Consider the following 144,179-nt stretch of genomic DNA (forward strand, 5'->3'; position numbering starts at 1 on the left):
CAAGGTGAACCTTTTGAGATTCCTTCATCACACCATTAGTTTGTCTTTCCACTCTCCTGCCATCTCTGGTGCCATTATCATTTGTCTAACACCAACAAAACGTTCGGTTCTGTACAAACTGCAAAAAGCAAGCCAATATTATTATTATTTATTATTTATTTGCATTATCATAGCACCTAGGAGCCTAAGTCATGTACCAGGACTCATTGTGCTAGTAGCTGGACAAACACAGAACAAAAAGACAGCCCCTGTCCCAAAGAGCTTACACTCCAAGTATAAAGCAAGAGACAACATATGGGTACAGACAAATGGGGGAATACAAGGAAACAATGAAACAATATTGGACAGCATGATAATTTGTGGTCTCAGCACTGTATAGTCTCTCCACAGGCAGACTTGATTCTATTGTGTGAGTATATTTGACGGCTCACATAACAAATAACATTTCTAAAGCTAATTGAAGTCAATTTGTAGCTGATGTGACTAGTGACAAGGCACTGAAGAAAATGAAAGAGATGTGAAATAAGGTTTTAAGGCTGGAAGAAAAGCAGAGGAAAAAACTAATGTACACTGACAGCTGGAAAGGAAGTTAACAATTTTAGCTCAGTTTAAGGTACTCTGTTAAATGGAAGAATGAGGACTTGTAAAACAATGGCCAATATGTATGTGAATTAAACATCTGGAGGGGACGTAAAATAGAAAACCATTTATAGGGAAATGAATCCCTATAGAAGATATGCTAGTCGTAAGAACAGAATGTACTGTGTAACTCATGGTAAGGAAGGGATGCATTAACACATTATTTTTAAGAGTCTCAATCTCACTTTTATTTATATTTAAGCTTTTAATCCTTGAGTAATTAGTCATTACTAATATTTAATGACTGACTTGCTAATTGGGCATCCCTAGATGGAGCTGAAGGCAGTTAAAACTCTAACAAACTGGCCATTAACTACAGTAATGATCAAATTCTCTGGGATTATTACTATTATAAACTATAATTAACAGTTTATAACAGCTATATTTTATTTTGTATTTTTTTTTTCTCCAAAGGAAATATCCTGGATTGTGGCTGAGAGGCTGTGTTTAAATCCTCAGTATTAGGTACTTTGAACAGGAAATTTCTTTTTTTTTTCCCAAAAAACAGTGGTAGAATATTTGTCTGAAATGTTTGTCAGAGTGGGCAGGTCTTCCCTCAAGGGTCCAATAATACATTCTAGTAGTATGGAGAGACATGTTGACAAATAAGGTGTGGATGGAACTGTATTTCAGATTCTACAAATTCTGCATGAATGTTTTAAAATAGGACAAGGCCCAACCTCCTTTACTGTATGTCCTTCTTGGCAGACACAGTTGCTGACATCCTGGATAGTGACTGGGAACTGAAGCTAGGCTCGCCAGTGCTGAATCCATGAGACTAATGCTTGAACTAAAGAAGCAGCTCCTGTAGCCAGTAGCTGTATCATCTCATATCCTCTGTGGCCAAGCCACTAGAGGGGATTGTGTAACAACATCCAATGGCTGGAAGCTGAAGCTAAGTGATTGAGATTAAATCAAGGGCATATTTTAACAGGTAATTAATCACTGGAACAACATGCCATGGGCTATGGTGGATCCTCCATCACTTGAAATCTTTAAATCAAGATTGGATGTTTCTTTCTAAAAGATATGCTGTAGTTCAGTGAGAAGTTATGGAGTAGGTGCAGCAAATACTTGGTGGAGTTTTATGGTCTGTGTTATGCAAGTCAGAGTAAACAATCATAGTGGTTAAATTGGGGCTTAAAATCCATGAACATACACCTCAAAATTTGTGCCAGCATTTCTGTTCCCATAAGAAGAATTGTAGACATGATTCAGATTATTTGCACCTACAAGTGATTTCATTTGCACTGGCTGTGTTCATCATTTTCACAAGTCTGCATGCATACCTTTTGTGGGTATAAATTGTACCTAGAAAAAGGGGATGTCCTTTGAAAATTGGGCTTTTTCTATTGAGCTCCCATTTTCAGGTCTCCATTATTTCAGCAGCATGTGTCCAATATTCATGCTGGAATTCTGAAATATACAGTTAGTGAATCAGACTAAGAGACAGGATGCCTGGATTCTAGCCCAGTTCTGCTACTGATTTGCTACTAATTGTGACCACAGATGCCTCAGAACTATCTACGTTACTCAGAGAGCATCAGAACAGCCCAGGAATGGGATGATGCAAAAGTGGCTTAAAGCTAGAGGTGGGCAGGAAATCGTTTTCCTGTCCCATGAACATTTTCAAGGTATCACAGAAATGTCCCATCCTCAATCTGGACACAAAGTCAAAATCTCAAAATTTTTCATGAACCAAAAAGCCAAAAAAGTTTTTGGTTCACCACAATTGAAGCATTGTTTGTTTCAGTTATTTCAAAATGTTTAGTTTTGATTTTGACTTTTTAATTTTAATTAGCTTATATTTCAAAATGACAAGTCATTTTGAACCTGAAGAAAAGAATTGTGTGATAAAACAATATCAAAACAAAAATTTTTGATGGTTTCAAATCTTTTTTTCCCCCCTCAACTGTTTCCTAGATGAGAATTTTGTCAAAACTGACCCTTTCCCGCAAAAAGATTTTTTGCTACGTCAGCATTTTCTGATTTGAAAAAAACTTTTCATCCAAAAATTCTCAAAAACCATCTGAGCCCTTTTCCCCTGGGGATATGAGTTCTGTGCTATGACTCTGACATTCAGCACAGGCTCTCTCGGACTGCAGTACAGGGATGCTCATTTACAGCAGCTGAAAATGCCCTATTTCAAAAACAGAACAGTAACACAATAGTGTCGTTGAACCATGTCTAAATGGGTATTCTGCCTATCGCAATGTCACTGCTAATTATGGGCCTATTTCTGATCCCATTGAAGTCAATGGCAATACCCCCATTGTTTATACTGCTGCAGGATCAGAACCTGTATCAGAGCTTAACAGTTTCCCTAAAGATGATAACTTACAAAGTGTAAAGATATTGAAACATATGTGGTTAAAGAATGCATAGGACCAAGAAGACCAGGATGAATCAGGCAAGTTATTTCCAGTTGAGATAGGGAAATATTAAAACCATGTTTCAAGGCGCTGGTGAGACCTCATCTGGAATGTGGTGTACTGTTCTGGTCACCCATGTGTAAGGAAGATTAATTGAAACTGGAACAGAGAAGGTGCAGAGAAGTGCTACTAGGACAATTAGGGGACTGGTGGAGCTATCTTATGAGAGGACACTAGAATAGTGTTTCTCAACCAGGCGTCAGGGCTCCTTAGAGGGCCGCGAGCAGGTTACAGGGGGTCCACCAAGCAGGACCAGTGTTAGTTTCGCTGAGGCCCAGGGCAGAAAGCCTAAGCCCTGAGTCCTGCCACCCGGGGTTGAAGCAGAAGTCTGAGCAATTTAACTTCATAGGGCACCCTGTGGTGTAGGGTCCCGGGCAACTGCCTGACTTGCTACCCCTTAATGCCGGCGCAGACTTTTATATGCAGAAAACCAGTTGTTGTGGCACATGTGGGCTGTGGAGTTTTTATAGATGCTGGGCAGGGCGCGGGGAGGGGGAGCTTCAGAAAGAAAAAGGTTGACAACCTGTACACTTGAAGAGCTTGGCTTGATTTACCTAGCAAATTGTAGGCTAGGAGGGGATCTGATTGCTTTCTACGGGAGTAAGCACCAGGAAGGTGCAAGAGCTATTTCAGCTAAACGACAATGGCACAAGAACAAATGGATATAACTAAGCCATGAATAAAGTTCAGGCTGGAAATTAGAAGAAGGTTTCTAACCATCAGAGGAGTGAGGTTCTAGAACAGCCTTCCTGTCGGAGTAGTGGGGGCAAACAACCAAACTAGTTTTAAAATGGAGCTTGATGAATTAGATTATATGATGAGGTTACCTGCAATAGCACAAGCCTGGATTTAATGACTCAGAAGATCCCTTCCAGTCCCAGGTCCTATGTAAGACCATTTAAGAGTCTACCATGACACCTGCATCCAGGAGACAAACATAGTTTGTTGATATCTTAATGTTTAGAGTAAATGAAAGCACTTTCCCCCAAAGGAGTCTTGGTGTGCAGCTATATCACTAGGAGAAAAGCACCGTGCAAACTCAAGCTAAGCATGGCTTTAGTCTCTAGCATTATGCAGCAATTTGTCAGCATGCCCCTAGGGATCACCATGCTCTTCATCACACACAATAACAGAAAAGCTGAGCTTTACAGCCGCCAGTTCCTGACTGCTAAATAAACAGGAATGCACCTGCTTTACAAGGCGGTTTGTGCATGTGAAATGCAACCGTTAAACTGATACAAATTGGGAAGCTTTGAGGTTTTGTATTAAAGACTAGCTGAATAGTGCTTCTTGACGGTGTCCTCCTTTTACATAATTAAGGCGAAAAGCATCAGAAAGCCTGTTTGTGAACTGTCGGCAGTAACATCTTATTGTTTTATTTAGAGATGGTCCGAAGCTGTAAAATTTAGAATGGGGATAGGATTTTTTACACCTCAGAGGTGTCCCGATCTGGGATTTTTGTTTTCAGTGCATTATAAAGATAAGGGCTCTCTGCAACATGTGGACCTGGATTCCATTTCAGATTGCAAAATTTGGGGATGTTCAGATTTGGGTTTTCATTTTGGGCCCACTCCTGTTTTTAATTAACCCCAAGATTTAGGGGATTAGATGGTGCAGGGATTGGTAATATAGTACTAAAGATCGAAAGCCTTCCACCTTTCAAATCACTGGTTCGATTTCAAGTCTCATGAATACAGACTGAAAATCACGATCAGCAGCAAAGCTGTTCAGTAGCGTCAGTGAAATAAATATAAGGGTTCAGATCCTCGGCAGGTATGAATCAGCGTAGCTCCAGAGTGGAGCTAATCTGATTGACACCAATTGAGGATCTGGGCCTATGTTATCTCTACTGAGTTTCTAGTGTCTGCGTCACAAATGCAACTCGGTTCAGCAGTGAGGATTACATGGTCTGTGGCAAGCGAGCTACCCTCTTGCCAACAGAAGTGATCCTTCATGGGAAGGTTCATTGCCAGGGAAGCTTACACAGTCTCTGCCAGGATGTACTTGTTCTGTGGATAACCACACAGTGCCAGAACCTTCTACCAGTGTACATCAGAGTAGTTCTATTGAAGTCAATGGAATTACTCTGACTGACACCAGCAGAGGATCTGGCCTAGGATCTCCAACTCCAGAACCATCAATCTGAAATAGTCCATCAGTGTTAAACGCACTAAAAACGCCTTGAAATACACAAACCCATTGAAATCTTTGTTTTCCAGTTAATTCACAGCTCCAGTAGTTTCTGTTTAATCTTGCAGTCTGCTGGGCACATGAAGCTCCTGGGAAGGATCCATTTGTGATGTTTGTTGATGCTCCGACATGGAATCCAACGTAGTTGGCCAAACTTATGAGTAAGGCTAAGGTTTTGTCTTAGTTATTTTTAGTAAAAGTCACAGAGAGGTCACAGGCAATAAACAAAAATTCACGGAAGCTGTGACCTGTCTGTGACTTTTGCTGCTGCGGCTCCATGGTTTCCCCCGCAACCAGGGTGGCTGGGAGCTGTGGGGTGCCTCCTTTGCCCGCAGCAGCTAGAAGCTGCAGGTGGGCCACCCTCTACCCATGGCAGCTGGGAGCTGCATGGTGACCATATTTCCCAAGCAGAAAATGGGACACCCCCAGCCGCTCGTCCAAGGTGCCTCCTCCCAGCACGAAGCTGTCACCTTGCAAGGGGGCTAGAACCCTCCCAGGGCCTTGCTGACTGCCAGCTCCAGTCCCTCAGGCCTTGCAGCTGAAGCAGAGAATGTCACGAGTCATATTCTGTGACTTCCATGATCTCCGTGACGTAAACGTAGCCTCAGTGATGAGTATTTAATGTGTGGTGTAGGATTCTGTGCAGAGCAACACAGCTGGCATCTTGCAGAACACGGCACCCTTTACTTAATGGTAGCTGTCTTCTCTTTCTAAGAGGACCCTGCACAGCTGTGTAATATTTTATATGTCTCTTTTACCCAGCAGGATTAAAGATAGTCATTAAAAATCTTATTAAGCCATTAAATGTCTACAGGGTGATCGTGCTGTTGTAATTATGAATGTTCTCTATGCAAACAGGACTGTTCAATATAAGACCATTCAAAGTTACGCAAGAGTTTCATTTAGGACCTTACCTTCAAACTGCAAGGATAGATCCTTAGCTGGTATAAATTGTCAGTTTACACCATCTAAGGTTCTGGCCCTAAGATTCTAACTTTCAGTTTATTATTTTCATCCAAATGAATCTTTCAGATCTATTCATTATGAATTCTATTTAAGAAATGTCCAAATTTTTATTACCCAAGGGATGAGTTACAGCCTGCAAGGTATTTTTTAATGTTCTTATGATGCAAAGGAAATTCTCTTTTCAAATGTACTAAAAAGTATTCTATGTTAAACATGGTGGATGAATTTAGAGCTTTATTTCTTGCTTTTGTCAGGAAAAACTTGAAAAAAGATGTATTTCTGTGCTCTACAATTTGAATATTCTCCAGAGTGAATCATTGCCATATTCATGAACTCAACTTGCTGTACATCTGAGTACAACAACAACAACAACATAACTGGACAAAAGTGAAAAGTTTCATACATCTTCGACACACAAGACATCCCAAGTGAATTTGATGTCTGCAGTGGAGTGTCAATGAAGCATTCAGACAAGGAAGTGGGCTAGATTTTCAAAGGCACGTACAGCATTTATGTGTGCTTGATTTGTGTACACAAACATCCACTGCATGAGTACCTGCAACTCACAGTTTGGAAATAAGGCATATGCTCCAATTTATGCCATTGGAATTACGGTTTTGTAGTCATTGCAACCTTGGACATGAAAAACCTTTTGATTGGGAGAGTGGTTGGTTTAGGTTTAGATACCTAAATTCTACAGGGTTAGACGCTTAACATTCGTAGGCGTTTTTGAAAATCCCACATCTATCTGCATCTTTAGGCATCTAACTATCTTGGACATTTTTCCCTTAGGAATTTAACCTCATTAAAAGTCAATAGGCCTTTGTCTACCAAATTATTTAGGTGCTTCTGAAAATGTTACCCAAAACTAGAGTTGGTTGGGAATTTTTTGACAAAATGTATTGCCATTGAATAATGCTGACTCATCAAAATCAAAACTTTTCATTGGCTAGGGTCAGCTTACATGAATTTCCATTTTGAAAAAAGAAATGGAAGGAAAAGTTTGGAATTGTTAACGTCCCACTTTCATCTTTTAAAAATAAACTTCAAGTTATTTGGGTTAGAAATGACTGTTCGTTCTGAAATTTCAGTAAAGTTATAATATTTTTATTTAAATAAAAAGGTAACAATTGAAATGAAACTTTTCAAAATTATTAAAATGGAAAATTTCAATTGACCCAAACTGATTTTTTGCAGGGAGGATTTTTGGTTCATGATATTTTTCAAGATTTTGCCTTTTTGGCCTGATGGGAATATTTTTCAAAATCTCAAAAAAAACCTTTCCCACCCAAGCTGTACACCAAACTCTTTCTCCAACCTGTCAGAAATGTCTCCAGGGAAGGCCTCCTGTTATCTCCCTGTCTTAAGAACACTTTTCTTCTTCTGTGATCATTCATCTGTAACAGACATCAAATTGCTCCTAGGACAATGCGACAAAAGTAAACAAGTGGGACATATGGGATTTTAATTGGCTGCCAGATACAAATTGTAAGTACTGTATTAGCAACTATAGAAAAATAAAGCTAGTGAGATCAGCTAAGTCTATTTAGCATTCATTATGTTGTTGTTATTGTTGAAGCAACAGAGCAAGAAAGCAACACAGAAATCAATATTGTTCATTGCTTGTTAACGACATATCATTTTATAAAATGGAATGGTGCAGTACCATGGCAGGTGACGCTGTTTATTCTTGATGCTCTATTCCTATGACAGTCAGGAGCTGTCTGGCTTTTGGAGGGACAATTTAAGGAACACTCAATGGATAGCGTAGTGGAAATTCTCAGCATTCCTGCCTCAAGGCTATGTAAAAATATGAAGAAGCTGATGGAGGCGTACGTGGTAACATAGAAAATAAAGCCAGGGCAGGTGCATCCTACTAAACCACTGGATCTTGTTATGCCTTTGTCTGTTTGACTAAATGGGTCCCTAATGTCTTTTCCTTGTGTAGGTATATATAGACTGTGAATAAGTTGCCTCTTACTGTATACCAATACTTTTACTGGTGTAGTTAAAGCTGTACAACCCTCCAAGTGTGAACACAGCTATATCAGTATTCAGGCACATTACATGTGTAGGGAATGGTAATAAGCTATAAGCACTTTTAAACAGACATAATTGCATCCACACTAGTGTTTGCTCTCATTTAATTATTTTGATAGAAAAATCACACTCCTAACCAAAATAGTTATCCCAATACAAAAGCTTTTTTATAAGCTAGTTAGATTGGGCACTTAAATCTCATATTCTGTGTATATCTAGAATTTTTTTTCTGCTTTTGTCGCTACAGTTACTTCATTGCAATTAAACTCAAGTTAGCTGATATCTTTGTAACGCTCCTCAAACTTCTTTCCAGGACACAAACTTTTCTGGTTTACTGTGGTTTAAGCCCTTAATTGACAGCAAAGAATTTAGTGTAGACATGGCCTGTGAAGCATTCAGGAAGAGCATGGCTACTACTGATAGTCAGAGATACAGGGCCAGACTCTGATGTCACTTACATCGTTGAATACCCATAGTACCTCTTTTGATGTCTTTGGATATTCAGCAGAGTAAGCGAGCTCAGAATCTGTCCTCAGCTGTAAAAGGGCTACAAACAGAATTTTATGCCCTAAAATATAATAATAAGGCAGTTAAGCATTCACATTACTGAAGGGTTTATTCCTCTTTGGTAAGAAAGAAAGAAAGAAAGAAAGAAAGAAAGAAAGAAAGAAAGAAAGAAAGAAAGAAAGAAGTTGTTTATTTTAAGAAAATATAGCCTCATCTAGGTGGAAATGATCCCAATGGCATTTATTTCTTTTTTACTCCTAATACTCTTCATGGTAATTTACCCTCCAAAGTAACCTGGCATTATCAGCTAAAGTGGTATAAATGATCCAAAATAAATTAGATTTGCTTGTACTAAGATACAGGAGCATTTCAAGTAGAAAGACTGAATAAGAGCTAGTGTACCAATTGCAGTTAAAGGGGCTCCCATGAAGGGGCTACCACTTCAAAATGTTGTCCACCCTTAATGATCAATTGGAAAGAGAGGTCGGGGAGGAGTGGATAATTGTTTGTAAAATAATGCACCTGGCTCCCCATCACGTGGTGACTCTAGAACCGGTTTATACTAAGACTTATGCTACTGTAAAAACATTTTTAAACACAAAGTATGTTTTAGTGGCATGGCACTGGAAAACAATGTCCTCTTTCACTGCATAATAGGAGACAGCAGAACAGGATTCCTTACACTGTGAATCCCAGTAGTGTCCTGGATGGACCATTCCTAGGATAAGCAGTTTCCATAGTCTAATCATTCCCTGGGTTCTCAGAGGAGATCGCCTGCAAGGAGGGTGGGATTAGTGATAGTATCTTCTTGAGATAAATCCTTGTCCATGAAGAACAGGACTGAAACCCCCAACACTTTTCACAAAGGTCACTGAACAACCATCAGATAGCAACAAATAGAGCAGGTCAACAATTTCCCATCAAAACTGTTTTTGGGTGGAAAAATTCAGCTTTCAGCCAAACAAATGTGTTTTGAAGTAAGTATGTGGAAATTTCTGTGGAAAGTTTTGACTTTTTGACTTTTTGATTGAAAAAACCTGAAGACTTAAACCAAAAAGTTTTCAGTTTTAGTCAGGGACTCCCATGATGCACTGTGATGGCTCAGTGAAAAGGGAGACTGTGATGCATCATGGGAAATGCAGTCTGGCCAGGGATCTAGGGTCATAGATGAGAAAGGAGGCATGAGACACTGCAGCAGCATTTCCAAACTGAAAATTTGCTGGTTTAAGATGTATTTTTTTTTTTTTGCTGAATATTTTCAGCTGTGGCTGAAAGTTTTTAATTGTTCATTTTTCTCTGAGAAGTTGAAATGTTCTGGGGGAGGGTGGGAATCCAATCAGCTGAGGTAACAAGTCAACTGCTGGTCAGTTCAGATTAGAACCACTGCTCTAAACTTGAATGTTTCCAGCACTGCCACTATCCTGAGCCCAGTCATGACCATGGCTTATTCCCAATACCCAGAGCCATTTGGATTAACCTGTTATACCGCTTTCAAATCTGATTTTATTGACTGGAGTGCTCTTAAATATATTTATAGCATAGATCATGCTATTCATTTTGGGCTGTACAATTTGGGTGCACTGCTGTAGCCCAGTGGTTCTCAAAGCCGGTCCACCGCTTGTTCAGGGAAAGCTCCTGGTGCGCCGGACCGGTTTGTTTACCTGCCGATCGCGGCTTTCATTGGCCGCCGTTCACCGCTCCAGGCCAATGGGGGCTGCGGGAAGCGGCGCGGGCCGAGGGATGTCTAATGAGCTCCAGTTCACTGGAAGAAAAGAGATGGCTAATTATAATTGATGTGGTGGAGCTACTTAGCATCCTGCTCTCTTTGGAAGTTCAATCAGAAACCTGAATGCAACAGAGAACTTTGGTTTTGCTGGTAATTGATGCAATCAGATGTGGAAAAGTAGGTGAACTGTGAGTAAATGAACTCCTACTCTGACAGCAGGGGTTATGTCTGGCCTTACTATTCATGCCATGTCAGGATGATTGCACACATCTTTGCCTTGTTTTAAAGGAGAAAGATGAGCAAAAGCACCATCAAAGGATTTAAAATTAAATGCTACGGCACATTGATTCTACCAAGTTATCAGTGTCACTTCTGGTGTTCCAGGGAAACGACATGACAGCTGAAGTCAGATTTATGCAGCTCATTTGTGTCTGTAAGATCCCCTCCTGTGCTGAAATGTACAATACCCAAACATCTCTAATTGGTACACTTTTCTGTCCTTCCCCGTGGGCCATGAGGCCAGCATGCAGAGACTCTTATTCATCCCTGTGATGGTGCAAAGTCAAATCTAGGGAACTTGTTACTTCCCAATCTTGGGGCTCCCAGAGCCTGTTTAGCCCCGGACACAGGTTAGGGAAGCCCAGGAGACTGCACAAATGTGTGACTAGTGGCTTGCAAAAGGTCTTGCAACAGCTGGGAAATAATACAGACATAAGACTATACCCAGGGCCAGCTCTAGGTTTTTTGCCGCTCCAAGCTCCAAGAGCACAACTGCCCAAGCCAAACAAAATTTTAAAAAAGGGGGTTCTGGAATGCCGCCCCTGGAATTGTGCCCCCCCCAAGCACCTGCTTGCTTTGCTGGTGCCTAGAACCGGTCTTGACTATACCTGCCATACCCTCCGTCACCAACCCCTGATATGCCCAGGCGTGGACCCTCTGATTAGGGACTCTTGCAAGGGTGTTTGACCCTGTGCCTTCTGCATTAGGGTATTCCGTAGTGGCCATGCAGCTGTCATAACAAGCAGAGGACTAGGGAGTCACAGTACATTGTCCCAGCCCTATAGATTCCAGCCGGATGCACAGACGGATAGTCTCTTTATTCGCCTCTTCTATCCCACCAATCATAGCCATTATCACATGACTGAGTTGGTAGCCTTGTTCCTGGCTCTGTTATCCCTGCGAGGTGAGAACACAGAGCCTGCCGAGGCAATTCAGTTTCTGCAAAATGCATTAACTTTCTGCATATTTAACTGTGTAAAGAAATTATTAAGGTGTTAAAAAATACTCCTCCCCCACCTCCCCGCCACGCAAAAGACAAACGTTTTGCCAACGATAAGCACCAGCGTGAACAGCATTTTGTCAACAGGAGCGTTCTTCTGCCAACAATGCTAATGCCACTCATTGGGAGTGGACGTTTTTTGTCGGCAGGAGAGAGCTCTCCTGCCGGCACACAGTGGCTACACTGCCTGCTTTTTAGCAGCACGGCTGTAGCGGCTCAGCCATGTCACTAAAAGCTGCGTAGTGTCGACATAGCCTTTCTCTGGTTTAGGGTATATAACTTAACCCCTCTGTACTTCACTTTCCCCATCAGGACTGTGACTAGAGCAGCTCAGAAATTTTCCAACAAAATGTTTTTTCCTTGAAAAAAATGCGGATTCATTGACACCGATCTTTTTGTGGGAAAATATCAGTTTTGACAAATTTCCTGATTTGGACGGAAAAAAAAAATCATTGGGAAAAAAAAAGTTTCCAAACGGTCAAAATGGGATATTTTCAAAATGAAAAAAAAAACAAAAACCCAAAAAAAACGTGGTTGTCTGGGTTGAAATGGCTTTTTGTTTAAAAATATCAGCGACTTATAGTACATTTTTTCTCAAAGTTCAAATGGAAACAAAATGTTTTGAAATTATTGAAACAAAACATTTCCCTTCACCTTAACTAACATGGGGGGGTTGGGGTTGAAGGTTCTTGATTTTAAAAAAAAAAAAATTTTTTTTGGTCACAATTTGGGAAGGGAAAAAATTCTGAAATCTCAAATTTTTGCAGGATGGGAAAACTATTTCCTACCTAGCTCTGATCGTAACAGTAGCCAGTGGAGTCCATTGGTACTGACACCTGACAGAGCTGCTACCCTTTTGTGAATCTAAGCTGTGTCAGGTAAAGGGCCAGGAAATAAAGCATGGTCTCTGAGCAGCACTCATTTGTGCCAGATCTTTACTATCTAATATAAAAAGTATTATCTGCATGCACCCTCATTAGAAAATGGACTGACGGGGTGAATTCATTCTGGATTTTATACTGATAGCAGTTTGATCAGTTTGACACTGACAGGGTTCGTGGTGCGGGTTGTATTCTCCAGAGCTCCGCTCACAAGCCAAGCTCCACCCACTTGTGAAACCAAAATCATAGAATCATAGAATATCAGGGTTGGAAGGGACCTCAGGAGGTCATCTAGTCCAACCCCCTGCTCAAAGCAGGACCGATGCCCGACTAAATCATCCCAGCCAGGGCTTTGTCAAGCCTGACCTTAAAAACTTCTAGGGAAGGAGATTCCACCACTTCTCTAGGAAACCCATTCCAGTGTTTCACCACGCTCCTAGTGAAAAAGTTTTTCCTAATATCCAACCTAAACCTCCCCCACTGCAACTTGAGACCATTACTCCTTGTTCTGTCATCTGCTACCACTGAGAACAGTCTAGAGCCATCCTCTTTGGAACCCCCTTTCAGGTAGTTGAAAGCAGCTATCAAATCCCCCCTCATTCTTCTCTTCTGAAGACTAAACATCCCCAGTTCCCTCAGCTTCTCCTCATAAGTCATGTGTTCCAGTCCCCTAATAAAATGAGATGCCTCTCTCAGTATATTGTGCCGATCTTCATAATAGGATTGCTTCTCTTTATTCTTGCATTCTTTGATCAGCAGTGAAATAGTTAAACAATGCTGACGTTTAAATTATCCCCCTCAAGCTTCAGATGTTACAGCCCTTTGACATGAAGAAGAGGGCATTCACCTGTCTTAGAACTGTTGTTCGGGCTGCCTGCAGTTCAGAAAACATCACTGTATCATTATGCATCCAGCTGACAACTGGAAAGTTTACTTCAAATCCATTGGTGCTAGAGATATCATTTATTCTCTAAATGGAAGCTTACATTGAGGAGAACAAGATAGCAATCACTGGAGAAAAGTACCAGTTCAATGAACCACCATAAGCCAATCTGACTATACAAAAATGTGAGCTCAAAATGAGGCTTCGGGTCCTTGCAGGATGGAGTTTTCAGTTGTGTGCATGTGCATGGTTGGAAAAATGTACAGGTAGAAACTAAAATACCTGTACTGAACTAGTCTCAAGAATTTGTTTTCAATGACAACTTGGCTACATCTCAACTTCTCAGAGTTAAATTCGTGCATTAGGTCAGACAGCAAGGATAATAACTTCTCCTCCCTCAAATCTGCTTTTTGCAAGCCTGAAAAGTTTGCAGTATCCAGGCCTACTCATGTTACTGACATTTTATTGCCCTTTTCATATAAAAGCTATGACTAATCCTAAAATGTACCATGAGTAATCAAACAAAAATATCCATAGCATTTAAAGGAAATTGTTTTATTAAATATATTCCAGGATGACCTCTCAGAACTTAAGGTAGCTACTGACTAATTAATTCCTATTGTACAAAGAAGGCAGTTTAAGGTTTGTCTACACAGGGAGTTATTTGGGAACAGCTATTCCTGAATAACTTGCCATATGGATACTCTTATTCTGGAATAAGAGTGCCTTGTTCCTCTTTAGATTAACCTATTTTCAAAGTGTGCTTAAATTAATGCCTTTTGCCTCAAAGAGTCAAGATGGTACTTCTAAGGATATAAATTGATAGGTAAAGCTGGACAAAACAGAAAATTGTGGTTTTAAGGAAACAAATTTTTTAAACATTTTTGTTTATTTTTCACAAGTGTCTTCTTTCTGCAGAAAATTTCAACAGTATAAAAAAATCTGAAAATTTATTTATTTTTTCATTCTTTAGGTCAAGCACTTTTCCCTTTTTGGTTTTTCTCTGCAGAAACTTTTAATGAAAATATTTTTTTCACTGTCATCAAAAATTTCCAGGACTAAAACCCCCATTTTCTGAACAGCTTTACTGGTAGTAGTATGTAGTGCCTGGTTTGAGTTGTAATGTACTGTAATTTGCAACAGAAGCTGAGGAAACCTTTCGTTGTACAGATATGTTCACTTTTCTGGTTCCTGGTTCAAAAGTGAAATAGACTCAGCCAAGCTTCATGAAAAATAGAGCTGGTGGAAAAGAATGGGTTAAAAAAATAATGCAAATAAATAAATAAAATTGAGCCCTACCCATTTTTAAATTTTAAACATCATCAACATTTTGAAATGTGAAAAACTTGTCCCACATCTTCAGCGTGTCAAAAAAATTGCAGGGGGGGTTAGGGAACATTAAATTAAAAAGATATCTGTTTTCGCCCCTCAAATTAAAAAAAAAAGCCTCAGTATTTCAAAACTTGGAAACTGTTGAACTGATCTAAGGAGTAACACCTTTTTGGCCCTGCGAGCTATCCCCTGAAACACCAAAGGGTACCTCTACCCAGGGATAGAAGACCTGCGGCACGGACGCAGCTGGCCTAGGTCAGCTGACTCAGGCTCACAGGGCTTGGGCTAAAAGTCGCTGCGTAGATGTTCAGACTTGGGCTGGAGCCCAAGAGCTGGGACCCTGCACCCTTGACAGACCCTATTGCAGTGTTGCTCCCTTTGGATCGTAGGCAGAAGATTTATTTAGAATTAGTGTTTTCCCATTGACGCACAATACACAAGACAATATACTAGGGACTAGATTCACAAAAGGACTTAGATGCCTAACTGCTACTTTAAGCACTTAAATCCCAGAATCAGGCCCTTCTGGGATTCACAAAAGAGCCACTAATCTGCCTGTGAACTGTGTAGGTGCCTAAACTTGCTCGTCACCTAAGTTTTTGCAGTAAAAATTCTCTCGGTGCCTATGCTTCTGCGTCTGAGCATACATGCTGCAACCCCACTCCAGAGATCCAGACGCTAAGCTTCAGAGTGATGCATAAACTGGGGGGGAAGATAGGTGCTCCTCTGATGAACTCACCTGCCGAGCCCAAGATTGTGAAAGTGTTGGGGGGGGGGGTGGAGGGAGTGATCAGAGAGAGAGAGACTACACAGACACAAGGATGGCTCTGTAGCTTGGTGGGTAGATCACTTAGCTAGAATGGAAGATCTAAGATCCAGTCCCCCCATACCAATGACTTTTTATATTATTTATCCACAGTAGAACTTCTCCAACATGAGACGCTGAGGGAAACTACCCACCCTCCTTTCTTTGTATGAGAACATCTCATAGACCAGTGGTTAGGGCACTCATATAAGAGATAGTATCTTCCTGTTCAAAACTCTCCTCGCTCTCAGGTGGAGGGGGCATTTGAACCAGGCGTCTCCCATCTCCCAGGTGAGAACCCTAATCGCTGAAGCCTAGGTGCTGAACTCAGGCTTTGTGAATCCCAGTGATTTTTGAGGTGCCTATTACACATGGCGATGCTCAGCATCACCAGGCTTGTGTTTCTTTGTGAATCTAACTGTAGATAGTGCACCTAAGGGACCAATCCAACACTCACAGGGAAATGACTAGATGATCTATCAGGTCTGATCCATCTCGTACATCTCTGGCAATGTACTTCTCACTAACTCTCAGCATAAACTGGGGGAATATTTGTAAAGGTTTCCCTTTGCCTCATAAGGTGTTCTCTCTGTGATGTAATGACATTGTGCTAAGAGACGTCATTTCAATTTGTGAGTAGCTATGAGACATAGCATATTGCATCAGAGGTATTGAGTCACATCCTCCTTTGTCTTAGATCTGCTGAGAAGCTGCCCTATAGCTAGCACAGTCAGCCTTGTAAGAATCTGCCCCGAGTCTGGGGATGGCTGGTGGCATGGAGCTCCACCACCTCTTTCTTTCAGACAACAAAAGAGATAGTTCAGGGAGAAAAAGAGAGTTTTGGGACTCTTGGTAGCCGATGAAAGTTGGAATAGCCTTCGGGTTGCTATAATTTGTTCCAGAGGAATAGATCAATAAATTGTGATTCCAGAATCATGAAGGTCAAAAGGTGGTTTAACATTCCCCCCAGATCCTCTCCTCAGCCATGCTGAGCACTTCTCAGGATCTAGCCCACTGTTAAAGGTTCATTAAAGTCTTAGTTTGTGATAAAAGGCTTATAATATGCCATCTAAGGGTCAAGACTAATTTTTAAGTGTAGATAAGACAAATAGGAGGATGATAAAGATTCCTGCAGGTTCCCCTAAAACTGCTAAGTGTTTACAGGCCAGAAATAATGCGTAGTTGTAGATAGTTCTCTTCAGAATTCTACAGGCTTTGCAAATCCCTCTTTACAAGAAAGACAGGTGCAATATCTTAAAGAGCTTTGGGAACATTTGCTTTGTGGACGGGCTCTTCTGTCTCTGTGACACCAAATAACTCACTGCCTGGGGAAATGGTTTGTGTGGGGACAAAGGAAGGCACCTTTAGATGGGTATAAACTCATTTGACTTCATAAGGAAGAACCATCTCTGAATAATCTCTTCTATCGAGCCAACGGTTCAATGCTGACAGGCAGGGGAGATTTCTCAGTGTAGGAGGGAGATGTTAAATTGCAGAACAGAACTCTCCCGCCCAAACCTGTCTATGGCACCGGAGCCAAGATTCAGCTATAATGAGAAATCTTTTTTTTATTTCAGTTTCCAAATGCCACAGCTGCCCTTCAGTAAAACATATTGCATGATCCTGCTTGGAGGGCAAACGCTCTTTCATGCACAGTAGGCTGTGATTACACTTCAGCTGTAGTAAGAGAACAACAAACATTTCCTCTATGCCTGGAGGACACAGTCAGTTTTCAATTCAGCTGTCTTTTAATTCTGGCATATTGCATGCTCCCTAAATCTCACACTAAACTTTGCTCAGTAAATATGTTCAGGGCCTATTTATCATGATCCCAGCTTGATGTAATCTCTGATTTATGTGCATGTGCTCGGTCTCTGCTCCCCCCCCCCTCGTGCTAGCTCTAATCTATCATGGTGCAGTTTGCATTGTGTTCACCAACAACTTAACACCATTAATATTACCTGTTTATAAGGGGATGACTTTTTTTTTCAATCTGAAAAAGCAGCTGCTTAGCATTCCCTGTAAGCACCACCTTCATATATTTGGAGCAAATTGATCTTACCAATTGATTGTGATAGTCAGTGACGTTTTCATTTTTCACTCCCCTGCTTCTGCTATTATTTTTATCTCCCCAGTTCACAGCCAAACAGAAAAGTTTTACTTGCCCCCAATGAAACAGTGTTGGCCAGTACAAGGAACAGAGAGTAAGGAATCCTGGATTTGTGTTCTCAGCTGTTACTCTCTCAAGCCAAGAGCCTTGCTATTAAGATTAGCAGAAGTGTACACAGGGCTTTGTACAAACCTACGTTTAGTGACCATCCCAACACTGAGCAAGGTGAAGTGAGTTGCCTGAGGTCACACAGATGATCTTTGGTAGAGCTGGGAATAGACCCAGGTCTCTTGACTACCTAGCAAGTGGTCTAGCTGCTAGATCATGCTGCCACTAAGCCTGTAGCTCTGCCCTATTGATTTCAAACCTAAATTGTAATTAGCCTTATGTGTGTATGAAATAAGGTGAAGAGGACACAAGAAATGTCCCCCACCAGTGCTCCTAAAGTTGTCCTCCTGGCCTGGGGACTGCTTTAGGTCAGCTCTGACAATGGCACGTGCCTCCCCTAAAGCCATGTGAAGGCCAGGACAATGGTCATCCACCATTCTCCACTGGCTGGGCAAAAGCATGTGGCATTATTTCAAAGACCACACTGGCCCATGACCACCCAACCATCCTGGAGTCATAATGTCTAAAGACAGGCTCAATGCCTGCTGGAGTTGAGGAGGAATACCTCAGCAGTCCATGTAGAGAGTGGGAGCCACCATGCTTCAGTGGATAGAACACAGGACGGGGATTCTGAAAATTGGGGCTCCATTCCCAGGTCAGTTTTGGACTCACTATGTGACCTTGAGCAAGTCACTTGACTTCTTTGTGCCTCAGTTTCCCAATGTGCAAATCAGAGATCTGATGCTCACTCGCTTTTGTGAAGCACTTTAAGACCTATGGTCAGTGGCTTATGTGATGTTCACCTTCTTGGCCAGCATACTGGGGATTGAGCCAGGGACTTCCAGAGCTAAAAGAGCAAATTACTGTAGCTTGAGCTGAAGAGCCAAGCTTTGGTAAAGGAGGGGATGTAACAACTCATATCCTCTGCAAATCAGCACAGAAGGGCTCTATAACACACACTCACTAGTGGGTTACACTTACGTGCCACTGTTGTGTGCTATTTGATTAACAGTCACCCTCACCATTCCCAAACATGAACTCCAGCTCTAAAGAACTCAGAAGTCTAGAGTATGAAATACCCATTGCACATTTTAATCAGATTTCATAAGTGAAAATATTGCAATTGGGAAATGAGATAATGAGCAGAGCCTCCCATGAATTTCCATCTTAGCCAAGCTACTGTACATTACTGTAAAACCCGCTGTGCCCTTGATCCATCTGCTGATTGTTAGCAAGCAGATAACTTGACAATTTAAAAGCTAAAAAGGGAAAGAGAAAAAACAGTAAAATTAGCACCTAAGAAGGACAGATGATCTGGAGTTTGAAGTTCCTGAAATATTTGGTACATAAAGAGACCATGGCTGAAATACTAACCCCACTGAAGTCAATGGCAAAACTCCCATGGACTTCAGTAGGGCCAGGATTTCACCCCATATGCCCCAGTTTTAATCAGACAGTCCCAAATTTTCATGTGATGTCCCAATTGTCTCAGTTACTTCTTTCAGTAGGTTTGAAATGCCCCAGTTTTCCATTTCACCAATCAAAATGTCCAAGGTTTTTTTTTTTTTTTTTATCACTACAGCTATCTGTTCCAGATGTATTACGGTCCCAATATATGTCATGGTCCTGTCACTCTCATTGTGGATTGAGCATATGTTTTGATCTAGCCATTGTGTCAGGCCATAGCTTGTCATAACTAGTCAGTTGACAATACTGCCATATAAGTCTGGTGAGTTGAGCATTCAGTGTAGTCTGAGCAGGGCTCCTGCTCTAATCCCATCAGTGACAGAGTAAAGTAGGAACTGCAGACTGGATCAGACTCAAGGTCCATCTAGTCTACTCTCCTTTCTCTGCCAGGGGCCAGCACCAGATGCTTCAGCACAAAGTGCAAGAATCCAACATAAGGCAGATGTAGCATAATCTTAGAATCATAGAATATCAGGGTTGGAAGGGACCTCAGGAGATCATCTAGTCCAACCCCCTGCTCAAAGCAGGACCAATCCCCAATTAAATCATCCCAGCCAGGGCTTTGTCAAGCCTGACCTTAAAAACTTCTAAGGAAGGAGATTCTACCACCTCCCTAGGTAACACATTCCAGTGTTTCACCACCCTCCTAGTGAAAAAGTTTTTCCTAATATCCAACCTAAACCTCCCCCACTGTAACTTGAGACCATTACTCCTTGTCCTGTCCTCTTCTACCACTGAGAATAGTCTAGATCCATCCTCTCTGGAACCACCTCTCAGGTAGTTGAAAGCAGCTATCAAATCCCCCCTCATTCTTCTCTTCTGCAGACTAAACAATCCCAGTTCCCTCAGCCTCTCCTCATAAGTCATGTGTTCCAGACCCCTAATCATTTTTGTTGCCCTTCGCTGGACTCTCTCCAATTTATCCACATCCTTCTTGTAGTGTGGGGCCCAAAACTGGACACAGTACTCCAGATGAGGCCTCACCAATGTCGAATAGAGGGGGATGATCACATCCCTCGATCTGCTCGCTATAGCTTCCCCCTATATCGGTCTCATCCTAGTCTTGAATAGTTAGAAATCACCTACAATCCTCCTGAAGCATACGTTTTTTGGTATTAATATTTATCATAACTCTGGATCTATCTCTTTATGTATCTAAATTGATAACATGACCCTATTTGAGTCTAGCTTAATTCTTGACCTCAACGAATTCCTGTGGAAATGAGTTCCACAGGCTAATTACTTTTTTCACATAATGTGCATGTCCTTCTGTTGGTTTTGGATTTCCATTTTTTTTAATTTAATTGAATATTCCCTTGTTCAAGGAGAACATAGGTAACCAATTTACCTTCTCTAGACAGTTCATTATTTTATATACTCATAGTTTCTCCCCTATTATTTATCTCCTTCCTAAAGTAAAAATACTGGAATTATTTAATCTCTCTTCATCTGAGAGTTTTTACATGTCCTTAATCATTCTCACCTTCCCTCTCTAACCCCCCTCTAGTTCTGCAATATCCATTTTGAAATGAAGTGACTAGTACTGCACAATGTTCCAGATTGGTCCTCACCATTGATTTATATAATGGCATTGTAATATTCTCTGAGCTCTCCACCATCTTGTTCCCCTATGCATTCTAATATTGTTTGCTTTTCTGACTTCAGATGTACATTAAGCTCAGGTCTTCATTGAGCTGTCTACACTGATGCCCAGATCCATTTCTTGACTTGATAAGGTAAGCGAGAACCCTGTAAGGTGTATGAGTAGTTTTATATTTTTCTCTGCAATGTGTACTGCTTTGCATTTATCAAATTGCCCTTCATTTGCTATTGTGTTGACTGTTCACTTAACTCAGTTAGGTGCCTCTGAAGTTCTCACAGTCCTCTCTGGTCCTGGCTAACCAGAATAACTTTGTGTCATCTGCAGCTGTTGCTACCTTGCTGTTCATCCCCCTTTCCAGATCATTAATAACAACCCGGGGCCTAGTCTAGAAACTTGAGGTCCCCATTGTTAACCGCTTGACCTCAAGGCAATTGACCACCTAATCTTACTCTGCTTTCTGTTTCCTAGGCAGTTTTCGATTAATGACTATATTTTGCCTCTTACCTGGGACCTTTTAAAGGCCTTTTGCCAATTTACATAAATTATGCCAATCAGTTCTCTTTTATTCATTACTTTATTGGCATATTCAAAGAAGATTAAAAGATAGTGAAGCATGATTTTCCTTTTTAGCAGCCATGTTGGTTAGAGGGGCTAGAAAGGGAGGGTTCTTGGTGATTCCTCTATCCCTCATTTCCCTCTTCTTACCAGAATCATAGAAAGAGGGAAGTAGGGACAGAAAGGTACAAGGGCAGATCTCATCCATTCTTTGAGCTGCTCCAAAGGCAACTTCTACCCTGGTGGAGTGGCTCAAAGCAAGAAGCCAGAACATGGGGCACTTGAGTATTTTGTGACCCTAGAAAAGTGTTTGCCACCCAAGTGTCCTTGTTTCTTTAGTTTGAAAATGCAGTTGCCTGCTAGGTACAATGGGAGGTGAACTAGTGCAAGCTTCCGCACACTCTCCCTGCCTTTGTGCTTTAGCCCTACCCTACAGGTATTGCCAGTATGATAAGTCATTCTTCATGCCCATTTGGTGACTGGCTTCTCTGCTGTGTCTGCTGACCAGTGCCAACCATGAGTGTGAATGCAGGATGGAGAGCTGTCTGCAAAAAGCTGGGCTGGCACCAACAGCTCATTTCAGGTAAGCCTCAGAACAGGTTGCAGATACAATAGCAACTCCGGTCCACTGTTAATTTAGGCACTCAATCTGGATGAGCCCCTTGTAGCACCAGGGTCTGCCTGTGTGAAGAACGATGCAAGATCAAGGCCTTGGGCTATAACTCTCTATTAATGACGCTGCCCAAGTCTTGTTGGAATGAAGGGGATCTGTCTATGTGGGAGGCATGTTTGGAAAAGATTTGCTTGGAGCTTCAGGGCAAATGGGAAGCTTTGGGAATCAGTAAGAAAGAAGAAAGAAAAGATCTGACCCACACCTCAAAGATTAAATAGATCCATGTTTTTAATCTAATACATTTACATTTCTCCCATTTCACCTCCTTTAAAGCCCATCATGCTCCAGGATAAACTGGGCTAATTGTATGAGAGGAGCTGGATTTAATTTCTCCAAATAGCACAATCTGGAATATAATTATTGAGGCATGCACTTCAAAAGGTTTGTTTCCATTAGGCCTCCAAAAGTTCACAAGCTTATCAGAGGCTTGTCCAAAAATCTGTTGGAGCTGGAATAGAGTCTTGTTGCTTGTTTGGTTAGTACTCTGGAATGATTTGGCAGTATATGTGTGTGTATACAGCCAGGGTGATTTGGGAGCAGACTGGGATCACTTTTATCCATAATTCATAAAGTCAGTTATGAAGAGCTTTCTCAATGAATCATTTTTTAAAAAGTCCAGAAGCTGATTTCCCAGAATTCACTCTTCAGGGACTTTAATATTTTTCCAAGCATTCCTTTCTTTCCTGAAAATTACTTAGCAGTCTGGAGTTTAGCTAAAGTGTTATTATTGTTTGTATTTTAGTAGCCTAGGGAAGCCTCAACTGAGACTGAAGCCTTGTTGTGCTTACTGCTGTTCATACACAGAGTTATCTTCAGTAGAAATAGATGACACAAAGATTGGGAGAAAGCAATGGTTGTTATTACAACTCTGAAAAATCAGAACTTCCAACCTGTGGAAAATTCCAGTATTTCAACATTCAGGATGAAAAGTTGAAATATAAGTTTTTTTCACTTATATTAAAAGTTTTGATTTAGCAATACTGAAGCACTGTGCTGCAACATTTTTGATTATAAGAACATAAGAATGATTATTCTGGGTCTGAACAAAGATCCATCTAGCCCAGTATCATGTCTTCCAAAAGTGGGCAAAGCCAGATGCTTTAGAAGAAATGAACAGAACAGGGCAATTATCGAGTGATCCATACCCTGTTGTCCAGTCTCAGTTTCTGGCAGTCAGAGGCTTAGGGATACCAGAGCATTGGTTGCATCTCTGACCATTCCAGCTAATAGCCATTGATGGACCTATCCATTATGAATTTATCTAAATATTTTTTTAAACTCAGTTATACTTTTGGCCTTCATAACATCCTCTGGCAACGAGTTCCACAGGTTGACTGCATGTTGTGTGAAGAAGTACTTCCTTATGTTTGTTTTAAACGTACTCCCTATTAATTTCATTGGTTGACCCGTGGTTCCTGTGTTTTGTGAAGGGATAAATAACACTTCCGTATTCACTTTCTTCATGTGACTCATAATTTTATAGACCTCTCTCATATCCACCCTCAGTCATCTCTTTTCTAAACTGAACAGTTCCAGTCTTTTAAATCTCTCCTCATATGGAAGCCTTTCCATACTCCTAATCATTTCTGTAGCCCTTCTCTGTACCTTTTCCAGCTCTAATATATCTTTTTTGAAATGGAGCAACCAGGACTGCACACAGTATTTAACATTGGAATATTGGACCTTCCGTGGATTTATATAGTGACATTATGACGTTTTCTGTCTTATGATCTATCCCTTTCCTAATGGTTCCTAACATTGTTAGATTTTTTGACTGCCACTGCACATTGAGCAAGTGTTTCCAGAGCACTATCCACAATGACTCCAATATCTCTTTCTTGAATGGTAACATCTAATGTAGACTCCATTATTGTGTATGTATGTTTTCATTATTTTGCACTTATCAACATTGAATTTCATCTGCCATTTTGTCACTCCATTGCACAGTTTTGTGAGATCCCTTTGTAACTCTTCGCGGTCTTTGAACTTATCTATCTTGAGTAATTCTGCATTGTCTTCAAATTTTACCACCTCACCGTTTACCCCTTTTTTGAGATCATTTATGAATATGTTGAATAGTACCAGTCTCAGTACAGATCCCTTAGGGACACCACTATCTACCTCTCTCCATTGTGAAAACTGACCATTTATTTCTACCCTATGTTTCCTGTCTTTAAACATAACAGTTATTGATCCATGAGAGTACCTTCCCTCTTATCCCATGACTGCTTACTTTGTTTAAGAGACTTTGGTGAGGGACCTTGTAAAAGACTTTCTGAAAATTCAAGTACACTCTATCCACTGGATCACCCTTGTCCACATGTTTGACCCCCCTGAAAGAATTCTAATAGATTAGTGAGGCATGATTTGCCTTTTTAAAAGCTGTGTTGACTCTTCCCCAACATATCATGTTCATCTATGTGCCTGATAACTCTGTTCTTTATTGTAGTTTCAACCAATTTCCCGGGTACTCAAGTTAGGCTCACTAACCTGTAATTGCCAGGATCACCTCTGGAACCTTTTTTAAAAATTGGCATCCCATTACTTATCGTCCAGTCATCTGGTACAGAAACTGATTTAACCAATGGTTTACATACCACTCTTAGCTATTCTGCAATTTCATATTTGAATTCCTTCAGAACTCTTGAGTGAATACCATCTACTTGTGACTTATACTGTTTAATTAATCAATTTGTTCCAAAACCTCCTCTATCGACACCTCAATCTGAGACAGTTCCTCATATTTGTCACATAAAACTAGCTCAGATGTTGGAATCTCCCTCACATCCTCTGCCGTGAAGACCAATACTTAGAATTCAAGACCGATGCAATGAGTTCATGCTTTGTTTCAGTATGTTGAACTGAATTGAAATGTTAATTTTTATTAAGTTCAGCATTCATTACATTTTTATATGGTGCAGTTGTGCTGAAATGGGGGTGTCTTGGGCCCAGCAAAGGATAATATGTTAATGAAACCCTTGTTCACTATTGCAATGTTAAACAGTTAAGTGTGCTTCAGGGATTTTGTCCTTTTGTCCTTGTATTGCTGGCTTGCTCCCACTGTAACAATCAGCACTTTTTTTTTACCTTTTATTAAAAGAAAAGGAAGAAGAAGAAAAAGTTACAGTATCTGAAGTGTAAGATATTAAGTAAGACTTTCATCTTAATGACATCCCTTATTTGTTTTCTTTTGCTGCAGAGAGTGTTTAGAAGGAACGTCTCCCTGCTTGACAGTCTTTTAGATGGTTTTAAAGATGATAATAACTGTCCTTTTGGGGGAAAAGAGAAAATGTTAGTTGAAATGGTCTGAAGCTGCTGTTGTTGGAGTCTAGTACAAAAAAAGGCAAACACACACAAAAGGGGACAGAAAAGAATGGCAAAGAGAGAAAATGCAGCTTCTGTCTCTGGTGCTGATTCTCACTTGCAACCTTACTGCTGGAGAAACACAAGACAAAACACAGTTTTATCAGCCACTTCAAGACCTGGCAAACTTGTATCAGCATCGGGCTGATAAGGGCATTGCTTTTTATTGCCTCACTGGTCATGGGCTCATGGCATTTTTGTGAAAGATCCAGTCTTGACCAGCTAAGTCAGACTCTCATTAAACAGAAGACAACAAGAAAGAGATAGGAAAGACAAGAAGTAAGGTGTGCAAAGGAAAGGACACATGAGGGAGTGGGTAACAGGAGAAACCCCAGTCTCACATACCAGGTATTGTTCAGGATTGATCTGAAGTCAATGGAGGTGTTACCAGCTGGCCCAGTTTGGTCAGGACAACTCTCATGTTCAGTATGATGAAAGCCCAATGGTATCATAGTGCATCCCAGAGACCAGGAGACAGTGGGGAGGCAATCATGATGGTGAAGCTTTCTCTTTCAGTCCATCCATTTTCCCCACCACACTCCCATTCACTGCCTCCCAGATAAACAATGTCCAGCGATTATTGCTTATCATGCTGCCCCACTGGACTGTCTATATCCATCTGTCTCTTGCCGCATACTTAGATTAAAACCTCTGTAGGGCAGTGACTGGTTTTTTGTTCTGTGTTTGTATAGCACCTAGCACAATGGGGCCCTGATACATGACTGAGGCGCCTAATGATAATAAAAATAATTAATAATTAGTATTAAAGGGGCAACAGCCTCATCTTATTGACATAGGCGAATTATAAACATTTCCTCCCATTCCTAGAGTGTCTTAGAGTTGTCTTGCCAGTTCATGACTTCACCAGGAACCCTGAAGACCCAAACAATTCTTTAACCTAAACAATCCAGTTGGTACCAATCTATTTGTCTCCAACTTTTGCGGAGTTTTAGAAACAATTTTTATGTGATAGGCTGAGTTGGACTTTTGTTACCTTGACAGACAAGGCAGGTGATAAAATATCTGGACCAACCTCCGTTGGTGGAAGGAACCAGTCCTCAAGCTTCATGAGTTCTTCCTCAGATCTGGAGGCAGTGCTTTAATGTGGCTTGTGTAGTTGCCGCAGAGCACTGGGAGAGAGCTCTCCCAGAACCCTAAAAAAACCCACCTCCACAAGGGGCATAGCTCCCAGCACTGGGAGTGTGGCTCTCAGCATGGTGCACTGTCTACACGGGCGCTTTACAGTGCTGAAACTTGCAGCACTCAGGGGGGTGTTTTTTCGCACCCCTGAGCGAGACAGTTGCAGTGCTGTAAAGTGCCAGTGTAGACAAGCCTTCAGAGTACAAGCCTCTGCACAACTGTGCTTAGGGTTCTTCATAGGAGTTGTAGTTTGGGTACCTAATGCCCTCATTCTTTTACAGTCCAGGCTCCCTGACTGGACTACATCTCCCATGATGCACCAGAATTCATGTGACTCCCATAATGCTCCACATAGATCAATCAGACAAAAGACCATGGTGCTTCATGGGAATGTAGTCCAGGTAAGGAGAGAATGTGGATATGAAACATTCAAACTACAAGTGCCATGAAGCAAGGAGGAACCATAAGCAGATGCAGTTGAATGTCACTTGTGCTTCAACAATTCAGGTCAAACTGACCTCCCTCCCCCCAAAATATTTTGTTTTGATTTTCCTGGTGGAATATTTAAAACTTCTGGCAAAACTAAATTTTTTCTGTGACAAAGTTTGATTGTGCAGAAATTGTTTTCCATGGAAATATAATTTGAGTTGAAAATTCCTGAGCATCTAGGTTCTTATTACCATTCCTGAGCCAGCGAGGATATTACCCGCATTTACTTTCTCCCCAGTAAGGTGGAGAGAGAGTAATAGCGAGATTTTCAAAAGTATGCACACCATGCAACTTGCTGCACTCTTTTCAAAATGTGGCAACTCCTCTTGATTCCAAGAAGGGTCGCTCTTCGGAAATCTGACTTACTAATGGCTGCTGAGCTGTTCAGAATATCTGGCCCAATGTGGCTTGACCAAGGTCAGTAAGGGAGTAAGTAGCAGAGTTGGGGACTAAACCCACATCTCAGGTTTGTTTACATGGTGCATTAGTCCACACTACAGGAGTGTAAATTTTAGACCACGTTAGCATATAATGCACTGACTGGGCCGTGTGGACCCTGCTGGCATGCACTGGAAGTTCCCTCGTGAGCTGTTTGAAACAGGACTATGTTAATGCACACAAGGGAATTTTTAGTTTATGCCAGCAGGATCAACACGGGTCAGTTAATGCATGACACTCTAGTGAGGACTAAAATGTATATCCCTATGGTGAGGACTAAAGTACTGTGTAGACAATCCCCTCCTGAGTCTTAGACCATTGCCTCAGCCATTAGAGCAACCTTCTTCTCTAAACCAGCATTTTTTGCAAAAAAAAAAAAATACTTGGGTAGTTGACTCTGAGCTTACGTCCCTAAACCTGTTGTTTAAAAATAAACATATATTTAAGTCAATACTGTAAAAATTGGAGACTGTGTCCAGCATTAGATCCCCTTGATGAGCTCTATGAGCCACTGCAGGAAAGTTGTATTCCACTCCGTGTGCAAGTGAGACAGTCTCTAGAGGAAAGAAAGGGAACATAATTTGACTAAAGCATGAGGATTCCAAGCACTAAGCTGCTGGGGGCCTCCTTTCATCTGGGCAGATAGAAAATTTAATTTAATAAATGAATAAGTATGCAAAAGGCAACAGAATCTCAGTGCAGCAGTGGGAATGTATATAACGAACATTTGAACTGCCAAATGAATGAAATGCCAGAGAGAGAATTTATGGCACCATAAAGAGAGATCTTTCAGGGGCTGGGGTGGGGGGCATGGTAGGCTGGTATCTTTCAGAGAAACTGTGGCCTGATTGTTTGCCCACTAATAAATGTCCATAGCCCATTTTACACATTTATATGCTCTCTTTTAAGCATATCTAGTTATGTCCAGACCAGCAGGAGACATGTTCAGATGCACAAACCTGTTACACTGCTTATTTAACCCTAACTGAAAATTAGAGTATTGTGATATAGTTTAATACACACAGGATTTACTTCAGAGTGGTAGTCATGTTCGTCTGTATCAGCAGAAAGAACGAGGAGTACCTGTGGCACCTTAGAGACTAACAAATTTATTTGATATATATATTTTCCTACTGTATTTTCCACTGCATGCATCTGATGAAGTGGGCTTTAGCCCACAAAAGCTTATGCTCAAATAGGATTTACTGATACTGCATCAGGCCATCTAGTCTAATATTCCAGTTCTGTGCCCACTGCTTCAGAAGAAATCATCATACCTCATCCAACCAAACCAATTTGTGCGATGGAAGGAAGAAATCATTCCTAACCTCTTCATGAGATTTCCACACTTTCATTTTAAACATTCATAAATACAGACACAGAAGTTTGACCCTTTGGCCTTGCATCAGAGTGAATTTCACAGTATACAGGGTGTAAAAAAAGTTCACTTTTATTGATTCAAACATACAAGCTATTAATTTGAGCAAATGACCCACTGCTCTCCTGTTATGTAATAATGTAAAAAAGTATGGACCAGTCCATTTTTACTATGGGCCTAATCTCATAGACTTCCATAGATTTCAGTGGGTAATGGATCAAGCTCTATATCCATCATAAGGGCCCAATCCAACTCCTATTAACATAAATAGAAAAACTCCCACTGATTTGAATGGGAGATGGACTGGGTTCAAGGAGAGCAGTGTGGTCCTATAGACTGGACTGGAATTCATGAGACACTGTTCTTGGCCCTGCCCTTTTGTGTGACAATGGACAAGCTACTTTGCCTCTCTTTGCCTCAGTTTCCCAAGTGTAAAGTGAGGAAAATGAAATGCATCCTTCTCCATAGAATACTTTGATACCTTAGATTGAAAGATGCTACATAAGTGCTATGGATTATGATAAATAATCTTTTAAAACTCAGTCTCTTCTTTCCAAACTAAATAATCCTAATTCTTGCAACTCTCTATTACTTTTTTTTCAGCTGTTAGATAATGGGTCAAATTCAGCTCAAGGACGGATTTGAAAGGGATTTCACTTGCTTACACCAAAGCTAAATAGGGTCTGTCCTCTTCTGTGTGACTGCCAAGTAGGGATGGCAAATGCCATAAATAGTTTAGTATCTAATCCTTCCTGCTTCTCTCACATGAGGCTGAAAATTGGAGGGTTTTGGTTATACAATGCCTGTTTCCCGAAGTCCAGCTGGAATGGTAAAGGCAGTGGATCAGAACAGAGAGTGACCTGTACTATGTTAGGTTCGCTTTGGATGAAATATAAGACAATTTGTAGATGTGAAAATAAGCGTAAAAATAGTTAAAAGAGAATAGACACCAAAAAAAGGTCAATAAAACACAAAATTGCAGCCTTAATCATGGTTACACTGGAAGTAGAAAAGTGACAAATATTGGCACCAAAAGGGCACTTATAATCTGAGTTTTTCACATTTCATTACAAATTTGAAAAAAGGCCCATTTCCTAAAAGGATGACCAAGCCCATATAGGGTGTGCATGTATGTTGTAAAATACAAGCTTGCACATATGCTGATATTTTTTTAACGTTAATAAAAGACTATTGTTTTCATTCTTAGTGTCTTTTACTTATAATCTTTATTCTCTTGCTAATGTTTTACGTCCTTGTTGTTATTTAACCGCCCCTCCCCCAACCTCCCTGTATCATTTACATATAAACCCTGAGGACTAGATTGTGGAGTCCTTACTCACACACTGGTGCATATTTACCCACTGAGTAGATATGCTGAAGTCATTGGAATAAGCATTCACCAACTTGAGTAAAGGTTTATATCGATAAAATGACTCCGTGAGTAAGTGGTCACCGGTGTGAGTAATGGTTGATGCCAACAGGACTACTCAATGAGACAGTGATCACTAAAGTAAGTAAGGCTTGATGTCAATGGGACAGTAAGTGCCCACCAACTTGAGTAAATGTTGACATGAATAGAATTTACTCAGAGAGTATATGTACAGCCTGTATTCACATTGGCAAGCAATCAAGCTCCCAGAGAAGGGGATCTAGCTGACAAGTTCCTTGGCTGCCAAGATAATAATAGTTTGTAAAGATTGATCAGTAACATGTTCAAATAAATGGCCGATCCTTCTTCCTGCAGCTAGGTTTTGTTTTTCTTTCTTTTTATAATGATGTCCATCTGTGGTGAATTATTTTGGTATGGATGCAGAAAGGTTATTCAGCTGCAAATTAGCATTATTGACTGTGTCATTGTACAAGGCGCTGCTGTTTAACCATTATGTTCTGTTTACACTTTATAAAGACGCTGAGCAGGGGGTGAAACTAGATTATACAGCAGGAGTGTCTGTAAAATGAAATTGTCATTTTTAACCACAGGAAAAAAGAAATATCTGCCATTTGAAAGGTTTTTGTTTGGCTCTTGCCCTGCTTTTGCCTTGCCAGAGTCCTCCAGCCTGACAAAAACCTCCATAACAATGCCTCCTTGCCCTGTGTCTCCAATGGCTCAAGCTGGAGCTCTGCCAGCAGCAGCTGTGGATTCAATGACAGGCACTCTGTGAAAGCTGAGGGGCCGGTTTATTGCTTCCAACTCTCCTTTTTCCAGGTCACAGCTTCTTTGAGGTACATAAACCCTCCTTTGGGATGTGGCAGTTGAAATTCCTGACAAGTTCAGTGCCACTGGGAGTCAAAGACCACAGGCTTTTAGTAGCGGTTTTGCAAACACAGGACTATGAAATACACCAGTGTTCCCGTTAAGTGCTCAGATAGCAGGAATTCTCATTTATTTTCATTTCCATTTAGCTAGAAACATCAGGCCCCCTCATTATCAAATTACACTGCTTGTTTTTATCACAGCCTCTCTCCCCTTTTTCTGAAGTGCTACAGTACGATGGAATCAATACAGGCTCTAACATGCATTGTTTCGTAGTCATCCATCCCTGTACTCTGTTATATAATTTTTCATTATGCCTGATTCTGCAAGAGCTATTCAGACCCTATAGAAGGTGAGACTAACTTTTAACAAATACTTTGAAACACGTTTTAATATTCGTGAATCACAGAATCATAGAATCATAGGACTGGAATCAGAGTAACAGCCGTGTTAGTCTGTATTCGCAAAAAGAAAAGGAGGACTTGTGGCACCTTAGAGACTAACCAATTTATTTGAGCATAAGCTTTCGTGAACTACAGCTCACTTCATTGGATGCATACTGTGGAAAGTGTAGAAGATCTTTTTATGCACACAAAGCATGAAAAAATACCTCCTCCCACCCCACTCTCCTGCTGGTAATAGCTTATCTAAAGTGATCACTCTCCTTACAATGTGTATGATAATCAAGTTGGGCCATTTCCAGCACAAATCCAGGTTTTCTCACCCCCCTCCCCACGCCCACTCTCCTGCTGGTGAGAAAACCTGGATTTGTGCTGGAAATGGCCCAACCTGATTATCATACACATTGTAAGGAGAGTGATCACTTTAGATAAGCTATTACCAGCAGGAGAGTGGGGTGGGAGGAGGTATTTTTTCATGCTTTGTGTGTATAAAAAGATCTTCTACACTTTCCACAGTATGCATCCGATGAAGTGAGCTGTAGTTCACGAAAGCTTATGCTCAAATAAATTGGTTAGTCTCTAAGGTGCCACAAGTCCTCCTTTTCTTATAGGACTGGAAGTGACCTCGAGAGATCATCTAGTCCAGTCCCTTGCACTCAAGGCAGGACCAAGTATTATCTAGATCAGTGGTTCTCAAACTAGGGCCGCCACTTGTTCAGGGAAAGCCCCTGGCGGGCCAGGCCGGTTTGTTTACCTGCCGTGTCCGCAGGTTCGGCCGATCGCAGCGCCCACTGGCCGCGGTTCACCACTCCAGGCCAATGGGGGCTGCAGGAAGGGCAGCTAGCACATCCCTCGGCCTGTGCTGGTTCCCGCAGCCCCCATTTGCCTGAAGCGGCGAACCGCGGTCAGTGGGAGCTGCGATCGGCCGAACCTGCGGACACGGCAGGTAAACAAACCAGCCCGGCCCGCCAGGGGCTTTCCCTGAACAAACGGTAGCCCTAGTTTGAGAACCACTGATCTAGACCATCCCTGACAGGTGTTTGTCTAACCTGCTCTTAATATGAAGATTCCACAACCTCCCTAGGCAATTTAGTCCAGTGCTTAACCACCCTGACACTTAGGAAGTTTTTCCTAATGTCCAACCTAAGCCTCCCTTGCTGCAATTTACACCCATTGCTTCTTGTCCTCTCCTCAGAGGTTAAGGAGAACATTTTTTGTCCCTCCTCCTTGTAACAACTTTTTATGTACTTGAAAACTGTTATAATGTCCCCTCTCAGTCTTCTCTTCTCCACACTAAACAAACCCATGTTAGAGGGCTTTCCCTTCCCCCTCTCCCCTGGTTCTTGTCATGCAGAAAGAGAGCAGAAGACCAGAAGTCCAAAGTGCAGGCAATTCCATGTTTATTGGGGTTAGTTCCAAGCAAGCATATCCATAGCTCTACGCGCCGGCAGAGTCTGTTTCCCAGTGTCCCCCTTCCCAGCTCTGACACCGCAGACCCTTGCCTACGTCCCCGTTCCCTATTCCTCATTCTTATTGAATTCCCCATTCCCTATTCCCACCTCCTCCTTCTTAGCAGGCCCAAATATACCTGCAATGCACGCCCACAGTCCCATCCCTTACAACTTATGGTCATGTTCCGTTCTGGAGGATCATGAGTTGGTGTCTTCATCCTACCTCTTTTGTATCCCATGGGAGGTGTAAGGAGTGAGGTCAGAGACAGGCATTTCTTTGGTCTTTTAGTGTTTTATACCTTCCCCTGCCAAGCCTCCTTTGATGTCATCTGCAAACTTTATAAGTGTACTCTCTATGCCATTATCTAAATCACTGATAAAGATATTGAACAAAACCAGACCTAGAAGTGATCCCTGTGGGACTCCACTCATTATGCCATTCTAGCATGACTATGAATCACCGATAACTACTCTCTGGGAATGGTTTTCCAACCAGTTATACACCCACCTTATAGTAGCTCCATTTAAGTTGCATTTCCCTAGTTTGTTTATGAGCAGCTCATGCGAGACCATATCAACTTTAAAAAAATCAGTAAAGCCACATCTACCACTTCTCCCCATCCACAAGGACTGTTACCCTGCCAAAGAAAGCTATTAGGTTGATTGGACATGATTTGTTCTTGACAAATCCATACTGATTGTTACTTATCATCTTATTCTGTTATAGGTGATTGCAAATTGATTGCTTAATTATTTGCTTCATTATCTTTCTGGCTACTGAAGTAAAGCTGACGGTTTGTAATTCCCTGGTTGTCCTTATTCCCCTTTTTATAGATTGGCAAAATAAATGTTTATAGAATGGGCAGTAGGTGCTCAAATGTGCATCAGTTAGCCATAAGTAAGAACATGCTGTTCTGGTTTCAATAATGAGTTTAGGAGCTAAGTACCTCATGTAAGAGGTTTAATTTAGAATATTCTGTTGGCATTGGGTCATCTAGACCAATTCCTTTACCACAATTTGATCTCCATCATTACTGAGCCAGTCCAACACTTTCCTTTAACTCCTCCTCCCTCCGGGACTCCTTGATTGATTTTAGGCTTAATACTTAATAAAGTTTGAGTTAGAGCATGAAGTAGACATGGGAAAAAATTTCAAAATGTGGCCTCCCTTTCCAGGAGCTTTTTCACAAACAAACACCAAATACTATTGCACTTACAAGGAATAGATTTGTCATTGCATGTAGAAGTTATAATATTCAAAAATGCATGTGCACAAATGTTTTCTGGGTTATGGATGTTTTGATGATTTGTTCAAGTATTTCTATAAATTGCTTTGTTAATAACCAGTGTTACAATTATCAGCCAGAACCAGCAGCAGGATGGGTAAGGGGAAGGGATTTCTGTTTAGAATGACCTGCCATGGTGAAATCACATGGCTTTTTTGTAGAAGGCTTATCTGAAGCTCCCCAGAAGGCCTTGTTATAACTCCATCACAGTTTATTATTGACCTGACTGGCTGATGAAAAAATTTCAAAAGATGCAAAGGCTGAATTTGGACAAGTAATGTGAAAATTGTTCATTGAGATAAAAAACTTTCTGAGTCTACAAAAATGGACTCTAAGGGTAGGATTCACAAAGGTATTTAGGTACCTTTCATTGAAATTAATTTTCATTGAAATTCATAGGAATTAGGCCCTAAATCCTTTTATGAATCCCACCCTAAGTGACTTAGAAGCATGTGTCCCTTTGAATTTCAATGGGGCTTGTAACGTAAGTAACAAAGGCACATTTGAAAGACCTAACCTAAATTTCCCAAGAAGTCTTTTCTTGTGGGATTTTCAGTACTTGTCACTTCCTGGCAGAAATAACACAATATTGGCTGTGCCCAATATTTTGGCACGGCTGTCTCTAGTCTGGCCCACGAAGGGCAGCAGGGTGTAAAAATGAAAATAATCATGTAATGGGGGAAAATTAACTCAATATTTTTGTACCTTTTGTTCTGTATGGATTTGAGCTCTGAGTGATGGTTAAGGTATGACTAGACTTTATCTGAGTTGGTTTGTTTTCCCCTCACTAAAGAATTAATTACCTGCTAGTGTAAATGGATGAAGGTACTAGAGCTGCCCTTGTCTACACCACCTGGGAATTTCACCCAAATGTTTTTTTTTAATACAGTCTTAAGTTGGGGGTTGGGGAACACTCAGTATTCATTTTCAGTGGGTTAGACTGAGACAGGCAACTAGAAATGGTCTTTTGCCACCTCCATGACTGACCGTCTAAGCAGTGTGAGTGTTCCAGTGTTTCTGACATCATTTCTGGGAGTGTATTGTCTTGTAAACCTCTAACTGGATTGGAAATACTGATTTGGCTGCAGGTGCTATCACATCATTCCTGGCAGAGCAGAATACCAGAGTACTTACTCTTTGGGAACAACATCAGAGTGTTCCATTTTGGCGCATATCAGGCTGGTATGCAGATACTTCAGAGGGATTCATGAATGGTTATGAACAGCATGTGAGTGTTGAAGATGTGCGTTGGGGTGTAGACATATTTGAGGTGTGTCCATGGGCATCCAGAGGTAGTAGTGGTGTTAGCTGCTCTACTTCAGGGTGTTGTTGTTCTTGCCATCGCAAGCCTCAGGTACAGCTAACTCAAGTTGGTAGTACCCAACAAGAGCCCCTGATCAGAGTAATAAACAAATGCCAACTACGGACTCAGCTGAAGAGGGCTAAGTTCTCCAATGGTGGTGAAGATGGATGAGCTATGACTCTAGGTATGTGGACAGCACAGGACCGAAGGGGAGCTAAATCTTCAAAGAGGTCATCCACACTCTCAGGCAACTCTCAGAAGTATTCCTCCAAAAACAAAATCCCTCAGATCGTAACTAACGCCTTGTCCTATCAGGTCTCAGTAGGCCAAGTTCTTCCAACCCTTACCTAAGGATTGGGGCCTTCCATGGGGTCCTGCCCATTTGCTGGCCATTCATAAGGTCCTGAGCCAGTTTAAAACCAAGCTATTTGTTCAAAAAAACAACAACCGTCTCTTTGTCTCTTGGTCCCTGGAGAATCCAGTCAGAACTAATATATTCAGATCTCTCCAGGGAGTGGTGATTCTCTGCAGATGTTACAACCTGAGTGAATTTGCCTAATCACTCCCTGCTATTGTCCTATTTACCCTTCCCATGGAAATACATCCAATCCCTCAATACCACATAGACAATTGCAGCTTAAATATAATAGACTCCAGAGACATTAAACTCAGTTCAATAAGGTTTAACTCACTTCAGTATGGTTTGTCCAGGATATTACAGGGTAATGTCATATCTGCCACGCTAAATTACATTGAAATCAGTGGAAGTTAGCAGCCTAAACACCTTTGCGGATCTGGGCCTCAGTGCTCAGATCAACGGTGAACAATTTTTTAAAGTATCACCTGCTCCCTCTGCTTCCCTATCCCTTTCCAGCTCAGTTGGTTCCAGCTCTAGAGCCCTCCCCACGCTGACACCACAAAGGGGAATGAGGGTTTCCCAGGTGACCGTATAAATAGACAGTGTATGCAATCTCCTGTGTTGTGTTTTCTCTAAATAAGAAAAAAAAAATCCATTGAGTGGAACCACGTGGGTCATCAGCAGTGTGGGACCTTTAGAACTACCACATAGACCTCTGCCACTTGAGCTAGCTTAGCAACTGGTAATAGTGGGCTATTGTCTGTGTAAACCAGCCACTAGAGGGGGATGAGACATACACACTCTGCCCTCTTTGAGTAATGCCTATAACACACACTTGCACTCTGCCTTTACACTGTACTGAACAGGAGTTCCCTAAACCCGACCTTCACTCGATCACTTACCCTACTCCACAGAAAAAACACCCTATCTGCTAAATTTTACGACTCCTTTGAGAACCCCTTCGCTCTTATGTGCATGATGCCATATAACACTATCCTTTCACTCACCCTTCATTAAACCTGCCGTCCACACTCATCTCTCACCTAACTGCTGACAATGGCAACAAGACACTAGCATCTTGCTACTGACACAACCTATGCCTACAGTGCTAAAATGAGTCCCACCGAATCTCTCAAGATACCCAGACACCTCTTTCCTTTCATCACATACATGGGGACAAGGAGAGGCACTCCTCCTCTTTCCTCCCCCTGAGGGCACAACCACACCAGATTGCTTCATATCACAATCACAGCTCTTCCAGATTCCTCCAGCTAATCTCTCCACCATTCAATACAGCTATGCTTAACACAGTGAATGCATCTGGCACAGATGAAGATAATTCCCAGTGTATATTGCCGACTCCTAGGGGGCAGCGTTAAGGCTGCATGGGCATTCTGTTTCCTGTTTTTCAGAAGTTTGAGTTTTGCTTACCTCAGCATTCTGGAAAGGCACTATATACCACAGGGAAATCTTAACGCAGCATTGACAACCCTTTTATGCCAACAAATTATTATTTTTTTGTATTGCAACAGTGCCTACGGGTGCCAATCAGGAACCAGAGCCCCATTGAGCTCGGCAATGTACAAACTTGGGCCAGGAATTTCAGAAGTGACCAGTGATTTTGGGTGCCCAAATTGATCTATTACCAATCTATTTAGTATAACAAAGAGAAGATTAAGGAGTGTGTGACAGGTTGCCCCCCTTCAAGGTGCCACCTGATGTACTGAGATGCTACCGAGCCCATCTGTTCTGCCAACATGAGCCCCCTTTAACCTGTCTTGCTGAGCCAGGCTCTTAAACCTCCTCTAGCACGCACACAGGCAGGGCCACACCCCACTGCAGAAAGACACAGACACTGAGATCAGCTCTGAGAAGACTCAGTTTAAGGGACTTGCCACAACACTCAGGTGCCCACCTCTCTTGGAATGCAGACCCAAAGCTATATGAAATCCACCCCTCCCTCACTGTGGAGGAAGGTATGCACAACTTATCTCCCCACCCCATGCCCAGTTAGATGTTGCACAAACTGGGTTTAATAATAAACCAAACAAATTTATTAACTATAAAAGGCAGATTTGAAATGGTTAAAGTGATAGCAAACAGAACAAAGCAGATTACTAAGCAAAGAACACAAAACACACAAACTAAGCTTGGTTCACTAAAGAAATTGGCTACAAATAGTAATTTCTCATCCTCAATATTGTCACAGGTAGATTACAGAATGTCTTGAAAGCCAACAACACTGGCCTGCAGCTTGAAACTTCAGGTATTTCCACTCACAGCCTGGATGCCCTTCCAGCCTGGGATCAACTCTTCTCACCCCAGTTCAGTTCTTGCTTCCAGGAGTTGGTCAGTGTCTCTTTGGATGGGGAGGCAGAGGAGAACCATGATGATGTCACTCTCCTGCCTTATATATTTCTTGTGTATGGAGGGAACCCTTTGTCTTCCAGTGGAAAAACACTGACATTCCAAGGGGGTGGGGTGTCCAGTACCAGCTGACTCAGACCCATGTCTCTGCAGGGCTGTGGCAGCCATTACGCACAGGCTGTTTGGAGCGCCAACTGGAAAACAGAGCCTTTCAGAGTCCATTGTCTTTGCTAATGGGCCATTAACCCTGTCTGGCTTTTCATTATTGTACAGAAAGGGCTAGTTGTGGGTGACACCCAAAGTAGCACGTTTGAAATACAGATACATAGTCAATATTTCTAACTTCAGATACAGAAATGATATAGGCGTACAAATTGGATAATCACACTCAGTAAATCACAACCATTCCAATGATATCTTACAGGAGCCATTTTGCAAAAAGTATATCTCAGTTATGCCATATTCATATCATAAGCATATTTTCATAAAGAATATGGAGTGTAAGTCACAGAGCGACAATCAAAATTTATAATAAGCACCTACACAGAGAACAGATATTTTATAATGGGTCCTTCAATGTAGTAGACAAAGGTGTAACACGATTCAATTGCTAGAAGTCAAAGCTAGGCAATCCAGAGTGAAAATAAGGCGTAAATTGTTAGCAGTGAAAGTAATTAACTATTGAAACACTTTTCCAAGGGTTGTGGTGGACTTTCCATCACTGGCAATTTTTAAATCAAGATTGGCTGCTTTTCTGAAAGAACTACTCTAGGGATTATTTGGAGGAAGTTCTCTGGCCTGTGTTATCCAGGAGGTTGGACTAGATGATCCCAATGGTCCCTTCTTGCCTTGAAATTTATGAATCTATGTTCTGATCTCCAGACCAGGTGTTCAGCACTTTTTTGAAAACCAGGCCCCCTTTAGGAGTCTCAAATGGAACATCCAGAAATGGAGGTACCACCAATCACTTCTAGAAACCTTGATCACAACTTTTTCACATTACCTCCTGTTGCATTCCATCCCACTTCATGCATTAATCCAAAGTCTCAATAGATTGCTGTTTGGGGCGAGGATTTTGTCTTTGTTCTTGTCTGTAAGGCCCCTGAAAAACGATCATTGCCAAACAAATTTTTTAAAAAATAGTATCTCTCTATATCTAGACTAGAGATTGAGTCTCTAGATAGCTTACATAGTGTCAGTTTAGATTGTTTCCCTGTCTGAACTGACATCTAATAAAAAAAAAAAAATATTGCAGCTTGTGAACTGTTGATGGCTTTCCTTTTGGTTTGCTGAAGTTTGAGGCATTTTTATTCACATCCTTATCAGTCAGTCCTTGAATGCTGAGAGATTTCTAACTTCTCCCTTGAAACGTGGCATGATGGATAGAAGATGATTGCAGCTATTTAGAAGGAAAATATTGAGATGGAATACTCCTCTTCATCAACTACCTAAACCAGAGATGGATGGGTGAGCACTGAAATATGCTTGTGTGCCCATGTCCCCCATTAACCTCCCTTACAACAAACTCCATATTGTCACATACTAGGCCTCAAGTCTGTGTTTCACTCTTGTAAGTACCACAGTACAGCTGGAGTCAGCCAACATTAAAGCTGGGCAAGAAATTTGCAATGTTTAATTTATCCAAATAATATAGCATCTGTCTCTGCTTGCAGACCATCCACGATCAAATCATTATTTGCTCAAATATACTTGTTATTTAAATTTATGTAACACATTTCCCTAAATGTGATTTTTGTTTGTATGTTTGTTTGTTTTTTTTTGCTTGCAAGCAGTTCACTGAAAGCACTTCAATCTCAAAATTAGAGCTTCGTTGCGATTGGTTAGATAGGTCACAGGGTACGGTTCATCTTCACCGACTGGGTGAGTGCACAATTGAATTTTGTTTGTGTGTATATATATACACACACACACCATCTTTAGTAATAATCCACATAAACCTACATTAAAAGAACATTATTAAGTTTACAAAGTCAATCACTCAAAAGTTAGGCAATGCCAGGATTACGGTTGTCTGACCAAGCTTATTTCAGCCCCCTTGTGTGCATGCATGATGATACAGTTTTTAATTACATGATCACATACTAGTTTTTCCATTGGACCCCTGTCTCAGTCAGTGCACATGGACAATGCTCACTTAATGCTTTTCATCCCAATCCCATTCTCACTCTCTGTCTCAGATTCTGTCTCTCCCCTGCTATTACAAGTCCCGGTCTGCCCAGCCATTCCCATCCTTCCTCTCCCCCAGGTCTTCATCTGATCTGTCACTCTAGCCTACCCTGGCCTTCAGTTGCCCCCCTGACAACCACATTCCCCTTACACGCCGGCTCGCAGTTCCAATCTCCTTCCCCAGTCTCAGTGTTGTCCCCCCAGCTCCTTGTCCCAGTCTCTTTGCCCAGTCACCCCCAGCTCTCTCCTGACTTCTCATGAGTTGTCTCCCCCTTCACCTCCTTCTCCCGCCCCCCACACACACTGGCTTTCAGTCCCAGTCTCCTTGCCCAGATAGTCCCAAATTCCCTCTCCCCTCCCCCCAGCCTCCAGTCACAGTCACCTCTCCCATCCCTAGGCTTTTTGTCTCAATCTACCCCCACACCCCACCACCTCCTGCTGATCCTGAGGGGTGGGGAGAATGAGGTGTAAGTGAGAGCACAGGAGAGACAGGCTCCATTCTCTCCTTTCACATGCTGAGACCCAGACGCAGCAGGGCCCACAGCAGCCCAGAGCTGCAATTGCAGGGAAAGTCTTGCTAAGCCCTGGGCTGGGGCATGCCCAGTGCACATGGAATCTTTGGGGTATTTAGTTGCTAGACTCTAAGAAGTCTCAACTGTGCATGGGAGAAATGCAATTTTTTGAAGGTTTATAACTTGATCACATTTGGGCAGATTGTCATATGCACAGCAAAAGGCAAAAGGCATATTCCTGGCACAAAAGCCAACCCTCCACCAAATGTCAAGGTCCTGCTCCAAAGTATGGGGGCACTGGAGCAGCTCACTAAAAGGGCTGTATGAATTTTTTTTACGGAAGCAAAACAGTGCATTTTTCCCTAATCTTGGAAATGACTGAACCATTTAGGATAAAGCTTTCAAAAAAGCTCAGAAGCAGACACCAGGCGTGGAACATTTTAGCGTAAACAGTTACATTTTGGCAAAGTTACTAGCAACTGAAAGCAGGGTCTTACGGGAAGTGTTGGGAAACCTTAATGATAAATTGGCAGAGCTACCAGCCCTGCCTATAATAAACCATTATATACGATAATAAAACGTTACCCATTATGGATCCTATGGAACCCTGTCTGATTCCAAGGTTCACTTCACTCACAAGTACATAAATAGCTTTACTATTCATGGGAATAGTCCTCTTTAACTCAATTGGACTACTTGTGTGCATGCAATTTCTTTCCTCTTTAAGTGTTTGCAGGATCAAACCCACAAGGTGCCAGCTTTCTGTATATTTTAAAGATATTAAGTGCGCCTGATCATTTGCCACTCATGTATGCATAATATACTCTCAATCCCTTTGTGTTTGCTTTCTGCATGCTTTACTGATATCAGTGTTAGAAGAAAGCATCTTTGAAAGTCTCTGAATTTTAGAAACCAAATTTTAAATTCAAATATTCATACTGGAATTGAAAGTGCTGATGGAATATGATTAGTAGAGTGGGACCAACACTGCATTCATTGTATGATAATGGTACCTGATAAATATAGTTCATCACATTGCTTCACTATTTCTTGCATTGATATCACTACACACATGCATAATATACACATAGATAGAAAGATAGATGTCACATTGCCAGCAAATGAATCTTAGAGTTTAATGATACAGAAAATATAGAAATTCATACTGTAACTCATGTTTCATATAATTCTGTTCACCCAGGCCTTCAGAATCAACGATTAAGCATTAAAAACTGCCATAAATGAGACAAAACCCCTTAATTAGATGCAGTAACTTCTTAAATAACATTTGAATGAAAAGTAAGTCTCATTTAACATTGAAATAGGGGAACGATTATTGATAAACTCGAGGAGTCATTAACATAGAGTACAGAGTTGCTTAGAGAGAAGATAGTTATGATAAAAATAGTGCTTTGCATATCTGTTGTGCATTTTCTCAGATGATCTCAAAGTGTTTTACCGATAATAACGAACCCCCACATGGGAGGTATATTGTTACTGTTAAATGATCCTAGTGCCCACACATAGGGTGTGTGCCACCAATGGCACTGGACAAACTATTACTGGAAGATTTTTACATTATCTGACTGCACAGAAAGCTCAAATCAACCATTAGAGGGAGAAAGTCAAATTCAAGTCACGCAATAATTCTGTGTTTCCCACACATTTGAAAGTGCAGCTTTCCCTCAGGAAAATCAAAACCCATGTGTTGGTACAAGCGTATTCCATCTTGATTTATGCATCTCACAGGCCCCTCCCCACCTTGTTAGCCACACCCACTCATTGAGAAGCACCGCCATAGAATCATAGGACTAGAAGAGACCTCAAGAGGTCATTTAGTCCAGTCCCCTGCACTCAAGGCAGGACTAAGTATTATCTAGACCATCCCTGACAGGCGTTTGTCCAACCGGCTCTTAAAAATCCTCAGTGATGGAGATTCCACAACCTCCCTAGGCAATGTATTCTTATATTTATTCTTATTTCCAGGGCTTATACCTACCATGATTTGTCCCATTTATTTTCCCCAACCCACTAGTAAAACTAAACTACTCAGAGTCCAGGCACAATGTCAGCCACACTTGGCAATTCCCGCCAAGGAGCAACTGTTTAATGAGGGCAAGATAGGGTTGTCAAGATCTGTTATGCGCAGTAGCAGGTAGTATGTCACAGACATTGTTATCCTCAATTTACCAGTGCTGTGCTACCAAGCATTTGTAAATCATGAGTCAGGCCCCCAAAATCAGGAGATTTGCTTAAATATCATGAGATTTATAATACATTTTCGGTTCTTATTTGCCTTCTGGGTTTTAAGGTCATTAGGGTTGCACTTTTGTCACATTTTTGAGATTTTCTCCCCAACCATGGGGGCTAGACTCTTGCTTTTTTTAAAAAAACGGAAGCTGAAATGATCAAATAATCACATAACTTTCAGAGGTGGGTGTCATAAATATAAAGGGAAGGGTAAACCCCTTTGAAATCCCTCCTGGCCAGGGGAAAGCTCCTCTCACCTGTAAAGGGTTAAGAAGCTAAAGGTAACCTCGCTAGCACCTGACCAAAATGACCAATGAGGAGACAAGATACTTTCAAAGGCTGGGAGGAGGGAGAGAAACAAAGGGTCTGTGTCTGTCTGTAGTCGTCTTGGCCAGGGACAGAACAGGAATGGAGTCTTAGAACTTTTAGTAAGTAATCTAGCTAGGTATGTGTTAGATTATGATTTCTTTAAATGGCTGAGAAAAGAATTGTGCTGAATAGAATAACTATTTCTGTCTGTGTATCTTTTTTGTAACTTAAGGTTTTGCCTAGAGGGGTTCTCTATGTTTTTGAATCTAATTACCCTGTAAGATATCTACCATCCTGATTTTACAGGGGGGATTTCTTTATTTCTATTTACTTCTATTTTTTATTAAAAGTCTTCTTGTAAAACACTGAATGCTTTTTCATTGTTCTCAGATCCAAGGGTTTGGGTCTGTGGTCACTTATGCAAATTGGTGAGGCTTTTTATCCAACATTTCCCAGGAAAGGGGGGGTGCAAGTGTTGGGAGGATTGTTCATTGTTCTTAAGATCCAAGGGTCTGGGTCTGTAGTCACCTAGGCAAATTGGTGAGGCTTTTTACCAAACCTTGTCCAGGAAGTGGGGTGCAAGGTTTTGGGAAGTATTTTGGGGGGAAGGACGCGTCCAAACAGCTCTTCCCCAGTAACCAGTATTAGTTTGGTGGTGGTAGCGGCCAGTCCAAGGATAACGGATGTAATATTTTGTACCTTGGGGAAGTTTTGACCTAAGCTGGTAAAGATAAGCTTAGGAGGTTTTTCATGCAGGTCCCCACATCTGTACCCTAGAGTTCAGAGTGGGGGAGGAAACTTGACAGTGGGGCTTTTAGAAAAACACCAAATATCAAGACTCCTATGATAAAATCGTGAGAGTCGGCAGCGCTGCCAGTGCAGAAACTGGGCCTCAGAGAGGTTATGAAAAAGGCCAACATTTTCAGAGTTGGGTACCTAACGCTAAGCACATAAATCTGAATGTGGATTTAGCTTTAAGTACTCAACATGGGAAACTTTGACCTAAATACCTTGTCCAATGCAACACAGTAAGCCTATAGCAGAACCAGTAAGGAAAGTGAGATTCCCAGTCTGATGCTTTAAGTCACAAGTCTATTTGCCTTTGAGTACAGCTAAGAAATGTAAATGAGATAAAATACAAAGAGGTTTCTCTTTGGTATCTTACATACATACCAATCAGTGCTAACAGGAGATTATATTATATTATACTATAGTATTTATGTTCATTTTTAGGACTGAATTTTGCCCCCGGATTAACATTCCTGACCCTGGATGCTTGATTTTCATTTATTTCTTTTTATCTGTGTATCTATTGTGGCAAATTGCTGGCACAATTATGATGGGTCCCGCATTTCCTCTTCTTGGGGGTGGGGTGGGGGTTCAGGGGACAGTTTCCTGCCCCTGAACTAGGGTATCTACTGTCGCACTAGTAACCCAGAGAAGGGTAGTGGAGAGGGAGGGACCCGGGCCCACCCTCTACTCTGGGGGCCCTAGGGATAGTGGTAAACCACTTGAACTAGTGCTTCCTTCCCCTGGGCTACCTCCCTCTCCTGCTCTTCAGCTTGTGGGCTTCTTGCCCTCTCTCTGCACAAGCCAGGTGTCTCTTTACCTAGGGTCTTGGTCTTCTAGCCAGCCACGGCACTTCTCCAAACTCCACTCTGCTCCTCCTTCCAACTGCACTCTGCTCCAACTCTTCACATGGCTGACTGAAGCAGGGGGTTTTTATCAGGTGACTGGCTTCAGGTGCTCTAATTGGCTTCAGGTGCTTTTAATTAATCTATATAAACCGTTCTTCCCTCTACAGGGAATAAGGCTTCTCCTCATCCAGGGACTTACATATCTCTCCTATATCACTCTCCTGCTGCCTTCTGGCCATGTTGTATCACACTATATAAATATACAATTATACACATACACACACACTTATTTATAGATAAAATATGGTATGCGATGTGAAACGATGGTCGATAATTTATATCAGTTATTGATACCAGATCAATACACGTACAGTACTATTGTCAGCTATGATTCAATTTTCATCCACAGTCGATAGTGCATTAATGAGCAATGGCTGTGTCCAATATATCACCATGACTTCTCCAGATAAATAAATATAATCTATTGGCATTTAAACAGAGACACATAAATGAATGCACTAGGTGACCTTACCACTAGTTAAAAATGCACGACAAAGCAGCAGTGCATTTCCCACCATACCTACCACAAAATGCCATCAAAATACATTGCAAACCCAATCAAAGCTCCACCAACTGAGCAAACTGAGAGGCTATGATGTGAGCGTCAGGCTGGCCAAGATGGAGAGGCAACTGCTGGTGCTGATTGGGCTTTCAAAGAGGCAAATACCTTACATGTACATCAACCCCGTGGTCTGCTTTAAGTGTTTAAAGGATAGGGGCTAGGAGCCCCTGGTGTAGGCTGGGGCCATTCTAGGTGTGCTGAAATGTAAAGAACTCATATGGCTAAAGTGCAGGAGCATTTCCATACTGTGCATGATTGTCAACATCAGACCTAGTGAACTGCCCTGCAGTCTTACTACCTGGGGCTGGTTCTTTACTAGCTTCCCATTGCTCTGTGTAGCCTCTCACATGCTCCAAACTCTTCTCAATCACTTGGTGAGTTTTCCAGGCAGAATTTCTTAATTGGTTGTGGGGCTATCCACGCAGGTGAGAGTCATTAACATGAGCTTTCCTTGTCAAGAGAATGTCGGTACAAGTGTTCTGAAATACGAAACAACAAAAGATACGAAAGAAATCAATATTTAGTATTTAATACAAACCCTTCTAATTAGCCACAAAGAAATCAACTGGGGGGAAAGGAAATTCTCCACTTAGGGGCTTTTCCCTCCCGTGAGGACCACCAGGGAGTTAGGGAGCAATATCCATTTTCAATATTCTTCTGGACATGACATTCTTCAGTCTGCCAGGGTTAGAGCAGGTCAACACTACAGCTTTGGACCTCTGGCTTTGCCATTGAATCTCTGGGTGACCTTAGGCAATCCAACCAGCCTCTACAAGGCTGTTGTGAAGCTTAACATATATTTGTACAGTATTTTAAGATCCTTGGAGGCAGGCAACTCTACAAGTCTGTAATGTTTTTAAGTAAACTGAATACCTTAGTGTTATTAAGAGCAAAACCCAGCATCTGCTCCTGAAGTGCCAGACAAATACACTTGGCTGATTAAATAAGGACTCCCCAGGCGAAGGAATCTGAAATGGGAGCCGCAGCAGTGACTTGCTAGGGGGATAGGAAGGGGTTTCAACAGTGTGTCTATGCTGCACACAAACCCAATCCCTCCTTCTGTCCACTCACAAATCAATCTCAGTCAGATCAACAAGCACTCAGGACTTGAGTCCTAGGACCTTGCTAGGGTTGTCCTAGCTAAACCTGCCTTACCACTGTAGGAGGATTTATCCCTTCAAGGGCAAGGGCAGGAATAAGCTCTGCTTTCTCTAGTTCACTCTCCTCTCTGGGGTATGAGTGAGGGGAGCAGGATAAATAACGCAGGATCAAAATAATTTTAACTATAATCCCCCTTAAAAGGTCTTAAAAACTTGAAAAATGAAGGAAATTCATTGGAAATGTCAAAATCCCCTGAGAAAAAATCACAGTGGATAGTTTCCTGAAGATTAATTTTATGTCAGGATAGATGTCCCACTCTAATCGCATCCAAGTTGCAATATTTATAACCTGTCTTGATGAGTGAATGGGGCACTGGCTTTGAACACAGGAGACCTAGAGTCAATCCCTGTCTCTGCCACTGGTTTGCTGGATGACCTTAGGCAAGTCACTTCTCCAACCCCTCAAACCTCAGTTTCCCCATCTGTAAAATGGGATGATGATATTGGCCTCTATTTTAAAGTGCTTTGAGATCTATGGATAAAAAGTGCTAGATAAAAGCTAAGTACTTTTACTGGTGGTGTTATGATACAAATGGAGGGGGGGGAGCATGGGGAATATGCTCCTACCCAACCCATACACTGCCCCCGACCAAACACACACATTTGTTTGGCTGGCTATTAGCTTGCCTGGAGCCATGAACTGAACCAATTGCATTTTTGAATGAGAAAAACAATCTACAAAAATGATGTTTTGAAAGGTGACTGCCCATTTCTCAGAAGACTTATCTAAATAGGAGATAAGAGGGGAGACCTATGCCTGTTGTCAGGGAAGGAGATGGGGTAACCACCTGTCTGTATACAGTGCTATAAAATCCCTCCTGGCCAGAGGCAAAATCCTTTCACCTGTAAAGGGTTAAGAAACTAAGGTAACCTCGCTGGCTGCTGACCCAAAATGGCCAATGAGGGGACAAGATTATTTCAAATCTGCAGGGGGGGGGGGACAAAGGATTTTGTCTGTCTGTGTGATACCTTTGCTGGGAACAGATCAAGGATGCAAGCCTTCCAGCTCCTCTAAAGTTAATAAGTAATCTAGTTAGAAAATGCGTTAGATTTTCTTTTGTTTTTAGGCTTGTGAAATTTGCTGTGCTGGAGAGAATGTGTATTCCTGTTTTTGTGTCTTTTTGTAACTTAAGGTTTTGCCTAGAGGGATTCTCTATGTTTTGAATCTGATTACCCTGTAAAATATTTACCATCCTGATTTTACAGAGGTGATACTTTTACCTTTTCTTTAACTAAATCTCTTCTTTTAAGAAGCGGATTGATTTTTCATTGTTCTTAAGATCCAAGGGTTTGGGTCTGTGTTCACCTGTACAAATTGGTGAGGATTTTTATCAAGCCTTCTCCAGGAAAGGGGGTGTAGGGCTTGGGGAGATATTTTGGGGGAAGACGTCTCCAAGTGGTCTCTTTCCCTGTTCTTTGTTTAAATCACTTGGTGGTGGCAGTGTACCAGGTTTTTAACCTAAGCTGGTTCCCAAGGCAAGAAAGAAATCTGTGCCTTGGGGAATTTTTAACCTAAGCTGGTAAGAATAAGCTTAGGGGGTCTTTCATGCACGTCCCCACATCTGTACCCTAGAGTTCAGAGTGGGGAGGGAACCCTGACAACCTGCCACAAGCATCTTCCCCCCATCCCAGGGAGTTGAGGGGGAAGAAGATCACCAGAGTTTCTTTTCTTCTTTCCTTTTCCACGTGATGGCTGCGAGCACTGATGCATTCCTCGCTCAGTGCTGGTGCTGTCAGCAGCAGCCCAGAAGTGGCACTTTGCCAAACTGGGAATCAGATCTCAAAGCCTTCCAGCTCTGTTCTAAATTTAGAGCTACGGTGCTTGTGCACATTCTAAATTTAGCAAAAGGTGCTCTTTCATCTCCTGCTACCTTGGCTGCTTCTACTGCAACTGCTCGTGCTGTTTTCTCCAAGTAGCTTCGTCACAAACTTTTCAGCTCATGAGGCAGCAAGTTACACTTTTTCCAGCTTCCTACTTTATGTCTTCCCATTTACTGTATAGCTTTGCCTGCAGTAAAAAGAGCTAACCCTCATGTGCCTTGGGAGCCCATATGGGCTGGGAAGCATGATCTGATTAAGCATATTTCTGGGCAGACATATAAGCCGTTGGTGGCTCATAATATTTTTATTACAAAGCTTTTATTTCTGAGTTACCCAGGAAAGAATTTTCTGTAGTATCTGGCTGGTGAATCTTGCCCATATGCTCAGGGTTTAGCTGATCGCCATATTTGGAGTCGGGAAGGAATTTTCCTCCAGGGCAGATTGGAAGAGGCCCTGGAGGTTTTTCGCCTTTCTCTGTAGCATGGGGCACGGGTCACTTGCTGGAGGATTCTCTGCTCCTTGAAGTCTTTAAACCACGATTTGAGGACTTCAACAGCTCAGACATAGGTGAGGTTTTTCAGGAGTGGGTGGGTGAGATTCTGTGGCCTGCGTTGTGCAGGAAGTCAGACTAGATGATCATAATGGTCCCTTCTGACCTTAGTATCTATGAATCTATGAATCTACATTGAAAAGGGGATTGTATTGTGCCAAGAAGATGGGGGAGGGATCCCTGCAAAGTCCCATGATCAAAGCTGCTACAAGGTACAAGATTTGGTGCTACATCCCTTACACTTATGGAAACAATAAAATGCCATGCTGTCAGTGAGAGTGGCCATGGGGTTGTAAATTAGGGTGACCAGATGTCCCAATTTTATAGGGACAGTTCCAATATTTGGGGCTATGTCTAATATAGGCACCTATTACCCCCACCCCACCCTGCTTTTTCACACTTTCTGTCTGATCACCCTATTGTAAGTGCACATGGGTAGCACTTTACCAATGCTAACTACTTAATAGCCACAACGTCTTCTGCGAGGTGGTCTAAAGGCTTGTCTACACAGTGTAGCAAGGCGCACAGGAGAAGTGCAAATTGTAGTGCACTCTAAAGTGTTTTGCTCTAACTGCCCCCCTGGACCTGCTAAAAGGTTCTCAGCGCATGTTAACATTGTACTGTTTCAAACAGGACTACACTAACATAGTTTTAAGAGTGCATCAGCAGGGTCCATGCTGGGCAGTTTAGGGCTGTCATAAATATAAAGGGAAGGGTAAACCCCTTTGAAATCCCTTCTGGCCAGGGGAAAGCTCCTCTCACCTGTAAAGGGTTAAAAAGCTAAAGGTAACCTCGCTGGCACCTGACCAAAATGACCAATGAGGAGACAAGATACTTTCAAAAGCTGGGGGGAGGGAGAGAAACAAAGGGTCTGTGTCTGTCTGTATGCTGGTTTCTGCCAGGGATAGACCAGGAATGGAGCCTTAGAACTTTTAGTAAGTAATCTAGCTAGATATGTGTTAGATTATGATTTCTTTAAATCGCTGAGAAAAGAATTGTGCTGAATAGAATAACTATTTCTGTCTGTGTATCTTTTTTGTAACTTAAGGTTTTGATTAGAGGGGTTCTCTATGTTTTTGAATCTAATTACCCTGTAAGATATCTACCATCCTGATTTTACAGGGGGGATTTCTTTATTTCTATTTACTTCTATTTTTTATTAAAAGTCTTCTTGTAAAACACTGAATGCTTTTTCATTGTTCTCAGATCCAAGGGTTTGGGTCTGTGGTCACTTATGCAAATTGGTGAGGCTTTTTATCCAACATTTCCCAGGAAAGGGGGGGTGCAAGTGTTGGGAGGATTGTTCATTGTTCTTAAGATCCAAGGGTCTGGGTCTGTAGTCACCTAGGCAAATTGGTGAGGCTTTTTACCAAACCTTGTCCAGGAAGTGGGGTGCAAGGTTTTGGGAAGTATTTTGGGGGGAAGGACGCGTCCAAACAGCTCTTCCCCAGTAACCAGTATTAGTTTGGTGGTGGTAGCGGCCAGTCCAAGGATAACGGGTGTAATATTTTGTACCTTGGGGAAGTTTTGACCTAAGCTGGTAAAGATAAGCTTAGGAGGTTTTTCATGCAGGTCCCCACATCTGTACCCTAGAGTTCAGAGTGGGGGAGGAACCTTGACATGGTGGCATAGTGGTGGGATTAACCTGAAATCATTTTGAGATCCAGTTGAGATTTTTTGAACTAGAAATACAGATTTTAAAAAGAAATTCTTTTTTCCTTTGGAAAGGAAGTCCAGAAAGCAGTTGAAACTGAAAGCAGATTGTTTTGTCTCTGCTTTGTGGCCAAGCAGAGACAAAAGGGGATTATCTTTGTGAATTGCAGGTTTTCTTTGCCTGGAGGCAGGGTACTTAACTCCTGCAGGGAAATTCACAGTCTTCCAACCCAGAGTTTTTTTTTCTTTTCTTTCTAAAAGTAAATGGGGGGGGGGGGTGTTCTACCCATTTGCTGGAGACAAAAGTGGCAGGGTTTGTTTTTTTTTTAGGATTTTGATTTTTTTGTTTTACAAGGAGCACAGATTTGAAAAGGATTTTTTTTTTCTTTGGGCTGGGTAAGCAGGTTTCCAAGTAGTTGGAGATTTTTTGCTTTAATTTGGGCCCAGAGCAGAGACAAGGGAATTGTCTTTTTCTGTAGGCTGACAGTCACTATCAGAGAATAGGTATTCTATTCCAGCACAGCAAAATTTTACAGCCAAGTTTTGTTTGTTTATTTCTAAACCTCGGGTGTAAAGTTAGTTAAAAACAGAGAGGTTAGAATGACCAAATCCTCAGCTCGACTACAGCTGGAATTAGCCAAATTTCAGGCTGAGGAAAAACAAAGGGAACATGAAAGACAGATAGAACTCATGCGGCTGGAGAAGGAGGTACAGGAGGCTGCCCACAAGAGGGAAATGGAGGCAAGGAAGCATGTGGAGGAGGAGAAGGAAAAAGAGAGGAAGCATGTGGAGGAGATGGAGAAGATAAAGGCTCAGCAGAATATACCAACAAACCCTAGCAATCCTTCTCCAGGTACCACTTCCCATCCCAGAAAGTTCCCCACCTACAAGGCAGGTGATGATACTGAGGCCTTCTTAGAAAACTTCGAAAGGGCCTGCCTTGGGTACAACATCTCTACTGACCAATACATGGTAGAGCTGAGGCTGCAGCTCAGTGGACCCTTAGCTGAGGTGGCAGCTGAAATGCCTAAAGAACACATGAACAAGTATGAACTGTTTAAATCCAAGGCGAGAGTCAGAATGGGGATAACACCCGAGCAGTCTCGTCGGAGGTTCAGAGCCCTAAGGTGGAAACCAGACATGTCATTTACCCGACATGCCTACCACATTGTGAAACATTGGGATGCCTGGATATCAGGAGCAAGTGTTGAATCTCCAGTAAATTTGCCCTTCCTAATGCAAATGGAACAATTCTTAGAGGGGGTTCCTGAGGAAATAGAAAGATACATCCTAGACGGGAAGCCCAAAACTGTAATCGAGGCAGGAGAGATTGGAGCCAGATGGGTGGAGGTGGCAGAGAAGAAGAAAACTGGTCGCAGTTGGAGCGGAGACCAGAAGGGACCACCCCAGACCACACCCTATTACCGGGGGCCGCCCAAAGCCCCACCTACCTCCCAAAGAACCCTCCAGACCCCTTATCGTCCCACCACCCCGTTCTCCAGCAACCCACCTCGCCCCAGTGACCCGTCAGCTGGACGATGTTTTAAATGTAACGAGCTGGGGCATGTAAAGGCCAACTGCCCCAAGAACCCCAACAGATTACAGTTCATTGCACCGGAATCACACCAGAGGTCCACAGGCCCAGATACCTCCCAGATACCCTTGGAGCGGAGGGAAACTGTGAGTGTGGGCGGGAAGAAGGTCACCGCATGGAGGGACACCGGAGCACAAGTGTCAGCTATCCATGCTTCCCTAGTGGACCCCAATTTAATCAACCCAGAGATCCAAGTGACGATTCAACCCTTCAAGTCCAACTCTTTCAATTTGCCTACAGCCAAGTTGCCTGTCCAGTACAAGGGCTGGTCAGGAATGTGGACTTTTGCAGTCTATGATGATTATCCCATCCCCATGCTGTTGGGGGAAGACTTGGGCAATCATGTGAAGCAGGCCAAGAGGGTGGGAACGGTCACCCGCAGCCAGGCTAAACAAGCTGTGAGGCCTAGCTCTGTTCCGGAAACTTCTATCAGGACCCAGTCAGAGGTGATGGACCCGGACCCCAGGCCAATGTCTGCAACAGCAGTAGTGGATCCAGTCCCAGAGACCCAGATGGAACCAGTCCCAGAACCGGAACCAGCCAAACAACCAACACCAGACCCCGTGCCAGCACTGAATCCAGTACTTGCAACCTCAACACCAGAGGGCCCCACCGAACCTGAACTGGCAGCAGCCGATAACCCTACACAAGAGGCTCAGCCGGAGCCTGAATCCCAACATAGTGCACCAGCGGAGAGCGGTTCACAGTCAACAGAAACAGCTCCATCCCCTATATCGCTTCCAGAGGGACCAAGCCTATGTCCCCAATCCAATGAGGAACTGATGTCTCCAGCATCAAGGGAACAGTTCCAGACCGAACAGGAAGCAGATGAAAGCCTCCAGAGAGCTTGGACGGCGGCACGGAGCAACCCACCGCCTCTCAGCTCTTCTAATCGATCCAGGTTTGTTGTAGAAAGAGGACTTTTATACAAGGAAACTCTTTCTGGTGGACACCAGGAAGACTGGCATCCTCAGAGACAGTTGGTAGTTCCAACTAAATACCGGGCCAAGCTCTTGAGCTTAGCCCACGATCACCCTAGTGGCCATGCTGTGGTGAACAGGACCAAAGACCGTTTGGGGGGGTCATTCCACTGGGAGGGAATGGGCAAGGATGTTTCTACCTATGTCCAGTCTTGTGAGGTGTGCCAAAGAGTGGGAAAACCCCAAGACCGGGTCAAAGCCCCTCTACAACCACTCCCCATCATTGAAGTTCCATTTCAGCGAGTAGCTGTGGATATTCTGGGTCCTTTTCCGAAAAAGACACCCAGAGGAAAGCAGTACATACTGACTTTCATGGATTTTGTTACCCGATGGCCGGAAGCAGTAGCTCTGAGCAACACCAGGGCTAAAAGTGTGTGCCAGGCACTAGCAGACATTTTTGCCAGGGTAGGTTGGCCCTCCGACATCCTCATGGATGCAGGGACTAATTTCCTGGCAGGAACTATGAAAAACCTTTGGGAAGCTCATGGGGTAAATCACTTGGTTGCCACTCCTTACCATCATCAAACAAATGGCATGGTGGAGAAGTTTAATGGAACTTTGGGGGCCATGATACGTAAATTCGTAAATGAGCACTCCAATGATTGGGACCTAGTATTGCAGCAGTTGCTCTTTGCCTACAGAGCTGTACCACATCCCAGTTTAGGGTTTTCCCCATTTGAACTTTTATATGGCCGTGAGGTTAAGGGGCCATTACAGTTGGTGAAGCAGCAATGGGAGGGATTTACACCTTATCCGGGAACTAACATTCTGGACTTTGTAACCAACCTACAAAACACCCTCCGAACCTCTTTAGCCCTTGCTAGAGAAAACTTACAGGATGCTCAAAAAGAGCAAAAAGCCTGGTATGATAAACATGCCAGAGAGCGTTACTTCAAAGTAGGGGACCAGGTCATGGTCTTAAAGGCGCTCCAGGCCCATAAAATGGAAGCATCGTGGGAAGGGCCATTCACGGTCCAGGAGCGCCTGGGAGCTGTTAATTATCTCATAGCATTCCCCACCTCCAACTGAAAGCCTAAGGTGTACCATATTAATTCTCTTAAGCCCTTTTATTCCAGAGAATTAAAGGTTTGTCAGTTTACAGCCCAGGGAGGAGACGATGCTGAGTGGCCCGAAGGTGTCTACTATGAAGGGAAATGTGGTGGTGGTGTGGAAGAGGTGAACCTCTCCATGACCCTTGGGTGTATGCAGCGACAGCAGATCAAGGAGCTGTGCACTAGCTACGCGCCAACGTTCTCAGCCACTCCAGGACTGACTGAACGGGCATACCACTCCATTGACACAGGTAATGCTCACCCAATTAGGGTCCAACCTTACCGGGTGTCTCCTCAAGCTAAAACTGCTATAGAACGGAAGATCCAGGATATGTTACAGATGGGTGTAATCCGCCCCTCTGAAAGTGCATGGGCATCTCCAGTGGTTCTAGTTCCCAAACCAGATGGGGAAATACGTTTTTGCGTGGACTACCGTAAGCTAAATGCTGTAACTCGCCCAGACAACTATCCAATGCCACGCACAGATGAACTATTAGAGAAACTGGGACGGGCCCAGTTCATCTCTACCTTGGACTTAACCAAGGGGTACTGGCAGGTACCGCTAGATGAATCTGCCAAGGAAAGGTCAGCCTTCATCACACATCTCGGGCTGTATGAATTTAATGTACTCCCTTTCGGGCTGCGAAATGCACCCGCCACTTTCCAAAGACTTGTAGATGGTCTCCTAGCGGGATTAGGAGAATATGCAGTCACCTACCTTGACGATATGGCCATATTTTCGGATTCCTGGGCAGACCACCTGGAACATCTACAAAAAGTCCTTGAGCGCATAAGGGAGGCAGGACTAACTGTTAAGGCTAGGAAGTGTCAAATAGGCCTAAACAGAGTGACTTACCTTGGACACCAGGTGGGTCAAGGAACTATCAGCCCCCTACAGGCCAAAGTGGATGCTATCCAAAAGTGGCCTGTCCCAAAGTCAAAGAAACAGGTTCAATCCTTCTTAGGCTTGGCCGGTTATTACAGACGATTTGTACCGCACTACAGCCAAATCGCTGCCCCACTGACAGACCTAACCAAAAAGAAACAGCCAAATGCTGTTCAGTGGACCGGAAAGTGTCAGAAGGCCTTTAACAAGCTTAAAGCGACACTCATGTCTGACCCTGTACTAAGGGCCCCAGACTTTGACAAACCGTTCCTAGTAACCACAGATGCATCCGAGCGTGGTGTGGGAGCAGTTTTAATGCAGAAAGGACCTGATCAAGAATTCCACCCTGTAGTGTTTCTCAGCAAAAAACTGTCTGAGAGGGAAAGCAACTGGTCAGTCACTGAAAAAGAATGTTATGCCATTGTCTATGCTCTGGAAAAGCTACGCCCATATGTTTGGGGACGGCGTTTCCACCTGCAAACTGACCATGCTGCACTGAAGTGGCTTCACACCGTCAAGGAAACTAACAAAAAACTTCTTCGGTGGAGTTTAGCTCTCCAAGATTTTGATTTCGACATCCAACACATCTCAGGAGCTTCTAACAAAGTGGCTGATGCACTCTCCCGTGAAAGTTTCCCAGAATCAACTGGTTAAAATCGTCCTTGAGATGTGGAAAATATTGTTAGTCTTTATGTACTTGGTAGTATATTTAGAGATGCATGTGTCTTATTAACTCTGTTTTTCCTAGAGCTCCAGGAAGAAATCCCAGCCAGTGTTTCACCCTAGCTGAGATTTGGGGGGCGTGTCATAAATATAAAGGGAAGGGTAAACCCCTTTGAAATCCCTCCTGGCCAGGGGAAAGCTCCTCTCACCTGTAAAGGGTTAAGAAGCTAAAGGTAACCTCGCTGGCACCTGACCAAAATGACCAATGAGGAGACAAGATACTTTCAAAAGCTGGGAAGAGGGAGAGAAACAAAGGGTCTGTGTCTGTCTGTATGCTGGTTTCTGCCAGGGATAGACCAGGAATGGAGCCTTAGAACTTTTAGTAAGTAATCTAGCTAGGTATGTGTTAGATTATGATTTCTTTAAATGGCTGAGAAAAGAATTGTGCTGAATAGAATAACTATTTCTGTCTGTGTATCTTTTTTGTAACTTAAGGTTTTGCCTAGAGGGGTTCTCTATGTTTTTGAATCTAATTACCCTGTAAGATATCTACCATCCTGATTTTACAGGGGGGATTTCTTTATTTCTATTTTCTTCTATTTTTTATTAAAAGTCTTCTTGTAAAACACTGAATGCTTTTTCATTGTTCTCAGATCCAAGGGTTTGGGTCTGTGGTCACCTATGCAAATTGGTGAGGCTTTTTTATCCAACATTTCCCAGGAAAGGGGGGGTGCAAGTGTTGGGAGGATTGTTCATTGTTCTTAAGATCCAAGGGTCTGGGTCTGTAGTCACCTAGGCAAATTGGTGAGGCTTTTCACCAAACCTTGTCCAGGAAGTGGGGTGCAAGGTTTTGGGAAGTATTTTGGGGGGAAGGATGCGTCCAAACAGCTCTTCCCCAGTAACCAGTATTAGTTTGGTGGTGGTAGCGGCCAGTCCAAGGATAACGGGTGTAATATTTTGTACCTTGGGGAAGTTTTTGACCTAAGCTGGTAAAGATAAGCTTAGGAGGTTTTTCATGCAGGTCCCCACATCTGTACCCTAGAGTTCAGAGTGGGGGAGGAACCTTGACAAGGGCATATTTCCACTACAGAACTATACCAACCTAAGTCATGTTAGCATACAGCTGCCACAGTAATTAAATTGCTTTTGAATGTCCACACTATGCTCCTTGGTTGGTGGTGCGCATCCTCAGCAGGAATGCTTGCACTGACTGTATTGTCAGTGTGGGGCATTGTGGAATGGCGTCTAAAAGCTAGTAACAGTCCCTATAAGCAACACAGTGTTTATGTTGATACTGTATTGACCTAACTACATCAACACTGACTCTGTGCCTCATTTGGAGGTGGAGTTATTAAGTCGGTGTAGCGGGGCAGTTATTTTTGTGTTGACACTCATATAGTTAGGTCAACATAAGCTGCCTTGCATCGACCTAACTCTGTAGTGTTGACCAGGCCTTACTGAACTCTACAATTCACACCCTTCTTGTCTGCACTGCTGCAGACAAGTCTTAAATGTTATTTTGCCAAATTTTCTATGACCCGGAACCTTGGCTCATCATTTATGCCTCTGCAAAACAGATGCAAGCTGTTACCTACTCCGAATGGTAGAGATTTGTATCCATTTTGGATAGGTGCAAATGACCACACAAGCTGCAAGGCAGTAGGAAGTCAGACCCAGTTTTGTAAAGGTATTGCACCTATGGCTGCAGATAGGCACCTTGGATTATATTCATGGAATGATTTAGGCACTAATTGCCATTTTGTCATCTGGAGTTTTTTGAACCCCAAACTATGGTAACTAGTCTTTGTTTTCCGGGTGCTTTCAGGACATAAATCAATGGTGACACAGCTCCTCTGTCTGATAAATGATTGGTACAAATAAGATTGCTTTCACTCCAAAATCCTTGTTTTTATTGAGTCTAAAGCATACATCAACATTAACAATAGTCTAGAATACCCCAGATATAGTTACCCAAAGTCTGAGGTAGTGTTGAGTGGTCAGCAGCAGGTTTCCAGTGGCCAGTCTTCCTCCTAGCTGCTGGGAAGTTAAATGATAGTCTCCTAGCTCCTTGAACTCGCTCTCTAAGCTTCTCTAACTAATCTTTTTATAGGTTGCTCAAAGCAAAGAACATAAGTATGTATATATTATTATATGTTGATATTCTGGTGGTGCCCGAATAGCACAATTGAGTCCCCATTGCACCAGGCACTGTCCAAACACACTGCAATAAACACCCCTGCCTCAAAGAGTTTACAGTTTACATAGACAAGGCAGACGAAGAGCTGGGGAGAGGAACAACCCATAGCAGCAAGTGGTCAGGGTGACATCTGGCATGCACCAGAGGCTTTTTCTTTCAAATTTCAGGCCTTACTCCCTTGAAAAACCCTGCCTCTCCTTCTAGTGAGCTGGCCCCGCCTTGTAGACAGATGTAAAGGGGAGCTGCTCAGCAAAGGTTCAGGATCAGGTGATGGCAGATGGCTGGGAGAGAGCTTGTTGCTGCGCTATCAGAGTCAGCCTGGGTGGCATGGCCTGCGCAAACTGATCTGGCATCCTCCTGAAAACTGGCCATGATCTGTGGCCATGGTCCTCATGGATGCCAATTGTCATCCCTTGGATAGGCAGGGGAGCACTGTAGGAAACTTGGTTTAGGAAAAACCAGCAAAAAGCTTTCAACTCTTGAGCCAGGTTACATCTCCAAGGTTGTGTGAGGAGAAGAGGCTGCAAACTTTTTTAAAAATGAAAAATGAGATTCTTCTTTATATTTCTAGGTCCCACGAATTGGAAGGCTAGTGTGTAGTTGCAGTTTACATGCCCTAAAGGCCAATTCCTTGTAGAATTATACAGACTTTTTAAAGCAAACATCACTACCCACATGAGGTTGCCACTTGGCCAGGGCCTACGTACCTATAACCCACAAGTACATTCCCATTTTTCAGGTTGTTCCTATTGAGGATATTGTGAAAAAGAGAAGGAGGATACTAAATGTATGGTACTGCCTTTAAGGTTTGGAGTGAAATCTACAAGACTGTGTTAACCATAATAAAATCCAAATTACCCCCTTTCTGTACTGGTATCATTTTTGAAGCAGGTAACTTATCTATTTCTCTTCCTCCCATGCACTAATGTCTGATACAGTTTGCAATAGGACTTCCACCAAGAAGGTTATTTCACACGCTAATAGATCTCACAGTTTTGAAGTTTTGCCAGGTATTCAACCAACACTTTCCATCTCTTATTTCCATCCCATTACTCCTCGTTATATGCTGTTGTGCTGACCTTGGTGTGTGCCTCTTTCAGATGCTTGCAGAAGAGTCTTCATCTCCCACATAGTACTTGTTCTATCAATATTGTACATATGGATCCAGACTTTCTCTACCCATGAAAATGGGAAAAAAAAAAGAGGACTGAAGGAACTTTCCACATCTGTTCATCTCCTTTCCACACCCCACAGTCCTGGTTCTCAGGGACGGTGACTACACAGATTAGAGTCAGTCAGTAGTGCTAGTCCCTCAAAGGGAAATGGAGATGGATTTGTAGGTTATGTTCCTGGCTCTGACACTCACTTATTGATTTTGTGCAAGTCACTTAACTTCTTTGTGTTTCCAAACACAAAATGAAGATGAACATACTGAAGCATTTCCTAGGCTTGTTGTGAGACTTAATTAGTGGATATTCGTTAAGAGCTTTGAAGTTCTTGGAAAGCTGTGTACAGGTGCACCCTCATTTACACTATTATTTATTATGAATTATTTTCTTTTGCATTGTCAGCTGCTTTTTTTTTATAAAAAAAATGTTATGTGATCGCCTAGTAATGACTTTACAAATGAGAGACACAGACAAGGGAAATTCTCATTCAGTGACATTTAGAAAGACACCAAGCCATGCTGTTTAAGTAAGATTCTTGTCTTTCCTGATCAAAGATAAATGCCAAGTTCTGCCTCAAGGCCTGGCCTTCCTATTTCAGCAGGAGATTTCACATCTGCTATTGTCTTTCAAAGAGAAATTTGCTTTTGACAGAAATTCTTTCTGTCTCTCTCTCACTTGCACACACAGCAGGAAGTCTGAAGAAGTCATGTGGAAAAAGTCCACAAATCTTTTAAGAGGAAACCTGCAGCAGGCCTTCTTCTAGAGTCTTCTACCCAGTTCTGTTTTTTTTTTTCAACCATAGACTTTATATGTAAATAGTCATCAAGGTATTAACTGGATTTCTCAGAGTATTATGGGTGGAAGCCATGCTCCACCCATCTCTTACTTCCTGTTGAGTTAGCATGTTCCTTCTTCCATTCTGTATAAAGTTAAATAAAGCAGTATGTTCCCAGCCTGCAGCACTGTAAATAAAATGTGTTTCTTGTGCACTGAGCAGACACTTTACAAAACTGGCCATCAGAATGGGATAGCTTACAAGACAGGGTATCAGCTCACTGCTGTTACCAGAATAATCATGTTCTATTGAGCTTCCAGAAGAGATTGTTTTTCTCATGGAACACCTTGACCAGACACCAGTCAGGGCTTCCCAGATAAGGTAACATGCTGGACAGAATCTTATCCTGTCCCAGGTGCAACAGCACATACTGCAGGGCTGGCCAAATAAGTATGAAGGGGGAAGAGTTCCATTCATTTAGGGCCAGGAGTACAGAACTAAGTATAGAGAAAGGATGCATATCGGGAGGGCAGAAGAGTTGTTATTCCCCCACAAAAACAAAATCAAGTCCTGACAGAGATTCATGAAACACACCCTGGCATTTCATGCATGAAATCTTGGTCTCAAAGCAATGTATGGTATCCAAACATAGATAAGGACCTGGAAAAAGTAATAAAGGAATGTCACCAATGTTAATTACACCAGCAGACCCCTGCGCATGGCATCCCTTCACCCCGAGGAAAGGGCAGGATGCCCATGGTTCTGCATACATATAGATTTTGCTGGCCCATACGTGGAAAAGATGTTTCTAATCTTATTGGATGTACATTCAAAATGGTTAGCAGTGCATATGATACCCTCAAGGACCTCCACCTCTCAACACCTCAGGTGCATCTTTGCCATACACAGACAACAGGTACTTATCATAGACAATGGACCAAATTTTATGAGCACGGAAATTTAAGACTTTCTGAGCAAAATGGTATAAAACCTATTTAAACTTCCCCATATTATCCAGCTCCCAATGGCCTAATATAGGAGCTATGAGGACTTTTAAAGAGGGGATGAAGACACTGATTAATTGGAACACGGACATGAAGCTGGCTCAATTTTTTAAAAAAAATACAGAACTACTCCTCAAACTATGACAGGAGTGAGACCAGCCCAGCTGTTGCTGGGATGATAAGAACTCATTTGGACGTAATCTGTCTCAGCATGGAGGGAGAGGTGTTGAGGAAGAATGCTTTTCAAAAACAAAACCACGACAATCATGCTAAAGACAAAAAATTGAGTCCAAAGGACCTGGTCTAAAGTTTCAATACTTGCCACCCAACATGGATTCTGTGTATTACCCTGGAACAAACTGGACTCTTAGCTTTCAAAGTCTGTTCAAGTGACGTTCAAGTCGTAAGACAACATCAGGATTATGTCCACTTGTGGAGGGACATATAAGCACCAGAACCTTTGCCCTAGGGTGACCACCACCTGAAGGAGCCAACAACACAGTTTTGCCAGGAATGCCTGACGTGTGGATATCTCCTGAATTGCTGGACTAGAAGACTGGGGGAAAGAGGTTTCTGGCCCCGTTGTCATGGAGAGGTGCTACCCTGTGAGAGAGATGGAGAATCTCAGTGGCAGATCCACAACTGGTATGATCCATGCCCAGCCACCCAGTCCCAGCTTCTGGCAGTCAGAGGCATAAGTACACCCAGAGCATGGGGTTGCATCTCCATCTCCAACAGCTTTGCTGATGCTCATTTCCCTACTCACAACCAAGAATTGCCTCCCATTATCTCCTTGTACCAATGAAGATGACTGTATGGTGTAAGGATCAATCTGTGGTTCTTTAGATTCCATGGAGATGCAAATCTGAATACGAGTACTGTAGAAAAATATGAAACCAAGTCACTTCATTGTTTCAAGGCCAAGAGACAGACTGATGGATATTCTTATTCCTAATGTTTGGAGGACAATAACTCAGTCAAACTCAGCCACCTAAAATATAAAGGCTTTATTACAGCTTTCGGACTCTTGGGGTCCTGATTACAGAAGTTCAGAAAGCTTACATGTGCTAAAGGCCAGCAACAAAAGTTTCCCACTCCCCAAGCAAGGCTAGAACTGGGTATACCAAAACTCTCTAGAGTCTCCCAGCACAAGATCTTATTCTTGATAGTGTCTAAGAAATAATAAGAAGTCCCATTCATAAAGCTGCTCATGACTAAACAGGAGGTATATCACAGCTTCTGTCTTTCTCATGGATGTGAGCTGTGCAAACTGTTCGCAGAAAGCAAAATTTACCTGGTTTGGGAGTTGATGACAAACTTGAATGTCAGCCCAGAGCAGCCAGATCAGCTTCAGGGATAGTGGTGTCCTATGCAAAGTGTTTTTGGCCTCCCCAGCTCCATGCTCACCATGTATAAATATTTGATTGCAGAGTTTAACCATATGGGGTACAATAGGTATACATTTGTTAGAGGTCTTTCCGTTCACCCTCTCCCCTGGTTCTTGTCATGCAGACAGAAAGCAGAAGACCAGAAGTCCAAAGTGCAAGCAATTTGATGTTTATTGGGGTTAATTCCAAGCAAGCATATCCATAGCTCTACACGTTGGCAGAGTTTGTTTCTCAGTGTTCCCTTCCCAGCCCTGACGCCACTGAGCCTTTACTCCATATCCCCCTTCCCAGCTCTGATACCTCAGAGACTTGCCTGTGTCCCCATTCCCCATTCCCTATTCCCCATTCTCATTTTCCCAATTCTCACCTCCTCCTTCCTAGCAGACCCAAATATACCTGCAATGCACACCCACAGTCCCACCCCTTACAACTTAGGGTCATGTTCCATTTTGGCTCTGGGGTCTTCATCCTACCCCTTTGTACCCCATGGGAAGGGTAAGGAGTGAGGTTGTGCTCCGGTCAGGGACGAGCATTTCTTTGGTCTTTTGGTGTTTTATACCTCTCCCCTCCAAGCCCCTTTGCCCCTCCCAACTGGTTGCTTGACTTTGCCCTGCTCTTATCTGTTCCTATTGTACTAACAAAGACAGCTGACTTGGCAGAAGCAACATCATAGTATCTTTGTCCCTTGTTTATGCATTTTAGTAAAACATTATCAAAAGTCAAACCCAAAATTCTATCCCAGGCTAACAAACAGACCTATATACTAACAACAATTAATATTCCAGCCTGTAATCAAAGTTATAATACATATTTTGCATGGGTGAGTTAATGTTACTATGAGAACCATAGCTTGCTATGAAGATACAGATCTACAGAACCACCGTTATACCAACATTATGGTATGGCAAGAAAACATGGGCACTGAGGAAGACTGAAGAGTGGCAGATTGACATTTTCAGTTCTCATTATCTTCATCAGCTGTTCCATATTAAGGGGCAGCACAACCTCTGAAATTAGGCAATTTGTAGCCAAACCCATCAACTTTCTCCATCAGCACTTGTTCAGTTTTAGTGACATCCTTGATATGGACATATTAGTAAGATGGAAGACCAATGAATTACAGAGCACATTTATCAGTGCCACTATCAATGAGCATGTGGTCACCAAAAAGCTTTGTTTGTGCAATAAGACTGCAAAAGTTGGACATAGAATAACCATCCAGCCAGACCATCTTAAGGACCTAGCTAGAGATTGATCTGGGTCATGTTCAGTCTGCAAGGAGACTATGTCCCTTTTGGGATTTGCCTTGATGATGATACTTGATTGAGAACCATAATTTCTGCATTCCTTGAGTGTTTAAATGGGTATCCTTTCCATTAAATTAATATAGGGAGTGGTTTTTGTTCTTATTTTTTACAATTATTTCATTTAAAAAAATGAAACAAAGAAGAAGCTGCCTGTGCCTGCTAATATGGAAACAATCCCAACTAGAGTTTGACATTCATACTTAATTAAGATGAAGCAGCTTCCTGGAAGTAGAATTCACAAGCTACAGAGGTGGAGAGAGCTTGAAAGAGAACCAAGATGACCTATTTGCTGGAGTCATTTCTCTGCAAGGCTGGCTTAGGAGGGTATCAGAACAACTTTAAAAAAAAGCAGCAGCATTTGAGGACAGAAGCAAAAGAAAAAGCTAGAGGTCTTCTATTGGAGAGTTATGCTGTGTGGGCTTCAGTGAAATATTTAAATCCTGTATACACTACAAAACCAGGTTTAAATATGATTGTGACATGCTGGTGGCTAGAGTGGGGATAACTATGCATGTGAATTATTATTATGAATAATACCTAGCTTTCACATAGCATCTTTCATCAGTAGATCTCCATGCACTTTACAAAGGATTTAAATATCATCCTCATTTTACAGATGGGGAAACTAAGGCATAGAGAGGTGAAATGACGTGCCCAAGGTCACCAGTAGGGCTTATGGAGAACCTATGTCTCTTGTATCCCAGTATAGTACTCTATCTAGTAGGCACATCACCTCCCTACCAAGGGTAGATTCGGAACTTACATGATCTGAGTATAGCTCAGGTTCCAATGGCCACAGCAAGTCCCTGTATAATTACTACAACTGTGCCCAAAGGCCACGACCAAGATTGGAGCCTGAATGTGTTAGGACCTGTGTTATCATTTATTCAGTTACCACGGTGATAACAAATGATAAATGATAACAACAAAGTCAGAAGTGATAAATAACTGAAGGTGTTATTATTAGTAATAATACAGGTAACAGGTTTTACTTTAAGCTAAGAGTAAACTTTAAGCTAAGATTTAAGCTAAATCTTGTAGTCTCTGTCTAAATCCTGATTCAGCCAAAACTTCCACTAAAGTAAATGGGCCAATTTCTGATTTTTTGTCATGGTTTTCAATCATTATTCATTATTTTAATATCTTTCAAATAGCTGAACAGCTGCAGTTCTCATTTAGTTTTATATGAAAATGTATTATAAATGTCTTCTAACAATTCGAAAGCAATGAAACCATGGCATAAAACTCTATATAAGGAGAATAACCTCTGGGAAGCCAAAAAAAATAAACCCTGCGTGCACATGCACACACTTCTAAAAAAATCTTTTTCTGCTATATGTCCCTACAGAACCTTCCAAGCAATCTCCTGTACCTATCACTTGCCCGTCTCTGTTTTCCTTTAGAAGAGACGTAAATTCTCCCCATATGACATGAAATTCTTCAAATTAGTCATCAATCTTAGAAATAAGATGCTTATATGAAGCAATTTCTGCCATGTCAACCTCCCAATCTTTTAAAAGAGGAACACAAGAGCTTTTCCGCCTTCTAAGGACCGATCATTTTGCACAACCAAGGACATTTGAAATCCATTCCTTAAGAGTTCTGTAATGAAGAAAAATCATGTAGCAAATGTAGTTCTGACTCACCTTGTAATGTATGATGCCAGATTATTTCTCTAACATTTAGAACCTTCTAACAAAAATGTCTAATATTTAAGCCACTGCCAAATAATATGTGTAAAATACCAATTTTACTCTTATGCTCCCAGCACACATCATTGCTCAGCAGGCCACATTTGAACACACACCTTACATTATTTGTGTTATTTATAGAATCATGGAAATGTAGGGCTGGGAGGGACCTCAAGAGGTCCTCTATATTTTATTATAATTTAATTTAAAACTCATTAGCGGGTGAGGAAGTATGTTCCAAAAGAGTTTGGTTACTACCTTAAGATATGAGGGACCTGAGTCCAAGTCTCTTCTTTGCCACAGACTTCCTGTGTGACCATGAACAAATTATGTTGTGTCAGTTTCCCATCTTTAAAATGAGGATAATAGTAATGCTGAACCTCACAAGATGTTGTGAGCATAAATGCATTAAAGATTGTGAAGTGTTCAGATACTATGGGGGACATACAAGTATCTTAGTTTGACAGATCCAATCTGTCCAATGTATTTGATCACTGTCACTCAAATCATGCATTTGGGTGTCTTGTTGAACAAGATGCACCATGGTCTTATTAAGGTTAATTAATTTTAATTCATATTTTTGCACTCTTCCTACCTTTCCTAGTGTGATGGGTTGTCACCGCAGGGGAGTAATCTGTGAGCTGTGGGAACCGCTCTACCCCCAATTTTACAAATTTTATAAAATCTAAAATTAGCCACACAAACCTCTTTTCATATTTAGCGAAGAAAATTTGCCCCTAGGTACAGTCCTTGAATGCCAAGTTAATTTAAATTAACTGTGAATGTCAAGAGTGAACTTCTACTGCCAAGTTTAAATGAAAAGAAATAGCAATAATAATATATTAACATGATGTAACATTTTTAATTCTAGATTCTCAAAGTGCATTAGGGAAATATATATATATATATATATATATATATATATATATATATATATATATATATATATAAAGAAGGTAGATTCTGCTACCCTTACTCGTATTGAGTAATAACCCACAGAGCAAATAATCCCATTGATTTCCTCAGGACTACTTCCAGGGTAAGATATTATTCAACATCAGTAAGAGTGTCAGAATCTAGTCCTACCATAATGTAGGGTAAGTTTACACTATGGAGAATATACTGCCATCACTATGTTGCCATAGCTATGCTGGCATAATCCCTTAGTGTAGACACAACCTACCCTGACATAAAGAGTTTTTCCATGAGCATAGGAAGACCCCGAACCTGATGGCTGCTATGTCAACAGAAGCTGCATCTGCACTGGGGATTAGGTTGGCATAGCTATATTGGAGTTATCTTTGAAAACTCGTGGCGAACCGGGGAAGTCCCGGATGACTGGAAAAAGGCTAATGTAGTGCCAATCTTTAAAAAAGGGAAGAAGGAGGATCCTGGGAACTACAGGCCAGTCAGCCTCACCTCAGTCCCTGGAAAAATCATGGAGCAGGTGCTCAAAGAATCAATCCTGAAGCACTTGCATGAGAGGAAAGTGATCAGGAACAGCCAGCATGGATTCACCAAGGGAAGGTCATGCCTGACTAATCTAATCGCCTTTTATGATAAGATTACTGGTTCTGTGGATGAAGGGAAAGCAGTGGATGTATTGTTTCTTGACTTTAGCAAAGCTTTTGACATGGTCTCCCACAGTATTCTTGTCAGCAAGTTAAGGAAGTATGGGCTGGATGAATGCACTATAAGGTGGGTAGAAAGCTGGCTAGATTGTCAGGCTCAACGGGCAGTGATCAATGGCTCCATGTCTAGTTGGCAGCTGGTGTCAAGTGGAGTGCCCCAAGGGTCGGTCCTGGGGCCGGTTTTGTTCAATATCTTCATAAATGATCTGGAGGATGGTGTGGATTGCACTCTCAGCAAATTTGCGGATGATACTAAACTGGAAGGAGTGGTAGATACGCTGGAGGGGAGGGATAGGATACAGAAGGACCTAGACAAATTGGAGGATTGGGCCAAAAGAAATCTGATGAGGTTCAATAAGGATAAGTGCAGGGTCCTGCACTTAGGATGGAAGAATCCAATGCACCGCTACAGACTAGGGACCGAATGGCTAGGCAGCAGTTCTGCGGAAAAGGACCTAGGGGTGACAGTGGACGAGAAGCTGGATATGAGTCAGCAGTGTGTCCTTGTTGCCAAGAAGGCCAATGGCATTTTGGGATGTATAAGTAGGGGCATAGCGAGCAGATCGAGGGACGTGATCGTTCCCCTCTATTCGACATTGATGAGGCCTCATCTGGAGTACTGTGTCCAGTTTTGGGCCCCACACTACAAGAAGGATGTGGATAAATTGGAGGGAGTCCAGCGAAGGGCAACAAAAATGATTAGGGGTCTAGAACACATGACTTATGAGGAGAGGCTGAGGGAGCTGGGATTGTTTAGCCTGCAGAAGAGAAGAATGAGGGGGGATTTGATAGCTGCTTTCAACTACCTGAAAGGGGGTTCCAAAGAGGATGGCTCTAGACTGTTCTCAATGGTAGCAGATGACAGAATGAGGAGTAATGGTCTCAAGTTGCAGTGGGGGAGGTTTAGATTGGATATTAGGAAAAACTTTTTCACTAAGAGGGTGGTGAAACACTGGAATGCGTTACCTAGGAAGGTGGTAGAATCTCCTTCCTTAGAGGTTTTTAAGGTCAGGCTTGACAAAGCCCTGGCTGGGATGATTTAACTGGGAATTGGTCCTGCCTCGAGCAGGGGGTTGGACTAGATGACCTTCAGGGGTCCCTTCCAACCCTGATATTCTATGATTCTATGATTCTATGGTCAAGAGTGCAGATTTTTCATACCTCTGACTGATGTAGCTCGGTTGACCTAACTTTAAGTGTAGACCAGGCCTAAGGGCTTGTCTTCACTACCAGGGTAAGTCAGCCTAAATTACGCTACTCTAGCTATGTGAATAACATAGCTGGAGTCAATGTAGCTTTGGTTGATTTACTCCGGTGTCTTCACTGAGCTGCGTTGATAGGAGATGCTCTCCAGTCGATTCACCTTACTCTTCTCGTGGAGCTGGAGTACTGGAATCAATTGGAGAGCACTCTGCCTTTGATTTAGCGGTTCTTCACTAGACCCACTAAATCAACACCCTTTGCATTGATTGCAGCTGCAGTCGATCTCCCCGGTAGGGAAGACAAGCCCTCAGTCTTACAACACCCTCATGAACTAGGGAACTGAAGCACAGAGGAGTGACATGAGCAAGGTCATAACAAGTCAGGGATAGAAGCCATGGGACCAAGTCTCCAGTGCCCTGCACCTTGGATAGCCATTTACTCTAGTACAAAGGGACTGCAAAACAATATCATTCTGAATTAGTAGCATTTTGCACCCACTGTGCACTTGTATAAATGACTACTCAGGGTAGAGGGAGCAATAGTGCATTGGGTCCCACGAGTCCATGCACTGATTGTTACCCTTCTAGATGGAAATGCTAGCAGAGTCATAAATACAGCAATGAAAAAGTGTGTTGTTATAATTAGTAAAATTATATGGCCTTAACAGTTTTGGCTCCCTCTCTGGAATTATTTGTGTTTTTAAAGCAGTAACGTAGCTCATTAGCTATACTCTCCATGAGGATTCTGCATCCTGGAAGTATATCAGCTAGATTTTGTAAGTCTACAATGGCTGCAAACTTTCCCCTTAATTTATTCAGTAAATTTCACATCCTTTAGACAAGACATATTGAATCTCAGGCTCTGGGATTTGATTGATCCCAGTGTGGAGGTAATATGTTATCTTGTTGCAGCAATATCTGACAGGTGTTTATTATGGATTTTTTAAAGGATAAGGAATCCTGCACAACAGCTACCAAATTCTGTGAAATCCCTAAAGGTCATTAGCAGAAAAAGACTTTGAAGTCAGACAGAGCTGGTATGATATAAAAATGCTCTCTCCAGGCATCAGATAGAAAGGATCATGTGAGACTTGATCCAAAGGCTATTGAATTCAATGGATTTCTCCTTGCAATTAGCAATTTGACATGGTATTTTTCACTCCCTGTCCTAACCTGTTCTACAGTTCTCATCTGTGTTGGTAAATAGCTACCCTGTTGCACCCAAGAGGTGACAGTTTGTCAGTCATGAGTGAACTGATTAGTGTATATAAATACGTTTATTGTACTATATAAATGGTGCTGGTATCCATTAAATAAATTGCCAACTATGTGATAAACTGCATTTATCATGCACTTTAGACAGCCTCCTCTGCATTCTGCCCTGTAATCTATTTGAGCTGAGACAATGTCTAAATATTCGGGGCCATTTTTTCTGCAATATTCTGCAATTTTTAAAATTCATTGTAAATCTTGGCTAAGATTTTCAAGCCACCTGGATGGTACAGATTCCAAACTCTTATTAATTTCCATGAGAATAGTGTGTCTAAATCTCGGGAGCAGCTTCAAGATCTTAGCCTATATTCAAGGCATGCTTTTAAGTCAAAGGTTTATTCTTTTCAGTGTCACAATGCCTAAGTGCCTGCCTTAGTGAGTCTAGCCCTTGGTGCATTTGTGCTACTTGTCTTCAGCTGGTGTGTAGTAAAGTATTTCTGTTTGTGCTTTCTCTAATGAGTTTCACCGTATCAAAGAATCAGGTTGGAAGGGGCCAAGAGTCGGTTATTTCAGCCCAGATCTTTAAAGGTATTTGGGCATTGATGAGCTCAGCAATGGCAAGCCCATGAGCCAGGTTTTTAAAGGCACTTGGGTGCCTAATGATGCAGATAGGCACTTAGTGGAATTTTCAAAAGTGTCTCGGTGACTAACTTGTTGGAATCAACTGATTCAGTGACACTTAAGGCCCAGATTTTAAAAAGTATTTAAGTGAAATAAATTGAAATCAATAAGTCAGATGTCGAAATACCTTTAAAATCTCACTGTATGCATCCGATGAAGTGAGCTGTAGCTCACGAAAGCTCATGCTCAAATAACTTGGTTAGTCTCTAAGGTGCCACAAGTCCTCCTTTTCTTTTTGCGAATACAGACTAACACGGCTGTTACTCTGAAAAATGTATCCTCTTAAGTTACTTTTGGAAAGGAGACCTAGGCTCCTAAGTCACTAGCCCTTTCACCACTGAGCGGAGTAATGCCTTAATACTTTTAAAAATCTGGGCCTTACACCATTACTCCATCTTGTAGCAGGATTTCTTTCTCTTAATTAATTCATATTTCAATCTATTCCCAGGGAGTGACAGCAGCCTTTTTCAGCAGCCCTTGTCTGTTGCCAGCTTCCTGGCTTTATAGGTCCCACCTGTTCCTGCCCATCTGAGTCTGCTTGCAATCAATTCCCTGCTCCCTGGCTCTTCCTCCAGGCCTGCCTGGCCACTTTTACCCCTTCCAGTCTTGTATGGGGTGGACACCCCAGGACATCCACTCTGCTACCTAAACCGTCCTTCCAGCTGTTAGGATGCCTCTACTCCCACTGCGGGACAAGGATACCTCCCACTGACTTTATCAGGAATTATTCCTACCTTGGACAGAGAATGGAAACCATGATATTTCCCTCTCTCTTTCCAGAGAACTGATCCAGATTTTTTTCTAGCTGAAATGGAACTGATGAGCAATGGCTACGATGTGAGAGACCTTGGACAGCACTGGGCACGGATGTTTTATTACACAGAGCATTTCTGAGACTTTGCCATGATCTAGTCATATTCCTACAGAAAGTGATGTGTAGGTGAAATCCGTACTAAGGATCAGCTCCAGTGAGTAACTCTCCTATCTTTAGCAATCATCTTAAAGCATCCAATGCAGGTCCATGTAGGATTAAAGAAAAATTATGGGGGATGTAAACCCTTACCCTTCACATCATAAATCAACCACTAAACAAAAGGGATGAGGAAGAAACTTCCTTTGGGTAGGTTATTATATAATCATCGGGTACTGGCCATGGTCAAAGACAGGATACTACACTAGATAGTCAGATCTGATGTAGTCTGCCCTTTGTGAGGTTTTCATTGAAGTTGCACTGGATGAGTTGAGAGCAGAATTTGGTTCATCATTTCTACTAAACATTTTCTTTAACCTTTGGTTGAAGGCAAACTCTGCTACTGAGAGGAGGTCAGATTTTCCTTCTGTAGCCAATGATTTTCGTTTAGTGTTCACTTATTGTGTGATGTTATGATTAACTTACATGTTATGTCATATATAATCACTGTATGCTAAATAGTGTTAAATTGTAGGATTATAAGATTGATCAGCAGTTAGAAGGGATAATTATGTATTAGGTATACATGTAAGTAAAGCTGAAACGCAAGGCATACAGGCTGAGGCCTGTAAGATTTCAGCTTACCCATACTAGGACTCAGGCTTAAGAAATGCTTGACATAAGTAAGTGACCAAAGAATGACCCTGTGCCACAAGGTTACGGGAACAGATGTACCAATGGGTGATATTGTGAAAAATTAACAGTAAGAGTAATTTTTTGCTTACAAGATACCTGGTAGTCACATTTTTCTAACACATGCCCTAACCTCAGAGTGCACTATAGTCTACAGTCAAAACCAAATTTTCAAAAGAGGGTGCCCCCAAATCAAATTTTATAAAGAGGGTGCTCCCTATGGGAAACTCCAGCCGGAACTATCCCTCTACTGATGATCAATTGGCAAGGCAGCCATCAGACTTTAAGAATACCATTAAGGATGTGAGTATGACTGTATTTGTAACTTGTGCATAGGTCTTCATAGAATTTCTATATGCTTGGGTAATCATAACTTTAACTGTAGTTTTAATAAAACTAGTAAAACAGACTAGACCTTTTACTTGTGAAATGTTTATGTGGTCACTATCCTTGGTCTTTATGTGTTCCTAGAGACTCTAAATCTGAAGCAAGTAGCAGAGGTGACATCACTCTGTTGAGCTTAGAAGTGTAGCCACTAGAGCTGAACCCATGATGGTGTAATAAAACATTACTAAATTCACTTTAAATCAAATAAAAGGCTACATTTTGGACTCTTGAATAGTTGTGCAAGACAAGTTTTATTGCATTATAAAACCCTTTGGATTGCCGAGCACAATTCTCAGGGACATGTGACCCAACATGATCTTACTCTGCTATCTTCCTAACTGGTCAATAGATTTGAGAACCAGAAACTTTCGCCCATATGGCAGCAGCTGTCAGTGAAAAGGTTACATAGTCTTTTGACCTAAGGTAGAAGCACGGTACATTTGATACAGCAACATATTCAGAGAATGCAAAATATCAGCACATTCTGAAATCCAATAAACTAACTATGAGGCACATTTTAAGGGCAAGATTTTTGAACACAGCAAGTAGACGTCTTTCCTTCCTTCCAAATGGTGGGTGTGCTCATGCTCTCATGGAAATCAGTCCACATTTTTGCCATTGTCTTCAAAAAGGGCAAAATTGGATTTTGTGCCGACATGCTAAGCTTGAAGTTTAAAAGCAAAGCTATTTTTGAGGTATCTGAATGGGGGAAAACAGGGTGGAAGAGGGTTTATTTAGTTTTTGGTTGTGGAAGGAAAAACCTTGTTATGGTTTTTGTTAATAGTTAGAAAACTCAAAACACAAGTGGAATGGAATCGCTTCAAGGTTTCCAAAAGAGTTGGGCTAAGTTTGAGCAAGAGACATGAGCTCCAAAAGAAAAGGTCTGAGAAAGTTATCGACAGCAGCAATAAATTATGGCTGTGATAGTCTAAACAGATTGGTTTCACTAGATTTCTAACAAACCGTCTCTCTGGCTTCAGTCTGGCTGAATGTCCCTTTTAAGACGTATACTTTCAGTGAAAAGTTTAAATAAAGATACGTTAAATCTGAAGATCCAGAAATATGGAGATTTAATTCATGCTGTAACAGCCTGGTTTTCATATTTGATGAATATGCACAAACTTATTTACATAATCATTGGAGGATTTAAATGTTCTGGGATTCAGAACATGGCAACCACAATCTATCTGGCTTCAGCTCTTACTATCCCTTTCTCTCTCTCTTCTCTCCAGTCACAAGTACTCCATACTTATTCCTTACAAGAAGAAGAGGCCCTAGGGTGACTTGATTCACCGGGAATGCAGGCAGGGCCCAAGAAACAGTTCAAAACTATATCACCTGTGGCACCTGGCTGTCCCATCCAGGCAACATGGCTTGTGCTAAACACAAAGTTGGATCAGACTTTTACACGAGTTACAAAAGGAAATAAATACATAAATTCTGTGCTGACCAATGAGATATAAAACCATGGTGCTATGCATCATATGCATGTTTGGGGGAATGGAGGGTTAAAGATGTCATTGGGCTTTTCATCCTCTTCTTTGCAAAGATTAGGGTATGAACCCAGCCATGCTGCCCAAATCCCAGAATGGGTAACTCGACCCACCCCCACTAACGTTTTGCTTTGGTGACAGTTCTGAAAAATCACAGAAAAGAAACAGTTTATGTCAAACTGAATCTGAATTTATTTTGGAATTTCTGGTGAATTCAAAAAGTCAACGTGGGATCTATTCCAGGGAGGGGATTTGAAGGTGAGTGCCCTAAGCACTGGGCTACAGGTTAAACAAGTAATAACAGCATCCTCACCCCTTCCTCCTCCTCTTCTTCTTCTGGACATTTTGTGACAGGTTGAAAATATTTGTTTCAAATCCACAAATAGTTTTGTATTGACCAAAACTGCATTTTTTGTCAACTAAACCTATTTGTAGGTTTCACCCAGGTTTAATGCTAATTGCCTCTCTGCACCTATAATCCATTGTGGTGCCTGTTGGACCATATCTGTTTCAGAGTGAACAATGCCCTTTACTCTCCAACCACTCCTGACTCAGCTGTCTCTGTTGTACGCAAACAGAAATGCAGTAACCCACTTCCCCTGCCAGAGTCTGCTTTCTCTGCTTCATCCACATCAATAGCTCTTTGCTGCTGCAGGGACCTTATTCTAGCTGCTCTTTCCAAATTATTGCTCTGTGGTCCCAATTCTCTCCCTGAAAGAAGCCCGCACCTGGGCCTCTGCAGCATGTGATAAGATGTTTTGGATTTGCCCCTTAATTGTTAAACTACAACTCTGCAGCAAAAGCTTTACTCATTTCTCCTTTAGCAATTTCAGCTAGCTAAAGGAACAGTGTTCCCAACAGTGTTCTGTACAGACAATTAACCCTGACATCCCTGGAAACTAACAGTGATTACAGCCTCTCAGGAACAGTGAATAACTTAATTAAAAGTTCAGCCATAGAATGGGCTGCCTAATAGTGACTATGTTAACTCCCATCTACGTGATTTCATATAATCCCTATCTCTAAATGGTTTGAATTAAATGATACAGTTACAAAGTTAAAAACAAATATCCCATAGGAAGATAGACATGAAGATGTTTAAACAAAGAAGAAAAGACATCTTGCAATGAGGTCAGAAGCTAGATGGGGGAGCTGACAATGCAAAGAAACACATAGAGACTATTTCAGATGGCAGGGGCTGCAGAGAAGGACCTTGCCATGACCACATGCATGCCGCCAGGATCTGAGCAGGGGGTTGGACTACATGACCTCCTGAGGTCCCTTCAAACCCTCATATTCTATGATTCTATGAGCTGGGAAAATACTTTACAACAATTCTGTGAATATTCACTCAAATTCTCAAATGAATTGACTCCACTATGTTCAGCTCCTTGTGCGTTAACTTTCTGCAAATGTTCAAGCCCTCAAATTGTACCTTCTAAACGTTTCCAGAAAACTTATTTCCGAGTCACAGGTGGTAGTATTCATAGAAACCAAGTGTGTCATTCATGTATATATAAGTATTTGTGTTCAAAGTGCCTAAAAACTCCTCCAATCAGGGGAAAGAAACAATATCAGATGACTTAGCTGACCAGTCACAACTAGCTGACAGAATGTTGCTATTGACCACTCACAATGAGAATTTCAGAGTAGCAGCCATGTTAGTCTGTATCCGCAAAAAGAAAAGGAGTATTTGTGGCACCTTAAAGACTAACAAATTTATTTGAGGATAAGCTTTCGTGAGCTACAGCTCACTTCATCGGATGCATGCAGTGGAAAATACAGTGGGGAGATTTGTATACATAGAGAACATGAAACAATGGGTGTTACCATACACACTGTAACCAGACTGATCACTTAAGGTGAGCTATTATCAGCAGGAGAGCCTGGGGGGGAACCTTTTGTAGTGATAATCAAGGTGGGCCATTTCCAGCAGTTGACGAGAATGTCTGAGGAACAGTGGGGGGGATGGAGGGGGGCAAATAAACATGGGGAAATAGTTTTACTTTGTGTAATGACCCATCCACTCCCAGTCTCTATTCAAGCCTAAGTTAATTGTATCCAGTTTGCAAATTAATTCCAATTCAGCAGTCTCTCATTGAAGTCCGTTTTTGAAGTTTTTTTGTTGAAGAATTGCAACTTTTAGGTCTGTAATTGAGTGACCAAGGAGATTAAAGTGTTCTCCGACTGGTTTTTGAATGTTATAATTCTTGATGTCTGATTTGTGTCCATTTATTCTTTTATGCAGAGACTCTCCGGTTTGGCCAATGTACATGGCAGAGGGGCATTGCTGGCACATGGTGGCATATATCACATTGGTAGATGTGCAGGTGAATGAGCCTCTGATAGTGTGGCTGATGTTATTAGGCCCTATGATGGTGTCCCCTGAATAGATATGTGGATACAGTTGGCAACAGGCTTTGTTGCAAGGATAGGTTCCTGGGTTAGTGGTTCTGTTGTGTGGAGTGTGGTTGCTGGTGAGTATTTGCTTCAGGTTGGGGAGCTGTCTGTAAGCAAGGACTGGCCTGTCTCCCAAGATCTATGAGAGTGATGGGTCATCCTTCAGGATAGGTTGTAGATCCTTGATGATGCATTGGAGAGGTTTTAGTTGGGGGCTCAAGGTGATTGCTAGTGGCATTCTGTTATTTTCTTTGTTGGGCCTATTTGTGATCAGACCATAAAGTTAAAAAAATATGCAAAAACACTTCTTGAAAATTTTCATAGAAAATAAAATTCATGTCTCTGCAAGGACCAGTACAAAATGTAGAACTCCCACTTAAGCCATAGGATTATATGTGTTCCATAAGTCTTTTGCAGAGCCTTTGCATGGGGGGACATTTTAACCTTATTTAATACATTTCAGGAAATCACACTCTATTTGCAGATATTCCATGAGCAGGAAAAGGGGCTAAATGTGTCAGATGATTAGTGGCAGCTCTTACAGAGACAGAGATGAAGCTGGTACTAAAAATGCAAAGGGAAAGGAAAGTTATGAAGATCATGAAATATGTAAAGCAGAAATTTGTGCACTTTGCTGACATCCTATTCCATGTGCATTAGCGACTACACAAATTCCACACCCTGTGCAAGAAGAAGAAAAGTTGTAAAGATAAACCCAAAGCACCAACCTCTGTGTTAGCTCAGCTCAAAATATTGAATTTGAGGTGCCCTTTGTCAAACTGGGTGATTAACACAGCTGCCTTCTTGCTGAAGAATGGAACTATTTCTGGTATTGTCAAGAAGGGTATAAATCAGTGAATAATTTAATGAAAACCCAATGATCAGTCAGTCACTTAATCGACAATTTGGCATGTTGTTTAAATGTCTGGTTTTCCAATGAAATGTCTGTTGGACTCCTTCTAGGCTTAAATAACCCGTCAGCACACTCTGGCATGTGCTCTATACTGACAGTACATTTCGATTCTTTGGTCTGTTGGCCAAGATTTTCAAAAGTGAAAAGTGATTTGGGGGGGCTAAATTCAGTATTGTCAACCCTCAGAATTAAAAAACCCATCAGTCAGGACCCCAAAATCATGAGACTGGCTTTACAATAATGATTTTAAAAAATAGTAAATTTGGGGTCCTTTTTGTTGCCCCTTGGATTTTGATCCTTTACTGAGCTCTCTGGTCATGATTTCCAGCTTTTCTCTGCAACTGTGAGAGCTAGAAACTTACTTTCTATAAATGGAAGTTGATATTCTCAAGCTATCACTTGACTCCTGGAGCTGGGGATTTTTAAGAAAAATGCCAAATACTGTGATAAAATTGTGATGAGCTGGCCATACTGCAGACCTGACGCACCCTAAAAGAGGCCTATTTTTTCAGTCAATACTCAGCGCTTTTTGAAAATCAGGCCCCTTCCAAGTGTCTCGAGTTGGGCACCTTAACGTTAGTCCCTCCCCAAATCATTAGTCATGTCTCAAAATCTTGGCCTACATGCTGTTATAACTATATCTAGGCGAAAGCCGTCTGTCATACCGATATAAAAAAGCCAAAAATGGCTGAGAATTTAAAAATGTGATGGTGACAGACCATAAATCTTAGTGATAGTTGAACCTAGTGATATTCTAAACAGAAGAGCTCACAACCTTGTTTGCAGCTATTTCCATCACTTCACATTGAGTCAACAGACACTGTAGGCTTAAGACTGACACATAGAGTAACATTCCTGGAATCGTATTATATAGTTGTGGGTCTGAACCAAAACATAAGATCAAACTCTCTGAGGGGTTCAAAATTCAGAGTTGGAACTGAATTTCCTGGGTAACATTTTCAAAAGCCTCTAAGTGACAAAAAACAAACAAACAAAAAAAAACAACCCATGAGTCCTATTAACTCTCAGTGTGATTTAGGTGCTTAAGTCCCAAGTTCTTTTGAAAATGTTCCGTAATTACCTATTTTACTTAAGGTTCTCTGTCGCATACAGGGGCTTTGAAAATTCTACCTTTGGACACAGGCCCATCTACCGCATTGTCAAGTCTGGTCAGTATTTGGATGGGAGACCTTCAAAGAAAACTCAAGTGGATCCAGGAAGAAGAATTGCTGATTTGATAAGGGATTCTCTTCTCTATAGGTCAGATCTAAACCAGCAGGCACTGAGCTGTCTTTTGGATGGGCCCATCATCGAACAAAACAAAACACCCTCCGCCCCCTCTGATCAATCAATGTGATAAGCAACTGCTCAGATTTCAAATAGTCAGGATTGTTCCATAGGTTAAAAATAATTGTAATGGCTATTTCGAATAAATTCGAAAGATGAGTAGACTAGAGGAAATGAGGCTAAATGTGTCAGATATACATTCTATATTGTGCTTTATTCACTAAGCTTGACTTATAACCTTCACATGGAGCAGAGCTGCTATGGCTGAGTAGGTCTTTCTGACATTATTTTTGACTATAGCACTTTCTGGAACTCTCGTTCCTTCTGTGAATCTCAGGCTAGCGGGGCTCACACATGTGCTCTAAAAATAGCAGTGTAGCTAGGACTTTGAAGTCACAGCTTGAAAGGGAGCTTGGACTCTGAAGGCCACCCTGTTCCCTACGCTTCAGAGCCTGCGGTGAAACTTCAAAGTGCTCCCTATGTGGCTGGTTTTATAGAGCTAGCATGAGCCCTGCTACTCTGAGTCCGTCGACCTGGGCTGGGAGGCTCACTTCTGCTCACACCAAAATGCTACATAGACATACCCTGAAAAACCTATCAGGTTGTTATTGAAATCAATGACCAAATGACCAATGTTCAGATCCTTTCTTCTCTCGTTCCAGGACCAAGATTTTCTTTCACTGGTCTTAGAGATGGTTTTAATTCTGGAATTCAATTTTTTGCTTAAAAACTGAAATGTTGCATAAGAAAAATAAACATTTTCCAACTAGCTCTATTTGCAATTCACACCTTTAGTCAGTGCAAGGGTATGTGTGGAATAAGAGCACCCTATTTTAATTTCCCTTAACTCAATAAAAAACCTACTTCAATCAAAATAGGGCATTTGTATTCCGATTAAGACTGTTCAAATGCGGACTTGCACCAAAATAACTAGATGTGAGGATTAAAACCAGTTTAATTATTTTGGTTCCAGTCTGCGTGTAGACAAGTTGTCAGTTGACTTGCCTGAGGTTTATTTAAAGCCAGTGAAACTCACTGTATTTTGGCTGAAATTCTTTGTAAGTCCCCATGAAGCAACACCTGGGGAAAAAAGGAGTGGGGGGGAATTGCAGAAGCCCCTCTGAACCAAAACCATTGTGCTTCTAATAGCTGTAGAATGTCATTATTCAGAAATTAACTTAAGATACACCATTGGGCAGAGTAGAGCCTTGGGTATTAGCATGCTCAGAAAAATGAAGGAGACAACAAAGAGCTGAGATCAGGGGATTCCATGTCGCTCTGTTCCATGAATCAGGGACATCGTGCAAACCAAAAAAGTGGGTCAGAACACATTTTGCACAGTGGGAAAGACAGCAGAGAATTCTCGCTGCTCAGCTTTGATGCTGCCTTGCTTCAAAAGAGCAGGACGGAGAAATAGAAAATTCAGGGGCATATATCTGAAAAGTTGAAGCGATGTTTCCTAGATACGTCATACAGTTTAGTCATTTGTGTGTTGGGCTATTAATATTCATGATGTGTTTCCATATTGCTCTTCAGTAACAGGACAAGAAATGGGATAAAGCCTTTTATTTCTTGGTCCCCATTTTGACTATATCCTAAGTTGCACTGGGAATGGTTTCTGTATGAGGGCTGTACAGTGAGAAATAAGGAAATTTGTCAGTTCTCAGGCCAGTACCACTGCACAAATATCCTTATCAGAAAAACACCATTGGCAACTTTGTTGGCAGTTTCAGCAGGAAGGCCTGGGACTGAATGGGCCAGGGAGACTGAACTGCCTTTACACATGTTGAGACTGTCTCTCTAAGTCGTGGGGGGAAGCATGTTTCCTGTTTAGTTACTATGGGGAAGCTGGTGTTTCTGCCTGCATTGCTCCTTTTGTGTGGATAAACAGAGGATTTGTCTACAAGGTTGTCAACCACAGCACCTTTCACAATCATTAATTATGATTCATTATTTGTATTATAATTGCAGCTCCAGGTCCCAGCATTCTAGGCACCGTACAACACATAGGGAACTCCAGATCTCTGTAAAGACTGGCTCAAGGTCACACAGTGGCACAAGCAGGACTAGAACCCATATCTTCAAATGCCTAGTTCAGCGCCCTGGCTACACTGCCTCTACTAAACTTATTTAAAGATAGCCCATTTTAGACGTACTCTCCCTATCCCTAAAGGTGGTGGCCACCTTCACCCTCCCTTTTAAACATGTTGTGACATTATAGCAAAGAGCATTCTGGGAAAGGTAGGTCCCACAATGCTCTCTGCTGGGATGCCACAGAACAGCAAAGGAGCATTGCCATGACAGCTCCGTCTCATGACACAGAGCGCTTGTCTTCACTACCGTGATAAGTCGACCTAAGCTATGCTACTCCTGGAGCTGGAGTACCGGAGTCAACTGGAGAGCACTCTGCCGTTGATTTAGTGGGTCTTCACAAGACCCACTAAATCGATACTTGCTGCATCGATTGCAGCAGTGTCGACCTCCCCCATTGTGAAGGCAAGCCCTAAGTCTTCAGGTCATGTCTCCCCTCCCTCATCAGATGATCACCAGAGAGAGGGAAATTACAAAACTCTGGGAGAGGGTGATAAACAAAGACAAGAAGACACTAAAGGGCCATGCTTTTTGTTTTGAAAAATATTTCCATTGAGATCTCCTGAAGACCGCAACATGAAAAGGTCACATAATTTAATGTGGTGACTCCATCTGCGTTATCTCCAGAGTGTCAGTCCAGTGAAAATAAGCTAAACAATGCAACTTTCCAGACTTCGCAAGAATCCCTCCCCCCTTTATATTCACTGTAATAGTTTCAATTCTGTTAAATTTTTGCCCCCCCAGGGATTCTTCTACCTAATACATTTTACATAGCCGTAGCAATGTTCTCAATTTAAAATTTTAACAGATTTGTGCCACAGCTGCACTATCCTGGCCAGCCAGACCAGCTCCGGGTAACGAGATTTGTTTTCCTTGCATGCTGCCAAGCCAACCTGAAGACAATGTTAATAGAAAAGGTCACAGACTGATAAGCTGACATGTCTCTAGTTCTTTAGGACAAATCCAGGGATGGCAAATTGAAATGCTATTCTGCAGCTCCTCAGGGGCAGAGGCATTAAAGTTAAATGTTACAAATGTGAAGGAATGGCAGCAAGCATGTTTGGCTTGCAAAAATGCTTTTGGCTGTGGTGGTAGAAATGCAGCAGACACCAGCAGAATTTATTTTCTGGTCTAAAGGATACTCTAAGGACGCAAAGAATTTAGGGGCATGGAGCACAGAATTCTGGAAGGAAAAGGGGTGATACTGTGGTCAGAAGGGCAAAATTCACAGTTAAGCCAGGTCACTTTTTAAAAAAAAGGCTACAACTTTCTGTCTGCCTATATGAAAATATTGGGCTATAGCAGGGGAGTCGCTCTGCTCTGCTAGAAGATTAGTTTAAGGCACTGGACTTCTTTCTTGAAAACATTCCCACAGGGTTAGCAATCCGAGCTAGATCGTGAAGATCCAGAGTTTTACTCCAAGCTCTGCCACTAATTTCCCACATTTGGCCTTCAATATGTCAGTTAGGGCTTGATCCAAAACCTACTGAAGTCACTAGAAAAACTCCCATTGGCTGCAGTGGGCTCTGGATCAGATGCTTAACCTCTTTGTGTTTCAGTTCACTCACCAGGAAAATGGAGCTAATACTCATAGCAGGTACAGGTATAAAGTTTTCTTTGACCTTTCTTGGAATTGCTAGTATGAGTAGGTCTTTCTGGCACTCAGAATGGGTAAAGAGCTAAAGGAAACTTTATAATTGTTTTGACTCTCTGCAGCCCACAAGGGTGCTGTGGGGATTAACCAGTATCTGCTAAATTTACCCACACTAAGTAGCATCTCAGTCCCTGCAAAGTCTCAGTGAGGAAGCCCTGGAGGATGGTACTATTCCACATGAGCAAGAGTGACAGAATCTGGCTGTTCCTGTTTGTGTGGTGCTTTCAACAGGTAAAAAGAAATGCTAAGTAGTATTGCCATATGGCTTTGGCTAATTCACATAAGTAGAGAGGGCCGGAACAGTCAAGCAGCTGGACTTTTCAGAACACAAAAGTTACCGTTCATTCCCTGTCATTGTATTTCTCCGGCTGCTGCTCTTTGCCACCACAGGGCTCAATCCCATCCCTGACTCCAACATGAGTACCAGAGAGGAGATCCATGGGGCTGTGGGAGTAGGAATCACCATGCCATTCCTGTGGAGTGATGGAGTGGGGAAAAGATCTTGCCATCCCTGCACCATCAGTGTCTGAGGCCAAAGACTCAGGCAGGATTTGCAGGCTAAATACTTTCTACATCAACCCATCAAACTGTTTCCCAGGAATGTTTGTTAGGACTTTATCCCCCTTTTTTTATCTTTTGTGAGCTGAACCATGGTTTTCTTTTGGTGAGATGAGTGCCATTGATGGTGGATAATTAGTTCTCCAGACTCTAGGTTGCTGGTGCCCTCTTTACTTCCATTTGTGTTGGGCGAAAGGATGACCAAGTCATGCACTGTGCTCTTCTGCTGGATGACTGATAGATTTTAAACAGTGAAGTAATTCTACTTCTTTGTACAGTGCCTACCACAATAGAGGTTGTAGGCATGACTTGAGTACAAACATATAATAAGAGACAGTCCCTGCTCTAAAGAGCTCACAGTTTAAACGAACAAGGCAGACAAAGGTGGGAGGGGAAAAATAGTTAATTACTCACTTCCAATGTGAGCTGTCAGAGGAAAAATGGGTCATGCTGCATATTGGGACATTTGGGGAATTTTCAAGCATCTCTAGGCATATCTGCAGGTTGCCTAAATTCTTGGGAGCAATGAATACTATGTCCGCCACAAAGCCATAATGAAATAAACTGGACACGTTTATTCATTAAAACATTTACAAAATGGAGGATAGAGGTGTTGGCTTGTCTTTGACCAGCTCTGGCTTTCTCTGACATTTCTGGAGGCTACTTACATTTTTCTTGTGGATGGACTTTTGGGGTGCAGGTGTGGGGAGCGGGGAAGCAGTCTGGCCATGAAATGAGACATATCAGGCAGAATTGTTTTTTTCTTCATCTCAAGGCTGTTATAACAGATTAACTAAGCAAGTGAACACTATTTATGTGAAACAATTTCTACTGCATTTGTCTCAGCTGGGTTGCACAGCGTGTTCGGCTCCCATGTTACCGCTATGCAGAATTTAACAAGCATTTGATAGAGGGGGAAAAAAAACAGTGGGTGTGAGAACACATAAAATACACGGGTTGTAAAGAGATGGAACTATCATGCCTTATGTCACTTATTTTTATACTATTTATTTTTCATGTGCCACCAACTCCTCAACTGTCTGATTTGAATTAATCTTGATAGCTGCTATCTAGCCAAGAGCCTCTTTTGAATCCTTATCCTGTGGAGGGGAATGCTCTTCTCGTTACAATAAAGACATCAAACCCTCAAGCAACAGAAAAAGAAAAGCATGCAAAGGTAAAACTCATTGCTGAACAGGTTTTAAAAACTACATAATAAAACATTAAAGAAAAAATATGTTTGGATTTCCACTTGTGTAAGTTCACAGTCAGACCATGGAGCTCCCCTGGATTTACATCATAATACCTGAAATCAGACTGTGGCCATACGGTCTCAGTTTCCAGAGCAATCTCAATTTAGTTGCTGATTTTAGTGCTTGTACTGTGGCACAGATAATTAACATCTCCACGCCTGATGTGCGGGTGCCTTTGAGTGGAGCAGTTAGACGTCTAAATATCCCTACAATAACTTGCAATTACAATTCTTTGATCCCATAAAATAGTGGCCATAAATTAGGAGGTAAATGACAGGCCCTTATCATTTATTTATTATGGAATAATGGGCCAGATTGTCACCTGGTATAAACTGGTGCAGTTCCACTGACTTCCTGCCAACCATCAGTGCTAAAGGATACTTTTGACTTCAGTGGAGTTACACCAATAAAAATCAAGCAAGGATGTGGCATCTAGTGCTAAAAATTAAAATTAACATAGCCATCTATCCAAGCCAGTTCCCCAGGCCTTTCTTAAAGTGTCCATTAACACTAAGGAAAGAAATGGGTGACAGAGGCAGCTGCTGCCCTGGTTCCTATGAGTGTAAGTGATGTGGTGATCCATTGCTGCTATGACTTTCTTCCCAGTACTATATTTAGTATTAGTAATTTCCTTCAGTCATTTGTTACATTAACCACACTTGCCAGATTTTATCAAGAGGGCATGCAGTTGTGCTTTACTTCTGGATGGAAAGGAAAATCTGCTGTGTTAGACGAAGGTTCGGGGAGGGGAGGTGTCTGAATGAGTGAGTGGGTGAGTGAGCTTGAGCCGAATGTAAAGCCTTATTAAAATTTGCATTGCTTTGGCTCTTAGCTAAATGAAATGACACATGTGAGCACAAAACCCACCCATGACTTCTGAACCCTCCAGATATCAATTAGCAATGGGCTAAGGAGGCAGTGATTAGATTTGGATTCAGATTCAGTGCTAAACTTTTGTAAGCTGCTCTTCATCTGCCATCCGCAATCTATATTCTCTCTTTTTTTTCCATAGGACCCACTTATCAAAGGCATGCACAGTTCCAGGTTCCTGATCAACTCCAACTGCTCCTAGATGCTCAGGTAGCTGCACTGCACAGAAACACCACCTGCTTCCTTTCGCTAGACAAAACCCTGTGGCATCCCACAGGGTTGTGTTCTTGGCCCTACACTATTTAATTTTTTTTATCAATAACCTGGAAGAAGACATAAAATCATTACAGTTAAAATTTGTAGATGACACAAAGATTGGAGGAGTGATAAATAATAAAGTGGACAAATTACTGGTACGGAGTGAAATGGATCACTTGGTAAGCTGGCAAGCAAACAATATGTATTCAGTAGGACCACATGTGACATCATCAATCTAGGAACAAAGAATACAGGATGGGGATTTTATTTCAGGGAAGCAGAGACTATGAAAATGTCTTGGGGGTCCTGGTGGATAATCATCTGAACATGAGCTCCCAATGTGATGCTGTAGCCAAAAATGCTAATAAGAAAAGTGGATGTATCAATAGAGGAAAATCAAGTAGGTCTAGGGAAGTTATATTACCTCTGTATTTGGCACTGGTGAAACCAGCGCTGGAATACTACATCCAGTTCTGATAGCCACAATTAAAGAAGAAATTTCAAACACTGGAAAAGGTTTAGAGAAGAGCCACGAGAACGATTAAAGAGTTGGTAAACACGCCTTATAGTGACAGATACAAGGAGCTCAATATATGTAACTTATCAAAGAAAGTGTTAAGGAGTGACTTAGAATCATAGAATCATAGAATATCAGGGTTGGAAGGGACCTCAGGAGGTCATCTAGTCCAACCCCCTGCTCAAAGCAGGACCAATCCCCAACTAAAACACTTGATCACAGTCAGTCGGTATCTACACAGGGACAGAAATTTGATAATATAGGCTCTTCAGTCTAGCAGACACAGGTATAACAAGATCCAATGGCTGGAAGTTGAAGCTAGACAACTTAATTTTTAACAGTGAGGGTAATTAACCACTGGATGGACTTACCAAGGGTTGTGTTGTATTCTCCATCACAAGAAATTTTCAATTCCAAATGGGACGTTTTTCTGAAAGATTGCTCTAGTTCAACCACAGCTATTGAACTTGAAGCAGGAATTAATTCAGGGAAGTCCCATGGCCTGTGTTATGCAGGACATCAGACTAGATTATCACAATGACCCCTTCTGGCTTTACAATCTACAAACAAACTATGAAGCCCTTCGAGGGGGGCGGGGGGGGGGGGGGGGGTTATGTGGACCTAGCAACAATGGCCCATGAACCAGTCACAGTAAAATGTGATGGCTGCAACCCACTCCATTTTGCCCTTAGATTCACCTAGAAGCTGCAGTTGTTTCAGCATGCTGGGCTCACCTCCAGAGCAGAGCTGACTAACATGAATGTGCCACACTACTGCTCCTCATCCCGCACAAGCCAGTCAGAATCTGCTTTGTTCTGTCCAAAGGAGGGAAGACTGACCCTGGCTTGCCTCCTCTGCTGGGATGGTGCTTAGAGTACGGTGTGTCACAGAGTACACCTCTCAGAGGTATATATACTGAAATACTGAAGTGATCAAGGCCACAGTTCCACGCCCAATGAAAAAGGCAGAACCCTTCAGGAGCACAGTGTTCCTAGCACTCAGGGACTAATTGAGTAGTGACTTAGGAAGAAAGAATGCCAGATGCTGGGTCAGCAGCAGCACACCTTGCAGCTGTCTAGGTTTTCCTCTGAGGTCCCCTTAGTCACATACTTTGCTTGCGAGATTCGACTCAAGAGCACTGACCGTGAGGGCCTAACAGTGGTCAATAAAGCAGATATGTCCAAGTCCTGAGAAGGGGTATCTGAGCAAATAAAGGTTTTCATGCTCACCTTGGCATGCACGGGAGACATCTAGGAAGTAGCTGGATATGAGCAGATTTTACAGGAACATGCTGAACATGGTGATCTAATAGTTTACAGGCAACACTTTATTATAAATGGCAAATCGTTATTACCTCCTTCAGTATTTGATGTAATAACATGTATCACACTGAATTATTTTGGTATTCATGGGGATGTCAGATGTAATTCTATTAGAATTACTATCTGAATGAATGCCCAGTAAATTACAATGGAATTATTATGAAATTAGACATTACAGTAACATTATTATCAAAAGAGGTCATCATGATTGGTGTGCTATTCAAATGAGTATACCAGAAGGAATTACACTCAGACCTGATTAATCCAAATCAGTTTGCAGACCCTATTTTTATGCAGATTACAACACATTCTCAAATGGATAAATCAGCCAGTGGTCCAAGTGGGGTGATGTAAAGCACTGCTGAGCTTTTCAGACAGCCTCACCTGGTGAAACAACTCCATGTGCTATGGAGCAGCCCTGTAGATTTTAACTGGGATGAAACTAATAAAGTGCCAGGGGATGTACTCCAGAAAACCTACTGCATGTAGTGTAGAATAATTGTTGTCCTATACAATTCAATACCAAGGATATCATTCTTTATTTTGTCAAGGTTCCTCCCCCCACTCTGAACTCTAGGGTACAGATGTGGGGACCTGCAAGAAAACCTCCTAAGCTTACTTTCACCAGCTTAGGTTAAAACTTCCCCACGGTACAAATTAATTTTATCCTTTGACCCTGGATTTCCACTGCCACCACCAAACTTTAACTGGGCTTACTGGGAAATGTAATTTGGACACTTCTTTCCCCCCCAAATCCTCCCAACCCTTGCACCCCACTTCCTGGGGAAGGTTTGGTAAAAATCCTCACCAATTTGCATAGGTGACCACAGACCCAAACCCTTGGATCTGAGAACAATGACAAAGCATTCAGTTTTCTTACAAGAAGACTTTTAATAGAAGTAAAGGAATCACCTCTGTAAAATCAGGATGGTAGATACCTTACAGGGTAATTAGATTCAAACATAGAGAATCCCTCTAGGCAAAACCTTAAGTTACAAAAAAGGTACACAGACAGGAATAGTCATTCTATTCAGCACAGTTCTTTTCTCAGCCATTTAAAGAAATCATAATCTAACATATACCTAGCTAGATTACTTACTAAAAGTTCTAAGACTCCATTCCTGTTCTATCCCTGGCAAAAGCAGCATACAGACAGACACAGACCCTTTTTTTCTCTCCCTCCTCCCAGCTTTTGAAAGTATCTTGTCTCCCCATTGGTCATTTTGGTCAGGTGCCAGCGAGGTTACCTTTAGCTTCTTAACCCTTTATAGGTGAGAGGAGCTTTCCCCTGGCCAGGAGGGATTTCAAAGGGGTTTACCCTTCCCTTTATATTTATGACAATTTCATAGACGACTCGTGTCTCCCCAATCTAAAGCAGAGGACACGTGACCTCCCCACGTGTCTCCTCTGCTCAGTGACCCCCCCTCCCTGCTCTGAGCCCAGCCCGGCGCCACTACACTCTCCCCGTACCATGTTACCTTGCATGGGGAGACGCTGTCCTTCTCTCCCTATGCCTCCCCCCCACACATTTGACCATTCTCCCTGGTAGCCGGGCGGGGAATAGGAGGGAGCCATTTCTGCCTGTCAGAGGCTGGCTGAGAGGCAGCTGGAGTACGTCCACACATGCAACAATTACACCTCATTTTCAGAGCAGACAAAACCACACTGCATGCTAAACATGTCAGACTGTGGTATTTGTGTGTTGCTTGTTGGGAAACTTTTGGCCTGATCCACTGAAGTCAATAGAAAGCTTCCCTCTCTGACTTCCATAGGCTTGGATCGGGCCTTCTGTGTTTAAGAAGGCTTCTAGTGGAGTAGGGAAATAATTTCTTTAAACTTTCTTTTCACTGAACTATACTTTAGTACAATTATGGAAAACCTAATATTTCAAGGTTGGAATTGTGATATAAGTCACAGCACTGTCAAAACACAAGTACAAACTGGTGTTTCATGAAGAGCCTGGGCATAAATAAAATCCATACGGGGAAAACAGAGATGTTTAACCACAGCCTTTCATGCTGAATAATGACTCCTTTGAGCAAGGATATCTGACATGGAGATGGAAAGAAATGAGTATACTGCAAAATATATAGCTGGTATATGACATTTTTAAGCACCAATTATGCTAGGTGATTTATATTTAGATTAACTGTGTCTGTCCAGCTGCTGAATTAGAGGTTAATTATTAAGAGTTAATAGGCACTTTATTTAAAAGTGTCCCATCATTGCTGGTACAACTGATCATCACTCCAATACTATAGCAGTGACAAAAATTAACTAGCTTGGGCTAGGAATGGATGTAAATTCTCTTGCACTTTGTTAGGAATTTAGTTGCATCACCAGGAAAACCTGCTGTACTCTGCAAACAATGTTGCCGCGCTTTTAAAGTGAAAATTTTTGAAACAGTTCAGGAATTCTATTCTAGTTCATTATGGCCATACCTCATTCTCAGCCCCAGGAAGCGGGCTCAGAGCTGAGGATCTCTACAGAGAATGGCAGCGGAGGGAAGTAATACATAGACAGCCACAAGCCTGAAGGAGCAGCAGTCTACATGGCTCTATCTAAGCAGGTGGCATTCCCATCCCGCCTCAGACGGTATTCATATACTAGGGAGGATCAAAATTTAACACCCTCCTGGGACATGCCTTAATCATTAACCATATCCTGAACTTTCCATTGAGCATGGCTATTCCGAGGATTTTTCCCGCCAAGACCCCTCAATCTCTGTAACTTGTTTCTTCTGTCTTCTATATTTGTAGCTTGGAGACAATAGGACTCACCTGATCTGACATCAGGGTAAGTCAGCAGAATAGGCTCTGTGTCTCTGTTCAAGTTACTAGCATCTGACATTCTCCATCTAGGTATTTAAACTGTGTTCATTGTGTTGGTATCTGAGCACCTGGCAGATCCCTCTGCTCATTGGGTTGAAGGATCTGTCCAATGGCAGATACTCTAGCTCCCTTCCCTGGCTAACCCTGACCTTGCCCCACTGCTTATAGTCTCTCTACTATGTGACAGTGCCCAAGGAGCCTCTGTGAAGATGGTCTGAATGACTCACAATTGTGTAGACTATTCGTCGTTAGCCACTATCCTTTCCTTCCTCCAGCAGCACTTTTTCCCCCTTTTTTCTCCCCTTCTACCACTGAAAGAAAAAAACCCTTGAATATTCAAAATGAACATTTAAAATAACAAAACAAAGCTTTCTTTTGTTTGAAATTCTCTCTCTTTTTGTAAAAAAAAAAAAACTGGAAAATTTCTAAGGACACAAATGTGTTCATTTCCTTGGAAATTATTTTGAGAAAAACCAAAACCAAAAAACGCAACCAATTTTGATCCTTATCCTAGGACTACATCAGTCAGAAAAGAGACAACATATACATAGTGTCCACTTCTATGGGCAGCGTACAGTCCTGTATATGGCTATACTCACTTCTCCAGTATGCAGCATACAATGCGCACTCGACTTTCTTCTCCAGTGTGCTCCGTGCAACTTACCATATAGCCTCTTCTCCAGCATACCCTATGCAATGCATCATACATGCTCTTCAGGGGCTGATTTTTAGAGGGTTCCTCTGGCCTGGGTTAATCTTGCCACTCCCCGCTAGCATAGCTGTGGCCTGGCTGTCCCCCAGTACAGATTCAGGGATTCCGCCTCTTTAAAGTTGCCCATTTCCCATATCATAATCAGCAATCCAGAGCTGCCAAATCAGCATGATTTAGCTGTCCTGTCCCCTATCAATCCACACCCCCTCATGCCCAAGGCAGTAAAATCTCTCACACCAGCCCTGCCAAATTCTCTGATTTTTTTTGTTGAACATGCACTGTATACACTTCTAAACTAGCACTGTTCTATGGGATGTGTTAGTAGCCATTATGCTTTTGCTTCCCTTACAGGAAAATCCAGTGGAATTTAATAGGGTGAAATCTAGGGAAATACATCTAGATAAATAAAATGTCTTATAATTATTATTTATTAGTGGCATTATCATAACACCTGGAAGCCCTTATGGACCAGGACCCCATTGTGTCAGGGGCTGTATAAACACAGCACAAAGACAGCCCCACTCCAGGGAGCTTGCAATTTAAGTATAAGATTCTCATTTGTAGCAAGACTGATTTATATACTTCTAGCAGCATGAAGGGTCCTTAAAGTAGTTATAAAGGATCCTCAGTATAAATAAGAGCATGGCCCCTTGAATTCAATGCAGAACGATAGAATTTTTCCATAGATTTTTTAAACCATCCTAGAGAATATAAAATTATATTATACAATTATTCAAGTTCATTTAGAACTCCTATAATGAGGTTACAATTTTCCAGTAGTTTCCATAGGTTTTTCCCCACTGAGTAAATAAATATCAACCTCTAAGAGAAACAAGAGAAACCAAAGACTGAAAAAGCTGTTGATGGACATACAGTCTAAGGGGTATTTTACCCAACATGCATACACTTCTGCAGAACATAATAAAGAATGATATCCTCTTTCTAGGATTTCTAAATAAACCTACAGGATTCAATACCAGGGATAAAATTCTCAGATATAATAGAATGGTCTAAAAATTCTATAGAAAAGGTTTAATTCTTTATTACATTCTATAGATTATTAGAGTAATTTGTATAGAATTCTATTACATATCTGTGGAAAGCTATTGGTTTTCTTCCTATTAAATTCTATAGCACTTTTCCAGGAGAGTTTATAGAATATATCTATATCATCTATCTAGATAGATAGATATAGATTTATGTGAAAGGAAGAGAAACTTGAATAATTAGGATGAGAAATCTACTCCTTAAATCTATCATTATTTTACTTTGAAATTCATTTTTTTTAAATCCAGCAAGTAAAGCTGTTTATTCTTTCAAATAAAAAAGTGAAAAGCTATATAAGGGCAAGGATCACTTATTTTTGAGCCATTTATCTACTTTCTCTTTGATCACCTCTATGGATCATAGCAGGAGCTGGGAACTTATTCATAGAGAGTTATAGGAATATGAAAAGGAAAATACTATGCTTTGCTCCATGACTTATGCAAATCCCTATCTCATGGCAAATAGAAAGGGTGCTCCAAAGTTTGTCAATAAAATGAAAGGAGAGAGATAAAAAATCCTTATGGGTCGTGTTTTCCTATATCATTGCAAAGAGAAGCTTCATTCTCATTCATGCCAAATCCTTCAAACAGATGAGAAAAAAATCTCTTGAACTTCAACATAAATTCAAAGGGATCCATAAAATATGTAACAAATACAAAATGGATTATTCCCCCTCCCCCAACTCCTGTATGAACAGCTAGATCATGCCGGCTCAGTGAAAGAAATGACTTTAAGAAACATAAAAAGGTTTTCAGAGCTGTGTGACTTGAATTCCTTCTCTGATGACAAATATAGATAACAAATGAATTTTTTTGAAGTCATTTCTAATCTAAGATATGGCTCATGTTCTCAGAAGAAGCCCCGTCTGCCTGGAAAAGCTGTATTAGAGATTTTCAGTTTGGCCTGGGCCAGAAATGTCACTGTCCTGGATCCCCATGATCCTTAGACAGGAAAGTCATTGTTTCATTTGCAAGAATCAGAGGCTGTTCTTCTGGCTTGTATAACTAAATTGAAGGCATTTTTGGAAAGTACGCAAGCAGATCCTCAGCTGGGGAAAATTCTCTTAGGTCATAGATTCAGACTTTAAGGTCAGAACAGACCATCCTGATTGTCTAGTCTGACATCCTGCACATTTTAGGCCACAGAAGCTCACCCACACACTCCTGAAATAGACCCCTAATGTCTGGCTGAGTTACTGAAGTCCTCAAATTATGCTTTAAAGGCTTCAAGTTACAGAAAATCCACCATTTGCACTAGTTTAAACCTGCTAGTGACTGGTACCCCATGCTGCTGAAGAAGGTGAAAAATCCCCAGGGTCTCTGCCAATTTGACCTGGGAGAAAATTCCTTTTGGACCCCAAATATGGCGATCAGTGAGACCCTGAGCATGTGTGCCAGACCCACTAGCCAAACACCTGGGGAAGAATTTGCTGTAGTAACTCAGAGGCTTTCCCAGCTAGTGTCCCATCACAAGCCGTTGGAGATATTTGCTGCTAGCTCCATTGACTGCCATGATGTTATGACAATTTACCCTACCTCCCCCATGGTACCCAGTGTTTATTACTGCACGTCTCATTTCTATATGATCATATACACCGAGAAGACATGCAAATCCACCCACCCAAGAACATAAATATACACACTCCTCCCCTTGTACATCCAGGTACACACACTTGTGTGCACATTGGGTGACATTTTGTGTTCTACCTCTTACCAGATGTCTACACAGCAGCTGGGAGATGCAATTCTCTGCTCGGGTAGACATACACCTGCTAGCTCTGCTCAAGCTACCGCGCTAAAATAGCAGCATGGCCGCAGCAACACAGGTGGCAGCTCAGGCTAGCCAGCTCAATATAATCCTGCCCAACTCTGGGCATGTCCAGCGGATAACGTACAGCACAGGGTGGGAAGAGGCTAAGGGGGCTGTGAGCCACCTTTGTGCCCTCCTGAATCTGGGCTCCTGTTGGTGCTGGAGCAGCTCCTGGTGTAATACAGACAGCCCTGGGGACCTCACTGAAGTGATAGCAGCCTCTGCCAGGCTTCCATATGGGCCACGTCACTACCCAGACTATCCATAGTGCTGCATGCTGTGGCCTGGCCCCTGACACCCCTCATGGTTCTGCCCCAGCCATACCCCCTACACTACGGCTTGTGAAGGGAGTCTGTGGAGGGCAGCTTTATGGCTGTGTCCCACAGTGCCTGTGCTGTGAATCCTGCAGCAGCCAGAATCAGGGCATTTGCTGTCCCTTTATGCTGCTCCAGCCCTTTTACCACGTGTTAAGGGGCAAGAGGATCAGAGTTGGGTAAATAATTGATTTGTCAGTTTGGTGGCCGAACTGAAAAATCTGACCAAAAAAAAAAAAAAATTTGGGTCTACCTGGAAACTGCAATTATTTGGGTTTTTTTCCCTCAGCAAAATGAAAAACACAGAATTTTTTTGATTCAGGTAAAAAAATGTTTTCTGGGATTTTTTTTTAACCTTTGCAATATTTAATAAACAAACAAATGCTAAATATAGAAACATCTTTTCAAAAGAAAGACAAAAGATTTGGACTTTTTCTCAAATTGGCCTTCCTCAATTTTTAGTCAGCCAAAACTGCTTGCCAAATTTGACTGGAACTATTTGCCAAATTTGACCTGAATTCACAAATAGTTCTGTTCAACCAAAAAAAAAAATCTTTTTTTGGTTAATAAGCTATTTGTCGAAAATAAATCGCCCCGCTCTAGTAAGATTTTCACCCAGCATACTCATACATCACACATTTGCACCCCCCATAAACAAAAACAGAATACTCTTTCTGAACAAACAATGCATGCACACATCCATTAAGCAGATATACACACCCCTCAGACATCCATTGCATTCTCCACGTTCAAACGCACACACCACACACATTCACCTCACGTGCAAAACCATGCACTGGGGAAAAGCCCTGCAGATCTTAACAGGGATGGAAAGAGTGCATTCTCTAGAACTGACTCCAAAATCCTATGGAACTGAGTGGAAATAAACTCTTTCCTATCGATTTTTTGGACCTAGAAAAGGGACCATTTGTGGGTTAAAGCTTGAAGCTTTATCAGCTTGAAGGTGTTCGAGTCCAGGGCACTTTTGTTTCATTCCTAGAGCACAGAGCAGCTGTGCTCCAGCCTTAGAGTGATGGCTCAACATTTCTATTCCCACATACTAGAGGGATACTTAACTGTCAAAGCTAGTCTTTTTATTCAAATAACTGGTTCCGGATAGGTACGGGTGAAACCAATTTCATGCAGGCTTTTTGAATCAAACCTATTATCTGGTGAAATGATATAGAAAATCACTGCTTTTGCTCTGAGCTTTTGATGTGCAACAGCTTCTGCTTACTGTGGCAGTCTATTTAGATCTTATTCTAAGTAACCCATGGAGGCCCCAGAGCTCCCCTCTCAGTGCTATACAGAGCAACAAAGGAAATAATCACCTATTTTCATGTTCATTTCTGAAGTTGTTTCTCCTTAACAGAGTTTGAAATGGACCCTATTTTCCAGTTATGGAGACATTTTGGGCAATATTTTAACTGATATTGTCATCAACATTTTTGAAATATGCCATTTGTGGAAAAAACCAGTAACAATCCATGGTTTTCAGGACCCAAAATATGTTACGAAATTTGTTTAGAAAAAAATAATGCAAACATGTTGGGAAAAATTGAAAATATTAATGTCACCATTTTTCCACAAATAAAATAACATTACATAAACAAATATATAAATGCAAATCATTTTAAAAGGACATTTTACAACCAAAATATTTAATGCAAAACATTTCAACTAGCTCAAGAGCTAAAAACTTTCTTTGTCATTTTTTTGATTAAAAAAATAATGTACAAAAGCACAGAAGACCAGTGCTAGGCAGACGGTGGATCACAAAGTACAGAGTTGATGTCGCCAAGACTCTCCAGGTCATGTTCTGAAGTCTTCACTTCCTTAGAGTGAAATTCACTCCTCCGCAGAAAGTCAGTGCTAGACCTATGTTTAGTTAATCTTAAATTGCCTTTGGTGGGTTTAGATTATACATGAGCCTTATACTAGGTCTCTGTGATTTTCACCTGCAGTCCTAGGAGTTTGTTTGGGAAAGTACCGAAGAAAAAACTGAGGAAAATTGAGTAAGGCCCCCAAAATTTGTTCATTAAGCTTCCTGCCCTACTCTCCCCAAAATATTTTGGATAAACAGAATCAACTGAACCAAGGGTGGGATTTTAGAAATGACCTAAGTGATTTAAAAACAGCAGTACCACTGAAAGTCAATAGGACATGTACTCCTCAGTCACCTAGGTACTTCTGAAAATCCTATTCAAAATCTTTCAAGTTCAAATAAGTTTTGAGATTTTTATTAATTGTTTAATTATGTAATGACGATGATGATGTTAGTTTCTACATGTATCTGCTCCTCCTGGTTCTAGACATGACTAGAAATAGAGGAGATGAAATGCCATAAGAGGTTGGGCATCTGCTATTTATGGCCTCGCTGTAAATCTTGTGAGAAAATCTCTCTCTCATGAGGTATCTAACCCAGTTTCGCAGACCTAAGAGTTCTGGGATAAGAACTGAATTGGCATCTGTATTTCTGGTGCTGCATATAAACAGAATTTAACTGCTGAAGATGTTGTATGTCCATCACTACTTTAACATAGAAAAAAGTTAACTACTAAAACTTGTAATAAATGTAGAAAGACAGGAAAGAACCTCTATTGGCTTTGCCACAGATTTGGACAGCTTTTACTAAATTCCCCACTGCTGTAAGCCAGGGTAATTCAGTGGATTTACTCTTGTACATGAACATTCGTATAAAAAGAATGAAAATGTTCATGGAAGGTAGACAATATTTGCAAAAAGTTACATTTTGTTGAAAACCCAATTTTCCAGCCCTAGCTGCAATGTCACCAGACTGATTATATCCACAAATCAGTTGATATTATGCAAACTCAGAGACAGATAGAACAATCTACCCCAGGGCAGGAGTAAAGATTGCAAACATGTTTTAGCTGTGTAGAGAAGAGGACTGTATTGGAGTGCTGAACATTTTACATTTTACAAGAGATTCTTGTAAATTCCTTGGGACTGGTTCTTCTGTTTTGTATTGTTCGCTGTCAGCATTCAAATAATTCAACAATAATAACATGACAATTGCAAGAACAGGCAATTTTTTATTTCTTGTAACTTACGCTGAGAGACTAGAAATAGCACAGAGGTCAGATTTGTTTCTTCGAAGGGAATAGTTGGCTCATCTCTTTTGAACACGTAAAACCCTTTGTTCTTTATGGGTAATGGCTATAATCCTTGTCTTCCACATTACTGTTATTCGCCCTATTTCCCTAGACACATTTAGTTAAATGGCTATCAACAGCAGACGATTAACGAAACGGGACAAGGGGATGAGTCAAAACATAAATCAGACAATAATGCTGTCTTCAGCAGAGAAGAGACTATCGACCAGCATGACAGCTTCTGCAAACTAATTAGAAAAGCAACATTCCAGTGTAATTCTACCAAGCTATGCCGTATTATTCCTCCCCCCCCCACTTTAGTTAATGGCTATATATTAAAGAAAAAGACTAAGGACAAAACAATACTAATAATCCCAAGCAGGAAATCAACCCAAACAATAATTTTATTCCATTGACACAGGTCTCCTTGTTTATAGCTACCAAAGGCCATAAACAAATGAGGCAAGAAGTTGAATTTTTTCTCTCTGTTAATCCCCACAAATACACCTCTTCTCCCCATAGCCAAACAAAAAGTGTTTGTGTGCAGATGGGGTAAGAGAATCAGTGTTAAATGTCTCATGACTATGAAGAGGGGACATGAGCTCAGAGATGTAAAGTTCTCCATTTGGATCATTGGTACTGTAATTAAAAAGTGTATTTCTTTAAAAGGATGGGTAGCTAATGACACTGAAGGTTTGTTGTTGGATTATTTTTTTTGGCCCTGCCCTTTGAATCTTTGTTAGTAAAGGGAAAGAAATCCAAGATCTGAATGTTATATGATGGATAGTAAACTCCGTGAGGAAACCAGATAAAAATCCAGTTTCTTGTCTTCCAGGGACTGGAGATAGTTCAGACCACAAAGTCTGGATACGAATCTGTGTTCTCCCATAGGGCAGCAAGCTCAAAAGTGAGGATTTCCCTTGTCCCCATTATATAGATACGGGCTGGACCAGCCATGAATCCAGATCTGAATATACAAGTATGTGACAGTTCCAATACAGGATTTGGATTCAGGGATACAACAAAGTGCCCTTGCTCACAGCCCCATTGCATGAAACGTGAGGATACCTTGTCACGTATTAAATTTACCTGTTCAAGCTCTGATAGATGACGTATATGACATAGATGTGAAAATGCCTATATTCTGTCTACACTAGCATACCCACTCTTTGTGCCAGTAGGGGTCCAGTTGCACTGGTCTTAATGCAATGGTGGGAGATTTTCTCCAAAGAGAAAAAGCCCTTCTAGACTTCCCAAATTTGGCTTAGCCCTTGTTTTAATACCTGGGCACAAAAAGTTAAGGTCTCTGATTTGCCTGATATTTAGATCATTCTAATAAGTTAATGTTTGTGACGCTGTGCAAGAAATGAGATTTATTGTTTGTTGCTTACGGTCTGATACAGCCATGAGGGTCCTCTGGCATGTATCTTTTGCTGGATTGGGAATTAAGGCTACAATCCAGGAAAACAGCTAACCATGTGTTTAACTTTAAGCATAAGAGTAGCCTCATTGACTTCAACAGGACTATTCATATACTTAAAGACAAGTGTATGTTCAAGTGTTCTTTTCTTTTTTCTTTATTATCATGATTTTCTTTAGAAGGCTTAAAGTGGCAAAGGAATGTGCATGTCCCAGTTCACTACTAATATAAGCTTAGATTTGGGCAGTATGGAAAATCAGTTTGCATGGGTTTGTATATAAGGCATTTGGGATTGAGCTGGGGCCTGGACTCTGAAACCCTGCAAGGGGCTTGAAGCCGGGGCTGCAGCCCAAGCCTAAACGTCTACACTGCCATTTTTTAACCCTGCAGTGCTAGTCCTGTGAGTCCAAGTCTGTTGGACCAGGCTCAGACTTATTGCCATGGTTTGGTTTGATTTGGCTTGTTTTTCTGTGTAGCTAGATGTCAGGGATGTTGCTTAAGGAATTGGGCCCCAGGGGATCAGCAGCTCAGGAGTCTGATCCTGAAACCATTATTGTGGCCTTATAGAGAAGACAGTCACATTGATATTGAATGGGGCTACTCACATGCAGGAGTGGGCCCCCAAAGCATTTACCTGAATATTTCCATCCTCGAAGCAAAATGTTGGTTCCATGATCATTGGAATTGTTTCTGGTAACTGCAGCTTCCTGCAGCAAGGATCCTACATGGTTATGCTAGTTCAAATTCTGGGTTTCCATGAGTGGAAGTTGCATTTTTATGCCAGTTCTGAATTTGGCTTTACAACAAGCGCATTCACTTTTACAAAGTAAAGTGCTGAAATTACTCATAATTGTGCCCATGAAAAATTGTTTCTACATTTGTTCTTGTAACTTGAAGCGCTTTGATTATTTGCAAGTCAAGTCACAGCTCTAATGTTCTCAATTCGGAATGAGGCACAGTCAAAAGCCTGTGATAAATGACACCCAGCATTGTGGCTGAAGACTTACAGAGCTGAAATGTAGATGTCACTGTATTTTAATCATGGTCTGATGAAGAATCCTATTTTCATTACATGGCAAAAAAGTGTTCCTGAGAGCATATTAAAAATCTCTGGTAAAATATATAATGGCCAGATCCGCAGCTGATGTAAGCTGATGTAGTCCCACTGACTTCAACAGAACTCTCCCAATTTATGTCAGCTGAGAATCTGTCTCTCAGTGTCAAATGTGTTCAATTATTGTGCAAAAAAACACAATCAAAACCAAAAACACTTATTTACAAATCTAAAAAATTCAGATTCTCTAGTCAAATGTCAGGCTTAACAGATTCTTTGCTGTGGCTGCATCTATCACCCCCTTCTGAATTGCAAACTAAAATGTTGAATAAAGATTTTTACTTTTGCCCTGTGGATTTAAGGGATTATGTTATCTCAAGGAAAAGGAAGCATGAAGCTCAGTGACAACTGATAAAATAATGGGTCATGTTCTCTGGTCTGTGCAACCTTGGTGATAAACTGGGGCAGAGGAATTTCGGAGAAAGATGGATTTGGTCCACATTTGTGGCTCCCTCATTCTCAGCTGGACTGTACCGTCTGGCAACAACTCTGTGATTAAGTGAGGTATGGAAATATGATGAACAAGCTCCGTTTTCCTGGGCATGCATCGTACACTGTTATATCAATCAAGGATTTCCCTATTGGATTGGAGAATCTAGTGCAAAATACCGTATTAATGAGCAGAACTTTCTCACTCTTGTCCTTCTCTTCTTCCTCTCCAGAATCTCCAGACTCCATTGCTACTGGCACATGGTACAGCTGTGTGGAACCTTCCAACTCAGTGTCCAAAGGGAGGTGAATTTTTGTGATCCTGAAAGACACCAGACCCATGGCAAAGGAAAATAACATCCTATATTTACCCACAGAACAGGGCAGCATAGAGAGCAGAAGTGGAAGCTATTCTGACAATGTACTTTAAGCCTGTTCCAGAAGTGCCTTGCCACCTCTTGGGATGAGATTCTAGTTGAGAGCCAAATTCTGATAACCACACTGACATTGCTGAGTGCCTAGCTCCAGGAGTGATCCCATTGACTTTTGCAGGACCACTCATGCCATATGATAGTATAAACATGAATAGGGAGATCATGAGCTGGCCTACACCATTCATGTCTATTCCTCTGTTATACTTGGACTTCGCTGCTCAGCCTGTGATATTAATACCAGGTCTGATTAGGAAGTTTAGTTTAGCTTGTTTGGTTTCTGATATGGGCATCAGGTCAGTAAAACCTGGACTGAGAGCAGCGACTCACTCGACCCAGGCCAGCAAACAACCACTAGTTGGAATTATCATTCAGTTATCACTGACCGGGGTCCCCATTCAGACAGGTGACCAAAAGCCTCCATATTGCCAAACCAATCCACTGGATCATCCAGCCCCCCTCTCAGCCTAAGGTGTGTTTGTGGCTTACCTGCAAATATTGGCATCCACATGTTTACAAGCCTTTTAAAGATCAAAGTCTAATTCCCAGCACACTGATGTGTGACTTTGAAATGTACATTCACATTTAAATGGTGACTGTCAATTTTCTGGTTTCATATCAAACCCACTGTAATATTAAGCCCCTGTGAACTAAGCTGGGAGGGGGTTGGCTGACTACACAAAGAAATTATGTGAAGAGCCTTATGAAGCACTTTAGGGAAGAAGAGAGCAATCTTCAGAGTTGTTGCAGGGAAGGGAAAAGCAAAGAGATAAAAGGTCTGATCCTGCACCCTTTGAAGTCAATGGGAATTCTCCCACTGACTTGAACAGCTGCAGGACTGAGGGCCGTAGAACTAGTTCATTGTGGAACTACTGCAATGGGATCCTACAGTCTCTTGGCCAAGTGCTACCTTTCCATATACACCGCTCCCATTGAAGCTGGCAGTAACTGCAGGAGCATCTCCTACAGCAGCAGGATTTGGCTCTAATCTCTCACTCTAAAGGGAGAGATTTTCAAAGGGTCCCAAAGGAATTGACTTTCAGTGAGAGTTGGGTCCCTAACTCCCCTAGGCAATTTGTGCAATCCCAACCCTCAAGCCCTAACATAAAAGAGCCAGTCAGCAGGAATCATAACAAAAACACAATCTCCCCAGCTCTAAGATTCCCAGCAGAAGATGCCTACCAAACATTTTCCAACACCCTTGTGCGAAACATGGATTTTGGGGCATGTCCTGAAAAGTCAAAGAAACCTGGGCCATTTCAGACCAAGAAGATGAGTGAATAATGGGGTTGTGCTCAGAGAATGCCCAGCTGTTAATTGCCTTTCTTCTATATAAAAAGAAACCACTGCTTCAACGTCTGACAATCTTAACTGTGGCGGCATTGCAAGGATAAGAAGGCAGTCCCGCAGACAAAATGGTCTCTGACAACTGGGGATTTATAGGTAATAGGTCAAAGCCAGGACTTTACATCCTACCTGGAAGCCAAGGTGCAGCCAGTGCAGATCCTGGAGCGCTGGTGACACGTGTCATGGTGCAAAGCTCCACTTAATAAGCAGGTAGTCACATTCTGCACTAACTTCAGCTTTTGAATGGGTTAAAGATGCAGCCCACAGGCAGAAGTCTGTTCTAGAGGGGACAAAGGCATGAATCTCAGTAGCAAGGTCTGCTGTTGGAGAAAAAGATGCAATCTCCTTGACCAAACCACCTAGATGCTGTGGCTATTTGAACATCTATAAGCAAATGAGACTCTAACCAAACCCCTAGCTTGTGCATTTTGTTTGCCAATGGTCAGGGATTCACATCACACAACCTTATCAGCCTCATCGGGGTCCACATCAATTCAACCCTCTGGGGGCCTCCCCTCACCCAGCATAATCATCTCAGTCTTTTTCTATGTGGAGTCTCATCCATGCCCAGCTTCGCTCAGACAGTGAGACAGACACTCAACAGCACTCTCCAAGCTGGGTGAGATGCAGATACTCCCTATCCTCATGGCACCAAGCATTGAGAAAGCATGCCAGCCCATATCGCATCTGTAGGGACCTGCTCCTGCCCCAGGGAATTACAATTGACTTCAAAGGGAGTTGGATCAGGCCTAATTCTCCTATTGGCGTCATATGCACATTGATAGAGCTTCTATTTTTTGTGGTTTATTAATTTCATTTTTTCAGTGTTTATTTTTTAGCAATTTTTGAGTTCAGTGTAAATGTACAAAAATTGAGAGGGTTCAGGGCTTTCCCTGTGTATATAAATGTAGGACTCTTTCATTTACATTAAAGCGAACTAGGGAACCTTTAGCACACACCAGCAGGGTCTACACGTCCAACTAATGTCCAACACATTAGTGCGCTTTAGGAACCACACACCCGTAGTCTACGTTACTGCCCCTTGTAGACAAGCCAGGGAGCAGGGTCATTGCCTAGATACACAAACTGCACTGGGACAGGGATTAAGTCAGTATGAATTGAGTAGCCATTTCTGGTTTCTTTCTGGTGTTTAATCGGACAAACACTGCTGTCATTTGTGTGTGTGTGTGTGTGTGTGTTAGGGGTGTTTTATCAGTTTTAGCAATTAAAACCTAAAATCAAAAGCCCTAAATTTGATTAAGAGGAATGACAGTAACAGAATCCTGTGGTACCTATGAGACAAACAAATGACCTGAGAGAGCACATTACGGACAAGAGAGCATCTGCCCAATATTACCCTCTGGATTCATTCAGAAAAGGTATGTCTACACTGCTATAAAACAAACCTGGGGCACCAAATCTCACCACCCGAGTCATCTGACTCAGGCTCGTGGGGCTCAGGCTGTTGGGCTAAAAAATTCAGCGTAGACTTTCTGGCTCAGGCTGGGCTGCCAACCCCCCTCTCTCGGGGCTTCAGGGGCTGGGCTCCAGCCCAAGCCCAAGCATCTACACTGCAATGCTGTAGCCCCGCAGCCTGAGCCCCACAAGCCCTGGGCCAGCCACAGCCATGCAGCGGGTCTTTTACTGCAGTGTAGATGTACCCAAAGGAACAACGCCACCAGAGTGCCGCTCTGTATACTCCCACCATGGACTACCGGTAGGTGAACTCATGCTTCTCAGTAACAAAGGCAGCTGGTAGATCTAATATGAGCTTGAACACTTGAGGCCATATCCTCAGCAGGTGAAAAACAGCACAGCTCCAGCGGGTGAGGAGATCCACCAGGCTGAACAGGGTTGCCTGCATACTGTCTGCAGGCTGGAACCCCAACTGAGAAGGGTCAAGAAAATCAGAGGCATCAAGATACTCCAAGAGTCATCTCCCCACAACATCAGCAGCATACAGTATATCAAGCATATCTCCCCAGCCGTGGAAGTGAGGGGACTGCCTGAACACAATCCGACTGTAAAAATCAATTGCATAGCTGTAGACAATCGACTGGCATGAGAGGGTAAGTTCCGCCTTTTGCCTGCACTGGATATAAGCTTAGAAACAACTGGCCTATTTTCTGCTCTCATCATCCAACACTGGTTTCATGGATTTTACTCTTTCATCATCTCCTTGGGGCATTTTTGCTACTCCTGTGTTGTGTAATCCATCACTCGCTAAATAATTAATTTACTTGTGTAAGGGGAACCGCATGGGGTTTAAGGTTTCTGAGCAAGGAAAGCTGACAGCTGATGTGCTACTTATGAAGGAACTAAAGACAGGGGGCAAAAAAACCCTTTAACTAAACGTTATGTTCTCTTTCCATTTTTTTCTCATTATTATTATTCACTATGCAGTGAAAATTATTGCTCCCCAAACTTCTTCCTGTGTTATGCTTTTCCGTTAGGCAGATTAGATTTTATCCCTGTGGCATTATTATAATAGTCAGGACTGTGAACTTAGAGTTGCACAGGAAAAGCACTCTTCCTCATCTCCCCAAAGGAAAGCTAAATGAGATATTCCTTATATGATCCTGTCTAGACTCAACGCAGCCCTGACAATGACCAAAGAATTGAGTGAAGGAGGCTAAGCCCCCAAAGAGCAGGCACTGAGGTTGCAAAAACCGTTGGCATGAGTTCGAACCGGTGGACTAAGCTGTGGCTTTACACAGCAGCCCTGTTTGGACTGCGTGAGCTGCATCACTTCAGTAGGGGCTCCCAGGGGAAGGAGAGGTATCAGGGTAGGTAGCACTGCCAACCACAGGAGCTCCAAAATCAGGAGTCAGGCTCCAAAAAAAGAGATTGGTTTAAAAATCACGAGAGCGCTTGGGTAACATTTTCAAGCATTTCTCCTCAACTTTTTTTTTTTAAAACGAAGATGGAAATTTGCACCTGACTCAAGAAGCCAAGACATGAAGAAGAACACCAAAATTTGCGAGCTCTAGCAACCCCAGAGAGGCAAAATGCCACTGAAGAGCACAGATGCTGCATTGACCTTAAAGAGAGAGGAGCTTGGGTTCCCCTCTGCAGCTGGCCAGCTCTTCTGGCTGGTGTGGAGACACATGGGCCTGTGTCTCTGCTTCCTCCGTCCCTTTATGTCCTGTTGACACAGCCCAGTGGCAACTGCAGCACAAGTCTTTGTAAGCAGCTGTATTCTTGAGCATGTGGAGAAGAAGGATGGTCCAGTGGTAAGGGTTCTAGCTGGGACTTGGGAGAGCCAGGATCACATTCCATGCTCTGCCACAGACATGCTGTGTGACCCTGGGCAAGTCACCTAGCCTCTCTGTGCCTAAGTTGCCCATCTGTACAATGGGAACATAATAGCACAGCCTGACCTCACACAAGTGTCATGAGGGTAAATGCATTAGAGATGGTGAAGTGGACTCTGAAATGGAGACACGCAAGTATCATAGATGGACAAAAGGCTCTCCATTCTGTTGTGTCCACTCTATAAAATCAGGGCAAAGAACATTGAGCCGCACACACAACTTCATGGAAAACTAGTGGGGGAATATATAACAAACACTAGGAGATTTGAGCTGTGGTCCAGGAATTATTTTGCTACTCTCTGTTATTGAGGCTTTTTGAAATCTGTACTTTAGCTCTAATTATCTCAGGTGTCTTCCTTTTCTGTCCAGTGTCTCCCCCGTTTTACCATTTGCTCATTTTACTTATTTATTTTATTACCTACCTTGTGCAAAAGCTACACTCTTATGTTACACATTGAGCTTAGCGAGAGCTTTGCTTGGATAGGAAATGTGTATGGACTGTAGAATCCCACCCCTCAATTATTATACGTTTGGCTGTCTAGGAAATATATACATTCAGGCCCAAATTTTCCACAAGTACACAATGGCACAGTTCCATTCAATTCAGTGGAGCTGTGCCAGTTTACACCAGATGAAAATTTGGTCCTTTATACACACTGCTGGAAATATTTCTGGATGGTATGACTAGCAGTTTTTCAGTAGCCAGCGGCTTGGCTAATGTTAGGGCTGGCTGACTGACAGAAGCATGGATTAAGTAGAGGAGAAAACATTGCAACTGCTTTCTCTTGCTTGATATGTGTAGAACTCCGAGCTTCCACACAGTCTGGTAGAAAGTCATGCAAGAGTGTGGCAAGTGCTGTTTGAAAGAGGAAGGCTAACTACAAGAGGGAAGGGGATATTGATTAATAATCATAATATGTTATATTGAGAAAGCCCCCAAATAAGTCCTGAATTGTTTACAAACCAGGGCCTTGATCCTGCAATGAAAACGACACAGGGCACCCCTACTCAATCCACTGGTTCCCGTTTTTTGTTTAAGAACTGGGTGGCATGCCAGGGCTATAGCTTCCTCGGCCTGGTTCTTCAAGGATTTATGCTTTGCTGAAGATGTCAATGGCACTCCGCTGTGGGAAGAGCAGGATATGGTCAGAGCAGTGTGTGGAGTACTCCTGTGAGCCTCTCCAACAGTGGTATTGTGCAAGTTGTTTGGTTTTAATTATGGCACAAGTTATCAAGGTTCCTCCCCCACTCTGAATGCTAGGGTACAGATGTGGGGACCTGCATGAAAAACCTCCTAAGCTTATCTTTACCAGCTTAGGTCAAAACTTCCCCAAGGTACAAAATATTCCACCCGTTGTCCTTGGATTGGCCGCTACCACCAAACTAATACTGGTTACTGGGGAAGAGCTGTTTGGAAACGTCTTTCCCCCTAAAATACTTCCCAAAACCTTGCACCCCACTTCCTGGACAAGGTTTGGTAAAAAGCCTCACCAATTTGCCTAGGTGACTACAGACCCAGATCCTTGGATCTTAAGAACAATGAACAATCCTCCCAACACTTGCACCCCCCCTTTCCTGGGAAATGTTGGATAAAAAGCCTCACCAATTTGCATAGGTGACCACAGACCCAAACCCTTGGATCTGAGAACAATGAAAAAGCATTCAGTTTTCTTACAAGAAGACTTTTAATAGAAATAGAAGTAAATAGAAGTAAAGAAATCACCCCTGTAAAATCAGGATGGTAGATACCTTACAGAGTAATTAGATTCAAAACACATAGAATCCCTCTAGGCAAAACCTTAAGTTACAAAAAAGATACACAGACAGAAATAGTTATTCTATTCAGCACAATTCTTTTCTCAGCCATTTAAAGAAATCATAATCTAACACATACCTGGCTAGATTACTTACTAAAAGTTCTAAGACTCCATTCCTGGTCTATCCCCGGCAAAAGCAGCATATAGACAGACAGGTTTCAGAGTAACAGCCGTGTTAGTCTGTATTCGCAAAAAGAAAAGGAGTACTTGTGGCACTTTAGAGACTAACCAATTTATTTGAGCATGAGCTTTCGTGAGCTACAGCTCACTTCATCGGATGCATACCGTGGAAACTGCAGAAGACATTATATACACACAGAGACCATGAAACAATACCTCCTCCCACCCCACTCTCCTGCTGGTAATAGCTTATCTAAAGTGATCATCAAGTTGGGCCATTTCCAGCATTTCCAGGTGAGAAAACCTGGATTTGTGCTGGAAATGGCCCAACTTGATGATCATTTTAGATAAGCTATTACCAGCAGGAGAGTGGGGTGGGAGGAGGTATTGTTTCATGGTCTCTGTGTGTATATAATGTCTTCTGCAGTTTCCACGGTCTGCATCCGATGAAGTGAGCTGTAGCTCACGAAAGCTCATGCTCAAATAAATTGGTTAGTCTCTAAGGTGCCACAAGTCCTCCTTTTCTTTTTATATAGGCAGACAGAGACCCTTTGTTTCTCTCCTTCCTCCCAGCTTTTGAAAGTATCTTGTCTCCTCATTGGTCATTTTGGTCAGGTGCCAGCGAGGTTACCTTTAGCTTCTTAACCCTTTATAGGTGAGAGGAGCTTTCCCCTGGCCAGGAGGGATTTCAAAGGGGTTTACCCTTCCCTTTATATTTATGACACAAGTAATAAAGCTCTCCAATTTTAAACAGCACCTGGGTCTGAAACCATAATGTGTGCACCCAAGTTTCACTGAAAATTGGGTGAGTTTTTTTAACTCTTTTCTGTACATGTGATCTTATACACAAATATACTAAAAACTCCATAAAAATAAAAATGTCCGGAATAGCCTTTCTTACCCCAGTGAAATACCACAAGAAGATGATATCAGCAGGTTAAACCCTTTTGCCTTGAACTGGTCATGAATAATTCAACCCTTCAAATTGTTGTCCAGTCACATAACCTCATCTGTCACTCACCAGAGGGAACTGTGCCAGTCCCTACCCAAGTTTAATAGCTGTCGATCCCTTCCCATTCTCTTTTCTTTCTGGGCCCTAACATTACGCGGCCACGCTGTTTGGCAGTAGCTAACTGTGTCTGCATGGGTTTTCACCAAAGGAAATGAAAGCACACTCCACTCTTCCTGTGTCAGGTTGCAACCATTAGAGAGACAAGATGGGTGAGGTAAAATCTTTTATTGGACCAACTTCTATTGGTCCGAGAGACGAGCCTGGAAGCTAAAAAGAAAGCATCTCTCTCTCACCAACAAAAGTTCGTCCAATAGAAGATGTTACCTCACTCACCTTGTCTCTCTAATATCCTGGAACTGACATGGCTACAACAACATGGCCTAGTTGCAATCAGAGCAATTAACGTGATACACAAAGGCTTTGATAACTGTTTATTCCTGAGATGATGATAATAAAACCTTTGATAGTGTGGAGTTCATAAAAATCCACCACAAAATGCTTTGCAGAACATAGTACTCTACAAAATTGTTTGAGGCTGTGGCTGCAGAATTTAAAAACGTAACTTTGCCAAGCACATGAGAAACATCCTGGCTCATAAAGGGATGCAAATAGTGACATGTTAGTTTGTTTAAAAATATTGGGAGGGGCCCCAAGTGGGACTGTGAATGCATTATTCTGATTTATAATTTATTACGCACTGGTCATGTGCTTAATAACTAGGTGCAAAATATAGGAGTAGTGTGATTTTCATTAAAATCCACTTTTTCATTATTGATCAAAATCAAGAAGGGGCCTAATTTCTGGCTCAGGTAGCCAATATCATTCAGAAACAGCTATCTATGAACAACTGATGGTGGAAATCTCTTTTTGTTCTGGTTTGCACAGCCCCTAGCACAATGGGGTCCTGATCCGTGACTGCAGCTCCTATGGGCTACCACAGTACAAATAAAATAGTAATAATAACCAATCAGAAGATTTCTGACATGTCAGACCAAAACATCATGAGAATTATCATAGAATCATAGAATCATAGAATATCAGGGTTGGAAGGGACCCCAGAAGGTCATCTAGTCCAACCCCCTGCTCAAAGCAGGACCAATTCCCAGTTAAATCATCCCAGCCAGGGCTTTGTCAAGCCTGACCTTAAAAACCTCTAAGGAAGGAGATTCTACCACCTCCCTAGGTAACGCATTCCAGTGTTTCACCACCCTCCTAGTGAAAAAGTTTTTCCTAATATCCAATCTAAACCTCCCCCACTGCAACTTGAGACCATTACTCCTCGTTCTGTCATCTGCTACCATTGAGAACAGTCTAGAGCCATCCTCTTTGGAACCCCCTTTCAGGTAGTTGAAAGCAGCTATCAAATCCCCCCTCATTCTTCTCTTCTGCAGGCTAAACAAGCCCAGCTCCCTCAGCCTCTCCTCATAACTCATGTGTTCCAGTCCCCTAATCATTTTTGTTGCCCTTCGCTGGACTCTCTCCAATTTATCCACATCCTTCTTGAAGTGTGGGGCCCAAAACTGGACACAGTACTCCAGATGAGGCCTCACCAATGTCGAATAGAGGGGAACGATCACGTCCCTCGATCTGCTCGCTATGCCCCTACTTATACATCCCAAAATGCCATTGGCCTTCTTGGCAACAAGGGCACACTGCTGACTCATATCCAGCTTCTCGTCCACTGTCACCCTTAGGTCCTTTTCCGCAGAACTGCTGCCTAGCCATTTGGTCCCTAGTCTGTAGCTGTGCATTGGGTTCTTACGTCCTAAGTGCAGGACCCTGCACTTATCCTTATTGAACCTCATCAGATTTCTTTTGGCCCAATCCTCCAATTTGTCTAGGTCCTTCTGTATCCTATCCCTCCCCTCCAGCGTATCTACCACTCCTCCCAGTTTAGTATCATCTGCAAATTTGCTGAGAGTGCAATCCACACCATCCTCCAGATCATTTATGAAGATATTGAACAAAACCGGCCCCAGGACCGACCCTTGGGGCACTCCACTTGATACCGGCTGCCAACTAGACATGGAGCCATTGATCACTACCCGTTGAGCCCGACAATCTAGCCAGCTTTCTACCCACCTTATAGTGCATTCATCCAGCCCATACTTCCTTAACTTGCTGACAAGAATACTGTGGGAGACCGTGTCAAAAGCTTCAAAAAATTCATAGCTAACGAATCCAGCTGCGAAACAGGATCTATATTTCAACACTACCACCTCTGTAACTTGTATCTACTGTTAAGTACATGTAGATTATATATAGATCCTCACCTTTAACGCCTTTCACAGTCTAGCCCTTTCCTTCTTATCTCCTCTTATATCTGTGGTAGTACAAAGGAGCTGGAGAGCTTCTCAAAGGGGGCAGCCAGGGATTCCCCTCACATACTCTTTTGCGTGTAGGTGTATTCAGGCTAGGATGTGAAGAAGAATGGAGAATGATGCACTCCAGCTAATCTCAACCTGTGGAGTTGTCCTAGGGAACTGTTGTAGTTGGCCTAATTTACAGCAGCCCTTAGGCTGCTTTAAATTATGCTGGAGGCTGATTTGGCCCCCAGTTGTCTGCTGAATTGGGGAAGAATTTGGCCCCCAGCTTTTAAAGGCACGTGATAAGCACAGCTTGGCTGAACCCAGGGATCTGACCAATTAACTTAAACCACCATGTATGTCACCCCTAAGATTTCCATGGAAGTTGCACCTGCTGGATTGATTAGACTTTTATACTCACCGTAGCAGGGCAGCTACTGAATCTGCAGAGGAGGGGTTGGTAAGTTAAGGGAAACTGTCCACAGTGATACAAGAACATGAAGCTTTTGCAGTTGCCCTTCACTGCTTTTATCATCAAATAAAAAGAGCCAACATGTATTACAAAATACTGCACAGTTCAATTTGAGCTCTAGCAAAATCATGAGGCTGTAAATACCTGGGTAACTTACATTCCATGTCACATAACAGAGGCTGTAATTTTCTAGCCTGATAGAAACATTCCAAGGGTGAGTTCCACAGTTAGGAACAAAGGTGCCACAACATTTGGCTCTGGCTCTGAATTTGGAACCTGCTCTCAAAGGTTTGAGATTCACACAAGTTATTAGGCTCAATACAGGGGTAACTGGGTGATAGTCTATGGCGAGTGATACACAGGAGGTCAGATTCGATTATCTAATAGTCCCTTCTGGCCTAAAATCTATGAATCTATGAAACCACTAATACAGTGAATGGGGCTGATGAATCAACTCAGCAGCACAGCAATGGTGACATATCTCCGTGACACCAAGGGCCATATGGGCAACTTCCCAGAATCCAGGGTCAAGACAAAATAGGGCTTCAATGTTTTTTCCTAAGTGAAAATTTAGGCTCTTAAATAATTAATCTGACTGCTGAATACCTCGAAGCTCCTGTTGACTTTAGTGAGCCGCAGGGTGACTCCTGAATTAGATCCAAACCCTGCAGTGCATAGCACACAGCCAGTCCGCCGTGTTGCCAATGGGGCTGTGTGCAGGTGCCTTAGTCTATCACCACCTGCGGGACCGAGGCCATAGTACACATGTTTACATGCATCTTTTAAAGGAAAAATAAATTCACATCACAATATTGGAACCAGTGATCTGTTTGCCAAACGAAGAGGTACTGTCTGAAAACTGAATTAATAGATAAAACAGTGCAGCTGATCATTTTGTTCTGATCCTGCTACAATAGGAGAGGGAGGTGGAGGGCTGCATTTTAGATTCCCTGGGTTGTTTTAGGTGCACAGTTTGCCCTTCTAGCATCCCATTATGTAAGATGCATCATAAGCTCTCTTCAAAAAGACCACACATTTGCGTTGGTTTAGAATAGCGTGTATGGAATGGCAGCAGAAGCTATTGTCAAACAGCTGTGGAGGTGCTGGAAGCCACAGCAATTAGACATCTGCAGGTGAGTTAGGAAAACAGCAATACAAATTCACCTGCCTTGCTAAAAAACAAATGATGTTGTTTGGTTTAAGGATAAGGAAACTCATTTTGCCTAATTTACAAACCAGTCAAATACTGAGGGCTAAAATGTCAATTTATGTCAAAAGGAGAGACAGCGGAAAGAGAAATCGAGAGTGGGAAGGAGAATATAATCCAATGAAAAATAAGGTGAAAAAGAGAGCAGAGATATATAGCAGACAGGGTTAAATCGCTGATGGAAAGGGAGTGGCACAAAATCTCTAAAGGAAAACATTAAATTTCCTTCTCTCTGACTGTATGGATATATGCATACATAACAGTACTTACAACCCTTGAAGCAATTTTGAATATTGCCTACAGACAACACTTTCAAGGTTTTCCCCCCCACATTTAGTACATGTTACTCTCACAAGTTCAAATGCAAAATATAGTTATATTCATGCACATACACATGTGCCCCCCTAGGGCTCTTCTCTAGGAGGATTTACCCTTCTCAGTGTCTGTGGAATGGTGTTCAAATCTTATGTAGGACATACCAGCTCCTTAAAAGTGAGGAACAACTGCTAGTCCCAGCGTCTCCTTCAAACTCCCCTTTAGTCTTTGCAATGACAGTCTGCAATTTGTAGACCCTGCAGCAAATTTTCCTCCTCTTCTTTTTCTTCAGTGGGGATAGGGAGCCTACAGTCTAATCCAACAAAACTGGCAGAGTCCCTTGAACTCAATCCTTACAGCAGACCCTACTGGGCCTTGCACTGCTCCACCACCAAGCTCTTTAGTATGACTACCAGTTAGCCTATTTATAAACTCTTCCCCCTCCCCCAGGATTTCCATTGGCAAATACCACCTTTTCAGAGGGTAGCTTGGTGTATCCTGCCAAGCCATTTGTCCACTGTGGAAATCACCCAAGTAACTTCAAACAGCTAATGAGTATGCCTAGAGCCTGCCACACCCAAGTTGTGGATGATTCTGGCCCACCCCTTGCCTGGCTCCCATAAGTCTGCAGACACACAGAACAAGAACTATGCATCCTTCCCACTGTTTCTTCTCTTATTGACACCACTGAATGCTGTAGTGCATACATGTTCCTTTACTCCATGATAGCCTCTGTCTCTCTTAATGGCTAGCACATATACAGCAATGTATGATCAGGTGAAATAGCTCAAAGTATCACAGCATGTTAGCTTGGATTATGTGCTGCTCCCCTCATCATAAATAGCATTTCCCTCCATGGATAAATTATCGCAGGCTATTATTTTGTCTCTTTATGAACACCTTTTCCTACTATAACAGACCAGTTTATATGCTGCTGGAACAAATGGAAACACTGTATTGGGCTATTATTCTCTACTGTAATTACTAACTGTTTTAAAATATTGATTTTTGCAGGGTTCAGTGATCATAAGCAATCTATGAAGTCTGTTGTCTTTAAGGAACCTTGAAATTTAGCTTGGGGCTGGCTTGCACTTTTAATTAGAGGATAAGTGCTGTGTGATCAGAGTTTAATTCACATATCTTCCAGTAGTTAATGTAGAGTGGCATTCAAGCACGGGCTAATCATCCACTGTCTGCCCCCACAAATGCTATGCGTAAGAATTGTGTTACTTAATCAGCCAGTTTCAAATCTCAGTTAATCTGATGTTCGGTATATTCAAAGAATCCCCAATGACACTCTGGATTTACACTGGCATAGCAGATGGGAATCTGGCCCATGATATTTGATTAATTACATATTGTACAGTTCAGTCTGATCTGTCTGCCTGTCTTTCTCAAGTCCATCACCAGGCTATCTGGCCACCCCTTGGTAACACTAGATAAAAGCAAAAAGATGTTAACACTGTGGGGAATTCAGAGAAGTGCATCAGAAATTAGCAAAAGGTTGGGAGTGCTGATTTATGAGGAAACATGAAAATAACTAATGCCCTGATCCTGCTATTTGATCAAGCCAGGCTGCCGTTTATCCACTGTAGTCAATGAAACTCTGCAGAGAAAGAGAGATCCACCACACATGATATTGAAGGTTTGTGGCCTAAATAGTAGATCTCATTGGAAAATTTCCAACAGAATGTTTTTCTGCCAGAAAATGCCACTTTGTCAAAATCAAAACTTTCCACAAGACTGTGTTGATTTTGACATTTCATTTGAAAAGAAAAAGGTGGGGGGAGGTTGTTTGTTTGTTTTTGTAAAATTAAATTAAGGTGTTTTTTTAGGGCTGTCAGGCGATTAAAAATGTAATCATGATTAATCACATGATTAAAAAAATAATCACGATTAATCATGCTGTTAAACAACAGAATACCATTTATTTAAATATTTTTGGATGTTTTCTACATTTTCCAATATTTTGATTTCAATTACAACACAGAATACAAAGTGTACAGTGCTCACTTTATATTTATTTTTATTACAAATATTTGCATTGTAAAAGGCAAAAGAAATATTATTTCTCAGTTCACCTAATACAAGTACTGCAGTACAATCTCTTCATTGTGAAAGTGCAAATTACAAGTGTAGAATTATGTACAAAAAAACCTGCATTCCAAAATAAAATAATGTAAAACTTTAGAGCCTACAAGTCCACTCAGTCCTACTTCTTGTTCAGGCAATCACTCAGACAAACCAGTTTGTTTACATATGCAGAAGATAATGCTGCTCATTTCTTGTGTTTACAATGTCACCTGAACATGAGAACAGGCATTCTCGTGGCATTTGTTATAGCCGATGTCACAAGATATTTACATACCAGGTGCGCTAAAGATTCATATGTCCCTTCATGCTTCAACCACCATTCCAGATGACATGCCTCCAGACTGATGACAAGTTCTGCTCAATAATGATCCAAAGCAGTGCAGTCTGATGCATGTTCATTTTCACCATCTGAGTCAGATGCCACCAGAAGGTAGATTTTCTTTTTTGGTGGTTTAGGTTCTACAGTTTCTGCATTGGAGTGTTACTCTTTTAAGACTTCTGAAAGCATGCTCCACACCTCTTCCCTCTCAAATTTTGGAAGGCACTTCAGATTCTTAAACCTTGGGTCGAGTGCTGTAGCTATCTTTAGAAATCTCACATTGGTACTTTCTTTACATTTTGACAAATCGGTAGTGAAAGTGTTCTTTAAATGAACAACATGTGCTGGGTCATTATCCGAGACTGCCATAACACAAAATATATGGCAGAATGTGCGTAAAACAAAGGAGGAGACATACTATTCTCCCCCAAAGAGTTCAGAGGCAGCAGTGGGAGTGACTCATGTAGTGGAAGACACAATGAAGATGACTGGATGTGGAAGCTGTGGTATGTACATGATCCTGGAGGGGGTACCTGGTAAGAGTTTTGTCTGCATGAAATGCCGTCTGATAGAGCTGATGGAGGAAAAGATCCAAGGTTTGGAGATGCAGGTGGAAAGTCTGGTTGAGTTTAGAAAGGGGTTCGAGCAGATTATGGAGCAAAGACATGAGGTATCTGAAGGGAAAAGCTCAGACTTGCAGGTGGAATCAGGGCTGGGGAATTCTGAGGGGAGACTGGGTGAGGAAAGTGGTCAGTGGAAGCATGTGACTAAAAGAACCAGGCAGAGGAAAAGACGGGCCAGTGAAGGAGAAATAGAGCTCAAGAACAGGTTTGCAGAGTTGGAAAATGAAGAAGGGGCTCAGCAGGTAGTCACTGAAGGTGGAAGGGCAAGGAAGAAGAGAAGAGCAGCTAGTCCTATAGGAAAAGGGGAAGAATCAATGGAGACTACACCAAATATGAGCCCCAGGAGGATACAGGATGGGTTGAAGAGGATTACAAGGGAGAATAGGAATGGAAAGAACTTGCAGCCAGAGGGAACAGGGGATAGACTGGAGAATGTCAGACTGGAGAATAGCACTGTCACCAGGAAAAGGCAGGTCTATGTGATCGGGGACTCTTTACTGAGAAGAATGGAGAGGCCTGTAACCAGAGCTGATCCAGAGAATAGGAGGGTGTGCTGTCTTCCAGGTGCTAAGATACTGGATGTAGACCTGAGGTTGAAAAGGATTCTAAAGGGAGCAGGAAAGAATCCCCTAATTATCCTTCATGTGAGAACAAATGATACGGCTAGATTCTCGCTGGAAAGTATTAAGGGAGACTATGCTAGGCTGGGGAAGACGCTTAAGGAAATCGAGGCTCAGGTGATCTTTAGTGGGATTCTGCCTGTTCCTAGAGAAGGGCAACAAAGGTGTGACAAGATTATGACTATCAACAGATGGCTTAGGCAGTGGTGCTATAAGGAGGGCTTTGGGATGTATGGCCACTGGGAGGCATTCATGGACAGAGGACAGTTCTCTCGGGATGGACTTCATCTGAGTAGGGAAGAAAATAGATTTCTAGGATGGAGGCTGGCACAACTGATTAAGAGAGCTTTAAACTAGGAATTTGGGGGAGATGGTTGGGAGATGTCCAGGTGATCTCCACGCCGGATTTTAGCATTGAGGGGGAAGAAAACAAAGTAAGAAAGGATACAGCTGTGAGTAGGGGAATGTATATAAGGAGGAAGGGCAGTGTGGATACCAGTCTAATAGGTCATACTGGCTGTAGAATGACCGTGCCTAATAGGGTACAGAATGTGAGCGAGGCCAAACAGCAAAAATTAAGATGTTTGTACACCAGTGCGAGGAGCCCAGGTAACAAAATGGAGGAACTAGAGTTACTGGTGCAGGAAGTGAAACCAGATATTATAGGGATAACAGAAACATGGTGGAATAGTCGTCATGACTGGAGTACGGGAATTGAAGGGTATGTGCTGTTTAGGAAAGACCGAAATAAAGGTAAAGGTGGTAGAGTAGCATTGTATATCAATGAGGAGGTAGAATGTAAAGAAATAAGAAGCAATGGAATGGATAAGACAGAGTCTGTCAGGGCAAAAATTACATTGGGGAACAAAACTATTAGAGCCTCCCCTGGGATAGTGCTTGGGGCGTGCTATAGACCTCCGGGATCTAATTTGGATATGGATAGAGCCCTTTTTAATGTTTTTAATGAAGTAAATACTAATGGAAACTCCGTGATCATGGGAGACTTTAATTTCCCAGATATAGACTGGAGGACAAGTGCTAGTAATAATAATAGGGCTCAGATTTTCTTAGAAGCGATAGCTGATGGATTCCTTCATCAAGTCGTTGCTGAACTGGCTAGAGGGGATGCCATTTTAGATTTGGTTTTGGTGAGTAGTGAGGACCTCATAGAAGAAATGGTTGTAGGGGATAATCTTGGTTCGAGTGATCATGAGCTAATTCAGTTCAAACTGAATGGAAGGATTACAAAAATAAATCTGCAACTAGGGTTTTTGATTTCAAAAGGGCTGACTTTCAAAAATTAAGGAAATTACTTAGGAAAGTGGATTGGACTGAAGAACTTATGGACCTAAAGGCAGAGGAGGTCTGGGATTACTTTAAATCAAAGCTGCAGAAGCTATAGAATCATAGAATCATAGAATATCAGGGTTGGAAGGACCCCAGAAGGTCATCTAGTCCAACCCCCTGCTCAAAGCAGGACCAATTCCCAGTTAAATCATCCCAGCCAGGGCTTTGTCAAGCCTGACCTTAAAAACCTCTAAGGAAGGAGATTCTACCACCTCCCTAGGTAACGCATTCCAGTGTTTCACCACCCTCTTAGTGAAAAAGTTTTTCCTAATATCCAATCTAAACCTCCCCCACTGCAACTTGAGACCATTACTCCTCGTTCTGTCATCTGCTACCATTGAGAACAGTCTAGAGCCATCCTCTTTGGAACCCCCTTTCAGGTAGTTGAAAGCAGCTATCAAATCCCCCCTCATTCTTCTCTTCTGCAGGCTAAACAAGCCCAGCTCCCTCAGCCTCTCCTCATAACTCATGTGTTCCAGTCCCCTAATCATTTTTGTTGCCCTTCACTGGACTCTCTCCAATTTATGCACATCCTTCTTGAAGTGTGGGGCCCAAAACTGGACACAGTACTCCAGATGAGGCCTCACCAATGTCGAATAGAGGGGAATGATCACATCCCTCGATCTGCTCGCTATGCCCCTACTTATACATCCCAAAATGCCATTGGCCTTCTTGGCAACAAGGGCACACTGCTGACTCATATCCAGCTTCTCATCCACTGTCACCCCTAGGTCCTTTTCCGCAGAACTGCTGCCTAGCCATTCGGTCCCTAGTCTGTAGCTGTGCATTGGGTTCTTCCGTCCTAAGTGCAGGACCCTGCACTTATCCTTATTGAACCTCATCAGATTTCTTTTGGCCCAATCCTCCAATTTGTCTAGGTCCTTCTGTATCCTATCCCTCCCCTCCAGCGTATCTACCACTCCTCCCAGTTTAGTATCATCCGCAAATTTGCTGAGAGTGCAATCCACACCATCGTCCAGATCATTTATGAAGATATTGAACAAAACCGGCCCCAGGACCGACCCTTGGGGTACTCCACTTGATACCGGCTGCCAACTAGACATGGAGCCATTGATCACTACCCGTTGAGCCCGACAATCTAGCCAGCTTTCTACCCACCTTATAGTGCATTCATCCAGCCCATACTTCCTTAACTTGCTGACAAGAATACTGTGGGAGACCGTGTCAAAAGCTTTGCTAAAGTCAAGAAACAATACATCCACTGCTTTCCCTTCATCCACAGAACCAGTAATCTCATCATAAAAGGCGATTAGATTAGTCAGGCATGACCTTCCCTTGGTGAATCCATGCTGGCTGTTCCTGATCACTTTCCTCTCATGCAAGTGCTTCAGGATTGATTCTTTGAGGACCTGCTCCATGATTTTTCCAGGGACTGAGGTGAGGCTGACTGGCCTGTAGTTCCCAGGATCCTCCTTCTTCCCTTTTTTAAAGATTGGCACTACATTAGCCTTTTTCCAGTCATCCGGGACTTCCCCGGTTCGCCACGAGTTTTCAAAGATAATGGCCAATGGCTCTGCAATCACAGCCGCCAATTCCTTCAGCACTCTCGGATGCAACTCGTCCGGCCCCATGGACTTGTGCACGTCCAGCTTTTCTAAATAGTCCCTAACCACCTCTATCTCCACAGAGGGCTGGCCATCTATTCCCCATGTTGTGATGCCCAGCACAGCAGTCTGGGAGCTGACCTTGTTCGTGAAGACAGAGGCAAAAAAAGCGTTGAGTACATTAGCTTTTTCCACATCCTCTGTCACTAGGTTGCCTCCCTCATTCAGTAAGGGGCCCACACATTCCTTGGCTTTCTTCTTGTTGCCAACATACCTGAAGAAACCCTTCTTGTTACTCTTGACATCTCTGGCTAGCTGCAGCTCCAGGTGCGATTTGGCCCTCCTGATAACATTCCTACATGCCCAAGCAATATTTTTATACTCTTCCCTGGTCATATGTCCAACCTTCCACTTCTTGTAAGCTTCTTTTTTATGTTTCAGATCCGCTAGGATTTCACCATTAAGCCAAGCTGGTCGCCTGCCATATTTACTATTCTTTCGACTCATTGGGATGGTTTGTCCCTGTAACCTCAACAGGGATTCCTTGAAATACAGCCAGCTCTCCTGGACTCCTTTCCCCTTCAAGTTAGTCCCCCAGGGGATCCTGGCCATCCATTCCCTGAGGGAGTCGAAGTCTGCTTTCCTGAAGTCCAGGGTCCGTATCCTGCTGCTTACCTTTCTTCCCTGCGTCAGGATCCTGAACTCAACCAACTCATGGTCACTGCCTCCCAGATTCCCATCCACTTTTGCTTCCCCCACTAATTCTACCCGGTTTGTGAGCAGCAGGTCAAGAAAAGTGCCCCCCCTAGTTGGCTCCTCTAGCACTTGCACCAGGAAATTGTCCCCTACGCTTTCCAAAAACTTCCTGGATTGTCTATGCACCGCTTTATTGCTCTCCCAGCAGATATCAGGAAAATTAAAGTCACCCATGAGAATCAGGGCATGCGATCTAGTAGCTTCCGTGAGCTGCCGGAAGAAAGCCTCATCTACCTCATCCCCCTGGTCCGGTGGTCTATAGCAGACTCCCACCACTACATCACTCTTGTTGCACACACTTCTAAACCTAATCCAGAGACACTCAGGTTTTTCTGCAGTTTCGTACCGGAGCTCTGAGCAGTCATACTGCTCCCTTACATACAGTGCTACTCCCCCACCTTTTCTGCCCTGCCTGTCCTTCCTGAACAGTTTATAACCATCCATAACAGTACTCCAGTCATGTGAGTTATCCCACCAAGTCTCTGTTATTCCGATCACGTCATAGTTCCTTGACATCACCAGGACCTCCAGTTCTCCCTGCTTGTTTCCAAGGCTTTGTGCATTTGTATATAAGCACTTGAGATAACCTGCTGATCGCCCCTCATTCTCAGTATGAGGCAGGAGCCCTCCCCTCACAGACATTCCTGCCTGTGCTTCCTCCCGGTATCCCGCTTTCCCACTTACCTCAGGGCTTTGGTCTCCTTCCCCCGGTGAACCTAGTTTAAAGCCCTCCTCACTAGGTTAGCCAGCCTGCTGGCAAAGATGCTCTTCCCTCTCTTCGTAAGGTGGAGCCCGTCTCTGCCCAGCACTCCTCCTTCATGGAACACCATCCCATGGTCAAAGAAACCAAAGCCTTCTCTCCGACACCACCTGTGTAGCCATTCGCTGGGGACTCTGCAAGAGAGATAGAGCTTCCATAACGGGCATATCCGCACAATTTAATCCATGGTGGGGAACGGACACTGCAAAACTGGGGCAAAGTTTCCTTCTCTCCAGCCCTTAAGGAACTCTCCGTTGCTCAGGATTTACATTCAGACTAGGACAAGAAGCTAAAAGACAAAGAAAAAGAAAATCCTAGTGGCCTGATTCACTACTACCATGTAACTCTTATTGAAATCAGAGGAGTTACATCAGCGTAAAACTGCAGTAACACAGTGGTGAATTGGGCCTTGGGTTCATTCGATGCTCAGGTTGCATTTTAAACTCACAGACGCAGGAAAAACAGGGTTGAGCTCCTCACCTCAAATTTAATGAAGACTTTCTGTGTGAGTTGAAATTCAAGAATCAATCTCATAGCTAAGAGAGCTTCCTTAATGAAAAGGGGAAAGGGAGGATCAGAGAAAGATTTATTTCTTGAATATTTATTGTATTTTTCACACACACACATATATATATAATTCCCTGACATCAAGAGCTTGAGCAGAAGCAAATATTTTGCTAGATTAATGCATTATTAACGATGGAGAAAAGTCAGGGATCCAAAGAAATGTGGCCCTTCCTTCTTAGACCACATGAAAAACTGATACATTTCAATGACAGGCAAAGCAAACAACTTGGCAATTTATTGGACAGAGGACACGAGATGTTGTGAAACCCAGGCTCAGCCTTGATGTATCCAGTAGAATTTGACATTTCCCACACCCAGCTGTGGGCTTAATATTAATTAATGCTTCATATGACACTGTTCTCTCTTTCTCTTCCTATTGATCCCATCGTCTGTAACTTATTTTTGAAATGCTTCAGTTTGTGAATATGAATACACCTGACTGGCAGACCTCTAAATCTGACTTTGACTGTCAGAGCACGTGCATGCTCCTAGTAACCAAACCACTGACTTCTCTATTAATTCTGTTACCCAGTTTCCTGGAAATATATGCTAAATATGTTAAATGTATGTTAATATATGTGGCTTTCACAAAGTAACAAGGAAGTTGGAAAAACGAAGAATTGTAAAGAGCAAATAATTCATCGCAAATCATTTTTTTCTATGACTGTTGCCTCCGTTTCTGTTCATGAAAACATTACAATTTTCTCATTTTTATGCATTAACTTCTCCCCCCCAAAATTAATTTACTTTTTGTCTTGTTCTTCAGAATTTTAAATCCAAAATTCAAAGTACTCCTGCCTCATTATGATTGATCCAAAAATTCCTAGGATATTGTTATTATTTGCAAGTTTCTCCAGGCAGCTCTTTGGGGCAGAGATTGTCTTTTTATTCTCTATTTGTACAGGGCCTAGCACAATGGATTGCTGATCCAGGACTGGGGCTCCCTGGTTCTAATATAATAAAAATAATAAATGATAAAAGAGGCACAGACAGTGAATTTGAAAATTTGTTTTCTCTAAGTATTTTGGAGGAAGAGCTCTGCAATTACCAGATACAAATATTTTTGCTAGCAGAAGTTAGTCAGCCTATGAAAGGGAGCGCAAAATAAGTGCAAACATGAAGAAGTGGTCAATTTTGTGGGTATTAGGACATCAAGGATGAGGTAGAGAACGAATTTCAAATGTTCTACTTCTGACAGGACCTAACAAAAGCTACGATTATCCCTGGAAATACCCTAGGCAAACAAAAAGATTGGATCATTCACACCAAATGGCTAGGGAGGGAATTACAAGATTTTTTTTTTTTTGGAAGGATGGTCTTGTCATAAAAGCACAGGCCTGGATATCTAAGGTCTATTCCAGACTCCCTCTCTGACCTTAGGGAAGTCGTAGCCTTGATGTGCCTCGATTTCCCCAGCTGTAAATGGGTATGATGATACTGACCTTCCTCTCAGTGGTGCTGAAAAGCTGAAGTCATTAATGTTTCTGAAATATTTAGACACCCTTTGGATGGACGGCACTCCACAAGTAAAATATATTATTAATTATTACTGTTACTTCTCCAGAGCCCACTTGGAGGAAACAGCACAAAGCAGTAAGGAATAGATACCAATTAGTATACTGAAAAAGCTTAATAGTTTTGAAAAAAGAATCACCATTTTCAAGCCTACTACCATATAATTATCTATCCATTATCTTTTGAAATTACTCACCAGGGCTGCGAAAAATGACATAAAATTGTTATGATTGGACAGGTTATGATAAAACGTGAAAAGGGTTTGAATTTTCTGCACATATTTTTCCCCCTGTAATTTGGTTCATATAATATTTATACAGGATTTAAGAGGGAATTAACACACATCAGTCTTTGACATCAAAAGTTTCCCTGATCACTGAAGGATTAAAAGAAAATAAGAGCAAGAATTCCCCACCCCTTCATTTATTCTTAGAAAATAGAAATAGATATTAATATCACCACAGAAGGCATTTTATTCTGAACCTATACCTGCTTCTGTCTTGCAGTTTCTCTGGGTAGACACTAGATTCTCCTCTAGTCCTATTTACAATACGCATATATTTGAACCAATTATACTTGACCTTGAGAGGCACGTTTGCCAATGACAGAGTATTGAAATCAGCGGAGCAGCCCTTTCTAACACATGACCACATAGTTTCTATTGTCATGGAGCCATCACCAGGTGGTACTGTTATATAGAGTCTTTTACATGCTGTCTCTTAATGTGTGAGCAAGTTTAGACTCTTGGGAAGATATGAGGTATTGTTCTTCGTTTGAGCGAGACAAGCTTTTGGTTTAGAGGCAGATTTAGGAGTGAGAGAGCTGTGTGATCAGTAGGACACAATTTGTTTTCTGCCTTGGACTGTGATTAGAATCAATTCTTGAGATAGAATTGCATCCTGGGAACTGGACATTGGTGTTAGGCGGAAATTCCTGGAAGAAGGGATTGCCCTGCATGTTACTTGGCTCTCTCCTTTTAGGACCAATGTACTGGTGTAAATAAAACAAGTTACATTCAGAATATACCTAGAGTCCATGCCATTGATTTCTCCTCCTCAGGGAAGCTGACCTGCAAGGCCCCATACATCTGCTTCCACATGGCAGAAGAGCAAACAACTCTGTCATCAGAATGGGAAACAGGTGACAGAAAATGTATTGAATATTTGCATTGCAGTAGGGGCCAGAGCCCTCAGTTAAGGGTCAGGGCACTATTGTCAGGGCACATAAGAAGATTGCCCCAAGGAGCTGATGATCTTACAATCAGTTTAATAAGAGTTGCAATGACACATCAAGAGGAGTAAAACACTCCTGTGAATGCCATTAGAAACACAGGTTAATACACAAGGATTTAAACAATCAGGCAGGCTGACATTTCACTGGCTTCCTTTCTCTTTCCATACCTCAGCCATACCTACCAGTCCCTTACTTTCATCTCTGTTCTCATTTCTCTCTTTTCTTGTTGCAGCCTCTCTTTTTTCCCTCTGCCAGCATTTCTGGCCTGTTCCTCTCTCTCTCTCCCCTTCTCCTCCTTCAAATGCCTTCTCAAAATTAGAACTGATTACTAAGGCTATGATTATGTCACGGAGGTCATGGAATCACATTCTCCCCCTCCGCCTCGTGCACTATTACACTATTATGATTACACTATTAAATACAATGTTTTCAACTTCAGAACCTCCTGACTCCTTCATTGCATCGGAGAGACCTGCTTGTGGAGATCAATCAGGATAGTGTAGGGAAAGGAAACTGTTCTCTCTAGGAACCCTGCTTCATTTGTTGCAGAAGTTGGAAGGTATGAATTGAATGAGGCCTCTGTGGCATTTTCTGTTTCAGCCCAGGACACTGGGGCTGGAGCTATCAGCTGGTGGCCTTCCTGCAGCTCGCAGCCACTGGGCAACAAGGGGACCCCGCAGCTGCCTAGCCGCTATGGGTGGCGGGAGGAACCCCAGCAGCTTCCCTGCCACCCCAGTTGCTAAGGGCACCCCCCGCAGCTGCTGAGCCTTGGCAGGCAGCAAGCCCCTCCCCCTCCCCAGCTCCCAGCCACCACGGGTGGTGGGGGTGCCCCAGAGCAGCTCCCAACCTCAGTGGGTGGGGGACTCCACAGCTGCCCAGAACCCGCAGCCAGTGTGGGTGGCCCTGGAGCCCCAGAAGCTGTTGCTGCTGAACGTTCCTTGCTCCCCAATATGTCAGGGATATTTTTAGTAAAAGTCATGGACAGGCCACAGGCTTCTGTGATTTTTTGTTTATTGCTTGGGACCTGTCCATGACTTTTACTAAAAATATATGTGACAAAATCTTAGCCTTACTGATTAGAAATTAGAACCCCCCTGCCCCTTCCCCGGAAAATTTCAATGGAAATGCAGAAAAAAAATTACCAATATTTTCTGTAGAAAAATTTTACTTTTTGTCAAAAAACTCCCATCTCCCCAAAGTGTTTGGGTTCAGGAAGCTGAAAATAAAATAAAATAAAATAAAATAAAATAAAAATTAGAGCCAAAACCTGCCAAAAATAAAAATAACAAACATACAAAAAATGAAGCAAAAGCATCCAAATCCCCTGAAAATTTCAGTTTTCAGCTGAAAAGTTTTAGTTTTCCAGTATTTTTATTTCCATTGAAAATTCAAAAGAAAAAGTGAGGGCAGTAGGCACTGGAAAAAATGTTTGTCTGATGGAAAATACAATTTTCCATCAAAAAAGAATAACAACGGAAAATTTTTGAGAAGCCCTGTTTAACACACCTCTTCTTTTTTTTCCTTATCTGCAATGCAAGATCTTTTGGAAAGGAAATGTTTTAGCTTTGTTTGTAATGTACTATGTGAATTAACAGTTCTGTAACAATAATTAATAATAGCCCCCAGGCATAGAGAAAACTGAGCAGTTCAGTTTCTCTTGCTGTTGCTTTTGCTGATTTGGCCTTCAGCTCCAGAGAGAAATCATAGATCTCTAAATTACAGAAATGTAGGGTTGGTCTTGTGAAATGCTGAGGGGTTCTTAGTGTCCAGGGATAGTGTCCTGATAATTTGAGAGCCTCATATGAGGTGCTCAGCACCTTACAGGATTAGCTCCTTAGTAGAGGAAATAACAAAGCAGCCTGCTGATCATGGAAACACTATAACTTCTATTGGGAAGCAAGGTACCATATAAATAACAAAATGACAACAAAAACTTGTAAAAATCATGAAGACCAAAGATCAGTCTTCTAATCTCCTCTGGTTTTGTCCCATTAATTAACATTTACAAGGAAAGCCGCAAACCCCTCCACAGCTCCCTGCCCCAGGGAAAAATAGGCTCCAACATGTCTAACTCAAGGGGGAGGGGGGCATGTGTCCAATAAAGAAACCAGCCCAAGTAAAAGATGCTATCTCCATTTAAAATGGCGTTTTCTGCCCCCTCCTGTCGCTGCAGTGTCCCCATTAATAGGGTGAACTGGACAGATGCAATGGGCAAATTGGATGGGAATGGCAGGAGGTCAGATCATCCCTGCTTATTAAATCTACCGAGATGTTTTACAGTATTACAAAATTGTCAGAAACACTCATGCTGTATCTTTACTGTTGACGATCCCTTCACTTGTAAAACAATCACAGCTGCCTCATGAAAGTTACAGGTGAGCTTCCAATTACACAATTAAGTCATAAAATTCTCCTCTCTCCCCTCCTCCCCTTTATCTTTTTTCTTGCAGGCTGTCTCAGAAGAATCTGAAAGTTTCTTCTCTTTTTCACATCCATCCTTATTGGCAGAGTGGCCAGTTCAGAGAGTGATGGAGCAGATTCTACTACTTTGCTTCTATCCCACCATCTCAAATAAGTGGAAAGGGGCAATTAAACTAGCCACCAGGGTTTGATAAGTGGTGTTCAGCATCTGCTGAACCTACATAGCTACGCACAGCTGCCTTCTGTTCCAAGGGAAATGTAGAAGAGAATGATATGTGGAATTCCAGTGAGGTAGGCTGTGATGGGAATATTATTTCATTCTGCTCTTTTTAACTCCAGCATAATCCATCTGCAAAGGGGTTTATATAACAGAGTAAGCCCAGGCAAGTATTTCAGACACAGACCTAACCAATGGCAGCAGAAGCGTGATCTCTAATAACACACCAGTGCATTTGTCTGTGTAGCTGTATTGATAAAATTCAGCATTTAAACACCTTGCTTTTAAAGGGTTTCATATATCTATATCTGAATATATAAAATATATCTTTGCCTCATTATAATTAGTTATTTTTATTAGAGTAGCGTTAAGAAGTTCCATTCAAAATTGGGGATGCACTTTACAAGCATTTCGTGAAAGACAGTTTCTGTCCCAAAGAGCTTACAGTGTAAACAGACAAAGAGTAGAAGGGGACACAGAGGGACAGAAGTGAAGTGACTTACACAGCAGGTCAGTGGCATAACAGCTTTTCTAGCTCCTAGTCCAGTGCTCTCTCTACTAGACCATACTGCTTCTTATGCTTTGAGTATATGCAGAAAATAGGTACCTATTTAATTCATTCATATACTTTTTTTTTTGCAAGACAATCCTATTTATTCTGGTTAATTCTTCTCCTGACTGGAATTGTTAAACATGTGTCATATTCTAGGTCTTCTGGTTTTTCTTGGTGTGTCAGCTTTGTAATTAATTAAACTGCATAGGAGAGAAAGAGAGATGGAGCACAGGGCCTGGTGCAAGACCGGACACCTGAACCATAGTCAGCAAAGTCAGGCCAAGCCATGAACCAAAGTCAGGCCATGTATTAAAGCAGATGCTTACAAGTTCACTGTCTGATATATGATCTTGGGAAGTTTAATGCTAGTGTTGCTAAAACACAGGCACGCCTAAGAAGAAATAAATACTGGGTATGTGTGTGAACACACTCCAGAAGGTTAACATAAGTACATCCTGACCTAACGCAAGGTGAGAGGGTTTGACAGAAGCGATGAATAGAGATGTTTTGCCTGACACATTCGGAGCAAGGTATAAGGGGACATAACAAGCAGATGTCCTGAAACACATAAGGTGATATGTAAGTTGTTTGCCTCAGTCTATAAATGTCTTAACTCTTTGTGAGGCCGAGGGGATAGCAGAAATTCCCACTCCTGACTGAGCCGCTCCTTGCCACAGGGCACTCATGTGTTAGTGTACCTAATAGCTCCTATGGGATGCTATGATGGGGCCTTGAGGGCAATAAATCTGACTTGAGTCCCTTTGTCCCTGATCTGTGCCCATGCTCTTTCTCCATGAGTAACATTGACGTCTGCTGAATTAGCAGGCTGCATTATCTGCTAGTGCTGATAACACCGGAGCTCCAAGCACAGAAGCACTGAGCAGCCATAATAACCTAGCAGCAGTAAGAACATTCTTCAGCAACATACTTAACAGCCCACTGTACTTGTGTGGAATTTCAAGAAGAAGCTTGCTGGAATAATAATCTGCATCTTTTTAGAAGATGTCATAATAATGTGTCAAAAATGTGTCTTTAAAATACTTTTTGTCTTTTAGCGAAGGGGGTGAAACCGCTTTTCAAATATTATCAGATACAGATTCAAGCCATAACCTTGAGGAATGTATTATTATCTCCGTTTAAATATGAGGAAACTGAGGTACAGAGATCTTAAATGACTTGCCTGGTGTCATATAACAAGCCTCTGGAACAGAGAACAGGTCTTCTGATTCTGAGTCCTAGATATTAACCATAAGATACTCCCATTTGCTTCCCTTAAATAAACAGAATGGAATTACCTGTTCTTAAAAATATGTTTTATCATGCAGGTACATCAAGGAAACAGTAAGTTGTGTTTGTTTTCAGAAAGATCATAACTAGACCTTTGAATGGGTTTCCTTTTTCATATGCAGAATGACGTGGTGCATTGCTTGGAGAACCTACAGGTGGTAGGACAAAATATTCTGGTAATTGTTAGGTTTCTCATTACTATTAATTATTTTTTTATTATTATTATTATTACTATTATTATTATTTATTTTATTACTGTGGTAGTGTCTAGAAAACCCCAGTCACGCACCAGGACCATATTGTGCTAAACACTGTATGAACACAGAGCAAAGAGAGTCCCTGCAACAAAGAGCTACAATTAAGAGCTCCACTGTTTCTGACAAACATGCTCAATGTGCTGTATGGTTCCAGATGCCTGAGAAGACTTAAACTGATTTGGTTGCTCCTGCAGTTATTGAAATCACTGTGCCTTCTCATCATCAATCAAAGTACTTCTAAACACTACCCATAGAGCTCATCAACAGCCATATGAGAACGTCCAGAGAGCTCTAATTACAGACATTGAGGAAAGGTAATGGAGCAGGTATTGTGATCATCTAAACCAGAAGACATTCTTGACTGAATTCAGTGAATTTTATCACCTGGAAGACAGAATATGAAAGAAATGTGACTCAGGGATTTTTTTTTAAACTAGAGTATGTGTGAGTATAAATATAAAAATAAAACAAAACCTGAGTCTCTATACAGAATGTGTGTAGAAACATAGGAGTAAATATGTGCCTTTTTCCAGGCATTTGGCAATCACAATCAGTCACACTGAAGTATTGCCTTGGGGTACACAAGCTGAAAGAAAGGTTGAGAGCCACCGTTATATATAATCCTCTTTAATGATTTTCCTTTCTTCAGGACAAACTTGACAACAGCTCTTTGCCCTAGGAAAGTTTCCTTTGATCTGCTTTGTGACTGAAATACAAATTCCCTGTTTTCCATTTGCCTTTCTTCAAAACTAATGATCCCTGCTATCAAGATGCCCTGCCCAGAAGTGGTTTTCCCCAAGCAGATGAAAAGAAATGACCAAGCTGAACATCAGGATGGGGGTGGTGGTGGGGGGGAGGTGCTCTTTCTTTATTTGGTTTCCCTTCTGCCTTTAAGAGGATGCTGTAAAGTCCTGTGGTATAGTTTTACCAATTGGTAGCACTCCACATCAGACAGACGTGGCTTATCAGCACTGTTACCCACAGAACAGTTGCTCATTCTTGTGAGCTCTGACTCTTTAAATTGACAGCATTTAGCTTTATTAAGCAAAAACAGCAGTCTGAGAATCTCTCTCCTTATTACAACAATCTATAATCCAGTATTAACACCCCTGCTCCTCACTTTCTTCCTCCCTCCTTCCTTTCTTCCTTATAACTGGAGGGGTATTAATAACTTCTGCCTCTACAAAAGGTGGTAGCTATGTCAATATGGGTAGCTATGGGTAGCTTCTCCCACCGGCATAACGCTGCCTACACCAGGGCTTAGGTCAATATAACTTATGTCGCTCAGGGGTGTGGATTATTCACATCCCTGAGCAACATAAGTTGTACCAAAGTAATTTACAGTGTTGACATAACCTAAGTTTCCCAGACCTGAAGAATAGCTTGGTGTAGGCTCAAAAGCTTGTCTCTCTCACCAACAGAAGTGGGTCCAGTAAAATATACTACCTCACCCACTTTTTCTGTCTAATATCCTGGACCAACATGGCTACAACAACACTGCATACAATCTCTCCCAAGGACAGTTGTCTACCTCAGATTGCCTTCATTCATAATTATGCAACTTTTCAGACCCTTTTATCATTACTTATGAGATCTTCCTTAAAATCTTTTCAAGTTCCTTCTTTGAACCCATGAGTTTCTCTGTCTTGATCTTCTAATTACAGCTTGGTAGAATTTTGCCCCCTGTCAATGGAAAATTTCACTGAAAATGGAAAAAAATATATTGTTTTTGTCAATACTATCTTTGGGAAATTTTGAGTTTTCATCAAAAAAATGAAAATCAAAAAGTTTTTGGTCAAAGGATTTTCAGCCAAAACGTTTTTGATGAAACCTCAACATGTTTCGTGGAAAGCAAAGATACAAGGTCAGTGAAGTAATATATTTTAGTGGACTAACTTCTGTTGGTGAGAGAAAAAGCTTTCAAGCTTACACAGAGCTCTTCTTCAGGTCCCAGACCTTGTCTCTCTCACCAGCAGAAGTTGGTCCAATACAAAGTATTACCTCACCCACATTGCCTCTCTATTCTGGGACCAACACAGGTACAACAACACTGCACACAATCATGGGAAGCTGACAGTGTTTACAGATTTTATATTTGTGGCTGGTATATATATTTATACACACACATATATATATAGTTGAAAACACAATTTTCATTAAAAAGCAGTTTCCATAGAAAATCTCCAACCAGCCTCCTTCCAATGGGTGATGTCTGCACTCTTTCTTACATTCACACTGCTTTCTGTGTATTACCTTCATATGCAGTGTTGCTGTAGTCATGTCGGTCCCAGGAGAGTAGAGAGACAAGGTGAGTGAGGTAATATCTTTTATTGGTAGGGCCCTATCAAATTAGGATTTTAAAATCGTAAATTTCATGGTGGTGTAATTGTTGGGGTCCTGACCCCAAAAGGAGTTGTGGAAGGGTCACAAGGTTATTGTAGGGGGGTTGCAGTACTGTTACCCTTACTTCTGCGCTGCTGCTGGCAGCGGTGCTGCCTTCAGAGCTGGGCGGCTGGAGAGTGGCAGCGGCTGGCCGGGAGCCCAGCTCTAAAGGCAGAGCCCTGCCAGCACCAGCGCAGGAGTAAGGATGGCCTGGTGTGGGATTGACACCCTTAAATCTGCATGGCTGCCTGTCGAGCTGGGCCCTCAGTCAGCAGCCACCACTCTCTGGCCACCCAGCTCTGAAGGCAATGCAGAAGTAAGGGTGGCAATACCACAACCCCCCTAAAATAATCTTGTGACCCCCCCAGTAACTGCCTTTTGGGTCAGGACCCCCAATTTGAGAAATGCTGGTCTCCCTCGTGAGATATCTGTAGTATATAGTAAAAGCACACAAAAGACCAGATTTCACAATCTGTGATGCATTTTTCATGGCCGTGAATTTGGAAGAGCCCTATTTATTGCACCAACTTCTGTTGGTGAAAGAGACAAGCTTTTGAGCTGCACAGAGCTCTTCCTCAGGTCTGGGAAAGGTACTCTGAGTGTTACAGCTAAATACAAGGTTGAACCGATAGTTTAGCATAAGTAATTAGCATATATTCTGTTTGATAAACCATCTGCCTAAAATGGCAAAGTCAGATGTACCAATTGCACAAGTCATGGAGTGGCTGGTAAGTGGCTAAGTCTTGGTGGGTGCCTATAACTATCCAGCAGGTAGACTGCAAGGAAGAAAAACACAAAGGCCAAATCTACATGTTCTATCTTCATCTCCCCATGTGTGTGCATTTCTTGTGTTTTATATTTAAAGAAACAGGATCAAACTTTAACAATGGCTCAAGACCTTCTGTACTGACTTTTTTCTTTTCCCTAACAAGGATTGTTAATGCCTTCTCTTAATATCACCCGAAGCACTGTCAAGTGAGGGACTTTTTTTCCCCTGTAAAAAACCTTCTACTACTACAGGGGAAGAGAATAAAAGAGATTGTTAAAATGGAAGCATTACTTGCTACATTTAAAATTATTTAACTGTTTTCCCTTTCTTTTTTCTGCTTCCCATAATGAAGAAAGGTTGGAAAGGAATCCCTGTTGGTTTCTGTCTTTTTTTCTGCTGAAATGAATACTTTAATGCTGCTGGGATCCTTGTATTGTTTATGAGGTGTTAGGACACCTAAAGTCTTGGACAAGCATCTTTTGATTATTTAAAATCTCATTAAATATATAAATAGTAAAAGATTTTTAATGGGGTTCAATGGGAATAGAACTGGGCAGGACATGGTTTTCCTGTCCCATGAAAGTTTGAGATTTCAAGATTTTTTGCATCCCAAAACGGGGCAAAAAGTTGAAATCTTAATTTTTTTTTTTTTTACAAACTGATAATCCCCTCTGCCCTTCCTCTCCCACAACACAAATTGGATCAAGTCACCTGAAATGTTTCATTTCCATAATTTTGAAACACTTCATTTCAATACTGATAAAAATAACATTGTTAGCATCAGTCATCTAAAATTTCAAAATGAAAAGTCATTTTGAATAAAAAAACAGACTGGACATTTTCAAAACTTTTTTTAAAAAATGTCTAATTGGGAGACTCATCAGAACCAACTCTTTCATGCAAACACTTCTGATTTTGAGGAATCCACATTTTCTGACAAAAAGTATTTAGTTGGAAAATTCCCAACTAGCTCTAAATGGGTAAAAGCTTGGGAGAACTCGAGACAAAACTCTGAAACACACTTTGCTGGAATTATAAACAAGGCTTTTAAAACATTGTAAACCTTGTTTGGGCCCAAGACACCCCTACCCTGTCAATACAACAGTGAAAATGCATGAGTTCTGCATGTATCATGTTACAGAAATTTCACAAATCCATAGATCCCTGCCCCATGAAATGAACCTAAAATATTTGTACAATTTTTTTGGCCATAAGGCACATGCCAGATGAATAAAAAATATTATATCTGCAAAACTCCATGTGATTGCAACTGGTTTAATTCTTTATCTTAATTGTTAGCTGATCAGAATGAAACCTACAGTTAAGCACATTCAGATGAATGCTATTCCTTGGGTTGCAGTGGTAGATTTCGACAGCTGGCAAGTCATGCACTGAAGTAAAATCACTGTGTGCAGTGGAAAGGGTAAAGCTGTCAGTCTCTTCTCCAACTAGTAGCCATTACTATCCGATTGCTTTCATTTATTTATTTTTTTAAGCCACAGCTTCCTTGTAGTGTGAGACAGTGACATTTCCACAAGGTAAATTCTGTCTCTGGCTTCACCAGAGCATATCAACCTTTAACTAGAGGACAATACATTGAGATGCTTGTTCATTTTCCATGCTCAATTAATTCTAAACCTTTCTTTGGAGTGCCCACTGTCAAATGTGTCAAACATTTCTGATGTGTATTCCACCTTATTAGGACCTGTGCTAGGTTAGTTAACTCTTTCTTTATTTTATGTTATCGCCATTGATCATCCTGATTTTGCTGACTTTGGCCAGGCAGAATTCAAACTTTGCTTCCACTGTAAGAAAATTATTGATTAGTAAGGCTGCTTTAATATAAAGATGAAATAAATGTTATTTTCATGGATTCATTCAAATTTCCACATCAGTGCAGCAACAATGGTGCCAGCCACACATTTTGCTGGCTTTTATTTATTCATTTACCAACATGGAGGAATTGGTGGCAAAACTGAAGATGGAAGGCAATTTGGGTGAAAGTCATCATGAAATGATAGATTTCATGATTCTAAGGAAAGAAAGGTATGATAGCAGCAGAATAAGGACAATGGACTTCAAAAAAGAAAACTTTAACAAACTCAGTGAACTGGTAAGTATGGTCCCATGGGAAAAAAATCTAAAGAAAAAAGGAATTCAGGAGAGCTGGCAGCTTCTGAAGGACACAATTTGAAGGTACAACTGTAAACTGTCCCGATGCAAAGGAAAGATAAAAAGATGAGTAAGAGGCCAATATGGCTCCATCAGGAGATTTTTAGTGATCTGAAAATCAAAAAGGAACCCTATAAAAAGTGGAAACATTGCTAAAGAGGAGTATAAAAGAACAGCACAAGCATATAGGGACAAAATCAGAAGGCTAAGAGACAAGATTAGTATCACCCAGCAAGGGACACAAAAGGAAATAAGAAGAGGATCTTTAAATATATTAGGAGTAAGAGAAAGACAAAGGATAGTGTAACTCCTCTACTTATAAGGGAAGGAGAGCTAATAATGGATGATATCAAGAAGGCTGAGATGTTTAATGCTTATTTTCCTTCTATCTTCACTAAAAAGATTTATGGTGACCAGATATTCAACACAATTGCTATTAATAACAAGGGACAAGGAATGCAGATGTAAACAGAGTCAGGATGAGCTCCACCCTGACATCTGGTGGTGAGGTGTGGCAAGTTGTGGAAAAGAACTTCAGGGGCTGATCTCATTTGCATAGGCACACCCACCCCGCCTAGCATGAGCCCATAGCTGCCCAAATGGTCACTTTGGCTGCTGTGGGATCCCCAGTGTCTCTGTTATTGGGGCAGGAAGAATAAATTGTTATTACTCTGATTATGGGAACTGTGCTTGGAACTGTACTGGGCCTTTTGTTATGATGGAGGGACTCGCCACCAACTAAACAGCACTCGCTAGGCAAGGGACATGGGTTCCAAAACTCTGAATTGAGAGAGGCTGGGGACAAGTATTAATACTTGGTGGCATGGGCCCCTTGGTGAGGGCCTTACATACTAATTGCACTTCCTCCTCTCTCCACTGTGGAATATCAGAGCTAATTTTGATTCTATTAGGAGTCTAGTTACAAGCTGCTGAGCTCACTTTAGGCTAATGGTGCACCAGCACTGAGGCTCCCCTACTACAAGCTGAATTCACCTAAGAGCTGAAATCACTGAGTGTTGTGTTAAGTAGTGGGGAAGCTATATTGTGGAGCAGTTTGTGGGACGGCTGGAGTGCCTCGTGGGCAGGCTGGTGGAGCAGTTCATAGGTCGGCGGGAGCTGCTTGTGGGACGTGGAGCGGAGCAGTTCGTGGACTGGCTGGTAGAGCAGTTTGTGGGATGGCGGGAGCTGCTTGTGAGCCGCAGAGCCGAGCGAAACAGTTTGTGGGGCTGCTGGTGGAGCGGAGTGGAGTGAAGGCCTATGGAGCTTTGGAGCGGTCAGTTTCAGATCATGTAAGGTGCCCCTTACCTCCCTCTCTCTTCCCCCTCCCCATCTCCACCCAGGTTGGGAGATAAAGCTCTGCAGATAAACTTTTGAACTCTGAGGCTGCCCTGACCAGGGACAGAGACTTTTGGGTCATTGGACTTTTGGGTGATTTGGGGTTGCTGGACTCAAGAACCAAAGGGAAAGGGGCATGCCCCAATTTGCTTGGGGTGGGTTTTTTGCTCATGGGTTGTGTTATGAATCCTGTTGGTGGTGTTTCCCCAACATAATGCCACATTGTTTCTCTCTGTTATTAAAAGGCTTTTTGCTACACTCAGACTATGTGCTTGCGAGAGGGGAAGTATTACCTCTTGGAGGCACCCAGCGGGGGTGGTATATATTTGTCCCAGGTCACTGGGTGGGGGCTCGAGCCAGTTTGCATTGTGTTATTGGAATGGATCCCCTAGATATTGAACCCAGCCCTTATTGCTGCCAAGTCTGATGGGCAGAAGGGTTACACAAGCCAAAACACAGAAAGAACAGGTTAAAGGATAATTAGATAATTAACTAATATTCAAGTTGGCAGGGCCTGATGGAATTCATCTGAGGGTACGTAAGGGACTAGTTGAAATAACCTTGGAACCGTTAGCAATCATCTTTGAGAACTCCTGGAAGATGGATGAGTCAAAGAAGACTGGAGAAGGGCAAACATAGTATCTATCTTTAAAAAGGGGAACAAAGAAGACCCAGCAAATTATAGACCAATCAGCCCAACTTTGATACCTGGAAAGATACTGGAATAAATTGTACAATTTCTGTCTTACTGGATGTTGGGAAGCAGTAGACATGATATATTTTGGTTTTAGTACAGTTTTTTACACAGTCACACATGACATTTTTATAAGCAAACTAGGGAAATGTGGTCTAGTTGAAATTACTATAAGGTGGGTGCATAACTCATTGAAATATTATTCTCAAAAGAACAGTTATCATTGGTTGCTTTCAAGTTGGGAGGGTGTATCTATTGGGGTCCCACAAGGGTCTGTCCTGGATCTGGTACTGTTGCATATTTTCTTGGATAATGGCGTGGAGAGTTTGCCTATAAAATTTTCAGGTGGCTCCAAGATGGGAAGGGTTGCAAGCACTTTGGAGGACAGGATTAGAATTCAAAAGGACCTTGATGAATTGGAGAATTGGTCTGAAATCAACAAGATGAAACATAATAAAAACAAGTTCAAAGTACTTCACTTAGGAAGGAAAAAGCAAATGCACAACTACAAAATAGGGAATCACTGGCTAGGTGGTGGTACTGCTGAAAAGGATCAGGAGGTTATATGGTCACAAATTGAATAAGTCAACAGTGTTATGCAGTTGTGAAAGGCTAATATCATTCCGGGGTTTATTAACAGAAGTGTTGTGTGTATGACACACGAGGTAATTGTCCTGCTCTAGTCAGCACTGGTGAGGCCTCAACTGGAGTACTGTTTCCAGTCCTGGGTGCCACATTTTAGGAATGAGGTGGATAAATTGGAGATGACAGAGGAGAGCAACAAAAATGATAAAAAGATTGAGAAAACCTGACCTATGAGGAGAGGTGAAAAAGAACTGGGCATGTTTAGTCCTGAGAAAAGGAGACTAAAGAGGGCCTTGATAATAGTCTACATATATGTTAAGGGGACAACCTTGGTTCAAGCAATCATGAGCTAATTCAGTTCAAACTAAATGGAAGGATAAACAGAAATAGATCTGTGACTAGGGTTTTTGATTTCAAAAGGGCTAACTTTAAAAAAATTAAGGAAATTAGTTAGGGAAGTGGATTGGGCTGAAGAACTTGTGGATCTAAAGACAGAGGAGGCCTGGAATTACTTCAAGTCAAAGTTGCAGAAAGTATCAGAAGCCTGTATCCCAAGAAAGGGAAAAAAATTCATAGACAGGAGTTGTAGGCCAAGCTGGATGAGCGAGCATCTCAGAGAAGTGATTAAGAAAAAGCAGAAAGCCTACAAGAAGTGGAAGATGGGAGGGATCAGCAAGGAAAACTACCTTATTGAGGTCAGAACATGTAGGGATAAAATGAGAGGCCAAAAGCCATGTAGAGTTGGACCTTGCAAAGGGAATTAAAACCAATAGTAAAAGGTTCTATAGCCATATAAATAAGAAGAAAACAAAGAAAGAAGAAGTAGGTCCGCTAAACACCGAGGAAGGAGTGGAGGTTAAGGATAATCTAGGCATGACCCAATATCTAAACAAATACTTTGCCTCAGTCTGTAATGAGGCTAATGAGGAGCTTAGAGACAATGGTAAAATGACAAATGGGAATGAGGATATGGAGATAGATATTACCACATCTGAGGTAGAAGCCAAACTTGAACAGCTTAATGGGACTAAATCGGGGGGTCCAGATAATCTTCATCCAAGAATATTAAAGGAACTGGCACATGAAATTGCAAGCCCATTAGCAAAAAAAAAAAAAAAAAAAAAAAAAAATTAATGAATCTGTAAACTCATGGGTTGTATTGTATGACTGGAGAATTGCTAACATAGTTCCTATTTTTAAGAAAGGAAAAAAAAGTGATCCGGGTAACTACAGGCCTGTTAGTTTGACATCTGTAGTATGCAAGATCTTGGGAAAGTTTTTGAAGGGAAAAGTAGTTAAGGACATTGAGGTCAGTGGTAACTGAGACAAAATACAACATAGTTTTACAAAAGATAGATCATGTCAAACCAATCTGATCTCGTTTTTTGAGAAGTTTCAGAGTAACAGCCGTGTTAGTCTGTATTCGCAAAAAGAAAAGGAGTACTTGTGGCACCTTAGAGACTAACCAATTTATTTGAGCATAAGCTTTCCTGAGCTACAGCTTGCATCCGATGAAGTGAGCTGTAGCTCATGAAAGCTTATGCTCAAATAAATTGGTTAGTCTCTAAGGTGCCACAAGTACTCCTTTTCTTTTTTTGAGAAGGTAGCAGATTTTTTAGACAAAGGAAATGCAGTGGATCTAATTTACCTAGATTTCAGTAAGGCGTTTGATACTGTGCCACATGGGGAATTATTAGCTAAATTGGAAAAGATGGGGATCAATATGAAAATTGAAAGGTGGATAAGGAACTGGTTAAAGGGGAGACTACAATGGGTCACACTGAAAGGTGAATTGTCAGGCTGGAAGGAGGTTACTAGTGGAGTTCCTCAGGGATTGGTTTTGGGACCAATCTTATTTAATCTTTTTATTACTGACCTTGGCACAAAAAGCAGGAATGTGCTAATAAAGTTTGCAGATGACACAAAGCTGGGAGGTATTGCCAATACAGAGAAGGACAGGGATATCATACAGGAAGTTCTGGATGACCTTGTAAACTGGAGTAATAGTAATAGGATGAAATTTAATAGTGAAAAGTGCAAAATCATGTATTTAGGGATTAATAACAAGAATTTTAGTTATAAACTGGGGATGCATCAATTAGAACTAACGGAGGAGGAGAAGGACCTCAGAGTATTGGTTGATCACAGAATGGCTATGAGCCGCCAATGTGATATGGCCATGAAAAAAGCTAATGCAGTCTTGGGATGCATCAGGTGAGGTATTTCCAGTGGAGATAAGGAGGTGTTAGTACCGTTATACAAGGCACTGGTGAGCCCTCATCTGGAATATTGTTTACAGTTCTGGTCTCCCATGTTTAAGAAAGATGAATTCAAACTGGAACAGGTACAGAGAAGGGCTACTAGGGTGATCTGAGGAATGGAAAAAACATCTTATGAAAGGAGACTCAAAGAGTTTGGCTTGTTTAGCCTAACCAAAAGAAGGCTGAGAGGAGACATGATTGCTCTCTATAAATATACCAGAGGGATAAATACCACAGAGGGAGAAGAATTATTTAAGCTCAGTACTAATATAGAGACAAAAATAAATGGATATAAACTGGCCATCAGGAAGTTTAGACTTGAAATTAGACAAAGGTTTCTAACCATCAGAGGAGTGCAGTTCTAGAACAGCCTTCCAAGGGAAGCAGTGGGGGCAAAAGACATATCTGGCTTCAAGACTAAGCTTGATAAGTTTATGGAAGGGACGATATGATGGGATAGCCTAATTTTGGCAGGTTTCAGAGTAACAGCCGTGTTAGTCTGTATTCGCAAAAAGAAAGGAAGACTTGTGGCACCTTAGAGACTAACCAATTTATTTGAGCATGAGCTTTCGTGAGCTACAGCTCACTTCATCGGATGCATACCGTGGAAACTGCAGCAGATATTACATACACACAGAAATCATGAAACAATACCTCCTCCCACCCCACTGTCCTGCTGGTAATAGCTTATCTAAAGTGATCATCAAGTTGGGCCACTTCCAGCACAAATCCAGGTTCTCTCACCCCCCCGCCTTCGCCCCCCCCCCGGGGGACACACAAACATGCACATTGTAGGGAGAGTGGTCACTTTGGATGAGCTATTACCAGCAGGAGAGTGAGTTTGTGTGTGTATGGGGGTGGAGGGGTGAGAAAACCTGGATTTGTGCTGGAAATGGCCCACCTTGATTATCATGCACATTGTAGGGAGAGTGGTCACTTTGGATGAGCTTTTACCAGCAGGAGAGTTAGTTTGTGTGTGTGGTTTTTGGAGGGGGGTGAGGGGGTGAGAGAACCTGGATTTGTGCAGGAAATGGCCCACCTTGATTATCATGCACATTGTGAAGAGAGTTGTCACTTTGGATGGGCTATTACCAGCAGGAGAGTGAGTTTGTGTGTAGGGGGGTGGAGGGTGAGAAAACCTGGATTTGTGCTGGAAATGGCCCAACCTGATGATCACTTTAGATAAGCTATTACCAGCAGGACAGTGGGGTGGGAGGAGGTATTGTTTCATGATCTCTGTGTGTATATAATATCTGCTGTAGTTTCCACGGTATGCATCCGATGAAGTGAGCTGTAGCTCACGAAAGCTCATGCTCAAATAAATTGGTTAGTCTCTAAGGTGCCACAAGTACTCCTTTTCTTTTTGTTAATTTTGGCAATTAATTGATCTTCAACTATTAGCAGTAGATATGCCCAATGGTCTGTGATGGGATGTTAGATGGGGTGGGATCTGAGTTACGACAGAGAATTCTTTCCTGGGTGGCTGGCTGGTGAGTCTTGCCCACATGCTCAGGGTTTAGCTGATTGCCATATTTGGGGTGAGGAAGGAATTTTCCTCCAGGGCAGATTGGCAGAGGCCCTGGGTTTTTTTCACCTTTCTCTGCAGTGTGGGGCACGGGTCACTTGCTGGAGGATTCTCTGCACCTTGAAGTCTTTAAACCACAATTTGAGGACTTCAGTAGCTCAGACATAGGTTAGGGGTTTGTTACAGGAGTGGGCGGGTGAGATTCTGTGGCCTGCATTGTGCAGGAGGTCAGACTAGATGATCATAATGGTCCCTTCTGACCTTAAAGCCTACGAAAAGTTATAAAGAGGACTTTGACCAATTGTTCTCCATGTCCACTGCTGGTAGGACAAGGAGAAAAGCTGCAGCAAGGGTGATTTAGGTTAGCTATTGGGGGTGAGGGGGATTCTAACTATAAGGGTAGTTAAACTTTGGAATAGATTTCCCAGGGAGGTTGTGAAATCCCCATCATTGGATGCTTTTAAGAATGGGTTGGACAAACACTTGTTCAGGATGGTCTAGTTTTACTTGGTCCAGCCACAGTGAAGGTGGCTCTGGATTTGATACCTTCTCAAGGTCCCTTCCAGCCCTGCGCTTCTATGATTATATGATGTATTTATTTTTGGAAGTCTCTGTTCTATTGCCTGGGTTTGAAAATTAAAATACTTTTCCTATATTACTTTTTCTAATGTTAGATTTTTAAAATCAGAATGAACTAGAGAAAGGAGACCAATATGACATGGTAAACAAGCTTAACTCAAAGATAAGGACCCCATTGTGCTAAGCACTATACACTTATTAACAAGACAGTCCCTGCCCCACACAGCTTGCAGTCTACATTCTCAGTTCCCTATGGTGCTTTGTGGAAATAGACCTGTGTCTGCTCAGAACCCCACCGTTGTTAATGGGGCTGTGTGCGGGCACAGGGGTCCACACAGGCACAACTCCTGGCAAGCTTGGGGACTATGTTGCAACAAATCACAACAGGTAGACAATATACCCAAAGGCTCAGATCCTCAAATCAATGGATGTTAGGAGCATAAATATCTTTGAGAATCTGACCCAGAGGGTTTGGGGGTCTGGGAGGGATGGAGAATTGGGTAACAGTGAGTGTGTGATGGTAGCGAGATACTGACTGTGCCCTTGCAAAGAGGCTTTTGGGTGGTAGATGGAAGAATGTTGCTCTTTCATGCACAGATCAGCTGGTTAGCCATTCCCTTCATTCTCAGAGGCACCTGCAAAACATTTGGGGAAAAAAATGCCGTGCAGTCTTGCAAAACTCCACTCACCTTGGTTTATAATTGGAAAAGAGCAAAATATCATTAGGGTTGTTTGTTTGTTTTTTTAATTGCTATCTATCTTTGCAATAAAGGGCAGGTGAATAGGCTTTGTGCCTGCCCTGGTAAATTTTCAGACTCATTTCGCAAGGCTGATACCGCAGATAAAACAATACAAAGTGAACAACTAAATTCAAGTAAAACTCTAGAGATAACAGAGAGACACACACACAGAGCCAGAAGTTAAAGGAAAAAGCTCTAGCAGTAGGAAATCAAGCAGCTCACAGTAGAAGAGGCAAACGCTGCACCCTGAGTCTTTTGTTGCAACAGCAGTGTAGGCACTGACAGTCAAGGACTTTGATCCTTCTGTTTACAGTCATGCAAATCCCTTTATTTTCTGACTAGTGGGAGAGGGGGGTCCGCAGTTTGATTTGGATGAGACACCCGGAGCACAACATAGCACCTGGAACGGCCAAAAATGAAACTGAAAGGATTTGTCCTGCACAAAGAATTCTGTTGCAGCTGGGGAAATAGCACATTCTACTATTCCTGGGCCACAGAGCTGTACTGAATGCCGTACTCTAAATCATCACAAACGCTGGTGGAGGAAGGATGATCATATGTCTAATGCATACAACTGGTGTCAGTAGACACTGGTTTTATTCCCATTGACTTATTTAATGTTATTTGTATTCCAGTTAGACCTAAACACATTAACCAAAAACAGGGCCCTATGGTGTTAGGCACTGTACATACAACATGGTAAGGAACAGTCCCTGCTCTTTAGAATTTACAGACTAAACAGACAATGAGTGGGGAAATAGAGATGCAAATTGACTAGTCCAAAATTACACAGCTGGGCAGTGCCAGGAATAGCACCCAGGTTTCCTAAGTCCCAGAACAATGTCCTACCCATTGGACTGCACTGCTTTTCCTTGACTGGTGTATCACTTATCTTCCTTCTGCCTCAGTGCATCAATCTGTAAAAGAGAGTGAATGATATTTACCTAGCATCCGCACAAAGGTGTTAGTAAGGCCAAATCCATTAGGTGCCCAGATCCCATGGTAATATGTATGATGTAAATACCTAGCTAGATGATACATTTGTTTGCAAAACACTTTAAGGCACTCACTTGGGAAATGTTACAGAACTGCAGAATTCTATGATAGCAGGGCTAGATAATGCCTTGAAGACAGAGCCCTGTACTAAGGACTCTGCAACCCACCCATCCCACCTACACAGAAGGGGGTTCATTAATGCATCTCTTCAAAGATGGAAGGAGCAGCCTCTTTATGCCAGTCCTGCTGATGAGCCTGGGTGAAAGAAAGTGGCAGCTGTGATCTCTCTCCCTCACTGCCCCCAGTGAGGATATATGGGCAACTGTGGGACTAGTGAAGGAGTCACTGTACACAAGACATCAATTCTTCATGACCCCTGTATGGACTATATAAGAGAGTGAGTGAGGACAAAAGCTGTTTGTTCCCCTTATACACCTGTATAACGGCCTGGGACCATCTGGTCCTCAATGAGGCGAAAGGCCCAGATCCTTAAAAATATTTAGGTTCCTAATGGCCCTTAATTAGGACCCTAAATGCTTTTGAGGATCAGGGACAAAGTGCTTATTAGGAAACACGCAACAAAAGAGATTAAATATGTGCTGCCTGGTGTAAAGAAGCTCACGTGGCAATCTGCTAACCACGCCCTGGTAAACGACAAGCATGGACGATTATATCATCGCACAATGTTTCTCTGAGGAAAAAAAAATAAACTCATGGATGGAATGATTATCACTTTGTTTCTGATATTTTATGGCAATAATCTGTAAGCTTGTGAGAACATAGTAATAAAAAGCAATATCCTAGATTAAAGTGGTGATGATGGGGGGAAAAAACTACTTCTATTTACTTGAACTGGAGGAAATGAGCATGATTCTCCTAGATCATGATAAAACCCTCTGTATTATGCGTGCTTCAGGCTCCCCTTGCGTGTGTACCAGCACTGACCTCTCCAAAATGTTTTAATCTAATCATAATGAAAAGACCTAGTGAGTGCTTGGTTTCTTTGTTCCAATCCCATAAATATTAATGGGTGGTTTCCTAGGTGTTGCCATTATGACACACTGTGGACTGGGGCGCAGAGTACATTTGCTCAGCTCTCAGCTTAAATACATACAGATGAGAGCTTGGAGAAAGGCTGAGGGTGAACTGCACACATGGCAAAGCACAATCAGACACCCCCTGTCAAACACAGCAGCATGTTCCAACAATAACAGGACATGAACCATTCAGCTCGTGACACAGAATCACTCTACAGCACATGGTATTAGAAAAAGTAGAACCCATAGGACACTGGAGAAGCCAGGAAGGCTGGAGAGGTTAGCTCTCTCAATCCAGGTTTGACAATTTATTTTTCCCTTAATCACACTAGTTTCTCTATTATTTCTACTGATAATCTCTATCGTTTTTTTTTCAACAGAAATAATAGATGCTATGTAACAAGCAGCATAAGCATCAGACACAAATAAATTATATTGAGTGGATTAAAACATGTGACTCACATTTACTTCTTTGTAGTTGTAATTGTACAGTGTTGTTGCAGCTATGTTGATCTCAGGATATTAGAAAGATAAGATGGTGAGGTAATATCTTTTATTGGACCGACTTCTGTCCGTGAAAGAGACAAGCTTCCGAGCTACACACAACTCTTCTTCATGTTAGTTGGCTTGCAAGCAACAAAGTAAGGGGACATCCATTAATGCTGAGTAAATTT

This window comes from Lepidochelys kempii, chromosome 5, assembly GCF_965140285.1.
Source record: "Lepidochelys kempii isolate rLepKem1 chromosome 5, rLepKem1.hap1, whole genome shotgun sequence".
Taxonomy (NCBI): domain Eukaryota; kingdom Metazoa; phylum Chordata; order Testudines; family Cheloniidae; genus Lepidochelys; species Lepidochelys kempii.